Here is a 144,179-nt window from a genome sequence, read left to right as displayed (position 1 = left end):
AGAAAAAAAAAACAACCATGTGTTGAGAAAATTGCACAAACAGGCCTGGAGTGCGGCCTGATCCCGGTGACCAGAACCGGTAACGCACTCTCTCACCAGAGCAGGATTGGCCACCCTGGTGCAGTACTTGGCCACAACCTCCTATATGAACACAACAATCAAACCCCGGCCCTCAGTCCCCAGCAGCTGCGAAACAACTGACCACGGCGGTGGTCAGACCTGCGACGCTGCAGAGGGTGCTAAGAATACCTGGCTCCGGACAGGCCGCCATTGGAATATGAACCTGGCAACGTTTAACGCTAGAACGTTATCTAGTGAGGCGAGTCTAGCGGTGCTATTGGAGGAATTAGAGGGCAGTAAATGGGATATAATAGGGCTCAGTGAAGTTAGGAGGCCAAAAGAAGCATATACAGTGCTAAAAAGCGGGCACGTCTTGTGCTACCGGGGCTTAGCAGAGAGACGAGAACTAGGAGTCGGATTCCTGATTAATAAGAACATAGCTGGTAACATACAGCAATTCTATAGCATTAACGAGAGGGTGGCATGTCTTGTTGTGAAACTTAATAAGAGGTACAAAATGAAGGTTATACAGGTCTACGCCCCTACATCTAGTCATGATGACCAGGAAGTCGAAAGCTTCTATGAAGACGTGGAATCGGCGATGGGTAAAGTCAAACCAAAATACAGTATACTGATGGGCGATTTCAATGCCAGGGTAGGCAAGAAGCAGGCCGGAGACAAGTCAGTGGGGGAATATGGCATAGGCTCTAGGAATAGCAGAGGCGAGTTATTAGTAGAGTTTGCAGAACAGAATAATATGCGGATAATGAATACCTTTCTCCGCAAGCGGGTTAGCCGAAAGTGGACATGGAGGAGCCCGAATGGTGAGACTAGAAATGAAATCGACTTTATACTCTGCGCGAACCCTGGCATCATACAAGATGTAGACGTGCTCGGCAAGGTGCGCTGCAGTGACCATAGGATGGTAAGAACTCGAATTAGCCTTGACTTGAGGAGGGAACGGAAGAAACTGGTACATAAGAAACCAATCAATGAGTTAGCGGTAAGAGGGAAACTAGAGGAATTCCGGATCAAGCTACAGAACAGGTATTCGGCTTTAACCCAGGAAGAGGACCATAGTGTTGAAGCAATAACGACAATCTTATGGGCATCATTAAGGAGTGCGCAATAGAAGTCGGTGGTAACACCGTTAAACAGGAAACCAGTAAGCTATCGCAGGAGACGAAAGATCTGATCAAGAAACGCCAATGTATGAAAGCCTCTAACCCTACAGCTAGAATAGAACTGGCAGAACTTTCTAAGTTAATCAACAAGCGTAAGACAGCGGACATAAGGAACTATAATATGGATAGAATTGAACAGGCTCTCGGGAACGGAGGAAGCCTAAAAGCAGTAAAGAAGAAACTAGGAATAGGCAAGAATCAGATGTGTGCGTTAAGAGACAAAGCCGGCAATATCGTTACTAATATGGATGAGATAGTTCAAGTGGCTGAAGAGTTTTATAGAGATTTATACAGTACCAGTAACACCCACGGCGATAAGGTGAGAGAGAATAGTCTAGAGGAACTTGAAATCCCACAAGTAACACCGGAAGAGGTAAAGAACGCCTTGGGAGCTATGCAAAGGGGGAAGGCAGCTGGGGAGGATCAGGTAACAGCAGATTTGTTGAAGGATGGTGGGAACACTGTCCTAGAAAGGTTGGCCGCCCTATATACACAATGCCTCATGACCTCGAACGTACCGGAATCTTGGAAGAACGCTAGCATAATCCTAATCCATAAGAAAGGGGACGCCAAAGACTTGAAAAATTATAGACCGATCAGCTTACTGTCCGTTGCCTACAAAGTATTTACTAAGGTAATCGCAAATAGAATCAGGAATACCTTAGACTTCTGTCAACCAAAGGACCAGGCAGGATTCCGTAAAGGCTACTCAACAATAGACCATATTCACACTATCAATCAGGTGATAGAGAAATGTGCGGAATATAACCAACCCTTATATATAGCCTTCATTGATTACGAAAAAGCATTTGATTCAGTCGAAACCTCAGCAGTCATGGAGACACTACGGCATCAGGGTGTAGATGAGCCATATGTAAAGATACTGGAAGCTATCTATAGCGGTTCCGGAGCCACCGTAATCCTCCACAAAGAAAGCAACAAAATCCCAATAAAGAAAGGCGTCAGACAGGGAGATACGATATCTCCAATGCTATTCACAGCGTGTTTACAGGAGGTATTCAGAGACCTGGAGTGGGAAGAATTGGGGATAAAAGTTGATGGAGAATACCTTAGCAACTTGCGATTCGCTGATGATATTGCCTTGCTTAGTAACTCAGGAGACCATTTGCAATGCATGCTCACTGACCTGGAGAGGCAAAGCAGAAGGGTGGGTCTGAAAATTAATCTACAGAAAACTAAAGTAATGTTTAACAGTCTCGGAAGAGAACAGGAGTTTACGATAGGTAGCGAGGCACTGGAAGTGGTAAGAGAATACATCTACTTAGGGCAGGTAGTGACCACGGATCCGGATCATGAGACTGAAATAACCAGAAGAATAAGAATGGGCTAGGGTGCGTTTGGCAGGCATTCTCAAATCATGAACAGCAGATTGCCACTATCCCTCAAGAGGAAAGCGTATAACAGCTGTGTCTTACCAGTACTCACCTACGGGGCAGAAACCTGGAGGCTTACGAAAAGGGTTCTGCTGAAATTGAGGACGACGCAGCGAGCCATGGAAAGAAGAATGATAGGTGTAACGTTAAGGGATAAGAAAAGAGCAGATTGGGTGAGGGAACAAACGCGGGTAAATGACATCTTAGTTGAAATCAAGAAAAAGAAATGGGCATGGGCCGGACATGTAATGAGGAGGGAAGATAACCGATGGTCATTAAGGGTTACGGACTGGATTCCAAGGGAAGGAAAGCGTAGTAGGGGGCGGCAGAAAGTTAGGTGGCCGGATGACATTAAGACGTTTGCAGGGACAACATGGCCACAATTAGTACATGACCGGGGTAGTTGGAGAAGTATGGGAGAGGCCTTTGCCCTGCAGTGGGCGTAACTAGGCTGATGATGATGATATATATATATATATATATATATATATATATATATATATATATATATATATATATATATATACACACGGAGCTCGGAAACCTGGTCGGGCCCCAGAGCCACCCCCCCCCTCCCCCTGCCCCGGAAAAATGAAAACTTTCTGCCTATGACAACACGTACGATTTTAAGCAAAGAATCGCTTTCGCTTGACCATAGGCATGACTTACTGCTGAACTGATGCCACGTCATTACTCGTCTCTTCATTAATGATTATGATTCGCGATTTCTCTGTCAGCTCGCAACGCCAGCTCGCTGCGTGTGGATAAACTACGAAAGCCACGCTCTGCTGTTGGGAAGAGCGATAACAAAGGCGCCGTTCAATAATGGACGCCATGGTTTACAGACGCGTTCCAGCCACGCCGTCGGAGCACCTTTGCTTCTTATAGCGCGGCGAAGGTTATCGGAGGTAGTGTGTCCTCTACCGGATGCGTCTACATGTATCATCATCATCATCAGTATCATCATCATCGGCTTGTTTTGATGTCCACTGCAGCATGAGCGCCACTCCCAGCTATGACCCCTGTCCTGCGCTGGCTGATTACAACTTGCGCCCGCAAATTTCCTAATCCATGAAGGCTCCCTAAGGTGGAGTACTTGGCGCATTGTTGAGGGCTCGCTGCCACTGAAAAAGAGACAAGCGTGGGAAAGTCTTTGAAAGATGCATCGTATAAGGAGATGGAGCGTATTCACTGAGCCTGTCTTTTATGATCCACTGGATGCGCCGTGGTCGACGAGTGACCATGTGGGGGCACAAATTGTTGCAACGATGACTTCAGCCACAGATGAAACAACACTTATGTGAAAAATTTGTTCTACTAAGCAAATGAGCAGGAGGGACGTAGTGGACAATAATATAAAGTGGCGCTTGGCTGCTGCGACATTGCACATCATTGGGCAGATATTTTCATTAACAGATTTTCATTTTCTCTCTTGCACTTTGATGCAACCCTGGGGGAAATGGATGCGTTTTGCAGTCATTCAGCGCCTGAGTTCTACGTTTATGACAACGATTAAAAAGTTACGATTACCTATGTTATGCTTTTAGCGCATTGTAACATTACAACGGCGAGATGTCACTCAGTTTCATGGCTGTGTGTTTGACAGTTGGGATATACGGGGTGCTCAAGTGAGAACATAAGTATAGTATGTTTATTTTTTTTCGCCGCGCTATCGTAGCACGAGCGCAGACGGGAAATCGTCCATTGTTTTCTGATTAACTCTGCGATTAGTAAAATTAGTTGTCCATAGGCGTGGATGAATATTCCAAGTTTCGAATACGAATCGTATGTTACACATTAACTATTCATAGTAGAAAATGAACTATTTGGTATTTTCGAATACAGCAAACTAACCAAATATTTCGCAACGACCTACTGCTTAAAGACTTGCTACTGTTCTCTGTCTGCTAAGCAAAGTAACACAAATTGAACAACGAGAAAAGTTTTCGAAGTAATATGCAGATACAACATGCGCAAAGCAAGCGTTCTGTTCTTGGCTTCGCAGCGGAAGCCTATACGTACCACGTAAGGACAGTGAGTTTTGTGGGTAATATGTAATTTAGTGCTTTTGTAAGTCTAGCCATGCAGCAGTTTTACCTTTTACGCTACAACCAGTGATGTTTTCCTTGCAAGAGGGCCATTTACATGTGTTTTAGGCGCGCAAGTCCTTCAGCAGCTTTTCTATTCCCCACAACTTCGGATCATCTTTCGGAAATCTTATATTTCCCGTTTTTTATAAAGCTAGCAACACAAGAGTCATTCATTTTTCGAAAGCTTGTTTGAAACCAGGCTCTGAATACGTTGAGATGATATTCTTGCCTCTTTTTTATAGCCAATTAGTGTTCTTGTGCATAAAACTGATCTTTTTTTCTTGAGAGATATGTTGTTGTTCTTGTTGTTTTTGCCCTAGTCAGTATAGGCCTTGTGAATAATTATACCGGAATCTTCCTGCTGTAAATATATGCGCATCAGTTTGACTATCCCATATTCTATTCGACATACCATACTTGATATTTGTCTTCGATTCGTATTCCAAAGAGGTGATCTTAGCACACCTTTAATTATTAAGTTTAAGTTACTTGAAGGAAAAAATGTGAAGCCAGTCAACGTTCAAAGCCTGTCTATATGACAGACAACACGAGACTAGCATATTCGCCGCCAAAATCTGCCACGAAATACATTGATAGCGTCACAATTTCTCTCCGCAATGCGCAGGAAGGGGTCAATGGAAAATGCTGCGTTTCGGAACGTCACTGCGTTTCACTGCAAGTTGGCGGACGGCTGTTTCTAAAGCGGCGCTATGCTCTCGGAATTCCTACCATGTGGATAAGCATCGAGGCGCGTTTCTCTTCAATTCTGCGCTTTCGCAAAACAGTTAATAAAGCAATTCATAAAACGTTATTTGTGATTTTTTTCTTAGCGTCTTCGCTTCACCGTCTACAGAAAGGTACTTAAAGCACTTGGCTGGTCAAAGTCGCTTTTTGAAACGTCTTGCGCGTGCACCACGTGCAAGTTTCCGACATCCTTCCCTCGTGACAGCTGGCCCTTTAAAGACGCTGTGGCAGACTGCACTGCCTCCGAAATCAGTCCATACTTTTGTTACATGCCTTCAAAGTGGGCGAAGTCCGCCTGTAGTTACTTTCGCATTAACAACCAAACTTTAATTCAAGCAGACCGGAAACGGAAACAAAAAGCCCAACCGGTCCGAGAACAATGTCGAAGTGACAGCAGATTTTTTTTTTTTTTTTTGAAGAACGTACGTTAAGAAGGTTAAGAAAGCTTAACTATTCCTGCTTTGTCTCCAGGGTTGCGTTGCTGTCAACTAGGTGCAATGCGTGGATCTGGCTATCTCTCCTATTAAACTAAATTGTGGGGTTTGACTTCCCGAAATTGGCACAGTGTGTTATGAGGGATGCCGTGAAGTGGAGGGCTCCAGACTGTTTTGACAACGTGGTGCTTTTTAATACGCACCCAAACCACGACACACGAGATTTCTTCCATTCCGTGCCCAGCGGAGCTTTCTCTCAGATAGCTGCACCGAAGAAACGCTCACGCAAGCACTGCCTAGGTCGCGAAAGAGTGATGTGATCGCAATTAATGACGTAGGCACTTGGGTATTTTTACTGACAATGGTTTTTAGGTGGCTTTGTCCGCTATAACGGAGTTGAAGCGTCGCCACGATGCATGGATACGTACCATAAATCACTGTTCCCGTAAGACACGGCAGCATTTGTAAAACTAATTCATCTGTTTTAAATCACGGCACCGACACATCACGATGTCTCTCTATAATACAAAGGAAGCGTGGCAACAAGTTCTAAAGAAAGAATAAGGGACAGATTGCGCGTTTGCTGCGTGTGCTACTATGGGTGCGCATGCGTGCTTATGCATTTGTCCCTTTGCCTCCTGTTCAGTTCAGATGGTATAACACACCTTAATCGACTGCGACCCACCTTAAGGCAGGCAAACCAGAAGGAGGCGCGAAGCGAAGAACGGAAACGATAATCTACTTTGCATTCGTGAAGGGCTTGGAAAACGTTGAGATACGCGGACTTCTTGATTAGCTTTAGTGATTAGAACATTGCATTTCGCGTGATTCGGTAATATGTTAACGATGGTGTTGGTCCCATAATCTCATAATACTTTTTCACGCATGGGCCATCACCTCCAAACAAACTTGGAGCTGCCGAGGTGTCCCTAGTGCCCCTAGTTTCTGGTAGCTTCATTTTACCCTGTTTTCATTTTCACTTTATTTTTCTATTTTTTTTTTGGGGGGGGGGGGGACCACAGAGCACTCAGGCACCACAAAGTACATGTAACCTGTAGACAGCCGACTGTCTCCTCCGGCAGCAGCGCTTACAGTTAATCTGTAAGTTTCGCTGCAAAAAAAGAAAAGATGACTGTGACAAGCAATAGCATACCAGCAAACTGCGTAAATGCAGCTCCGATATTTTACCATCCGGACACAGACGTAAATTTCACATAACTGCAATTAACTACAAAACACGAACTAAATATGAAATTGCTAACATTACAGATCACATTCGCATTAGAAAGCTAAACGCGATCTTATGCGAGACCAGCCGCAGTGGCTCATTGGATATAGCGTTACGCTGCTGAGAAAGATGTAGCGGGTTCGATCCCGCCCGCGGTGGACACAAACCGATGAGGGCAGAAGGCAAAAAAGTTCGTGTACCAAACTTTGGGAGCACGCTAAAAAGCCCCAGATGATCAAAATGAATAATACTGAGCCCTCCTATACGGTGTACTTCATAACCCACTATGCCGTTTATGGTCGTTAAATCTCACAATTTAATCTTTGTGCGAAGCCAAATTCTCGCGAGCACGCCGTTCTAAACGTGCGGCCATCATACAGCAGGCATTCAGTTTGCCTTGTCACACAGCCTCAAGTGAAAATGCAGAAACGCTGTCGTTAAGTTATGCTCCAAAATTTGATCGACACATGAGTGAGCAGCTGTTTGCCTCAAGCTGGCCGGCGCGCGCAAACGCGAAAACCCACATGCGCTGAATGCTGACAGCTAGCATGAACTAATCCGGTATTCAGCGGACATTTGTCAGGTAAGAGAAGGCCTGAGTGCCCTCAATACCTGTTGCCACGCAGTCAGCGCTAATGTGTTCTTAAGTGCCCCGACAAGAGGAAGTTATATCTCTTAGATCCAAGGACGCCGAAAACATTTGTTCCGACAGTGGAGAATTTTAGCCGATCGTTTTGCTCCGCTCAGACCGGTGTACCCGCCGCGGTTGCTCAGTGGCTATGGTGTTAGGCTGCTGAGCACGAGGTCGCGGGGTCGAATCCAGGCCACGGCGGCAGCATTTCGATGGGGGTGAAGTGCGAAAACACCCGTGTGCTTAGATTTAGATGTACGTTAAAGAACCCCAGGTGGTCGAAATTTCCGGAGCCCTCCACTACGGCGTGCCTCATAATCAGGAAGTGGTTTTGGCACGTAAAACCCCACAATTTAATTTTTTTTTTCAGACCGGTGTATCCAAACAACTTACACGCAGGTACACAACGGGAACGGTAGGGCACATGCGAACAACTCTCATACCGGCTACCTAAGCCAGAATGGTGCTCTCGCTCCTCTGTATAGAGACTATCAGTGAGCGAGGCGTGACGATGCATCGTTTTGGTTTCTCTGGCGTTTTGCAGGCGAAGTTGATTGAGTGTTGTTCGCGTCTTTGGTAGACGCATATGTCGTGCGTATCGAAAGTGCGCGATCAACAAAGTTCTGTGCAGTGCCTGAGCGCGTGAAATCTGAGCGGAGCGCACTGTGAGCGATGCTCAGCTACAACTGTCTGGTGTTAGTATATATACAGCCCAACCAGCAATTGAAATGTGTATTTTTCTAAGACAAAATTAAATATGGTTTCCTGTGAAAACTGGTTTTGGTACAACGTGTTGACGTAACGTGCGCTCGTCTCACCATCTGGGAGACCGCGACCCGGGTGCACAAACACCTTGCTTTAAGCTGCAACCCTTCATTCTAGTGGCAGCAACGCAGGGGCCGTATACATCCTTGCATGTGCTAGTGTGTGCGATACTTTACATTTTAAATTACTTTCGCTCTTCATACGGAAATCGTAAAAGTGAGAGCGAGAAGGATGTAAAATGAAACTTATGGTTGATGTTGACGACAATTGCAAAGACGTTTTTCCATCTTAAGGCCCTCTGAAGCAACATGACACATAGTGCTTGAAATATACGAATCAGCAAAAGCCACCCTAACCAGAGGAAAGCGTGTTAGCCAAGATTAATCTTGCCACCTACAAAAGCTTTCCAAAGGATGTTACTGCTGCCCCCACGCAAATTCCGAATCCTACGTCTCTGATTAAAAATTATGGGGTTTTACGTGCCAAAACAACTTTTTAATTATGAGGCACGCCGTAGTGGAAGACTCCGGAAATTTGCACCACCTGGGGTTCATTAACGTAGACCTAAATATACGTGCGCTTTCGCATTTGCCCCGATCTAGATGCAGCCGCCGTGGCCGGGATTCGATCCCGCGACCACGTGCTCAGCAGCCCAACACCATAGCCACTGAGCAAACACGGTGGTTACGGCTCTGACGGACTATACGTAGCCATGCTAGTTGCGGAAGAGGCATGTCGTGCGCGAGTGTTCATGCAGGGGACCGCTTGAGAGGTTGTCGCAAAATAAGCAATCGAGGAGCATTCGTGCCCGCATTCATAAACGGGGAAGCAGTTGGCATTACAGCTTCAGGAACTTATGCGCTGTCCCAAAGCTCCGTGAGAACGCGGGCACCCGCATTCCTCACTCTGCCGCCTCGAATCACCTGTTTCGGCGTCACTTCTCTCCAAGTCGGCTGTCCTGTTTCGCAAATGGAAACTCCGCCTTGTAGCCCATTAAGCGAAATCGGGCAAATAGCGCAAAGACAAAAGCGCCGCGGCTGCAGTGGAGACGGAGCTCGTATGGTTCCGGCGCCTTTTGGGTTGCTCGCGCCCGGGCCACGGCGAACACTTTCTCTCCCGGCTCCCAGTGACGGGTCAACCTCGGAGAAAAAAAGCGCAACCTTCACGCCTCCTTGGGCACACTAAACTCCAGGAAAACTGGTGTGTTATTAGGCAGGCAGCGACCATAGCTGTTTCTCTTTCCGAGGAATGCTGGAAATCGTAACACGAACGACCCCGTTGCGTGGCCACACTAGCGACCCCGACAGGAAGCCCCGCCCAGGAACACCTAGGGTGTATAAAAGCATAGCTCGTGCAAGGCACGCTCTGTGTGCACTCATTTGCTTAGAGCGTTTCGGTTACCAGGAACACAACAGCCCGACACATGAAGCCCACGGTAAGCTAAGCTGCATCGATCGGTTCCAGGGTCAACGTGTACCGCTCGCATCAGGTCAAACGGTCCTTGGTTATTGCGCATAAATATATATCTCGTATCGCTTGCATCTACCAAATGCCGCGTCTAAGAATCCTTCTAGGTTTCTTCATACAGCGCAACTTTCGCGCAGCTAGGAAGTGTCCGGAGAAACATGAGGGCCGACGCAAAAATCCCAAAGGCATTTTTGCGACGCCCCTTGACGACTGTTGATTAGCGAGGCCGCGACCGCGTGTTGTCGAATCCAGCAAATACAGATCGCAGTACTTGGCGCATTTGTTACAAGATCTCGTGACCACTTTTTCTCACATAATGCTACCATTGAAACCGAGGAACTGACATGTTTTGCTTTGCCTGGACTTTCTAGCCAAATTCACGACTGCTTGAGGTTGGCTGTGAGATCCCAGGAATCGCTTGATAATTTAGGCTTTTATTATTTCGTAAGACACCGCATCACCCGGTGAAATGTTTCACAGCCCAAAATGATAACGTTGGTGAGTGGAAGCAGCGAGTATTTCGTGCCCTTAGCCGGAAAGCTTTAGGCGAGGTATTCCACACACTTTATGGATATGAACTAACAAACCCTCGGTTGGAATTTTTTCAGTGTAAATTCTTGCGCTGTTTTCACACGCAAGCCAACTCTCCTTAAGGTGTGCATTCTTCATTTTCAAACCATGAATGTTGTTCTCGGTTTCTTTTTTTCTTTCTGTCAAGGCTTGCACCAATTTTACGTGATCATGGCCTGCGCAATGTAGATTTCGCTTCTTCTTTTTTCACTGTTGACCTGTCTACGTCCCGGGAAAAAAATATGAATGTAACACAAAAAATATTTTTAAACAAATGCATCCTCAACAACTTCCTCGGTTTCTGTGACACTTTGATGCGTGCGATTATAGTAGCTCACCCATGCGCTTGCCCGCGCCATCCTCGATTAAGTCACAGAAAAGACAATATAGGTCGAGCAATTGCCCGCTACTTCCGTAGCGTACCAAGAATAGATTAAAGTAGAGGAGCCACCCAGATAGTTATCTTCAAGCGTGCTATAAAGAAGCCCATCCACGGCGTCGCTAGCTGGCGCACCGCTCTCACGGTACTTGCTAGCCGTCGCGGTCCGCTGCCTAAATCTCGGCGGCGAGAAATTTCCTTCCGCCTCCTGCGTGTGTAGTAGCGAGTGCGCCATGACAAGGGAGTGTGAACGTAATGCTCTGATGTAATCGCGAACGGAAATCGGGACAACATAAAGGGTAGGGTTACGAAAATCCTCATTGTAAAAAGTTGGAGAATTAGGTACTACTTCCCCCCCCCCCCTTTTTTTTTCTCTTAATCACGGAGCGCATGCACTCACTATCCATGTGCGGAGTCGCACAATTTAGGCTTGAATAGTAGGAATTTCTTTTAATTTTACTCGAAGCCAATGGTTTTTCTCCCGTTGGCTTTAGATCGAATAGTACTCCGCGTTATACGCTTACACCACGATTCGCCAGGTGGTGCACCGCCTGATCGCATCTAAATAGGGCCCATAAATGAAAGAAGCTCACATGAGGCGGTACCTGCTTATACAGTGCCGACAAAGTAACGTCCGTTGAGCGCTGCGTTTCTAAGTTACATAATGGTGCGCTGATGCCCACACATTGTGCTCAATCAATGTACGCACTGCTCAGTCAAATATACAGTAGTCAATTCCGATCTTTGTTCTTGCTTTTGCATCTTCAGGTTGTCGTCTTCTTTGCCTTGCTGGCCACGGCCATGGCCGGCTTCTATGGCGGCTTCGGTGGCATCGGCTATGGCGGATACGGTGGCTATGGCGGCTTTGGTGGCTACGGAGGCTACGGAGGCTACGGATACCGCGGTTTCCCAGTTGGACGAGTGTTTTCCTACGGCTCCATCATCAAGCATGGATACGGCGGATACGGTCTCGGCCTGGGCCACGGAGGATACGGCGGTTACGGAATTGGCTACGGAGGATACGGCCACGGCTTTTACGGATAACACGTGCAGTGTGCTGATGAGGTTGCTCGCCGGAGATCTGGCAAATGCAATCGCAATGACGCATCTCGGACTCTTAGCCGTGTGTCAACCAGGATGACACTGACCTCTTAAATTTTCCCGACTCCCTTGTACAATAAACCAGACCTAAGCAAACGCTGGCTTGTAGTTAGCTCTTTCGAGACACTAGGCATGGAGACAAAGATGAGAACTATGTGCCATATACGGTGTCTTCCTGAACTTTGCAGAGCTTTGTAAATTAAGTAGAAAAAAATAACTTCATAGACTAAGTGGTTTTAAGATTACTGCTGATCCCAACTGTTCTTTTTTAATATTTGCTTGTCACGAGAAAAAGACGACATACGGCGCACTAATTTCAGTAACCTTGTGGTGAGTCAAATTAAAGGATGTCTTTTACGTAAAACAAGACAAACAAATAATAACGAAATGCATTTGCCACTATCCCTCAAGCATGCTGATATTGCCTCTGATGAGTGTATTCTTTAATTTGTTGATTGCTGGGGTCAACAACGGGTTCCTTTTTTCTTTGTTTCCTCAATGTGTGTAGGGATAGTAGCAACAGAGACGGTAAGTACGACGGGTATTGCATAAAAATTAGAAAATCAGTAGTTCTTATCCCAGATCTTCAAAGCTCACTCTGATAAACCGGTTATTCATTTCGAACCTATGCGTGTGTTAGTAATTATACTTACGCCGGGGATTCTTCACGTCAGAGGCCACGAACTCATAACGATTAAACATATAGGTGTTGCTTTATGGTTGTCAGAGAGAGAGAGCAAATTATAAATGAAAGGTAGGGAGGTTAACCAGGACTGAGCCCGGTTGGCTACCCTACACTGGAGAAAGGGAAAAGAGGACGGAAAGAATAAAAGAAGAAGAGAAAGTCCACCGGGGATATCGTTCAGTCACTCAGTCCGGATCACAGACGCTGACTCAGTCCTATAGCTTTCAAATATCGCAGCAGCGCTTTTGTGGCCTTTTGTAGCTGCGATATGGTAGGCCATCGTCCGAACATCCTGTTCAAGGTGAACGGTTTTCTATCTAACCGGTTGAGAGCTGTGCAGAGATCTTGTCTTTCATTTTCAAAAGATGGGCAGTAGCACAGTAGATGTTCTATAGTTTCCTCGACACCGCAGGCATTGCACTCGGCGATATCAGCCATTCTGATCAAAAACGTATATGCATTCGTGAATGCGACGCCCAAGCGTAAGCGGCACAGCATTGTTTCCTCATTACGCGGAAGCCCTGGTAACAGCCTCGATTTCATAGATGGATCGAGGGAATGCAATCGATGTTGGGTGAATTCGGGTGTGTGCCACTTCTCCAATGTCATACCGTGCGCTAGCTTGCCTAAGTGTTGGGCTGAGTCAGTCCGCGATAAAGGTATAGAAACAAGGGTTCCTCCTTCGTGTGCTTTCCTAGCAGCTTCGTCAGCGAGGTCGTTGCCGGAGATACCGCAATGGCCAGGCAGCCACTGAAACACGACGTCGTGCCCTTTCGCGATCATTGATTGTGCATTTCTCGTATCTCCGACACGAGTTGTACACGTGACCCGCGACGAAGAGATGACCGAAGACATTGTAAGGCCGCCTTCGAATCGCAGAATATTGCCCGCCGATTAGCCGGTTGGTTGTTAATATCAACGGCACCTCGGAGAGCAACAAGCTCCGAACCGGTCGATGTTGTCATGTGAGAAATCTTGTATCGGATGCTTAGTGATCGTGATGGTATAACCACTGCGCCGGTGGAGCTGGTCTGGGTGGACGAGCCATCCGTGTATATGTGCACTCGGTCAAAGTATAAAGTGTGCAAACAATTCAGAGCTGCTTGCTTCAAGGCCAAGGTAGGCAGGTCGGTCTTCTTTCTTATCCCTGGAACCGTAAGACGTACTTGAGGTTGTTTTAAACACCACAAAGCTGAGGTTGAACGTGCTGAGGGTGTGAAGCCCGATGGTAGGGAGGCACGATGCTTGCTGACCTCGTTGGAGAAGGACGCCTGTGGTCGTCGTTCTGGCAGGCAGGCAAGAGAGCTTGATTGCATCCGTGAAACATGACGAACATGGGCCCTAAGCGTGTCGGTGCTGATGTAAGTTGTGATCGGATGGTCTTGAGCCATTATAATGGTTCCTGCTGTCGAGGCGCTTCGTGGAAGGCCTAGGCAAACACGTAGTGCCTGTGCTTGCACGCTCTGAAGTTCTCGAAGATTTGACTTGCATGTTTTTGGCAAGCGCGGGAGAGCTATAACGTAGGAATCCGATAAAAAGTGCTCGATATAACTGTAGCATGGAGCCCACTGCCGATCCTCATGTTTTGCCGGCAATGAACTTGAAGATGTGAACAATAGATATGAGCCTCTTCTTCAAGTGGGCAACCTGAGAGCTCCAAGAGAGGTCCCGGTCAACAATGACACCCAAAAACCGATGATTTCTCTTGTAGCAGATAGGCTGGCCATTGATGCATGCTGGATAACCAGACATCGCTTTTCGCGTAAAAGCGACTAACGAACATTCTTCTGTTGAGACGGGAAGGCCTTGTGTGTGAAGATAGTCAGATACCTGTGTTGCTGCTTTCTGTAGCCTTGTGCGAGGGCATTTCATTTTTTCAAAGTTTCAAGGGCATTTTGATGGCGAGCGGGCTCGTCACGACATCTCGCGGAGGTCGCGGAATCTACGGAGCGCATGGATTTGAATTCCGAAACTTAATGGGTATAAAGTTATCATAAACTTTTGATGTGAAAGGGGCATTGACATTTCCAAAGTCATGCTTTAGATTTTCAAGTCTGGAACTTTGCAGGTTTAATATTGTTATAAACATTTCACGCCAAATGTGCATTGACATTTATAAAGTCGTAGATTGGACCATACAATGAGACAAGCCAAATCAACACACTATCATACAAGTTGACAAAGCACACGCAGCGAGGTCCACTGAGACGAAGCATTGTGGTGGTTCATTTGTGCTGACATGTCACAAAAAAGAATATCAACATTTTTTTCACCTGCGCCAAAGCATCCATGTCAAAACACTAAAGCAAACAAAGGTAACTACCTTCTTACTCTTTTTTTCGTAGTTTGACTTATATTCGTGAGGCCACTTTGGTGCCCGTTCGTTTTTCTCTGGCCGAGTGGATTTTCGCAGCGCAGAGTTTGAAATGCTGTCTTGCTAGCAGACGAGAAAAAGAAACAATGGTCACTCGCCGCCATCACTGTGGGGATTCGACGGATTGCAACGCACTGACTTCACTTGAGCGCAACCTCACCGCAAAGTCTTGTCTCGCCGGTGTAGGATACCGAGCACCATGCGTGTGGTTCTCTGTGGACCAAGCGTCTCACGCCTTCTTTTTTTTCGATATTTCTTCGGCAGCCACATCAGGTGCCCGAAGTAGGCACTCGATTGTGGCCAACATGCTTTCCTTCGGATTTTTTTTTTCATTTTGGTGCTCCCGCCTCACAGGAGAAAAAAAAAGAGACATTGTTGCGGCGCAGCGAATTGTCGCATGGTGAAAGTGAAATATGTTGAAATATGGTGAATTGTCGCATGGTGAAATATTTCATTGTATCTTCGCATTTATAATGTACGAGGGCGAGTCAAATGAAAGTGAGCCAGCCCATCCCGCGCAAGATTGGTTAGGTTCGTTATTTGCGAGGCATGCACGGAGCACACAGGCGTTACTCAATTACAAAAGTGGCAAACAGCTGTGAGGATAAATATTCTTTAATGCTCTCATACACTACCTTGAACATGGTTGTGTGACATAATGGACGCTACAAAAGTTGAACAGCATGGTGTCGTGAGGTTTTTGACAGCTGAAGGTGTTTCCCAAAAACTTTTTCGCCTTATGGCTGGCGTGTACGTTGAACATTGTATTTCATTGGCCACTGTGAAGCATTGGAGCAAATGGTTCAAAGAAGGACGTGAAAGTTGCAAATATGATCCAAGAGCGGGCCAAAGCCACCGTGCAATCACCCTCAACACAATTGCAAAGGTTGATGAGCTGATTAGACAGGCATGGAGGATAAGTGTCGATGAACTGGCAGAGCGTGCGAACATCAGCCATGGTTCGGTTCACACCATAATTCATGAATATCACGAGCATCGTTACCTACGGTACCCCATACGTTGACATGAAGAACAGTCAACGAGACAAAGTAAACACCCTCATCAGAAAATCCTTCAAAATTGCGTTGGGCCCGTCCCCTTCCACATCCACAGTGAAACTACTCAAAATGGGAGTTCACAACACGTGGGAAGAGCTCGTGGAAGCGCACAACGTCACCCAACTAGAGAGACTAAAGCTAACAAAAACGGGAAGAGCCATGCTCCAAGATCTGAGGTACCAAGTTGAGGATGAGAGGCACCTATCTCAGCGTATCCCATAGGAGATCAGGGACAAGCTACACATAAGTACCATTGACAGAAGCATGCATCCCGAGTACGACAAGGAAAAGAGACAGGCGAGAATACAGGCGCTCAAGCACATACTGGATCGCACAAACAGCAAAGAAGAAAATGTGAGATACAGGGACGCAGCTGCGTACAGAACAAACGACCGATTTGCAATCAGCGTCGTCGACCAGAAGGGCGAACTTACAGCCACATCCATACGTGCCAAGGACGAGAGTACAGTGGAGGGGCTGGGCATAGCCCTGGCCATCGCAACGTGCAAGAAGACCCTGGTTACCGTGGTGACGGACTCGCAAGAAGCATGCCGGAGGTATGTGAACGGAAGGATCGGAAAGGCCAGGTCTTGACCAACACCGAGATAGAAACAGCACAAATCCTCTGGACGCCGGTACACGAGTCTCTCGCGGGGAACCAGGCGGCGCACGCCGCGGCTCGAGAACATGCACGCCGAGCCATCTCCGACACGCAGAGAACACGGACCAACGACTGCGACGAGGATGATGAACGGATATCCAAGAAGTACTCGGATATCCTGGCGCACTACAGGTAGCAGAGGCGTCGCTACCCGCCCGCGCATAAGACGAGGAGTAGGGAGCAAGCGGTAACCTGGAGAAGACTCCAGGCTGGAACCTACCCGCATGGAACACTCCTGCACGCCATGTATCCGGGCACCTACGGGCGAGACTGCAAGTTCTGCCCGCCGGACACGCCCAACACCTTGCGCCATATGGTGCTGGAGTGCAGAAATAACCGCGAAGTACCACCGTCATCATCACCACCAGGCGATAACATGCAGGAAGAAGCGGATATGCCGGAAGAATCGGAAGACCAGTGGGAGGCTCTGCTGGTGACGCAAGACCCTGACAGCCCGGTTGGTGAACAGGGCACGGGCGGCGGCAGCGAGCCATGGCTACCTGGACTGAGGAGGCCACCCACCTTTGGGCTCAAGAAGCCTGGTCTAACAATAAAGTTTATTTGTCTCTCTCTCTCTCTCTTGCGTATCAGCTCTTGTGTGCGCAATGGAGGCTCAAGATCTTGAATCACCGCCAGAAGACGGAGAGGCTCGGCGCTGCCTTCACTCATCTGATCCGCTATCACAATGAGGGTGACAACTTCTTGTCTGCAATTGTGACCGCGGACACAATTTCCTTTTCATTCATGGTGCCACTACTACGAGCCTGAAACACGACGGCAAAGCTTACAGCGGAAACATTCGAATTCATCACCCTCAAAGAAAGCAAAGGCCGTCATTTCCGACGGAAAGGCATTGTTGACTTCTTTTTTTCGATCGTCAGGTATCATTACTGATAAAATTTGCTTAACTTGGAGACACTACCAATCGTTTCTGATATTGTGAAACGCCAGATCGGCTGCGTGTCGCGATCAAGAACAAATGACGTGGAAATTGGACGAAGGGGGTCATCTTGCTCCACGGCAATGCCCGTCCCCACGTCGCTGACGTAGTTAACACAAAACTGTCAAAATTCAAGTGGGAAACACTGCAACATCCGCCATACAGCCCAAACCTGTCCCCTTGCGACTTCCCTATTTTAGGGCAATCGATAAGGGAACCAGATTCGTGTCGGACGATGACGTGAAAGAGTCAGTTACAGACTTTTTGAAGCAGCAACCCAAGGATTCTATGAGACGGGAATCATGCAACTCGTCAGTCAGTGCGACAAATGTCTAAATGGTCATGGAGACTACTTTTAAATAAAGTACGCCGTTTGTCATATATTCGCATTGGCTCACTTTCATTTGACTCGCCTTCGTATATATTGCAGAACTCCTGCTTTTTATATGTGCTCTCTGTTGCGACTATAATTTCGGTGGAATTACAATACACGACCGGTGACAGCTGCTCCTGCGCAATACATTGGAACAAAGAACTGCGTGATTGAGACTTTTCCCTAGCCGTTGCATTTGTACAAAAATGTAAACAAAGTTCTTGAATGACAAAGTTTCATTAAAATATTTGTCCTCAACTTGTTCATTTCACGGCCTTTACATTTTTCATATAAGCGGCATGCACTGCTTTGCTGGTTTCGAACTGATATAGTTCTAAAGTTCGTGGGATATTTTCTTTACTTAGTAAATAGTCACAAAAGGAAAGCATTAATATCAGTTATTTCGCGTACAATTTCTGGGACAGACGAGTATTTTCTTTCATTTAAAAAATACATATTTTGCTTGCCTTCCCAGTGCGTAGCGTTCAAATTCGTTTGCAGCATATTTGACAATGGCAATGCAGTTATTATTCATGTATCTGATGCCTCGACAAATTCCATAACGAGGAAGCCAAGCTGCAACTTACGTAGGTGTACTACTTCGCAGACACGATCGTCGCTGCCTGATCTACGCAACCTGATTCGCTGTTTGCAATGCACAAACGTAGTGAAGGGTCCTTTATGCCGTAAATAGCGGAGTTTTGCCTCAGTTTCACTAATTGCTCCCTAAATGAAAAGAAACGTCTTAACTGAATGATTGAATAATGAATCTACAACTAGATGTGATGATAGACACCACCTCCTCCTCCCCCTCCTTCCAAAAAAAAATGGGATTGCCTCCAAAAAAAATTTATCTTCATTTAGCAAAGAAAGCGCATAACTTCCTTCAAAATCATCTACGTCGAAATCAATGTATTTGTTCAACCTTTTCTTCCCCTGTTCCAAACAACTCTGGGGCGCCTCAAGCTTAATTAGGTTAGAAACAAACGAAATATGGAACTTAGACGCGCTAAGAATACTTATCATGAGCATTTGTTTGCAGACGCTACTGGTAAACATACTGAAACCTTGTGGAGCATTATCAATAAGGTTCTTGGCCGCGAAAACGTTCTACCTCACCAGACAAGATAATCTATAATAAAAATGAAATTTCAGGTTTAGCGCTTGCAAACCATTTGAATAAGTACTTTGCAAGTATAACCATGCCTCAGCAAACTCGGCCTGGTATACGTCGTCTTTTCGTTCTGTTTCGAACAGCTTATTTTTAAATCCCGCTATAGTGAATCAGAGGTATTTAGCACTATCATGAACCTTAAAAATTGTAAAGCTCTTGACATTGATGATATCCAAATAAAACCTATAACATACGTTTCAGAATACATCACTCCTGCTTTAACGCATACCTTTAATCTAGCTTTACAGTCTGGGGTGTTTCCAGAAAAAATGAAAATGAGCAGGGTAACTGTACTTTTTAAAGGAGGCAACAGAAACGACGTGTCCAACTACAGACCGATCTCAATCATTCCAGTATTTTCCAAAGGATTAGAAAAGATTATTTTTTCTCGCTTGTCAAACTTTTTCGACAGACAAAACGTTCTATATAGTGCTCTGCTCGGCTTTCGTAAAGACAGGGGCTCTATAACGTAAAATTATTCCAATATGTTTCTATTCCAATCTCCTGACGTCAAATTTGCGTAACCACCAACGCAAGCACCGGGCGGTCACCCGCAGGGCTGTCTGAACATACCAATCAAACGCTCTCCTCGTTCATAGGAGGTCACTTTTGTTTTCTTGAAAAACGAATAACATTGCCTACACTGAGCGGCTTGTCGTATCTAATTGGCTGACAAGAGGCGAGGAGAACGCTCAAGTGGAGAGGGATTCGATGGGGCCGAGCCACTGCACTGAAAGTCGATAACCGGATGAAGAGGGTGGTGCCGGCGTCTGCGACTGGTCGGCTTTCCTTTACTTAGCTTGCAGTGGCTGATCGAAAATCGTGGCGGCATGCAACGGAAGCTCAAGAATGACGCTAAAACGGACCCTCAGCAAAGAAGAGTTGGCAGAATGGGGGGGTAAACGTGCCGAAAGTGCTCGAAAACATTACACGGCCACGCAAGAAGTTTTATTTTCGACAAATACACCCATGCTCTCCGGCAGGTGCGAGTAGCCAGCGTCTGAGCGATCGGTGGCAGCCATCTTTTATTCCTTTCGGAACGGGGCACCCTGCGGCTATTCCGAAGAAATTTCAGTTTTGTTCGGCATGTTAATGCATCTTTATCGCGTACACGCCACTTTGACGCGGCGAGTTCTTGCGGTTTTGTGACGTCGCGTGACAGACAGGTGAAGTTGGTGCAGCCCGAAAACTTATTACCAATAGCCGAGGACTAATGGCGAAAAGGGGTCCAATCAGAAGCAACTGTTTTTCTTTTTTCTGTCAAATCATGCATAATCAGTGTGTACACATCATATCAGACGGGGAGGTATCGCGGTTTTCGTGTCGTCGCGTGAGAGACAGGTGAAGTGGGGGTGGTCGAAAAAAGTTTTTGACCAATCGTGGAGGGCTGATAGCAGAATTGAAATAGAAAAGTTTGGAATAGTTTTACGTTATAGCGCCCCAGGTCAACAGAAACTGCTTTGCTCACACTGAAGGAACATGTACTAAAAGCATAGAAAGAAACCTCTTCACAGTGGCACTATTCATTGATTTCAGTAAGGCGTTCGATTGTATAAATCATAAAATTTTGCCATGGAAATTATCACAGAATGGCATTAGAGGTACTCGCTTAGCATTATTTGAGTCTTACCTTACTGATCGAAAACAATCAGTATGCATAAAACACGAGAAGTCAAGTTTTGTTCCTTTACTAAATGGCGTGCCACAAAGGTGCGTACTAGGTCCTATGCTTTTTAACATCTACGTTAGCGACATCACTAATATTGATACAACTGTAAAATTTATCGTGTATGCCGATGACACTAATCTTGTTATTTCTGGTCCGAATTCACAAGAATTAATGGCAAAATGTAATTATCTACTCACTTAGCTATCTGAATGGTCAGTCACTAATTGCCTAAAAATAAACCCTACGAAAACTAAAGTAATGTTATTTCGCCCAAAAAATAAAGTTCTTACTGGCGCCGCTCCCGAGGACCGAGCGTCGCCAGTCACAGCGACTCGAGCGCCACCTCGGGAATTTCTGTAGCGACCACAAGGAGTCACTCGGTCACGCCGACACCCGAGTACCGCAGCGCCCTCCACAGCAGCCGCTCCCGCTGCAGGGGGTAAACTACATCCGGCCACACCGAACTGACGTGGGCCGACAGAGTGCGAGGGAAACACCAGCAGCAGCAGCAACGGGACGCCTCATTTACCAAACAGGTAACGCGGTCTTCATTGCCCGAGCATGAGAGCGAGATAGTCACAGCCCTACGACAGGAACTAGCGGTAAGCACAGCCAAACGCAAACCCCCTCCGCTCCCTGAGACGGAAGAAGAGAGTAATGCAGCGCAAGACACCCTAGACGAAATTCTGCGCCTCACGCGAGAGAACCTAGAAAGTATTTGTACCCTAGCGAATCGTGTAGAGGTTGTCGAAAACAAAGTCACCATAAAAATTAAAAACAAAGCTAGTCAGCCACAACAGATGGACACGACGACGCACCCTTCGGTGCCAATCAATTCCTCGCGAAACCACCATGGCTAACACGACACGGGATACTTTAGAAATTTGGCAGTGGAATTGCGCTAGCTACGCGAAACGCAAATCCTCGCTGCAACAGTACCTCAATATTCAACCCAAAAAGTCGCACGTAATACTATTACAGGAAACCCTAAGCGAAGCCCTTACGCTCTCAGGGTACTGCACCGTCTGCCAAAGAGGAGGGCACGCCAGGACAGGCATCGTCGCGCTCGTTAGTAGAAAACTCGCGCACATCGATCACGACATCCTACCGAAAAACAGTCGCATCGAGGAGATCCTAATCGATCTCGTACCTAACCGACTTCTAAACCAAAGTGTTTTTACACTAAACGTCTACAGCTCCCCCGCGCACTACAACCAATCCTTCCACGCAATCCTTACTAAAGCCACATCATTGGCACGAAACTCACCGCTAATTATCGCAGGTGACTTCAACGCCCCCCACCCGTCGTGGGGTTACCCACAATCAACCCTAGCGGCAACAACGTCTCGCGAGCAATAGACGACCTGTCCCTCACCCTGGTGACGGACCACACGTTCCCCACCAGATTGGGTACGTCGACGCGGCGCGATACTACGCCGGACCTCACGTTACTCCGAAATGTTGCAAACTGCACATGGACGAACACGCAAGAGAACCTGGACAGCGATCACTTCGTCATACGCACAGAAATACCAAACACGACGACCCGACCCCGATCTTTCACCCTCACAGACTGGGATACCTTCCGTAAATTACGGAAGAAAGATACGAACACGTATGACTCCTTCGCGGAACTCCTCTCTGCGATAAAGGCCGACGTAAACAGAGCCACGAAAACCATACAAACGGAACTGGAGGTCCCAAGGGTTGACCCTCACCTCGCACACTTACTCAAGGCCAAGGCTTCGATACTTGCGCGATGGAGAAAGCAACGTTTCAACAGACGCCTGCGCAAACGCATCGCGATTCTCAACCGAGACATAGACCAATACTGTACGGAGCTCACAAGACTCACAAGTCGACGGCCGCATGCGGACAGGAGGTAAGTGGAACCTCCTGAAACGCATGTTAGACGACAGCCAAAGAAGGATAATCAAAGCCACGCGCTAGACCGATTTCTACACTCACATAAAGAGAAAGGGGGAACGGAAGAGTACTTCCTGGAAGAAACTGCCAAACGATAACTTCCGCTAGGAGACGCTCACCCCAACAATTACCCGAGCACAAAGTGCGAAACCACAACCTAAACAACCACAACCAACCACAAACACAACCTAAACAGCAGGTCGGCTTCAGGACCTTCAGGAGGCTAGGAGCATTTTCCGGAACCAACCAAATTGGTAGATGATCTGAGCCCCATGGGTCAGCTTCACATGACCAGGCCAGGCGCACATCTCTCGTTGATATCGCAAGGTCGATGGTAGATTGTTCCTTTCCTCTGCCGACCAATGTAGGTGAGCCGTCATTGAGGGTTTGTAGATAATGTCTAACAATAAGTTCGTTGATATCCACGCCACGACTATCTTGTGGACGAGTACACCAGCAAGGATGGTGAGCATTGAAGTCTCCGCTCAGCAGAAATGACGGGCCGCAACAAGAGACTAAGCACTCCAGTAACGTGGTGTCTGAAGACTGCGTCGGTTGTTAATATATGCTTGCCACAGCCGTCACTGTATCTCTGAGACTCACCGCAACAGCGTAACATTCAAAATCGGCGTCGCAGATGTCACCTGCGTCAATAACTGAGAAATGTAGATCACCTCGTACATATATCGATGCTTTTGAAGCATTTCGTGGTTGTGTGACATCCGTGCACTGGAAAGTTCCGCATGCCGGCAATGTGCGTCGAGTGTTGCTGTGGGCGCCTAGGAAGCCTGGAAGTTAAATTCCTCTTTTCTTACATTTGTTTCTTGAAGCGTTATAACATCTGGCGGAGTGTTCATTGCAAGGAGCCGAAGGACTAGATCAGCACGCTGCGGTCGTAGGGACCTGACATTGCATAGCAGCATAAATGGACGAGGCTTTCGACAAGTGCTCATATTGTTTCTAGTGAAGGCCAACGAGAACTGCAACGAGAGCTTTGAGAAGTTGCTCTGCGGCTAATGCTGCTGGTGTCTGACGACCGGCAATCAGAGACCTAATGATGTTGACAAGAATCTTAAGAAGGTTGATAAAGCTGGGTATCATCGTTGACTGAGACCGTTTTGGGCACCCTATTTGCAGTGTTTTCTGCTGTAGACGGGGCCTTGGGAGAAGGCGGTTCGGACGCTTTCGGAGGCGTGATCTCGGTAGAGACAGGTTCTGATGCTTTCGATGGAAGTGCCGGCCACAACGTCGCTGAGTGGCAGAAGTTCCGTCTGCTTCCTTCCCTCCGATGCCTGGTGTCTGCGCTATTCTTCGAACGTGCGGGTACATACTCAGTTGTGACATTTGCAGCTGCTCGACGGGCGCTATGGCTGTGTCTTCTCTCCTGATGCCTTCTATTTAGCTTTCTTTTTCAGAGCTTTTTAGTTTTTTCTTCAATGTGGGACATTCTTTGTCTGTTGCCAAGTGTTCACCTTCACAGTTAGGGCAGCGAGATGAGGGACTGTCGCAAGAATTTACGTCGTGATTTTTGCCACATTTGGCACAGACCACAACAGTTTTGCAGTAACCCTGTACATGACCAATCTTTAGACATTTACGGCACTGTAAAGGCCTTAGTACAAAAGGTCGAACTGGGTATCGCACCAGTCCTGCCTTTATATGGCTAGGTAGGTTTTCACGGTCAAAGAGCATATTCACACACTTTGCCACGCCGAGCCTTTGAGCGCTGATGATTTTGCATGATGGCGTGCAAACTATCATGCTCTTAAAAACGTCGTCCTTAAGTTCTAGGTCAACATCAGATATGACACCAGCTGTTACATTCGCTCCCTGTGGTATATAAGCCCGTGTGTTAACACCACAGAGTTGAGGCAGGCCAAGTAGAGTTTGTACCGTCTTCTTATCTGTTGTGTCTACGACAATGATATTTTTTCATGGGTTCACTGGAACCTCCTGAATAAGACCAGGGGCCAGTTTGAAGAAAAAGTCATTAAGTTTCTGTTTGGAGATGTCATTCAAGCTTACCATGACGTCGACAGGCATAAAGGCTACTGTCGTAGTCACGATGCTGTTGTATATGATGGTCGCTTCATTTGAGGACGATGTCGAGGGCTTCCGTCTTGAAGGCCAATGCTTAGCAGGTATCAAGGTATCCGAGCCATCCGACTTTGCATCAGACTCGGAATCGCCAGCTTCTGATGCCGCTGAAGAGCTGAGGCGCTTCCTTGCAGCTAAAGGCCTGTCCCTGCCGCCAGACGGTTCCACCACCATCTCCTCCATCGCAAGCTTTGCAGGGAGAGCCTCCTAGCAAAGCAGGAGTCTTGAGGGCCAGTAAAAACAGCACTGGGGGTTGCTAATGAAAGATGAAGCACAAAATTACAAAAAACTTCAGCATCAAAAGAAACCACCAACCGAACGCAAGAACTTCGTCGTCGTCCCCTATAAGGCACACACTATGCAGAAAAAGGCACATACTGTATATATACAGATACAATATACACAAAACAATATAGAAATACTCATAACTAATTGAAAGCGTGTATATAGATAAAGTCATCTAGATCTATCATAACTATAATTAGGCCCAAACAGTGAAACGTTCCTTTCCTTCGAGCGCTTCTTAACCTTACGTGAGGCCTCCTTACAGCGAAGGACCGATGGAGGAAGCAAATGTACCCTGAAAGCTCCCTTCACCCGTCCTCACGTAAGGAGCGGTTGCCGCATGCATGGGTTCGAGATTATCTCTTAAAACCTTTACGCGAACATCATTATTCAATAAAAAATTTTGTATCGTCGCCCAATCTTTAAATTGAAGACCTAATATAGATAAGCGTGGACGCTTTCTTCTAGTTTTGTTTGCTAAACTTAAAGAAAGTAGCGCATTACAGTGTAAAACTTGACGTGCTCCATCAACGCTGGCACGCCGGCGTCGTGCAACGCCTAGCAACGCCTAGCAACGCTTTCATGCCGCACGCGTGACTGAAACGAACATGCCTGGCAAGACGTACCGTGCTCGCGCTGCTCCGCAGGTGGGCGACAGCGCGCATGCGCAAGCAAAGGTCACGTGGTTAAGCAGTGAGGTGAAGCGCTCGTTCAGGGCCAGGAGCAGCCTAAGGACGCATGAAGGTAGCTTTGGAGCTACCTTATGCTGAGGAAGCACCAAGGAAGCCTTCACCGAGGGCCCCTCAGTAAGGAAGCTTTCAGAGTGACATAAGGTAGCCTCACCGCAATTAAGGCTTCCTTACTGAGGTAAGGAAGATTTCATTGTTTGCAGCTTAGTAGTTATGATGGATGCAATGGTCATAGGAATCAGTGCACATTAATTCACAGCCAGCTGTCCAGAATGACTTCAGAAAGAAAGTCTAACACAGCTTTTACTATTCGTAGCCCATTATAGACCCCTTCCCTGAATCCTAGAAGTGTTTCTGAAAGAGGCCGGGAGTCTAGAGACGACACTGTCGCTATAAATGTGTTCCGCGCGGTCACATACTGGGGGCATACACCGAGCACTCATTGAATAGTCTTGTGGGTAGAGCAGAAGCAACAGTTAGGATTACTCTCATGTCCAATTTTTGTCACATATTGTAGTGTATTTGCTACACCAAGTCTCAGTCAACGTAGGAGTGTCTCCTGGTATCGTCTCGCCGAATCTTATCGGGGAGCGGCAATTTGAAACTTGAGTCTAGCCTATGCTGGCGGTCGTGGCAAGGATTGGTATATGCGCCATTTTCTTCCGATGCTGTCTTCACCGAACGTGAAAGAATGGCAGCAATATCAGTTCGTGAAAAAGCAATTCGTGTGAAGATGCCGTTAGTGTATGCCACTTTCGCTTCAGAGTCAGCTTGTTCATTGCCTTCTATTCCGCAATGACTTGGTGTTCACTGCGGTGTGACTCTTGGGAGAAGATTTTAATATAAATATGGCCGAAGGCAGTTACAGGTTACTTGGTCTTAGCAACACAATTGAATTGTGAGAAAATCGGCGACAAAATTGGGACTCAAACACGACGGAAATTAGAGACACCACAACGTTAGGTGTCTCCGTCGTGGTTGCGCCTCATGCTTTTTCGCTGGTTTTCTCAAGTGTCAGTATAGATCAACTGGCCCAGCATATCTAGTAGCACCTCTACAATTGAATCTAACGGCTTTACACACGTGATAGTATCGCCTACCCGAATTACGGGTTCCAGTCAGACTACTATAGACACATCATGAACGCAGACACTACTGTCGAATGTGCTAGCACATTGTCGTCCGACCATAGTGACCACTGCCCAATTCTTGTGTCGGTTAAAGAAAAACCTTCCACTTGTACTAGACAGGCCCTCTACCTATCAGTTGTTTAATAATGCAAATCTTATCAAATCTATAGAAATAAGAAATAACACCGATTGGTTTGAAATTTATACTCATAGTAGTGCAGACGAAGCATACAATTCCTCCATAGGAAAATTTCGTCAAATATATGATGCGTATTTTCCGTATATCACAAAGCACCAACCTGAAAAAAATAAACAACAACATGGATTGTTATCCATGTTACCACTCGATATCGATTCCGCTAGTTTTTCTAAGCGTCGAGACATATACTGCTAAGCTCTTGAAAACTTTCTTCGCTTAAAATCGACTGATTATAGATTCTGAATTTCGTTTTAAAGAAGGCTGATCTGCGGAATCTCCGTTACTTGGACAAAAATAATTTATCTTGCGTAACATTGTATACAAACTTCTAACACTGGACATTTTTGTTGATTTTAGTGAAGATTTCGATTGCAATAATCATCATATTCTTTTAGAAAAAATATACACATACGGCATAACAGGCAGTTCGCTTAAACTCTTAATGTGACACCTTGAAAAAACGGCAGCAATCTGTTTGCGCCTATGATTTTAGCTACAATTTTCAATGTATGATATGCGAAGTACCACAGGGCAGCATCTTGGATCCGTTTCTTTTCAATGTGCATATAAATAACCTTGTCAATGTCTTCGATAAAAGAAAATTTATAATATATGCCGATTACACTAGCTTATTCTTATTTAGGAAACTTATCCAATGAACTACTAGTTGAAGCAAACGACATTTTAAAAAGCCTCCAAAATTGGTCACACGTAACTAGCTCAACTGTTAATTTTAAGAAAACTGAGGCAGTTATTTTCCGTTCAATTAATCGCAATATTACAATATCGACGCCACTGCTCATTGTAGACTATGCCATTGAAATTGTAAGAAAATATAAATTTAATGGTGGAATATTTGACACGCATCTTTATTCGGCTGATCATCTGCGATATCCTTCTCAAAACTTGTCAAAAGCAGTAGGATTTCTTTCGCGATGTCGTGATGTTGTTTCCGATAAAAGTTAAAAGAAAATTACATGTAATCAGTTAGTTCATTGCCAAATAAATTACTGTCATCTTGTGTGCGGAACGGTGGCTCGCGTGTACCTAAACCAACTGTATCTCCTGAAAAAAAAAATGAAAAAAAAACTGTGTGCATAGTGTCTGGCTCTGATTACATAGTTCGAAACAGACGACTGTTTATATCTCCCATATATCAGTGACATAATTTTAACATATACCCTCATGCGACAACTTGAACCTACATCAGGTTAAGTTCGTGGTACAACTTTCATCGGTTACACTAACACGCACTAATACAAAAATCAGACGTAAAGGAAAATGAGAGCTATCTCGACTTCGTACAATGTAGGTATACCTAATGTTGCCTTTCTAGATTCTTAGCTCACCTAACACAAACAAATCGTTCACAGAAACTGTGACTCTAAACAAAAAGGCTATCTGGCAAGTACTTTTCGAACATGTGGTGTGCTAAAACACCATGTTACTTAAGTGCTATTACCGCCGAGACATTGTGGTGCGGCCACTGCGGCACGGCGTGATAGTCGCCTGTTCGCATTAAGTAAACGACGAACTTAACGGACTTGGCGCAGTCGTGTCCCAACCAACGAGCGAATGGTTCGCGGAGCCCACATCTGAGCAACAAATGCGTGCTATATACACATTATCTCCTTATCATTTGCTCCACATCGAAAAGTTTGGAGGGTGACATTCGAACACGCCCGCAGCCCCTGCAAAGCCGCAGCCTCTCCTGGGTGCACTGCGACTGGGGCACTTTTGCGAGAACGCATGGGCGCAAGCTTTCGGAAGCGGTGAGCCTTGACGAAGGACGTTTGCCAATTAAACATTGCACGTTCACTGAGAGCAATCGCTTATTAGTGCCCGCTTGCCAACTGGCCGCAAACAGTTTGTACTTTTCCATTTGAAGCCTGCGGTCAGTAAGCGTTGCTATGTTGTCCTTCATCACCGTAAAACAAAGAAAGAGCAGAAAGGAAACTCTAATGTCCGAGGGAGCGTTCTCTGAGATTGCTTCACATATCGGGCTTCCAAAAGACAGAGAAAAAGAGAAGAGACAACGTATGCGTTTTCACAAAAACAACACTAATAAAATTGAAATGCGTAGAACTACTGTGCATGACCAGCAGCGGTTGCTAGCAAAAAAGAAAAAAAACAAAGACGAAGAAAAAAAAACAAGCCGCTGGAACGCCGTTTGTCTCAAGCAACTAGTCAAACGGTCAACGAACTGAAATTAAGGTGAGGAATGAAATTCGAAACTCGCGCTTCCCACACCAAGGACGGAGGAATACATGTTTCATGGTCAAATTTGCGTCCTAACGTTCACAAACTTGGACCAATGGCAACCTCTGAAGGTCGTCCAGTCTCATGCGCTAAAGAATGGTTGGGGAAGAAAGTGCTGCCTCAAGGCAACAGAAGTTATGTGGCTCCTTCAGCTTTAATTTCCTTAAACTGCTGCATGCATGGGCCGTATTTTGTAACGCTCCACTTTGTCTTCTATTTTACTTTACTTATCATACATTGCGGCGAGTGGCCGATACCCGCAATAAGGGCGGCTCGGCGGCGTTCGAGCCCATGACGAAGGGCGATATGAATGTGAAGTGAAATGGTAAATAATTTTTAAAAATTCCGATTGGCTATTCGGCGCAAGACACAATGAAAGCAGATTAATGGAATAGGAAATGGAGGGGTACGAAATACGAGACCTCGTTCTAACCTATATATTCTTGAGTCAACAGTAGAGATAGACTGAGAGACGGGATGAGGGATGAGGAAAGCAGGGAGGTTAACCCGAAAAGATTCCGGTTTGCGACCCTGCACTGTGGTAAAGGTAAGGCGTAATAAAAGACGGAAACAGTAGTGGATAGAAAAAGCAAAGGCACGTAAACTAAACAGAGGAGGTTGGGAACGTCCGCAAGAATACAGTAAGTGAATAAAGTTTTGCTCGTTAATTTCCGTAGATCAAATACGGAATACATCCAAGTTATGAATACTGATGCCAAAAACAAATAAAATGCTTAATAACAAATCACTTCTTAAAAGAAAAAAAAAAAACGTCCTATGTGGCCAAACTCAGAATTTAGCTACGAATTTCCCATAGCTTGTGGAAATTGCAGAATAAAATTTAGGCAGTTATCTTTTCCCGTGGTGAGTGGGCATCTTCGACTTTCGGAGTTCTGGCAGCCCGCTGACAGCCAGATGGCAGCCAGCTAGTTCCGCTCCTGATAGGAAGTCACGTGGGCTGGGATCCCTAGACAGCCCGAACCTGCCTGAAGTTTGCAACATCGAACGCCGGGACTGCTGGCCGAATGTAAACATGCTACCAGCTTGGCAGCGCGCGACGAGGTCGTCGCGCGCCCGGCGTAGTCGGCCCATTTATGCGTTGCCAGCTTGAAAATGTATAGTTGCATTCAGGGATGCGATCGCTTTCGGGCGATTTCGCGCGACTCTGCACTGGGCCAACCTCATCTACACGCAACAGATGGCCTCCGACGCGTCCGGTGACAAGACGCGAAATCGTGCGTAAGTGATTGTATCCTTGAAAGCGATAACTCGAGGATCCCTGCTCGCACCGATCACGTCGCCCACCGGCGACATTGATGAGTTGGCGTTGTGTCATCGCTTCACAAGACCTGAAAAAGCAGGATATCGGGGACGTCTTACACGCATAAAGTTTCGTGCCGACCTGCTTGGGCTTCGATTTCAGAAAGTTTGTCATGGCTGATGGTGCTTCTCATTTTGACCCTAGGGAGCTGGGGACGCGGCTGACGCATAGAAATGCACGCCGCCTGTTACCAGCCAAAAGTTACACGAAAAACAACATTAGTCGTCATCGTGAGAGCAATAAGCCAATGTATGTTTGTCTAATGTACGTGTGCCTATTACTCAACCAGTGCATTCTTACATCAACGGCCTGCATTTCGGACACATATCGGTTTCGAGCTGCCACCCAAGCATACGACGGAGAGACGGAGCGAACACGGGCTAGCTGCAACGCCTTCGCTAACTACAGAAAAAGGAGATATCTCCGCATACATACGTGAGATATATGAAAAGGAACACCACCAGAGAAAGACGAACTGAAAATATACCGCAATATGTGTGAACGAGCGTCTACAACTTGCGTGGAACACGATGCAGATAACTGCACGCATGAGAGCGTGGCGCGCTGATCGCCGCGAAGAAGCCTCGGGACCACACACACATACACATACAAAAGCTTCAAACGGTTCACGAATGCTCGTATCATACCGCTTCGCAATGCGGAATGGTGCGTTAGCACCTAAAAAGATAACGCTAGAAGTAAGGAAACCCGAAGATGACCGTAGACAGTTGGCTGACCAATGTAAATTTAAGTCCTAAAGCGCCCGCGTTGCAATCTGTGAAGTCCCCGCAAAGATGGCGGCGAGCGCCCATCACCTCTTTTAGTCATCTGCTAGCCAGAGAACTTCCAGAGAGCAGCCAGACCAAAATCGTCCTGGCAGGTTCTGGCAGGCCGCGGGTAGCCAGAAGTGGAAAATCGAAAAAGCCCAATGAGTGACTGTACAGTGCACAATACTTACAATAATCATGATAGATTATTGTTTCGTTTGCCCTTCTCTGTTAGCGGGAAGTTGATGTGATAATCGAAAAAAATAAAGAAGGGCATCGAAAGCGGAGCTGAAGTAATCCGTTCATGACGACTGCGTAGCCTTTTTAGTCAGTGTATACGAAGTTACGCTAATAGCCCTGAACTTGTAATGAATACTGCTCACAAGTGACGCATTACTGACAGTAATTAAGTACGTCCGGTCTGTTCTTTAAAGCGTATAATGGATGCAACGAGAAAGTGCAGGCGGATAACGGCCTTCTGTCTGAGCTCAATGTACGTTCAAGTTGTCACCCGTACAGCAAAAGATTTAGAATCCAAGAGCTTAGGTATGGTATACTTTAGAACGAGTTTACTAGGACTAAGCTTGCAGTGTGCCGCTGGAGCACGGGCACCATTGCGAGCACCACGTGCATGATTTCAAACAAAGCGCTGAGTGCGCTACGAGGTCGATGCAGCGCACACGAAGTTCGTGGGTCTCGGAGGCCATGCTTGCACACATCAACGTGCGCAACCTCTTTAATCGCACAAACGCCAGCTCATTCATCCAGCGCAACCATTTTCATTACAAAGTTCATCTGTGAGGTATGGTAAACGCCGAAGAGCTCCAGAAGAAAGGAATTGAATATCGGTGAAAGGAAGGTGTTTGAATATCGAACCTACTGAATGTCATTAAATCGGAAATACTTCTGAAATACCGGCTTCGATAATCAGACCTAGCACGGCATACATTTCTACTAATGAAAATAAAAAAGCGAGGACATACGCGCACGCACGCACGCACGCACACGCACACGCACGCGCACACACACACACACACACACACACACACACACACACACACACACACACACACACACACACACACACACACACACACACGCACACACACACACACACACACACACACACGCACGCACATACACACTATGACGGCGTAAGTCCGTTCAACTCAGCCGCTTCTGAATAAATATACAATGTGTTAGTTCACCAAGGTTCCTGGTCGTCTTACTACGGCCACGTGGAGGGGCCAGAGGTACTGACTTTTTCTCAGGCTGACAGGTCAAAATAGTTCTACTGACCTTTTAATTCACTCCCAAGTAAATAATCGAAGATATTGGATAACATATATTTTAATTGATGTGTATTTGAAAACAAGGATATTCACACTCCACTACTTGAGATTAATTCCGACCAGCTACAGACCCAATTCACACACCTAAAACAGTGTACACAGGCTAAAGCAACGCAATGCAAGAACAGCAGGCAGAATCGCTGAAGTCTGGTAATTTGTGCGCGCGCGCGTGTGTGTGTGCGTGCTTGCGTGCGTGCGTGCGTGTGTGTGTGTTTATGATTAACATGAATGCTGACACACCCTGGTTTCTTCATTTATTGTTTACATTCGCATGGTTTATGATTAACATGAATGCTGACACACCCTGGTTTCTTCATTTATTGTTTACATTCCCATGGTTTATGATTAACATGAATGCTGGCACACCCTGGTTTCTTCATCTATTGTTTACATTCCCATGCAACCTTCACTTTGCTTTCGATAGCTTAGTGATGCAGTTTGAGACTATTCATTTTCTACCGCTTCACTTTCACACTTTCAACATAATATAGCATGAAAACTCGCTGCTACTGTCACCTGGTGTTAGTTTGGTGCACCAAAACTGCTGAACAGGGGGAACAAAATTTCACAGTTGATCGAATGCAGTGTTGGGAAAGTGAGAGACAAAGTTGACTCACTCTCTTGCCTCGGTCTGCTGTTCGTGCAAGGGTCAACCGTCCCCGTACCTCGCAATGACTGGCAAACCAGACTAGGCATCCCATAACTTGGCATAGAAGCTCGGGTCGGGTTGGACTCGACTATTGGCAGTCGTCGCTCACGCATCTGGCATGAACAAAATGATGAAAGACAAATTTTTCGGCATTTGCGTGGCCTCTACAACAATAACTCCGTCTCCCCCTCACCTCCCCTCACACACACAAAAAAAGGGTTGCCCAATTCCCGGTGCCGCCAGAAACCAGTCCAGTTGTAAGTTTGAAACCGAGCCGCGTGTTCTGAGCTAGTCGTGATTGAAGAGCACTTCACTCCCCCCCTCTTCGCGTGGTTCGCCGTAGATGGCGTGAAGAAAGGCTTGCATAACCTTCACGCTCCAGCCAGCAAGAATCTGGAAGGGGAGGGAAAACTAAAATAGAGACCCGCACGAGTGCGTGCAAACGCCCCGGGGGCGACCGGAACCCTAAATTACGAGGATAAGGTTACCCCCACTTTCCGAACACACACCTTGCGCGAACGGCGGTTGGCTTCTTTTTTTTTTTCCTTTCTTTTTCGATCACATTTTGCGTGACGTGTACCTCCGTGTGGCCGACTCCACGCGTCGACCTGTGCTGGATACAAAAGAAGTCGCGAAACGTGTTTCTTTCTTTTCTCTCTCTCTCCGGGACATGTGCAGAATGCAGACCGGCTGGAACGACTTCTTTGCGAGGGAACCCTGGGCCCTGAAGGGAGGCGGTGCCGGGGGAAAAAACCGCTGTATAAAAAGGCCTCCGGTGAGTGCTCAAGTTGTGTCACTGCCAGCAGAGCCAGTAGCAAGCCCAACCATGAGGTCCCTGGTAAGACCCGTGACTCCGCCCGCTTCGCTTGCAGCCGCCGACTCGTGTGGAATACGTGCACTTGGAAGATGGCTGACCTTGCTTACCCCGCACTGGATACTCCCGTCGTACGGCGAACATGCATCCAGTTCGCCGCACGACTGTGGCGCTCAGTTAGCTTATACGTTGCGCGGCGGTTTTCACCTTTTCTTAGTCCGTGCTTAGTCATGGCTTTCCACTTCCAGTAGCTTGCTGTCTCTTCTGTACAGAGCATGCTTCCTTAACTCCTGACCTAGCGTTAAGGGAGCTCTCTGGGTCAAAAGCGCCGCGTTGCTCTCAATTTCTCTTGTTTCTTTTCCCATTTTCATATAAAAGTTAATGCAACTTAGAAGCAATATGTAACTGTCCGGCTATGTTATAACGGGAACCTATTGCGTGCAGAATTATACTCGCTCGGCAGCACCCATAGTCTATTCCTTTCCATCAGCGGGAAAGCGTACAAGCTTTCGCATGCCTACTGAGTTATCTTTATGGGAATGGGCTGTTTAAGTTGGCAGACCAACTAGATGCTACGAATAACCCGGGGCGCAATTCACTATGATTTTCGTTCCTGAGTGTTTTTTGCTACTGAGGCGCTCATTCGCGATTGGCTCGCATATAGTCTGGCTACCAGCTTTAGCGCAGAACTTTCTTTGTAAATACGGGCCCTACACTCGCTCAATTGTTAAAACGTGAATCCCTACGCATCTACCTAATACTTCTTACGTGTATTCATTCCTTCTTAATTATTTACGTGCTAGTACCAGTAACAATTAGGGCTACTGACTGGGGACGCCATTAGCTGTATATTCTGCATATTTTGAACAAATAACGGTTGTCCTCCGATTTGGACCGCTTAGTTCTTTCTATAGCATGGATCAAAGGCATCACTTTTTGTTTTGTTTATCAGACCATTTGTAAGACGATACTACCAATGAGTAAATTGATAACAGGCTGATAACAAATAAATCAACTGCAGCTGCCCTCGCCATTTCCTCTCCAAACTCTAATAGTTATTTGCCTAAAAAGTATTTCTGGTAGGCGTTATTTTGGTTCCAAACCAAATAAGCAAACTAGCAGCGACGACTGCCTGTGAGTATGAGTTGATGAGCACCAATCTGATTACCAGGTTTATATGAATGCCTCAAAGGGTTCGACAACTTGCATAACGGACAGAGCTGCACAGACCTACTACAAATGGAATTGAGACATCATACAGGAGACGAACGAACACATGACCTATACAAGCGCTATCAGCACCACCATGTCTTGCTATATTTACACGCCTATGGGCGTATGCTCACATCCTGCTACCTTTGCGTCCTATATAAAACTGCGCAGTCACAGCCTGTCGAATGTTCACGAATGAGCTTTAACTTCAATGTCCGCTCAGTGACGTTGCAAAGTAGTCGCTTTACTGAGTGCCACTGCTTTGACATCTTCATCAATGCCTCGTGCAGATCGCCATCGTCTTCTTCGCCCTCGTTGCCACCGCATTTGCCGGATACTTTGGAGGCTACGGCGGTTACGGCGGATATGGCGGATTGGGTGGCTACGGTGGATACGGCGGCTACGGAGGGTATGGCGGCTACGGCGGCTACGGCGGCTATGGCGGCTATGGCGGCTACGGCGGCTATGGCGGCTACGGTGGACACGGATACGGCTACCCAGTCGGCCGCGCGTTCGCCTACCACACGCATATCAAGCACGGATACGGCGGATACGGACTCGGTGGATTTGGTTACGGACACGGATACCACGGCTGAAGACACGACGGGGTGACGCTAAGTTTCGCTGTTTCTGGGCCAAAAATTTCCTGTTTTACAATGTTCCTTCGCCGAAAATAAAATCTCAGCGAACCCACAATTTGACTTCCTCTGATTTACTCAGGATCAGGGGTGGCGGACACGGCTTCTGTGCGAACTTAAAAACTGTATTGCAAGAAACACGGCGGCTACAGACCAGCATTTGCGTACATTCTGTTTCAACATGTCAGCGCAGTGGGTCAACCACCAGTCAGTAACAGAAAGTTTGTTTTTTGACTTAGTACGCCCTATATCGTGCTACTGCATGACCCATACAAGAGAGAAGACTTGCTGAATAATTAATCTACATCAACACAATGACGCCTGCACGGAAAAACCAAAGCGTACAGATCTTAGTATACCGGGTCTATTTCTTCAGTATCACGAGTATCCTTCTTCTGCCATTAAAACGCTGCAAATGACCAGCAGTATGACAGGCTCATTGGTACATCTGTACGATTTAATGCCCCCCCCCCCCCCCCCTCCCCAAAAAAAAGAAAAGAAAAAAAAACTTATTGAATGTATTTAACAAAGTTGTGAAAGTACTTCTGCCTTTAAGAAATATGTGGAATTCATTGGGCTTCGAAGCGAATCACCTTGGGAATGTCTGCCAGAAAGAAGTATTCTAGTAGAGTTATTGAAAATCATTGCCCTTCCGCTTTGCCCATGTTGCTTCTACCCCACCGTACATGCAGAAAGAGGGATGGGGTTGCATACCTATCAATGCTCCGTTGCTTCCTGTTGTGTTTCTTTTGTTTTTCCACTGATAACGTGACGGCTACTATTTACGACGTCCGCGTTAGCGTCTTGCCAAACTCTGCGGTTCTCTCCTGGACTATATACTCCCACATGGACAGGTAACGCAGAACCAACGCTAAAATTTCAGACAGCAATGTCGTAACACACAGTGTAGCGAGTGGAAGAATCAGCTTAAAGTAGAACACGTGGCAGTGCTGAGGAGCCATATTTTACTCCTGATTCAGGAGCGTATGTCCTGCTTAATACTGAAAGCAATAACTGCATGGTTCTTCTTTTATTTTCTATTATTATTTTTTTTTACATCTATGGACAGCGATGCGCTTTCAAGGATGAAATGGGTGAAATTGTGTGTTCGTTAGCGGTCGTGAACTCGATTTGGCGGCTTGGCTGCGTGCATCATAAAAGCGCTAACGCAGGCGCTCGTTCCTCGCCCTCTAACAGGACGAGAGATACCCATTTTCGGGTATCCCAGGGTGCTGACATTGCGAACGGTTACACAGACGCTGTCCAATGCGCTCTAAGAATATTTGGTGGAGATCAGCGCGAAACTTTCCCTTGGTGTGAAACCTCATACAAGTGTATTCACCTTTGCGTTCAATGTGTATGCAGAACAGATGCGTCATAATCTTGGGAACACCGTGGGAACCACGGTTGTTGAAGCGTCTTCCGTTGAGCTTGTACATATAGAAAGTGCAACAAGTCTACATGGTGTTCGACAGGCCTATAATTACACAGCATGCCTACAATTACCAACGGTAACACCTGGCCCTGTGTTAATATGTTCCCAAATGTTTGCAAAGTAATCATATAAGTACAAACGCACACCAGAGTAGGCTAGTGCAAGTTAAGCATGGCAGTCAACGAAACTCGAGCAATTACGTGTTCTTGCACTACGAATGAGGCGAAATAAATCAGACCACAGCCGCTGCAGAGCAGAAGTGGAGAAGTGAAATGTTATTGTGTTTTTATATACAGTAGCCTTTGTTTTTATTGGTTTTCTATAGAGCTAACTAGTTTGGAGAATGATAACACTGCTGAAGATGCATTGCTCTTTTTTATATTTATTTTTCTACAGGATCATCTTTTCTAACGTAATCAGAAATCGTACCGAAAACCGTAAAGTGTCTCGATTGCGTCATCAAGTAGACAGATAGGCAGGGTGCATTCGAAGAAGCCACATGAGAGCAATGAGCGAACCTCAGTGCTTCATGGAAAATTGCCTGCTGCGCGCAAGTGAATAATCCTTGGTTCTAGTTTACGACAGCACTGACTTGCGGCTAGTACGCGATTTTTCGCTATGTTAAAAACTGTTGTAGGGCGCCTTAACTCTTTTTTTCCCACGAACGCGTGAGCAGTGAAAACAGCCTTGCACTTTTTAAAAACGTTTTTCAGTATGTTCGAAATGACCACGGCAAGAACAGTTCAGAACATGGATTACCTTTATTTTCACTTGAAACACGGCGACAAGTGCTGTTCATCTCCTGTAGTTGATGCTCGTGTCACGATTTCCTCTACTTTATCGCGGCGCCATCGTCGAAGTAGCGTATGTGAAATACCCGACAAGTATGGCCGCAGGGCAGACCACCTGTTAAGCATCCAGTGTGCCGAGTGTTGGTAGTGGCATGAGATGCTGGAACCACCTAGAAGAAACAGTGCTACTAGTCGTAAATGTTGCTCCCTGGGCCGGCTTAATGTAAAGATTAATTTTGCTGTATTCTATTCCTTTCTTATCACCCACGTACCGTCCGTGGCCGGCCGTCCTCTGGCGCCAACGTGGGCCGAGCGCCACTGGGTCCGCGGGCGGAGTCCGAAACTGAATAGCACTGGAACAGAATCGTTGCATTACCCCTGCCTTGTATTACTATTTATCCAACGTCGCAGTTGGCTGTTCTATATAGACGTTCAAGGTTGTACATGGTTACAACGCGCGGGGCATCATCTTGAAGTAGCCAAAAGAGAAATGACGAGGAAGATGCCCATTTCCTTTCCTTCTCTTTCGCTTCATTTTTTTTTATTCCTTTTTTTATTTTTACAGCGAAGCACTTAATGCAGGAAAAAGTATCCATTCCTCCCTGTTCCACACCAAAACCTGTCTCAAGAAAAGGGATCGACGCGGCAAGTGGGTCCGCCAAGCCTCCGCATTGATTGCTGTTAAAGTGACCGTTGCAGCGGGTTGAAATTTGAAGTTTACTGTGGGAACGATGTGGCTTACGTGCACGCAAGGTTGCAGGCATACGGCTTAAATGGGTGTCTTGCGTAAAAAATCTGGATTGTTTGTTGGAGCGACTTCTAAGACTCAAAGAAGCTCCTCGAAAGAACTCGGAAGGGTTCGAATATCACCGATACACAGAATACGTACGGTCGCCGTCAAAACTTACCGAAGCTGAGAAAACGTTGAATTGGCGAGAAATTTGTAACCGTAGACAGTAAAAATATACAACACTGTTGTTCGCACATACTAGCTATACAAACAGGATGGAAATTCGGATACCAGGCTACGTACCCTGGCTTCCGAAATGTTCAGCTTGTTGTATTATTCAGTCCTTGTATCACCTGTCCGATAGGCACATATTCTGAATTTCCATTGCCTTCAGTAGCTTCACAAGTATAATATATTTTTCGTAACCTTATGAAGTGCTAACAAAAATATTGCTTTCGCTTAGTTTTGTGAAACATATGGTAAATATTTTTAACTTGCATCAATGGAAACACCATTTAGTTTGCGAAAATATTTTATTAAGCCATACATGCTGAAGCGTTACCTGCGAAGATAAAAAAAAAACGATTTCCTTACACACACGATAAACGGTCATTTTCACGTGGTAACGAAAGAGTTATGCGCCCGAAACCGGTACTGCTGCCAAAAGAAAAATAGCGTGCGGTGCGATCAAGGTCAATTCCCATGGGTCGCGAAAGTGGGGCTCGAACCCGGTTCAATGCCAACTACCATGACATTGGCATGAAGGCTGGGAATTAAAGCGCCATTAATAATTACAGAGCCAAACAAAAAATGCGGAAAACTAATTAGGATGTAATGTTACTATGGAATAAATTTTAATACACAAAATGCTGCATATCTAATTGCACTTGCCGTAAATAAGGTCAGCCCAAACACCACACAGCTTTAAAAACGGGGGACCGAATTCACAAAGCGTTTCGTTCATAAGTTCTCTTTGCCACAGGCTGACCGCGTTGCTTAATAATATGTTCAGCATAAAGACTGGCTGAAACTTTCTATTGGGAACATTTCTAGCGTAAGTTCTTTTGTGTGTGTGTGTGTGTGTGTGTGTGTGTGTGTGTGTGTGTGTGTGTGTGTGTGAATAAGGGTCCTGGGCATTGCGAGGGTCGTGGCGGGGTGATGATATAAAATACCTATCGATTTTGTGCTCAGTCAAAATGTTTGCACGCTTGAAGGTGCTGGTTTGTCCCGCGGCCAGCGCTCGTAGCTTGAACGGACAAGATTTCATTGTTAATGAGTCAAGGGAAGTTTTTCTCATTGCCAACTATCCTTGAGCCAAGCATGGCGATAGGCGACACGAAAACCTGCTTGAAGCCAGCTCGAGTTGCTGTCGCTGTCAAACTCGCGCCATATTTTTCCGTGCGCATCAGGCGGTCGGAATAATTGTACACTTGTCAGTTACCGCTTCTCTGATCGGAGGTGTATGGTTTAATATTGCTGTCGTGTACAGTAAACTGTTTTTGACAGCCTTAAAGGCTCACCAGGTCTGGCCATTTTGAGCTTACAAGCGCAGAGCGTACAATGCGCGATAACGATCGTGTCTGCAAAGCATTACATCGCTGCGCGCCGCAGAAATATCTGACATTTCAAACCAAACGCCCTTCTCCCTTCTCCTCGCGGCCGCCGCGTTCCAAGCCAGAGGATGACGTGCACGTAATAGTGCGCTTACGTACGCGTACGTGTTCGCGCTGTGACGTCGCTCGTGGTGACACGCGACTTCGAGAATTATTCAAGCCAACATCTGGTATTTGTGTAATCTGTTGCTAGAATAGACGAATTAATGCTTAGAGAAATAATAAAAAACACAAACCTAATGTCTGAATGTTCTTGTTTTACTTCGCACCGCAGCAAGAGATGTACTTCCGTTTCGTCTGCTTGTTCCCACGTCGTGCAGTCGCGCGCGCAGACACCCAAGCTATGTCATTTTCTACTGCGTTCCAGCGCGGCGTCATGCTCTGTAATCCACTCGTGTCTGCCTCAGTATTTGTGTAGCACAGACTTATACCGCTAGTCAGGTGTCCTCGTGCACATCGCGCAAAATCGTGTGCTGCGCGAAACGAGACAATCGGAACAGCTCGCACGCGACGCCGTCAACGGAAGTGCGCCGCGCTGCAAAACAGCGAGGAGAAAAAAAAATGAAGGCGGGGCCCGTGACGTATGCGTCAGGCCATCCTCGAGGTCCGGTATGGGAGAACGCAGGGAAGAAATTTCGCTTGCGGAGGCTCGACGGGGCAGGTGGAGAGAGCGTCTACGTTTTGCGGTGAAGCTCGCCTCCCGAAATCATGGGTTCGCGACACGGAAATATTTCTATCTCTGCTATTAATGCGCTCATTTGAAAAATCTTTAGTGGCAGAACGCTCCCTAGAGGACACGTAACGACTTCTAGCGTATAACCAAAATTTGCTATGGGGCCTGGTGAGGGGCCCTTTAAGGGTAAGCGTTCTAGTCACGGGACAAACCAGCACCCTTAAACGGGCAAAACTTTTTTTTTTCGCGCGCGTTTTCTTGTTCCTGGTTCTCTCCGAGCTCCACTGCATCTACGAATTTTTTGCGTAGTCGTAGCCCTCATCCAGCTTTGAGTTTCTCTGCTTCATTGTTTTGTTACTCACGCAGCTTGCCTATTGTTCATTCCACTTGGCTCGGCGCTCTCCACAGCTATAGCTCTGGCAGGGTGTCCATGTGTTGACGGCATTGGCGTTGCACTATATCGTTTCCCCGAGGGCTCTCTAATCTGAATTGTGATGTGTTGCGACAGTATTGGTGTGTGCTTTATAAACACAGACCATTGCGAAGTGAAGTTGGACGATTCCGGTAATGATCTTGGTCATTTCCATCAATTTGTGTATCTGGAGATCAGCAGCGTTAGCTGTTCACCTAGGAAAAAACAGGACTACCTGGAATAGAAGCTATGGATTCATAACCGGAATCTCTTTGAACAGCATCCCCTCGCACACACACACACACTTTTCCTTTGCATTTTTCCTTCTATTCCCTCTTCATATAAAATACAGAAGTGGCCCGACACAAAAAGTGAAGGTCTGCTTCACTTGAAGGGCGTCCGTTCCCCCTGTTACAAGCAAACAGGAAACACTTTTAACGCATGCTAAAACGTCTTGAACATGTACAGTGAACACAGTGAAGTAATGCGATGCTAAGCACAGCAAGCAGCGTTTGACATTTCCTAAAACAAACAAGGTTGCATTCAAGTTCTCGTTGTTTACCGCATACTCAAAACGACGCACAGACACACACACACGCACGAGGACAAGAATTTCCCCGCCATGACGACGCTTAAATTCGCGCCAAGATTACGTAACGTTCAAGAAAATGGCTAAATTCGCGCCACGGCCGCCTAGCACTTATGCCATGCTGGCTTCGCTTGATAGCCCGCCAATTTCTCGACGTACGGGATTCTACGACAGCATCGCTATACCACGTATGCATGTACATTTTACGAGAGTGTAGTGATTGCACACGATTGCATTGGGTGAAGAGACACGGTCAGATGCAGTGCCGCCGACCTAGCGTGCAGAAATATTCTATCTCTACGCCAGAAATCCCGTCCCTCCTTCAGCTCTCTGCTTATATAGCCCAAAAATAGTGTCTCTGTTGGGACGCAAGCGGGCGTTAATTCCTTCTTGCGTCTGTTCTGTTCCCTTAAATCAATCTCGGCTGGAGGAAACCTTTGTACAAAGACTTACGCACTGGGCTGCCCCAACTATAATAACTATAACCGTACCACGAGCATAACCTCACTGAAAACTAACCAAGCACTTCTTTCATTAGCTAACCGCAGCAATGTCACCCGTCTTTCGCTATTTCATAAAATTTTCCGTAACACCGCACTTCCCGACGGCTTCATACTGCGGCCTAACTACATTTTAAAGCACGTCGATCACCGTACTAAGGTAGGAATTGAATCATGTTAACCGAAGTCTTTCTTTCAGTCTTTCATTCCCTGTACATCTCAGGAATGCAACCACCTTCCCTCAAGTGTCGTAGTCATCACTGATAACAAGCTTTATCGTGAGACAATTAGCTAACATTGTATAATCAGGAGAAATATTACATTACCAGAACTCACTGCAGTTGCTCGTTTGTTTTGTTGTTTTATTTTAATACTTTGTAACAATTCCCCCATTTAATTTCATATGGCTCTGAGGGTAGTACATAAACGCAAATAAAATTCATGACATATCTATCGGTGCCTGTAATTCGCGTCCAGCACCTTAAGACCCGATGGGCTATTGAAAGTGTTCTGCTCGACCATCTTCACCGGATGCTCCGCGTCAGTTGTGACCCTGACCAAGAACGAAGACTTACACGAGAGGAAATTCGAATAGCTGACAACCTACGATGAAACTGTTGAAAATGAAAGTTATGCGCTTTGGTTCCCCTTCTTTGGTGGGCCGCAAGATACAACATTCAAGTAATGCCCTGTGAACTCCCAAAAAGGTATCTAGAGTTGGTCGAGGCGGGCGAGACAAGTCAGAGGGGGCAAATAAAAATTATGCAGACCAACGTGCAATGAACGCACGTTGAAATTTTTATGTTTAGGCTTTACATCGTTGACAAGCTATGCCGAAATCCAAACACTAAATCAGGCAGACGCACAGTGTGGGAGGTCGACGCAGCGATGTCAGCGGACGAAGACGGTGTATGTTTGTCGAGGCAAGAATGGCGATGAGAGGTGATGCAGAGAGAACTACGACACATATGTAAACGAATTTAAGAATCCTTTATCCTCTGTGTCAGAACGCCACATAGCTGTTCATGAAAGATTTGCCAAGAATGGGCACACAAGAAGTAGCAGATACCCAGCCAGCGGCACATACCCAATGGCCCATATACAGGGTGTTCCACATAACTAGCGCCAAGGACAGTAATGGGGAAAGTTGGGCTAGTTGGGGATTAATCATCATAACTTGGTGGTGTGATGCGGCTTCACCACCAAGGTATGATGATTGTGCCAAGGATTTTAAAAAAAAGTGGTTAGCCGCAGCTGAATGAAACCAACGGCATATGGTTTGCCGTCATGTGGCTCTCCTTAGAGTATTTTTTTGGTATTCCGCCTAATTAGTTAATTAACCAACATTAATTATGCAAAATTTTTAACTTTAGCGCCAAATATGTTTCGTTGTGTTGTAGATGTGGTTCAGAAATGACCGATCCAATTTTTTGTGGCAACGCACATGCCGCGTGGCGATTTTTTTTTTTTTTTTTGCGTTTGAAGAGAGCCCGCGAATATGAAATAAAACCACGTGACTGCGCTTGTGCGCTATCATATTGGAGCGCTCTCAACAGTGCGTCGAGCATATCGCTTATCAAGGACGACGACGCTTCCTTTCCGTGCGCCACCGCCAAAGGTGCTGACGCACTGTGGAGCCGACGCCTAGAGGCGCGGCCGCTCACTTCGCCATGGCCCGCGCGCACGGTTCTTTCGCACAAACCGCGATTCAGGTAGAGATTTTTGTTTCTTTTGCTGTTTTTTTTTTCGTAATAACATCAGTAATATTTAACATGCCGTGTATATAATCTTTCATACACTTCCAATAAAGATTAGTATTTGAGCGTCTAGAGCTTAGGTGTACTGGTCCTTTTTTCTCTCTGTCGGTTGATTTGAAAAAAAACCGTGCTATAGCAAAGTTCGGGCCTCCACTCGTCAGTTCTAGCCGACTTTCCCAAGCGGCGAATAATATTGCTGCTGAATATGGGACGCGTGCGATTTTGGTCAAGGGCGTTCAATTCCTCCTTGAACGTGGCGAGTGGTGTTGGGTCCATTACAGGTGTATGCCACCAGAAAGCACAGCTTGCGTGTCAGTCGCTTTGGATTCTGTTCAAGCTGCTTCCTTGGAGCGTTTAACCTGCCACCAGGTAGCAGCGAGAATGTGCCTGCAGGCAGCCTCGTGCACCGATCAACGGAAAGAAGCCCAGAAGCTTTTTTTTTCTTTCTCGTTATCTGCCCTTCTGATACGGACCTTTAAATTGATACACCTTGAAACGTGCAGCCGGCCGGTGAACACTATCAGAAAGAGCACCCGCCTCTCGCATAGACGTCGCCGAAAGCGGCGCGGGCAACCTTCCTTCCCTTCAGCCTCGGCTAACCGCGCGCCGTGATGTGCGGTCTGCGGGAACGGCCCGTCTCTCGCCGTGGGTCCCATGCCCATTGGCGCGAGACGTCGGCTGCGAGGGCTGCTGTGCCCCAAACTCGCGCGCCCACAATCCTAGAATTGGCCCGGGCGGGAACAAGAGCGACCTGTTTGGTCAGCAGCTCCGGGCAGACCCGCCTCGCTCTTGATATATAAAGGCCCATTGTTCCGCACTCCGTCTATCACTGTCTCCTCAGGAAGCCGGACGGATCGCCCTCAGCGAGCGGCACGATGAAGTTCTACACGGTAAGGGTGTGCGCCACTTTGCCCCGCTGTACTCGGAGGCGCTAGCTCAACGCATGCGCCGCGCTTCGCGCTGGGGCCACCACTTGAACCGTCGCTTACCTTTCTTTTTTTTTTTTTCATTTTACGCCACACGCGACAGTAAGACGACGACAGGACTTGCGCTGATTAGGAGGGCCACGCGTGCGCAACGGTGTTCCCCTTGCGCTCGCGCCACCTTCGTAATCGAGTAGTGCAATGTTATATCGAAAGAGCGTACCGGGGCCCTTAAAGATGATCTCAAGCGAAATGCGAGAACACAGCGCTTTCGCGTTTTTCGGGAGTCGCTGGAGTGTGCGTAGACAGCTGTCAAGCAGGAATAAACGAGAGATCGCCAAATTCGAGCGCAATGCTACGCAGGTAATCGCTTTCCATTGTCGGTATTAAAGGGTTGATAGTAGTCTCGATAGACGAGTAACATAGCATCGTGGTAAGCGTTGAGACTGCATCTCAGTGTGAATTTTGCTCCTCGTGAAAATCGGGCACATTGTTTATAGCACGTCGTTTCTCTGTATTGTCGTTCTATGTTAAAAGGAGAAAAGTTGTGCTTCTTTAAAGCCCGTGAAATAAAGGCCTATTTCAAAAAGCTTTTCGTTCGTAAGTGATGTTTGCTATTAACCGGCCGCCTTCGCCAATGAAGGTAAGTCATCAAGATTTGCTGGAATCGGTTCCTACGAGTGCTTGTAGCGTAAGATATGTTTTTGTGAATACTGGCCCCGGGTCCGAATTAAGAAAGCCTTTTGTTCGCAAGTGTGTTTTGCTATTGGCTGGCTTCGTTCGCTAGTATTATGCTCGGTATCAGAATTGGCTGACATTTTCCTCACGAACAATTTCAACGTAAAAGCTTTTTTGTGAATACAGGTCCATGGGCCGAATTCACAAAGCCGTTCTTTCCTAAGTGCTGCTTACCTTGAGCTGGTGGCGTTCGCTAATATTATGCCCAGCATCAGGATTTGCTAGAAGATGATCTTACAAACAATTCTAGCGTAAGAGCTTTCTATGAATACGGGCACCGGGCCCATATTCATAAAGAGCTTCTACGCTTCAAGTGTTTGCAAGAGGAAATTCTACAGGATCTTGATTCTGGGCTCTTTAACGGCGTAGGCGACCGGCCAATGACAAGGAGATGTAGGCGTCTATCCTTAGAAATATTGGCACGTACACTGTAAAAATGGTTACACCTTTAAAAGTATTTGCTTGTCACGCGGGTAACATCCCAAGCGTTATGTCCTTAAAAAACATTTATAGAGGACGACAATGGAGCTCTAACTAGACGTGCGATGAAAAAACACGCAGTTGAAAGCTATGTAATCATTCCGACGGCTTTGGGCGCACAGAAATATCCGACAGGAGAATTTCACAGGGATAGCTATGAAACTTTATTTAAAGCACTTATTATGTCGCCTGGCACAGCTGTCATCATTTTTACTAGCAAGAGAAAGTTGGCAAACAAGATGCCATCATTCGTTTGTGCCAACAATTTGATCTTGCCTCTTAAACTTATTTTTGCAAGAACCTTAATGGTAGCGGTGTTACCCGTGTTACAAGCGAACACCCTTAAGGACGTAAACATTTTTACAGTGTGCCTCTCTCAACTCTTACGAACGAAAAGCGTTGCGAATTCGGGCCCTAGTCCCGTATTCGCAAAGAGCTATTACGCAAGATGTGTTCCCACGGCGGCCGCATTTCGATGGGGGCGAAATGCGAAAACACCCGTGTACTTAGATTCAGGTGCACGTTAAAGAACCCCAGGTGGTCGAAATTTCCGGAGTCCTCCACTACGGCGTGCCTCATAATCAGAAAGTGGTTTTGGCACGTTAAACCCCATAATTTAATTTAATTTTTAAGATGTGTTCGTAAGGGCAAATTCCAGGCAAGCTCGACGTAATGTTAACGAAGGTGGCCAGCTAATGGCAAAAAGCACGAAAAGCTTCTTGAATTCAGCACCATTGAGGTTCGCTCACTTTTCTTTTTTCTCGAGGGAAGCTGCCGGACACATATTACTGAATGCAGTTTAACTGTATATTATCCACTGCCTCACGATGTGTCACACATTTTGCAACGATAGACTGAAATGGGCAATACATAAAACTTCTTAAGGCACCATTGCGCAAGTGAGAGTACTAGGTGACTAATAGATATTATGCGCGCACCATCTTAATATAAAAATTTAACCGCAGATTAATTTGATATTGAAAAAGAAAGGACACCTGATCTAACTACAGATATCGGAAATGTATAATCGTGTCGCCACCAATTTTCCTCGAGGCATGCTTTACAAACCTGACATCGGTTTCTCTCTACAAGGATGGTCGCACAAACAGCGCCGATGGTGCAAGCGTCTGTATCTTCTGTGTGATGAACATTTCTGCAGCTCTTCCTGCTTGCCGCACTGATCGCCGTCGCGATGGCCGGCTACCACTACGGGGGCTACGGCGGCTATGGAGGTGGTTACGGCCACGGCGGCTACGGATACCACCCAGTGGGACGCAAGTTCTACTACCACACACACATCAACCACGGATACGGGTACGGACACGGGCACTACGGCTGATCAACAAGGCACTGAAGGAAGCAGCAAGAGGCCTCACCAAATACTCCGGCTGTGAACCTCTGGGGTACCTACGAATTAAACAGATTGTTCCTATAATCATGCTGCCTAGTCATCCCCTCAGCATGCCTGCACCCGTGAGCAAACGTAAGGAGCGGGCTCCCGTTGGTTTAGGAACTGCACTGCAGCCCAAACCAACATCACAGTCTTCGCTGTTGCCTGAGGATTGAATTACGAGCAGAATCGCACACTACACGAAAATTAGAAGCAACAATAGCGATAAAGTTTAGGGTGCCACTGCAGTTCGGAAAAGCTATTCGCGGGTAACCCTTACATTTGCTGAGCGAGTGTACAGTACGGCAGCACACCCCGCTTCAGCGCCAATCGACCTTTCAATTCAAGAGCACACTTCAGGAGCATCCGCATCAAAACATATATTGACGAGCACCATGCAGCGCGCTGACGCATATATACCACACGGATTAACGCTCCGCTCTCACGTTCCTTCACCGCCCTCAAGCCCTGTATAGAGTACACATGACATTCGTCGAAACAAACGCTGTACCAGGCGCTGGTGTTACGTGTCGCAATAGACTACGTAAAGCTGACGACCGAAGAGCGGCAACCTCCCAACAATCGTCGCACGCAATCGCGCAAAGCGAAAGCTCGGCGTGGCAGTATCCGCGCTTCGACATTTTCTCGCGCGAACAAACGGTGCGCGGGACTCGGAGCGGAAAGCAGCGCGCAAGTAGATACTGCGTCGCTCGAGGCTGCAGACAGCGGCTAACAACGAGTTGTCGCGCGCCTTTCTCTCCGGAAAGAACACAATGGGCTACCGCCGCCCCTTCTCCGTCGCGTCGAGACAGGCCGGTGCGGCGCGCACACTAGGCCCGCAGCTTCCGCATCAATTGCGCCGAAATCAGTGAAGTGGGAGACCGCGCCGTTTCTGGGTCAAATAGACCGCGCGAGCGGCGCGAGTTTATGCCTCCACTTCCGTGCGGAACCACTTGCGCGTTGCAAGGGCGCCGTTGACAAGAGGGCCGCGCAGACCCCCCCCCCTCCCCCTCCTCTTCTGGTTTTAATACCCTCACAATTTGAAAGGAACAGGCTGAGCTCTAGCTGTCCTCCTTGTGTCGCTTTTGCCGCTGTAGACGCAAAACCTTCATGGCCGCAGGGCGGAAAAAAAAAAAAAAAAGGAAAGGACGACTTTTGTTCGCTGAAATGCGAACTCCTTTTGGTTTCTTCTTGTCTATAAGAACGACGGAACCCTTTCCTGCGTCTGCTGACATTTACTCAATGGCTACAGAAAAGCAATTCCAACGATTCAGTTAAGCGTATCGGCACTGTGTGATTGTGAATTCAGCTATTACTACCAAAGAAGAAGACAAACTTAAAGCGGTGATCGAGTTTTTGGTAAGTAAAAGGAAAGCTGCACTCGCTCCGACATTTGTGTAGCGAACTCCTAAGCTATCGTTTTTAACGCGAGTTGAGCTGAGGTCTTTCCACTTCAACTATATTGGACCTAAAGTAGGCGCAATACTCGTAGCGTTGAAAAGCGGCAATTCGAAATTCGTCCAAGTCTTGCGTAATGTTATATTACTTTAGGTGCATAGATTAGGTTACACAGCATGATTTCTTATTGATGCTAAGAAACCAAATATAACGCGAAACGACGCCATCACAGAACAGGTGGGCCGAGCTCTTGAACATAAAGCGGCGTCGAAGGCCGCCTTGGGCTCGCCAGCCAGTCGCCAGATGTGTTTAGGTGGTGCGAGAGCATCCAGGCCGGCAGTGCTGACCAGTTAAACACCTGATGGCCTAAAGTGTCCACGCTGATCAAGGCACAGATGACAATTAACGCCTTCAGCAGAATCCCGTACAGCAGCTGCGAAAATATGAAGCGCATCAGCAAATGTACGAGGTTTGTATTTTGTCTATTTCTTAAATTCTGCTACGATACCATAATAGCTCTGCAGGATGAGATGCTCGGTTCCGAATGCGTTACGCTCGTAGACTCAGCATATTGAGGTCTGCTGTGCAGGAACAAGCAAAAAGCCGTAGCATAAGGTGCGTCCATGCAAACAAACAATTCGCTTCATTAACGAGCGCCGTTTGTCGGTTCGAATCTGGGGCCGAGTTAAGAACACTTTTCATTCTTAAGTGCTTTCTCCCATCGGCCGGCTGGCTTCCGTAATAATATTTCCAGCACCAGGATCGGTTGGCATTTTTTCTTACGAACAATATTAGAGTAAGAGCTTTTGTGAATACGTGCCCTTATATGTGAAGCCTGTAAATTCAGAGTGTTCTTCTACGTTAAAGAGGCCATATACATGAGGACCCTACGTATTGCAACTGTATCACATGGAATTATCTACATCTGTACAAATTAACTTGTCAATGCAATTGCTTTACATAACGTGAACACGTGTCGACGCGTCGAGAGGCCAAGGCCGGTACTCACAAAAAGGCTCTTACGCAGGAATTATTCGTAAGAAAATATTTCAACGAATCCTGCTACCGAACATATTATTAGCGAAGGCAGCCGGCCAGTAGCGAAGAGCACTTACGAACAAAAAACTTTGTGAATGCAGCCGCAGTTTCCGCAATACTAACTTGTGCAGTGTGCAATGTGGCACGTCCTGATATGACACCACGAAATGCTCGCGGACAGCAATATCGAAAAGTAATGCAACTAGCGCGAACATACCAACTTGTTTAGCGCTTGTTATTTTTGGTTAAAGCTACATGAATTACTACTCACGTTTGTTGAAGAACAATCGAGACGAAAACCACCGTTTGCGTGGTAGCATGGCATACGGAATGCATTTTTGTCCACCACGTTAACCACTTTAACAAGGAATTATATTGGCCCGACCATTGCCTTCGGTAACGCGTCATTCAGAAGGTTTGAAATCCATTTCAATGAGAATTCTGAAATCTGAATGCTACGCAAGAATATATTGAAACGTTTTTTTTTTTTTCAGTTTTTCTTTTTCACGTAGAACAGAATAACACATGCACACACCGGCCACACATTGCAGTTTCATTGGTGCCACAAAATAGACACGCATGATCGATGAGTAAGCTTCTTCAAGTTCACTTTGTAGCTGCTTAATGCGAAAATTAGTAACGTTGACTCTGACAATGTAGTTTAGCGCACATGTATATGGCTTTAACGAACGCGTACTTGCATCCTGATATGTCCTGAACGCAGACCTGCTTGCTTGCCCCTCTAAAGCAGAGATACGCACAAGGGAATTTTTTTTGTGTGCCATGAAGAGCATGCAATACGCGTCTTTTAAGTGAACAGATAGAAAAGATACAAAACAAACAAAAAATCTAAAAAATATATTCTCTTCTAGTCACTCTTACAAATTTGTTAGTACGAAGATCTGTTTCAAAGGATATCACACTTGTTCGACATTTTGGTTCTTGTTCGGTTCTTCAGAGGCACTGCCGAAACAGCATACTACCACAGGAACTTATCAAAAGCTTTTTTAACCTAGTTAAGAGCATACTGACCAATAAAAACCTGTATCGTGCTTTCCCTCGTCCTGAGCTCACCGCTCGTCTAAGCCTGGTGCTATCCTTACCATGCATACGACCTTGTGCAGATGAAACGTTCACATCGGATGCGTGTGACATTGCGTGACCGCTTAATTTTTTCCTATTTCTTTACCTATAATCTCGATATATACATGCCTGACCTTGCGACAGGTTTGCATGCACTCTGCGACGGCGTCGCAAGAGCACTCGCGCGGACACCTTGCCGCAGCTGTGTCGCGAGAACTATATCAACCATTTGCCAATCACTTTACACCTGATCTCACCAACCCAAACCTGTCGTTACCAACGGCGGCAGAGAAAGCGAGCACCTCAGCGAGGCAGCGAGCAGAGGCTATTCTTTCAATCTGGCCGATATTAATGCTTCGGGAGAAATATTTGACGAAGATGATCATAAGACGTGCTCTGCGCACATAGTGCATTCGATGCGTTCAAACTGCTTCAAGGATTGTATCTTGAAAAATACTCTGAAAAGAGACTACAAGCCAGAATAACTTCCTTATAATACTCCTGGCCTTATAGTGTCATTCCTTTAGGCTGTATTCAAGGCACAATATGGGGAAGGGAGGATGAGGGGTAGCGTCTATGCATTTTACTACGTGCTTTTCGTGGACCCATAGAGGACTACTCCTGTGCGGAAGAATTTGAGAGAATCGAAGACCCCAAATCCCACAATGAAAGGTCCCACAATGAAAGACCCCACAATGAAAGGTCCAAACTAACCATAGACAGTGGTCCGATGTCGGTCAGCTCACTCAGCAAGGCGATAGTGACACGTGCCGTCGGAAACACCATGGAGCTCGAAGCCGCCACGGTGACCGGCAGTGCGTAGTACAGGGGGTTGCAGGGTCGGACCAAGGCCTGTAAGCGGCGTTTCGCAACATTCAAGGATCGTGTGAAACCGAACAATGCATAGCACGCTGAGCCGTGTCACGCCGGTATGTGAAACGAGGATCAAAAGTTAACTTACAGTGACACAGAAGCAATTCCTAATCGTAATGAATAGATTGAGCGAGAACGCGGTGCACTCGATGGAAACCTTCTGTCTGAAAACGCACGCTCGTTATATTGCAGCTAAGTGATACTTGGCTATTGAGGATTGTGTTGACAAAATGTTAAGCACGTCGGCTCCCCGTCATTAACTAGCTGACGGCGCTGTGTACCACTGCTCTGGAAGCGCTATGTAATTTTCAACAAGCAGTTGTGAAGTGATGATAATCGTACTACTCATATATGCTGCGACTATAAAAGTAATTTCGCGATTTTTATAACGCGGCATAAGAGTAACATCTAGAGTGTGATGGCAATACCCACGCGCACAGTAGTTGGTAAGATTACTGAATGCTGAAAGTAAGTAGAGGCCTTTTCACAACAACGAATGACAGAGGCGCCGACGGTCTACCGGCCGGTTCTGTCTTGGCCAGTTAGTGATCGGTTCTTCCAAAGCTGCCGTCATCGATCGCGACATCATCTCTCCGTCAATTATGTTAACGGGAAATCTGTAAGCACTAGTGCCTCGCAGGACAGGTATATGAGCTAACTTTGTCATTGCTTGGGCGGAAGAGCACACCACTTGATTAGCTAGAAGATTAATTAGAATAGACTTGATCAAATTGCTGACGAGACACGCAATAGCTCAGTGTAAGGTTACCATTTTGTTGACGAAATAACACTGGCACTTTTGTGCCTCCTGTTAGAAACTTTTCGCAAAAATTGCCAAAGCGCTAGTCATCGCTTTATTCACGTAGCGAGGAAGGTGGGATGGACATATTGATCATGGCATCAAGTTGGAAGAAATATCCGAACCTTCTCAGTAGATTGCACGATTGTGTCCCGCGGCAGGACGCAGCTCATCCGTGAAATAACTGAAGCGCGGATGATTGCAAAGTTGGGTTATAAGTGCGTTAGTTTGCCTTCACTGGATCTCACAGAAAAAGAACTAAGTTTCTTGGAGGTGGCATCACATGACTTATAACTATGTTAAACGAATTTGCAGTTCGTTTCCTTCATGTAAGCGCATGCGCAGTCTATACTGCTTCACATATATGAACCGATTCAGTGGCACAATAAATTTAGTTGAAGGTTTGCGCTTGGTGTGTGTTCTTCTCTTACGTCCGTGTCTTTTTGTTGTGCAATAATACTTGAGTCATACAATAATCCATTTACCATGGCAGTGTTCCAGGCTTCACGGAATTGTTGTAACAAGTCCGCTCCAGGAACTGACAGATAATGTATGAAATGATCAAACACTTACACCCTGAAACCCACAGAGCACTACTGTCACTCTTTAACTCAATATTCTCTGCCGGCTACATTCCCGTCCGCCTGGAAAGAAGCAATCGTAATTCCTATCCTGACAGAGGGCAAGGATCTTTCCTCACCCAGTAGTTATAGGCCATTACCTCTGACAAGTTGTATATGCCAACTCTTTGAGGAAATTATTAACCGCCGCCTCATTCATTTTCTCGGAAGCGACAAAATATTCGATCCCTTACAGTGCGGTTTTAGGGAAGGTAGATCCACAACAGATCACCTTGTCCGCATCGAGGCAAATATACGTGGTGCGTTTGTGCACACAGTTTTTCTCGTCAGTATTTTTAGATATGGAGAAGGCGTGCGACACAGCCTAGCGCTTTGGAATCCTCCACGATCTGTGTGAAGTGGGAGTCCGAGGCAACTTACTGAATGTGATTCAGAGTTACCTCTCCCATCGCACGTTCCGTGTTAGATTTGGTAACGTTCTGTCTCGTCCTTTTACGCAAGAGGCTGGGGTTCCACAAGGTGGTGCGCTGAGCTGCACTCTTCTTATTGTAAAAATGAACTAGCTGTCATACCACGTACAATGTTTTACTCTTTATATGTGGATGACATTCAGATAGGTTACAAATCATGTAATCTAAGTACTTGTGAGCAACAAGTGCAGCTTGGCTTAAATAAATTGTCTAAGCGGGCAATTTTACGGTTATAACGGTTTTAAGCTAAACGCTCAAAATATACGTCCGTCCTGTTCTCTAACAACAGAAGTATACTGCCGGACCCCGTAATAGTTCTCAATGGAGAACAGCTATCTGTGAGCCATGAACACAAATTTTTAGGAATTCTTTTAGACAGAAAGTCAAGTTTTGTCCCGCACCTGAAGTATCTTAAGGTAAACTGCCTTAAGGATTGCTGAAACTCTTGTCACGCACATCCTGGGGAAGTGACAGCAAATGCCTTATAAGCTTGTACAAAAGTCTAATATTATCACGTCTTCACAACGAAGCTATAGTTCATAATTCTGATACGCCTAGTGCTTTGAAAATGTCAGATACTATCCATCACTTAAGCATCCGCCTTCCTACAGGTGCCTTCAGGACTAGTCCTGTGCAAAGCATGTACGTTGAATGCAAAGAATGGTCTCTATACTTCCAAAGGACATATTTAAGCTTTTCCTACGCCTTGAAGGTAAAATCAGCTGTAGACCATCCATGTCATTCAATTATTCACGACTTCGCCTCGGCCACGCTGTTCCGTAACCGCCCATCCACTGGGCCCCCTCTGTCCCTCCGGTTGGAAGCACTGTCAGAAGAAACAGACGTCCCCCTTATAGCGAATGTCCTAATGGTTCCTACTACGCTTCCACCGCCTTGGAAGTGGCAGACTATCCATTGTGACGTCTCTCAGAAATATCAAAATGAGCCCCTGAGGCACACATACATTCGCACTTTCTTGAACTTAAGGAGAGGTAATCCTGTGCTGAATTTTATACAGATGCTTCCAAGTCTCCTTATGGTGTCGCTTACGTATCTCTAGCACTATCCTTTTTAATAACCGGTACATTGAATCCATATGCACGTATTTTTACGGTGGAAGCATACGCGATCCTCTCTGCTGTTAAACACATTAAACGAACAAGTCTAACTAGGGCTACTGTATTTACGTACTCATTGAGTGTAGTCCGTGCGCTAATGAGTTTACGAAAACGTCAGAACAATGTTTCTGACTAACTATATCCATTGCTATGCTTTGCTTATTTGCACAATCAAGTCATCTTCCTTTGCTGGGTGTCTGGCCACAGTGGCATAAAAGGCAATGAAGCTGCTGACGAGAACGCCACCTCAGTATCTTTCAGGGACACCGACACAAACATACCCATGCCTGCCACGGACTTTAAGCCATATTTACGTCACAAGCTCTAGATGCACTGGCAGAAAAGGTGGGATTCCCAGGTACACAATAAACTGCATTTGATCAAACCTAAATTAGGGCACTGGATATCGGAGAAAACAACACGATACAAGGAAGTGATCCTTTGTCAACTAAGAATAGGTCATACCTTCGGCCCCAACTCTTATCTACTGACTGGAAGTGATCCTCCCTCATGTCGAAGGCGTGGCGACAGCCTTACAGTTCACCATGTCCTCATCCAGTGCAGGGAAATAGAATCTGAGCGTAAAAAGTACTTTAATTCTGCGTATTATCAGCGTATTCCACTTCACCCCACATTCTTTCTTAGTAACGAACTGCTTTTTAACCGGGGAACAGTTTTTAGCTTTTCATATGAAGTCAATATGCTAGAAATCATTTGACCGGGTCGTGTGTAGCACAGCCTCGCCTTTAAGGCTGTAGCTGCACTGACATAAGTTTTTACAGCGCACGCCTCTCAGCTCTTGATTTACTTCAAGAGCCCTGTGGAGGCAGTAGTGATTGTATGCATCCTTTCATATCCCTTCTTCATAGCGAATCTTTTATGCCCATTTTCATCATCAGTCAATGTCATTATTTTGGTGCTTACATATTTTACGCAGTTTACAGCGACCCGTTTTTTAGGCCTCCTTGCAGCCGCATCCAATATATATTTACAACTCATTTTGATCATTACATACATATTATTTACACAATTCATTAGCGTATGACATGGTGATCTTTGGCCATAACTGGTTCTTCCACCATTAAACGTCATACATCATCATCAGCCTGCAGGGTCGCTAAAATACGCCTGTCTGCTACCATGGAATAAACGAGATACATGGTGCCTCAGCCAGTGCTTCGTAAAAAAACAAATAACTCAACCATCCGCGAAAATACGAATCAAGCAACACGGATTGGTAAGCTTCTTAATTGTTATATGAGAAATTATGAACAATAACTTCGTTTTACTATAAACGAAACGTGAACACTGCTCATCATGAATCAGTATTGTGCAATGACATGACGTGGGGCTTCTAAAATGACAAATTCTGGAAAGGTTCCATCATGTGAAAACAGTTTTCTTTTTTTTTCTATACATAACCATGAAGAATTGCCGCAAATTCTGCGGTGGGAGCGAAATATGTGGCGGCTTCATAGCAGAAGCCATCAGTGGATGCTACAGCAACGCATTCAAGACGTCCTCTCACAAGGGACACTATTTAAAGAGCGCCACATCTTCATCACTGTTGCCAAAAATATCTCCCGGATCAACCTAAACTGGTAAAATGTTTCTCGTTTTCGTTCTTTCTACATTACAAATTACAAAACCTTAACATGGAACTCTTTCAGATAGGGTATTCCGTCGTATAAAGAAGGTCGAACTGTGTATCAATAAACCCGAATCGCTTTGTTTACGTAAATCGACATCAATATAGAGTGCCATCATAAGTTGCAACTAAGGTTATTTAATTAGCATTACGTGGAGTATTACCTCTAGTCAGTGGCGTAGCCAGAAATTTCGTTCGGGCGGGCGGGGGGGAGGGGGGGCGCACTTTGCAGCTTGGCCTCCACCTTACAGAATTTGCGAGGGGGATAAAATGCCTGAATAATAACTACATTGTCATTGCCAATGTCAATGCAAGTAAAACATGTATTTTTTTATCAAAGAATATACTCGTATGTCCCAAAACTTATGCCCGAAATAACTTATATTAATGGTTCCAGGTTTTTCGTCTATTTAATAAGTAAAGAAAATATTACACGAACTTTAGAACTATATCAGTTCGAAAGGAGCAGAACAGCAGTGCATGCCGCTGGTATGAAAAATGGAAAGGCCATGAAATGAACAAGTTCAGCACAAATATTGTAATGAAACTTTGTCATTCAAGAACTTTGTTTACATTTTTGCACATATCCAACGGTCAGGGAAAAATCTCAATGACTCTATTCTTTGTTCCAATGTATTGCGCAGGAGCCGCTGTCACCGGTCGTGTATTGTAATTGCACCGAAATTATAGTAGCAACAGAGAGCACGTATAAAAAGCAGCGTATATAAAAAGCACGTATATAAAAAGCGTTTCCCACTTGAACTTTCCCAGTTTTGTGTTAACCTCATCAGGGACATGGGGATGGGCATGGTCGTGGAACAAGATGACCCCATTCGTCAATTCTCCACGTAGTTTGTTCTCGATTGCGACACGCAACCGATTCGGCGTTTTACCATATCGGAAACGATTGATAGTCTCTCCAGGTTTAGAAAATTCGATCAGTAATGGCCCCTGACGATAGAAAAAAAAGTCATCAACACCTTTCCGGCCGAAATGACGGCATTTGCTTTCTTTGGGGTGGTGAATTCGAATGTTTCCGCGGTAAGCTTTGCCATCGTGTTTCAGGCTCGTAGTAGTGGCACAATGATTCGTTCCCGGTCACAATTGCAGACAAGAAGTCGTCACCCTCATTGTGATACCGGATCAGATGAATCACGGCAGCGCCGAACCTCTCCGTCTTCTGGCAGTGGTTCAAAATCTTGGGCATCCATTTCGCACACAAGAACCGATAACCGAGGTTCTCATGAATTATGGTGTGAACGGAACCGTGACTGATGTTCACACCTTCTGCCAGTTCATCGATGCTTATCCTCCGTTCTTGTTTAATCAGCTCATCAACCTTTGCAATTGTGTTGTGTTGGGGGTGATTGCACGGTGGCTCTGGCTCGGTCTCGGATCGTCTTTGGTACTTTCACGTCCTTCTTCGAACAGTCTGCTCCAACGCTTCACAATGGCCAATGAACTACAATCTTTAACGTACACGGCAGCCATACGGTGACTAATTTCTTTTTGGAAAACACCTTCAGCTGTCAAAAAGTTCACGACACCCCGCCGTTCAACTTTTGGAGCGTCCATTATGTCTCGCAACCATATTCAACCCATGGTATGAGAGCATTAAAGAACATTTATCCTCACATCTGAGTGTCACTTATGTAAGTTAGAGATCCCTGTGTGCTACGCGCATGCCTCATCACAGATAAGAACCGAACCATTATTGTGCGGGGTGGGTTGTCTCACTTTCATTTGACTCGCCTTCGTAGATTGGAAATGCGAAGATACGATGGAATATACGAATGCAACGATACAGCTTGATAAAGCGCAATATAGTGTCACTGGAGACAGAGTCCACCGCACGTATACACAAAACCGCGCAGAAAGATACTTAAATATACGCATAAGCCCCCAATAAATCTACGCATCTAAGTAAAAGTCACTGTATATAATGCGTCAAACAAGGCAAATAATTTGAAGTAGTAGCTTAGCGCGAATAAAACCACGGACACAAGGAAGACAGACAAGGACAAGCGCTACTCACAACTGTCTTTGATGTGCATGTACCGGCTACTCTTCTGCTTCGTAGGCGCATGCGTGACAAGAGGATATATATATATATATATATATATATATATATATATATATATATATATGCACTATCCTTCCTTCCATTAAACAGTTGTGAGTAGCGCTTGTCCGTGTCTGTCTTCCTTGTGTCCGTGGTTTTATTCGCGCTAAGCTACTACTTCAAATATGGACGACCAACTAGCCCAACAGTCAACTCTTCTAGAACATGTCTCTTCTAGAACTCCTTTAGAACATGTCGCGCAAACACAGATTCACAGTTCACAAAATTTTAAGGCTTGCCCCCCCCCCCCCCCGTCTCTCCACTCCCCCTGACGTATCGCACGCGACGGAAGGCGGCGCGCATCCTCCCCGCTTTTCATCCTTGCGCACACAAGACTGAGCCACCATTGTCGGCTGACCCATACCACCACCACCCCTCTACGCTTTCACTTGCATATACAGCATTCGGCGCGCGGTGACTATGTTATCACCCTTGGGCTTCATAAGGAACATGATGGCTACGGCCGCAATGCGCCTAGAGTGTTCATACAATTGCTATCTCAATAATAAAATAACAGTATCCGGCAACAGTATCGGGCCCATTACTTGCCGCAAAAGAAGAAGTAACAAAATCGAACTTTCACCATGTGACAATTCGCTGCGCCGCAACAATGTTTTTTTTTTCCTTCTTTGGGGCGGGGGCACCGAAATAAAAAACGCATAGGAAAGTACGTTGGCCACAATCGAATGCCTACTTTTGGCACCTATTGTGGTTACCAAAGGAATATCGAAGAAAACGCGAGACGCTTGGTCCACCGAAAAACATGTGCATACTGCTCGGTATCCTAAACCGGCGAGACAAGACTTTCTGGAGAGGTTGCACTCAAGCGAACGCGGTGCAATTCGTCGAGTCCCCACAGTGATGGCGGCGAGCGACCATTGTTTCTTTTTCTCGTCTGCTAGACAGAAAGCGTCCAAAACTCTGCTAGGCAAAAATGCATTCGGCCAGAGAAAACCGAACGCGCACCGAAGTGCGCCGCGCAGTGGTAAGGGCAACACGAGAAAAACGCAAGCACTCTGGCTGGCTCTCGCAGCCCGCGGGTAGTGAGAACAAGAAAATTGAAGAGGCTCAATGTGCCCTTGCTAATAAGAGTTAAAGTGGAAAAATAAATAAGAACGTAGTTACCTTTGCTGGCTTTAGTGTCAGGACATGGATGCTTTGGCGCAGGTCAAAAAGATATTGATTTTCTTTTCTGCGACATGACGGCACTAATGAACCACCACAGCACTTCGTCTCATTGGATCTCGCTGCGTGCTTTGTCAACTTGTCTGATAGCGTGTTGATTGTTCAATGGCTCGATGTACGACTTATCAAAAGTCAATGCACCTTTGGCGTCGAATGTTTATAACAACATCAAACCCAAAAAGCTCCGGAATTGAAAATCTAAAGCACCATTTCGGAAATGTCAATGCACCTTTCGCATCAAAAGTTTATGAGAACTTTATACCCACAAAGCTTCGCAACTGAAATCAATGCGCTCCGTAGATGCCGCGACGAGCCCGCTCGCCATCAAAACGCCCTTAAAACTTTGTGCTCGAATGGGGCGGCTCCTTGCGTCATGCGACTCTTGGCGCATGGGCGTTGCCACGAAATGCAGCCCGAGTTCGCAATGTGCGCACTGAAATATCTTTTCGTGCCTGACAAAGACATTCTAGACACAATCCAGAATGACTTCCGGCATCGGGTGTTGTTTTGGTCGCCGGTGCATGACAGCGCGAAAAAATTTCGGGGGGGGGGGGGGGGGCGGTTGACGCCCCATAAGCCTTCCTCCCCCCCTGGCTACGGCTCTGCCTCCAGTGCGCTGCATAGTTTTGATATTCAGTCCCCAACGTCTAAAAGCGCTGGAAATCTGCTTTTATTGTATCACCAGCTCAGATTGCACCCCCTTCCGTAATTAGTACTCCTCAATTATCGCGTCAGAAATGAAGACGAGCTAAAATACCATCAGAAAAAAAAAAAAGAAATCGGAAACTTCTCGACAGCTCCAACGGATATGCGCAAACTCTATAAGCATGGGCGCTATACCGTAAAACTATTCCAAACTTTTCTATTCCAATTCTGCTATCAGCCCTCCACGATTGGTCAAAAACTTTTTTCAACCACCCCCACTTCACCTGTCTGTCACGCGACGTCACGAAAACCGCGATACCTCCCCATCTGATATGATGTTTACAAACTGATTATGCATGATTTGACAGAAAAAAGAAAAACAGTTATTTCTGATTCGACCCCTTTTGCCATTAGTTCTCGGCTATTGGTAAAACGTTTTCGGGCGGCACCCACTTCACCTGCCTGTCACGCGACGTCACAAAACCGCACAAACTCACCGCGTCAAAGTGACGTGTACGCGATAAAGATGCATTAATATGCCGAACAAAACTGAATTTTCTTCGGAATAGCCGCAGGCTGCCCCGTTCCGAAAGGAATAAAAGCTGGCAGCCGCCGATCGTTGAGACGCTGGCTACTCGCACCTGCCGGAGAGCATGGGTGTATTTGCGTATAATAAATGTTTTTGCGTGGCCGTGTAACGTTGTCAAGCACTTTCGGCACGCTTACCACCTCATTCTGCCAACTCTTCTTTGCTGAGGGTCAGTTTTAGCGTCATTCTTAAGCTTCCGTTGCATGCCACCGCGATTTTCGACCAGCCACCACAAGCTAAGTAAGGGAAAGCCGACCAATCGCAGACGCCGACACCACCCTCTTCATCCGGTTATCTATTTTCAGTGCACTGGCTCTGCCCCAGCGAATCTCTCTCCACTTGAGCGTTCTCCTCGCCTCTTGTCAGCCAATTAGATACGACAAGCCGCTCAGTGTAGGCAATGTTATTCGTTTTTCAAGCAAACAAAAGTGACCTCCTATGAACGAGGAGAGCGTTTGATTGGTCTGTTCAGACAACCCTGCGGGTGATCGCCCGGTGCTTGCGTCGGTGGTTACGCAAATTTGACGTCAGGAGAGTGGAATAGAAACATATTGGAATAGTTTTACGTTATAGGGCCCCATATCTACGTCACCCGCCTCTCCATTCCGGCAACCTCTTCAATTCCACCAACAAGCGGCCATATCCGTTGACTTATATAGCATCAGAGGATTCAAGCAGCCCCCGAGGTTTTATGTACACTCGGCCCACGTTCCCTCCAACCAGCTCTCCTTGCAGCTGCGGCGTCCTTCCTACAATTCCTACAAATGTTTTAGCATAATCACGAGCACTTTCAAATAACTGCCACATATTTTTCTCCGAAGTTTCATATTTCTAGCGTCAGGCGTTCATTGGCAGGAAACAGGCGAAGAAAAAAAAAAAATTTCGCGGCTGTGGCATTGCGCTGCTGAGGTTGTGGTCGTCGGTTCGATCCCAGCATTGGCGGCCGATTTTCTGTGACGGCGAATTGCAGAAACGCTTGGGGACTTAGATATAGGTCCATATTAAAAGACCCAACGTGCTAAAATTATTGCGCAGTCACCCACTACGACGTGCATTACATAGCCAGGTCGCCGTTTTGGCACATAAAACCCAAATATATATATATATATATATATATATATATATATATGCGTGTGCGTGTGCGTGCGTGCGTGTGTGTGTGTGCATGTGCGTGTGCGTGTGTGTGTGTGTGTGTGTGTGTGTGTGTGTGTGCGTGTGCGTGTGTGTGTGTGTGTGTGTGTGTGTGTGTGTGTGTGTGTGTGTGTGTGTGTGTGTGTGTGTGTGTGTGTGTGTGTGTGTGCGTGTGTGTGTGTGTGATAGCTCTCCCATGTGCACATAGAAGAGGAGCGAATTTAGACAGGCGGCAAATGCACACAGAGCAACAAGCAAAGCAACAGGAACGTGGTGACAAACTTAAATTCTCTTCCTGTAATGCTAGATATGCAAGAGAGGTCATCAAACTCACGGCTTCAGTCGCCACGGGCAACAGGATCCGCACAGTATGGCGGCTGCTGAACAATTCAGTCATGAAGGCGGCACAAACGGTTAGAGATGCTTGCGACAATGGTCTGCTGTAAGCTTGAAGACTTATTAGATGGTCTCTCAGCCAGACTGCAAACTTGCTGCTCTGCAATGAAAAAGAGAAAGACATAGGAAAACAAGTATGCCATTATTTGTTTTCTTCTCCTTTAAACTCTCCAGCTTGCACAATTAACAAATTCAAGAATGAGGAATAAGTCGAGAAAATATTCTAAAAAGCAATTGTTCCAGGATCAATTGGTCTGTCTCTGTCTGAGAAAAGTAACACCCCTCTTCCCCCCTCCTCAGCACAAGCACACACACATACACTAACAAACACACAACATGCAGAACTGTATTCTCTATTTCACTTGCACGTGTTCCTTCCACAAAGGCTAAAGTTGTACAGCGTAACGAAACACCACGGGCCAAACTAAAAAGAAAAGGAATTTCTTCAGTAAGTGCTCTTTGCGAACTGACCAAGCCCCTTCGCTAATAGTAGCAATACGTCCAGCACCACGATCGGCTAGAATCCGCTGTAATGAGAAATTCCAGCGCAAGAACATTTTCGTGAATTCGATTCCCAGGGGTCGTGTTCGCAACAACGGTCTTACGCTAGGACTGTTTGTACGAGCAGATGACAGCCAATCGGGATGTTCGGTATAGTTTAACCGAAGTTCGAAACCAATAACAAACGACACTAACGAACGGGAGGCCTCCCCACGGGCCGAATTCATAAGTTCGTAAGAGACGTTTCTCATTTGCCTACTACATTCACTGATATTACGTCCAACAACGCGATTGGCTTGTAAATGCCAACCACTTGCGGTAGGCGCCAGAACGCCGACCAATCGGGAAACGTTCTTACAAAAGAAAATGAAATGTTGCAAACACGAGCCCAGGGGCGCTATAACGTAAAACTATTCCAAACTTTTCTATTCCAATTCTGTAATCAGCCCTCCGCGATTGGTGAAAACTTTTTTGGACCACCCCCACTTCACCTGTCTGTCACGCCACGTCACGAAACCGCGATAGCTCCCTATTTGATATGACGTGTACACACTGATTATGCATGGTTTTACCGAAGAAAAAGAAAAGAAATATATTTATTTCTGATTCGACACCTTTTCGCCATTAGCCCTCGGCTATTGGTGAAAAGTTTTCTGGCTGCACCCACTTCACCTGCCTGTCACGCGACGTCACGAAACTGCAAAAACTCACCGCGTCAAAGTTACGTGATAAACATGCATTAATATGCCCAACAAAACTGCATTTCCTTCTGCATAGCTGCAGGCTGCCCCATTCCGAAAGGAATAAAAGATGGCTGCCGCTGATCGTTCAGGCACTGGCTAGTCGTGCCTGCCGGAGAGCATGGGTTTATTTGCGTGTAATAAAACTTTTTGCGTGGCTGTGTAACGTTTACGCGCATTTTCGGCACGCTTACGGCCTCGTTCTGCCAGCTGTTCTTTGCTGAGGATACGTTTTAGCATCATTCTTAAGCTTCCGTTGCATACCGCCGCGATTGTCGACGAGCCACCGTAAGATAAGTAAAGGAAAGCGGACAAATCACAGACGCCGGCACCACCTTCTTCACCCGGTTATCGATTGTCAGTTCTGTGGCTCGGCCCCATCGAATCCCTCTCCACTTGAGCGTGCTCCTCGCCTCGTGTAAGCCAATTAGATAAGACAAGCCGCTCAGTGTAGGCAATGTTATTCGTTTTTCAAGCAAACAAAAGTGACCTCCTATGAACGAGAAGAGCGTTTGATTGATCGGTTGAGACAACCCTGCGGGTGACCGCCCGATGCTTGCGTCGATGGTTACGCAAATTTGACGTCAGGAGATTGGAATAAAAACACATTGGAATAGTTTTACGTTATAGGGCCCCTGCAGCAACCGTACTTCTCGTCGCTTTCGTCTTGAAAGTTCGGCGAGTGCGCCAGTGCTATGCGTGAGAAAGAAATCATATTCAACGAGCGACGCAAACACTACCTTGACGATGAAAGAGAGCGTGAAGGTGCCTCCATATGTGATGACAGCTCCCCAGGGCAGCCTTTGCACAATGAAGCGGAGGCCCGCTGTAGGTGGCTTACCGCACCAGGTCCAAGGCAGTGAGAACAGGGCCACGATGACAATAAAATCTAATTCAAGCTTTTCGTAGGCTCTGCAAATCACACATGCGCAGCCAAAGCCGCGTAGCTGGCTTTTGCGAACGTAGATAGCAAGCATTACCTGCTAAGTGCAACGATGGCATTCGTGAAAAAACAAGTTGCATACATAACGTTCTTTTACCATTGTTAGTTCCAGTAAAATGACAAATTTTGCTTGGAATAAAAAAGTTCCTCGTAGATTTTCTCAGAATATATGTTATAGCTTATAGGACATATAAAAGCTTCTGTATTGCGGAAGCTACTTTTTTTTTACCCAACGTCAATCAATGAGCGCGTGCAGCAAGCATATACAAGATTGCTTCAAGGCCTATCATAAAAACAGCACTACTATCACACCTCAGAACTGGGCACTGACAGGCGCAATAAAGGGAAAATGAAACGTACACCCAAACGCAGCTAAGTGCTACAAAGGAAACCCATACGATTCCTCGAAAGAAAAGCCTCGCAGTTGAAGAAAATTTCGTCCTGGTCCGGGACTTGAGCCCACGACCACCGCCTTTCCAGGGCTGCCGCTCCACCATCTGAGCTAACCAGTCGGCTAGCAGATGGCAGGGCGAGTCCGAATCAATGGGGTCATTCCACGCCAACTGTCCCAACCTTGGCGCTCGACCATCCGCGATTTCCTTGAAAAAGAATGAGGACTACCTATTCAAAGCAAGAAGTATTTCTGTAAAATATTTTTTGCGAAAAGAAAATTTTCAGCACCGCTAGGAACATGCGAAGTTCTTTAGAAAGATCGAAAGTATGAGTCGTAAAACGCATTGTCAAAAAATTTTCTCTTCTTAAATTAGGGGAGCACACAATTTTTCCTTGAGAATGAAGATAGGCTTTTCACTTAAAAAAGGTATTATCGATCTTTACGTTTCCGTGAGTTTTTTATACGGCATTTTATACGGCAAAATTTGGTGCATATTGGGAATTCTTTTGCAGAAAAATAACTTTTACCGAAAGGTTATATTTTATAGTAACTAATTGCCAGCGAGTTGTACGAATATAACGTGAAATGGCCTGTACAGCTGGCGACAAAGTTGCAAAAAAGTTAGTTTTAGCCTATGTTTAGTCGTAAATTTAGCATTGAGGTGGTGGTGGTAAAAATACGCTAAATAGTGTATTTATTAGAAACATTCATTGTCTACAAACTGAGAAGCATTTATCAAATTATTTTTGTTTTAAGCAAGAAAAACATCTTTGAATTTGTGTTATACCGGTCTCTGTGCTTGCACGTGTTTCCCCTTCGTAGGAAAGCGTCCTAGCGGTAAGTAGAACTTGCGCGGACGCAAAATTTCCTGAGTCGACGGAGGAACATCTAGACAAGATAATCAGCTCCTCAAGTTTTTACTTGAGTGCTTTATTAGAAATTATTAGCCTAGCGAATAAAAAACGCGAGCCCCAATAGAGCGCATTTAACCGGATGTCGCCGTACACCGACGGCCTGCATAGCGTCGTCACGCGGCATCGGAAAGTTACGCCGATGAGTACAGAGTACAGTTAGGTACACTAAAATTTAGAAGTGGGCGAAAGCTTTGTGAATAAGAAAACAATGTGTTGCTTTATTACGGCAAATATGTAGCAAATATCAGCCAACACTATCGTGTTCTGGCGACCATGTTGGCAATGATGTTAGAGGAGTGATGGCGACCCGTCAATAAATGTTTTGGCATGCTTAAGTTCAAACTACTGCATTTAAAAAGATGATGGAAAGAAATAAATACGTTTAGTTGCTCGCCCTCTCTGTCTTTCTTGTTGTTAAATGTTAAATTCAGACCGAATGAGGCAGTACCAACAGAGGAAACCAATATAGGTTTCCTCTATAGCACTTAGCTACGTCTGGGTGGACGCCTCATTTTCCCTTTATTAATTACTTCTTTCCACCTTGCCGGTGGAGAGAACTATTACGTCAAATTGACAGGCCCGTTAAGTCAATAAAATGGAGAAAGGTAGCTAGTACTAAAATCAGCGACGTGCTCTGAATGACCCCCCCTGCGGACCATCATTGAATTTAAATGATTGTTTACTCAACTTCCTTTACGAATTTATTTCATTTCACGCCGCCACTGTCTCTGATGTGGTGCTGTTCTGTTGCTCGTAAAAGAAGGTGCCAATAAAGTTTTTTACACGCGGTGAGTGGCAGACCACATTCGAATCCGTTTTGGTGTTTCATATATCGCGGCGATAATTGACAGCGACGCTGATAAAGAGCTAGAATGAATAGCCATAACGCACAAGTATACGTTAACGCTTTTCCTACGGGGCAAGAACTGGCCCTGATCATACAACTTGTAGCGTTCGTAACTCCTCACCTCTCCCACCACCGCGATACTTCAGGAAAAAGAGACCCGCCGCAGTCGCCCATGTAGCAATGACGTTGTGCCGCTTAGCTCGAGGTCGTAGGTTCGATCCACGCAGCGGCATTCCGATGGGGCCGGAACGCAAAAAAACGCTCGTGTGCCGTGCATTGGGTGCACGTTAAATACCTGCCGTGGATGCTTAGTGGCTATGGTGTCGGGCTGCTAAGCACGAGGTCGCGGGATCGAATCCCAACCACGGCGGCCGCATTTAGATGGGGCTAATTGCGAAAGCACCCGTGTTCTTAAATTTAGGTGCACGTTAATGTACCCTAGGTGGCCGAAACTTCCTGAGTCCCCCTATGACGGTGCGCCCCGTAATCAGGTCGTGATTTTGGGACGCAAAACCCCGTAATCAACTTTTTTTTTTTTTGTGCAGGTTAAAGAACCCCAGCAACGCAAGCCCCCGACAGCGGCGTGCCTGTTAAACGTAAAACCTCAGAATTTATTCTATCGTTTTTTCTTTCAAGAAAAAGAAACGAATGTTAAATGAACTGACTTGGCCCACGACAATTCCCGCGCCTGCGCCCGGTCAAACCCAAGCTGTGCCCATCCACGCCTGTCTGCTTCTTATCTACGTCATCAGATAGAACCAACAAAAAATTTTTATTGTTAGAAATGAAAATACTTGAAAAGCCAGGCAATATTCGAATGGAGACGTTGTGGTCTTCAAGCAGTGCTTTCCGCAGTGGCAGCGGTGTTTGAGGCAAAAGCGCTCTTGTGAATAATTCTTTGAATAAGCATAAGGTACACTAAACTTCTATCGATATGGTAGAAATTGATTAATTCATTGTTTCATGACCACTGCTACCAATTTCTGATTAGAATTATAAGTGTGCGTCAGCGTCTCGGTAGCTGCAAAAGTCAATGTTGCTGCATGGGCCTTTATGACTTCATTGTATGTTCATATCATGCACGGACAAACACAGAATGACCACATCTTCAACGTTAAATGCTGTAAGAACTTGTGATTGCACGAAAAAGTACGACAGTGAAGAAAACTGCTTACATTCTAATGCGCTTTTAAGCGTGATATCCCGATATGAGGAAAAAATTTTACCTTCAGAACACGTACTTCCTTACGTACGTCAAATATACTTCTATTCGAATTATTTTCTTGGGAAAATACTTCAAAACTTTAAAGCAGATTCATTTACAAACATCTCGGTAGTTGTGTTGATAGACCATAGCTCACGACCAACATAGGTTTGAACACCATCTATGATTCTCTGTTTTTACTTACCCTATTAAATAGATATGCACAACATAAAAATCTTGCACTGTGTTTCTAACTTCCATGCAAATATCAAAATTTCAGGCGTTTTCAGGGTCTTTTGTATCAAGCCAGTGCGGAAAATTTAACCGGATTACTTTATAATATCGACGACGCGAGGTTGTACTGCGTTTCAACTGGTTACAGGATTAAGTCGTTTTGACACCATTGGCTTAAGAAGGTCAGTTATGGGCTGTTAGCCATGAGAAACCATTGGGAATTGTATACAAGTGCCATGGTAATTCTGCGACTGGATTTTTTCTTTCTCTACTAAAATAATGTGTGAACACAGGATTCAAACAACAATGAACCACACCAGAATGAGCACGTACAAAACGTCACTTAATCAATAATAATTTCTCATGCAGTTTATCTGAAGGTACGCACGGTGTATTCAGGATCATCCCTGAGACCGATGCGACGTATATGCCCAACCAAATTACGATCAGCACTGCTGGCACGAACTCCGCCACCCTGCAAAACCAGATGATTTTCGTTTGATTGATGGTCGCTTCGAAAAAAAACAAAAGCCTTTACGAGGCTGACGAGTACAAAAAAATTCTAGTAAATTCACGCAATTTCCGGCACAGAAAGATAAGACAAGATCGCACACTTCAGTGGTGCATCCTAGGAGACCTGCATTGAATCCGCCAACCGGCATAGCCGCAGGATTATAAAATTATTAATGATTAGAAAATATATTGACAGAAGCATTAGACAATCTCTTAAAAGTGCGGAAGGGGGCGAAATGCGAGAACACCCCTGCACTTAGATTTAGGTGAACGTTAAAGAACCGCAGTTGGCCCAAATTTCCGGAGTCCTCCGTTACGGCATACCAATCAGATCGTGAATTTGCCAGGCAAAACCTCACAAAAAAATAAAATAAAAGCACAGAAGCTTCGCTTGCTCGCACAATGGCACGGAAGAGAGAAATGATTTCGCATCACTAAGCGGTGATTCTGCACATCATTCAGTCATGATGAACAGAACAGGGGGCAAATTCGCAAAGCATTCTGTTCATAAGTGCTGTGGGCCATTGGCAGGCCGTCTTCGCTAATAATATACTGTCTCGCATGAAACAATTATACTAAAAAACAGGCGTACAGGCGCACTGGGTGAACAATTGGCGTACGGCTGGTGTCGGTTATTGAACGACTCCTCTTTGCAATTTATAGTAATGACCTTCCTAACTCCCTCATATTGTCGTCAGTTAAACTATTGGCGGATGACTGCGTTCTGTATCACAAAATAACAGACACATCTGACTGTAATAAGCTCCAACACTGCATTGACCATATATAAGAGGTGTCCTGAATAGGATAGGAAGCTAAATATAGAAAACTGTAAACTGATTACAAGTACTATCGCGCTCAGTATTAGCTACAACGAGCGAGCGCGAGGCAAAGCGCTGGCCCAGATTGGATAGTGGCGCCGATTGTCACCGTGTTCCTAACTTAAAGGGAGAGGGTTCTGTTGTTAGTTCTTTGAACATCGCCCCTTCATGCTTGCTTTCGCCCTCTCTACCAGGCTTGAGGACAAAATCTTTTTACCAGGAAAATATTCTTTACAGATTAGTGGCCACCTTTTGTGCGACCTGGGTATCATCAAAGTTTCTGTAAATGAAAACTGCCGTCACCTCAGAATTGTATGCTTCATTTACCGCCTCTTGATACGTCATCACATAAGTTTCTGGATTACTGCTCAATGCCTACCTTCGCCCTTTTTCCTGCATTTCTGCGTGCGATTGCAGTATCCGCAATATAAGCGTCGGTGAGAACTCACTGTCTCTTATCTTCGATATTTCACCGGTTGAAGTTCATTGACGTACAGAATCGCACAAAAGGCGGCCACCGTCTATCCTTATCGCTTTCGTGAGAGAGTGAGGTCCAGATTTTGCGAATTGGGAGATAGGGCAAAGGCGGGCATGAAGGACATCTATTGGAAACAAGAACAGTGGAACCCTCTCTCTTTAACTTGGGAAGACAGCGCCCATCGGCGCCGCTCTCCAACCTCGGTGAGCGATTTCCCACGTGATCGCGCCTACTGAGCGCGGGCTTATACGTTCATACTGAGCTCGATAGTATCTCGTTGATTTCACATCGACACTGCGCTGAACCGTACTCTCAGTGGTTTGCCTCTGTTACCTATGACGTGCTAGAAGTACTTTGGTCTTAAAATTAAGAACTACCGCTCATGGCATGCCCAGGACGACTACATTTCTAATAGCACCAACCGCATGTGTGGCTATCTGCGGCGGAATTCCAACTCTGTACTGACTTCCTTTCAAGGGCCCCTCACCAGGTCTGGCCATGCTGGCCTGACAAGCGTAGTGCATAAAATGCGCGCAAACAATTGTGCCTGCTAAGTGTTACATCACTACGCGCCGCGGAAAGAGCTTAAATTTCAAAGCAAACGCCGTTTGCGTTTCCTCTTGCTCCCATCCGGAGAGTCGACATCAATCGCACAAGTGCGACGTCACAAGGGTGCTGTGACGTCGCTCACAGTGACACGTAACTTTAAGAATTATTTAAGGTAACATAAGTCATTTCTTTAATCTGTTGCTTCAATAGACGAATTAAATTTTACATAAATAGTAGAATACACGAACCAACTGCCTGTGTGTTTTCGTTTTATTTCGTACCGTAGCAAGAGAGATGTACGTTCGATTCGTGTGCTCGTTCCCACGTCATGCAGCTGCGCGTGCAGAGAACGAAAGTGTGTCATTTTCTATCATGTCTCAGCGCCACGATCATGTTCGTTCATCCTCTCGCGTCTGCCGCAGTGCTCGTGATTGTGGCGCTCACTTATACCGGTAATCGGTTGTTCTCGCGCAGAGCGAGCAATATCATCCACTGCGCGGAACGAAACAAATGCAACAGCTCGCGTGCGAGACCATCACTGGAAGTGCGCCACTCAGCAAAAACGCAAGAGAGAGCGAAAAAAAAACGAACGAGGGGCCCATGACGTATTCGTCACGCGATCCTCCGGCTTCGGCTTGAGAGAACACAGGGAAGGAATTAAGCTTGCGGAGGCTAACGGGGCAAGCGGGTAGTGTCCATGTTGGCGGTGACGTTCGCCTCCTGAAATCATGGGTTAGCGGCTCTTCAAATATTTCGATCTCTGCTATTAGTACACTAATTTGAAAAATTCTTGCCGCAGAACCCTTCTTAGAGGGCCTGTAACAACTTCTAACGCATAACTCAAGTTTTCTATGTAGCCTGGTGAGGGGCCCTTTAACCTAACTCTTTGCAAAACACTCGTTCGATGAAAATTAGTATATGCACCTGCCATTCACGACCCCGCTCAGCTTAACCTTGTCAACACGCTTGAAAGCATTCGAAATCTAGACACTTGTTGCGTTCCATCCACTTAATCACGTCGTGCCAGTGAAACGTCGAGGAAGACCAGATTAAACATGCTCGATCTTTCAACGCTTTGTGATTATTCCCGCATCTCTCTCTCTCAAGATATATCATTATAATTCCTGTTTTGAAAGAACCAATTTTATCTCATCCTACTAACATTGCACCTAGGTCAGAAAGCTACGTCAGAGAGATTTAGCGTGTCCGGTATTTGGGTAAACGCAAGCGGACTGGGCATTTTACCGGATGAGCGGAGGCGCACACGTAAACGGCCTACACAGTGCAGCCACATGGTGGAGCACCACTCAATTACATAAACACATAACCAATATTGCAGTAACCAAGTGTATTCTACTTCGCTGCATGCTGGTGTAAATTTTCAGCAGCAATACGATTACGCTGCTGCCTAAAATGTACTCCAGCAACAAGCTGAAATATCCTATGTTACTGCAATATTAGCTATGTTTGTCTGGTTGATCTCTACGCCACCAGGTGGGTGCACCGCGCAGGCCGTTCACGTTTCCGCCTCTGCTCAGCAGGATACCGGACACGCTAAAACTATCTATTAAGATACGATTGGCCTGCTTACCTTACGAATTTAACGGATATTTGATCCCTAGGACAAGAGTCGACTGCAACCACCTTCCTGTTTCCATCGCTCTCATCACGGCCTGTATCCACTTCAAGTCAGATCTTTGCCATGATTTTTGTTAAATTGAAAGGGTATGTATTTTCACCACTCCTCTTTGTAACGCTTTCGGACCTCGAGGGTATTTGAGATAGATAGATAGATAGATAGATAGATAGATAGATAGATAGATAGATAGATAGATAGATAGATAGATAGATAGATAGATAGATAGATAGATAGATAGATAGATAGATAGATAGATAGATAGATAGATAGATAGATAGATAGATAGATAGATAGTAGATAATTGCTTATCACAATGACAGTGCGTTGTATGTTTTCATGCTGGTCACGTCGGGGTGATAAAACGAACGGTTGAGTCCTCACTTATGGGTCTTTAGTGAGGCAATACAATGAATGGTGCAAGATTTACGTGGAAGTGATTTATTCAATATACGCCATAAAGTAAGACAGGAAAATATATATCCCTCAAAACGAAAAAATAGGTATTGTTTCACTACGTTATAATGGCGGATGACTATCAACGAATCCCGTAAAATGTTGATTACAATGAAATGCTGAGTCAAGCACTATGAATAGTTTGAAGGTTACTGCGTGAACAAAAGGCCTAATGGTAAAATAAAATAATGGTATATGCTTGTGTGCGCATACCTGCACGCCTTCACAGCGTGGAAGAGACTGATGCACCAGACCAGGTTATCACTCGAGGCCCACAGGCCTAATTACCTTACCACACCTAGGTCGTTTCTCCACTTCTGGATGTGCAACTTGATGGCAACACTCGTCGCGGACGATTGAGGCGCATCACTAGAAAAGAACGGTGAGAAGGTGCACACTGTAACAGTACATAGGGTGCGTTAAATGGCATTTCTTTAAATATGTAAATCAGCTCAGCTACTGTGCATGTCATTGTTGCATATAAACCAAGCAGCAATTCTTATGAGTCCCGTAATAAAACACGCGAAAGACAAACAGTGGTACAAAGCAAGGAAATGTCGCTCGAGCCAACGTTTCGACAAAGGTACGTGTCTTCTTCAGTGCCCCACGTCGAAACGTTGCCTACAGCGACATTCCTTGTTCGGCCACTGTTTGATCACCTCAAGCCGTCATCTTTCGGTCAAAAAAGCTGGCTTGTTTGAATACAAATGACGAGGTTTGAGCCCGGGGGTCTATATTCTTCAAAAAAAAAAAAGAAATTGTTTTCGTCCAGCTATACTAATTTCTTATCATCTGTTTCACCTAATGCACGTACCCGGCGATAGCGTGGGCGCGACTTCGTGGAAGTCATGGAGGAAGAGCAAAAAGAACTTGTATTGAAAATAATAATTACAAATACGTCCACAGCATAACGAATAATCTTCACACTTGTGTTTGATTTCGCCACCGCGCCACCACAATGTAGCCGCCGCGACCTTCAACGCCCACTGAAAGGATTCGGAAACTTGAAGTTCCCGCGATGGCGCGAAGGCGAAATATGTAACTGTGCGGGACAAATCGGGGAATTTAACGTTGAATGCGGAGAAAGAAACTAGCCCGTGCTGGGTGCCAAACCAGTTAGTGCTCGCGTTATCGCAAAAACAAATAAAACTCCTAGAGCTTTTGCGCTCGGTCACTGCGAACACTAGGATATTATGGCTGGACACGACTGTATCTGCAATTTCGCTATAGATTTTGCGGCTAGGCTTTGAAAAATATGACTCGAGGAAAAACCAATTGGCCACATTTAAGATGCTCTGGTTGCACAAAACGAGTCCCCAACTTATCTGTATCCACTTCTGAATTAGACTTAACGCAGTACTTCACAAATCGTTTTTTGCCTAACACGATAACGATTTACATGGGCTCTCGTTATTCAAACTTGGATTATTAAATATGCTGCACTCTCGGTCTGTTGTTGAACGTGCAGACCCCTTATTTCCTTTCTTCTAGATTCCAATTCATTGAATATCTTATTATATTCCGTTTCATATACATACTTAAGGTGCAACGCTGTGGGAGCTGCCTCAAGAAGTTCCATATCAAGAAACACCACTCAGTGTTTTTCGGAGCCAAACGATTACGACATCCAACTCTGAATCCAAATGACGTCAGTTCGACACATTGCGTGGATAACTCCTTTCATTTTTATATGTAATGACTGGAATATACGCACCGAGTGAACTTCCCGCAGTGTCTTTTGAGTGCAAATATATCTGTAAGATGGGAAGCGGCGCCGCGAACAAAGCAGTGCCAGGCGACGGTCAGTATATGTATAGCATTTGAGACACGCCAACAGGGCCAATAGTGTCGAACTCCGGGTCGCATATATTGCAAATTCTAGAAGACACAGCGCCTTGGCAACCGCAGTTGAACGCGATTGGCTGAAACGCCGCCGGCGACGCTCGACACCCTTGCAACTGCTTGGAGAGTACGCCTTGCCACCCTAACGCCTTTTGTGCTAACCTAACCTAACCTAACCTTAACGTAACCTAACCTAACCTAACCTGACGTTAACCTTAACCTAACCTAATCCTAACCTAGCCAAACCTAACCTATTGTGGACGACACGCAAAGGCAATAATCCTCACTGCTGTGGGGATTACGACGCCAGAGAGCCCGCCGGCGGCGTTTCAGACAATCGCGTTCAACTGCAGTTGTTAAGGCGCTGTGCCTTCCAGACTTTCAATATACGCCTCCGGGTCACGTATCGGGTAGGCTGGCGTTCATCCCCGCTCCGGTGCATCGATGGCGTGTAGCTGCCACGTTGCAACCACGGTGACGTTTATGTTCCCGCGCTCGGGAGTGCGCCTGCGCTCAGATGCATCCGGACGCCTTGTTGTGAGATCTCTGAGGTGTTGCACGTATGAACATTGTAGAACACGTGGATTAGAGTAGCTGACTCAAACATGAACCAAGGCAAGAAGAATTCTTTCTCGAAAGCAATTGTGAAACGTTGGTGAAATAGAACAAAGAGGGGGGAAAGTGCTAGTGAAAACAAAGCAATACAACATAATTACACAGAACAGGCGTAATTATTCGTTAGGGCATAACTTTTTTCAAGTGTAACGTTAATTATTACCTGTAAGAGTGTAACGTTCAATTATGCTGTTCTTCTAATGCATGATACACTAGTTTTTTTCACGTGAATACGCAAAGGGCGCAAGTAGCTGTATACCTTCCGCAGCGTTGCACCTAACTATACAGAGAGTTATAGCATACCGTGATTCGCGATCCGTTACCCTTGTGAGGTAATCTATGCATGCGCGAGTACGTTTTTCACTGCGAATGCTACGGTGTCGCCATGCCGAGCCAACTGCGCATGCACGGGATCTGGCCGGCTCTACCGTCACGGCGGCAAAGGTGGCGCGCAGATCGACGGGGAAAAAACGAAAAGACTTTACGGCGGCCGACGTAGCCAATATGTTCACTTCTGTCACCGGAGACAGCGTCGCGGCTACACTTTTGTGTGCGACACAAAATAATCACAAGTAGGACCAAGGGCTGTCGAAAATTGGCATCACCTGAGGAGCGGCGCCCAGTGTTCAACCATGAGGTGATCGCAACATGCGACACGCGGGCATTTGGTTTCGCATACGGGCAACGCGCACTTGAGCTTCCATGATTTGCTCCTCCTCGCCTCTTGTTACACCGCGTAGCCAATTTGTTGTCCATAATTTTCTTTCAGCGTTATTGGTCCCATCTTTCTGAACACTTCTACTTACCCTTCGAGCTATTGTCACACCCAAAAGCTTCCAAGCCTGCGGTGTAACTACCGCAGCACTAAGAAAGACAGCTTTTTTTCTTCTTTTGACAATATGGTGCTGTAGATATATCCTAAAGACGCTGTTATATTAGACAACACAATAACGTAATTGCAAATTCTCACAAATGGCATTCCAGCGTGTGACATCTTCCGAAAAACTGGAGCCGCTACAGTACATCTGCGGAGAAAGTGAATACGCACAAGTGGTGAAGAAACGTGATCCACATGAACTGCCAGTGGAGGAGGAAAGCAAGGAGCTCCATAGGGAAGAAGAGCATCCACCAGTTTTGCGCCGATATGATGGAATCTTGACCAAAATTCCTAAGGGGGCAGAGAAAGAGCCATAAGTGAGGTCATTGTGGAGTAGTGAAACATAGTTCTTTTGTGAAGGTATCTGCGAGGCAACTGTTGAGACAACGCTCGCTCTCACCCTTTTACGGGCATACAATGATGAGAAAATACGCGAATCCAAAGTGATGTTGAAGTCTACATGACGCGAGGCTTGTTTGAGTTGTAGAGATAGCAGCAGATGTGGATGATACATGCAGCCCAGAGTCATCGTCTATCTGATTAGCTATGACACACGAGGACGAAGGTGATGTGTGGTGCTTGTCGACGGGGCAGAATGTTGGTCATGCACAAAGAAGAACGGCAGATATCTAAATATATTTAAGGCTTCTATATCTCTTGTGTCATAGTTGCATGTACGAATTCTGCGGAATGGAAGCATTCAAGTGGCACATTGCCAATTTCATATACTCATTGGCCCAAGTCATTTACTCAGAAAGACAGCAGCAGTCAGCCACCGCAAAGTGGCGAAGCAGAGAAAGAAAGCTTTGTTTTAAAACATGAAGTTGACTAAGATGATAACCCCAAAGAAGTTGCAAATAGGCCATTCTTACAGTCATAAGAGGCTTGGTAAGTAAGAAATTACACAATAACGAGAGACGCGTGGCTATGCACTGACTTATTACTTGCGGGGGACCACCTTAATGTGACGTCATTGATCTGCTAAGAGCGAATCGTTCACAATAATTAGCAACGTTTGCGATGCTTTGTGGCGCATGGGCGGCGCAATACGCGAATATACTATGGAATCCATGATGTCAAGCTGACGTCAGCGGTGCCACAGTTTCGGCGCGAAATTTGAAAAGGGAAATCTTTGGAGTTTATTCTTTCTTTGTAAATTAAACCATTCTCAGAATGGCATGTTGTTGAGGAACAAGCTATGGGCCGAAACTGATGTATTTTCTTTTTACCGTTCTGTATATATATATATATATATATATATATATATATATATATATATATATATATATATATATATATATATATATATATATATATTGTGCACGTCTTCACCTTTTGACGTCTAAGAAAAAGCGACAGACAAAAATCTCGCGACATTCGCCTCTCAAAGCTCACCAGCGAACACCAGCGCTGCCGCCTGCATGCCTTTCGATTCCGCGAACAATATACGAGCCGTTCCACGGCCGATATGGATGAGCTATTTACACTGATATCTATTATAGGGAGCTGGATGACGCGTCAACATCCTTCTACTTAAGCCACCGGAAGTAAGCGGCTGCCTGGTCCCGGAAGTTGACGCTTCGCGACTTTGCAGCGGCACTTCGCAGGCCCTGGCAGTCGGCCTTCATTCTTTTCCTTCCCCTAAAATACTTGCATGCTGTGCCATAAACTACCCAAGCAGATACGAGAAGTCTTTTGGGAAGACTTCCCATATGTATTTTTCACACGAGTGAATTGAGCGTCAAGGGAAAGAAGAAGCTACTGGCAATCTCCTACATTCGATGAAGTGGTACATGCGCCCTACTTTGACTCACATTATCTAGGTTTCAGCCGTCCCGGGTAGTTTTTACAAACGATGACTCACAAGCTTAGGAATAGACAAGTTGAGGCCATTTTTCAGAAAGCACGGCTTGTAGCGATCACTTCAAGGTATCGTGCTTCGACTATCGTTCGACTATCGATATAGACTATTGACGAATGGTTATATAACAGTGTAACATTAGTCGGCTATCGACTACTGGCATCGTGCTCTCCCCCGATGTAGCAAATATTGCAGACTGCATCTTGGCCTTTGTGTGTGGTATGGAGCAGCAAGCCATAACTTCGTTTCATGCCAGTTGGCTAATGTTCAAGAAATATGCGCATGAAAGCTTCTGAACAGGAAAATCAGCGTGGTGTTTCTAAGCAGTCATCGTATTTCACAGCTCACATCTCGGTAAGACAAGGGCAAAAGGTGCTTCATTGAGACTAGGAGAGGCAACACCGCTCAAGTTCTTATAGCCACGGTGATGAGGCATGTTACAGGGCAACTTAACAAGGTGGACTAATAACAGTATGGGCACATGCTTAAGTCATCGGCCCAGTTGAACCAGTTCGTGTTACTCGAGGAGTGCGTAAGTGGTTACTCTCTCAAGGTACGGATGCGCTACTCGGTAAGCAGATACAACGAGAGAACAAAGTCCAACAAGGCTGAACATTTTGGCGCGCGACTGAGTGTCTTTCGTTTTCCCTTTTCTGTTTCCCCCTTTCTTTAATAACCAGTAGTAGCTAGCCTCACAAGTGATTGTACAGAGGAAGCCATTGCATTTCCTAACGTTTTATGTCTTTGTCAAGGAAGCCGCCGTATTTGTACGTATGTTTATTTACCTCACACAGGGGTAAGGACCCTTAATGTGATTACTGGATTATATCTACTAACTACGGATTTTAAAGTCGGTAGCTGAGGTTCAAGCGCTGGCAAATTGTACTCGTTGTTGCAGGACATTAGGGTGTTACATTTACGGTGTAAGTGCACATGAGGGTAACTAATCACCCACTCCACTTGTGAGCTATCTGTTAGGGTCGAGCGAATACCCGCTTTTCCTAATACCAATAGAATACGAATAGTAGCTATCGAATATCGAATCGACTATCGAATAGTCAACCGCAGACGTATATGCATATTAACAGCAGGAACTTTTTTTGTGCTTGCTTAAGTACGACGCCTGTACTGACTAGCCCTCCCCACCCCTCCCATAAAAAAAGCTAAAGAAAATATAGCAACAACGTACTATCAGGAACAAAGAATCAGATTTAAACACAAAATTACTACATGTCATTACAAAGTGCACGAATAGCCTCTCAATATCTTTAGAGCATGCTTGCAAACACGCTTTCGAATGAATGGCGCCATTCATTCAGATCACATGCCACCTCACACACGTCATACATAATCTCGTCAGGTCTACACAACTCATCGCACACATGTCATACAAGCTCTATGCATTCTTATCGCACATCGCATAAATCTCGTGCACTTCGTAAAAGTCTGCGTAGCACATCATACAGATCTCGCCCGTTTTCTATGAAAGTTCGTTCAATATGCATTTCATATCGTTCATTTCTCGTCAAATCTGTGCGACATGCATACATCTCGTTCAATTTCTCATACAAATTTTCAATAGGGGCTGCCGTATAGAAAACAGCTTTACAAATGGGCTAAGTAAATGGTTGCCGGAAATAAAAACGGAAAGTTGTGGTTAAAAAAAAAGCAATGCTGCTGAAGGACTTGTGTGCCGTAAGCACACGTGAAAAGGTCAGTTGCAAGAAAGAAAAAACATACCTGGTCTTCGCATAAAAGATAAAACTGCTACATGTCTAGACTGCCAAATCATTAGGTGAAAGAGTACAACCAATACTCTCAGAATGTCAGGTACACTTCTGCCACGAAATCGTAAACAAAACTTTATTATCCATCTTGTTTCTGCATTCCTTCGAAAAATATTTCTCTTTGTTTCACTTCTGATAATGTGCGGTACTTTGTTTAGCAGATGAAGAACAGTAACGATACATTAGGAGTCGGTTGTCGCTAAATATTTGGTTAGTTTCAAATATTCAGAAGTACCAAATAGTTCATTTTCGAACACGAATAGTTAAGTGTGTTTAATTTTCGGTTCCTATTCGAAACTTCTAATATTCGCCTGCCACGTCACGTCAACATACATGTCATGAGCATGCTCCAAATAGGTCAGAAACTGATGCAGTAATAGGACATGCATACATATCCACATATCCAATACGGGAAATAAATACTTCCCTATAACTGGTGAGCGCTTGCTTGCAATGCTTATATCTTCTCAAAACGGCATTTTCAGTCACACTGGCAAACCAAATGCACAAAGCACCAAACCTTGCCAAAGTCACACGAAAGATTCAAGCACTGCTAACAACCATTTATCAGATACCTTTACTTGCTCTAAACTTCATTGACGTTCGCTGGTTGCTTCTACCAGTTGCTACTATTTGTCACAAGTGTTACCTATTTCAGCTTCTTCGGCCTCTGCACCTACAGTATCAGCATAACGGTAGAGTTCAGTGGCTGTTCAGTCCCAGTATTGTCACGTATCGTGGAAAAGTGTCCCTAGAACTGGCGCCAATTGAAAGTAGTCCCCGCAGTATTTCGCACATGTTAGGCGATCGTAATGACCGACATGCATCCTACATGACCGGTGTGTATTCTTATCGGAGCGATTAACATCAGAGTCATTGTTCACGTTCATCCTGCACATATTAAGTCTGTCACCGAATCACTTCTCGCCTGATTACGTGATCTGCTCGCTGTATATGAGGCATTTTTTTTGCCATGTATCTGCCGGTGATATAGTGTTGTTTATGAAGTTCTGTGCCTTTTTACTTACCAAGTTATATATCTGTTAACTTGTTACCACCCTTTCTGTACAATACATTCCCTACTTGTCGATTTACATATCCAATACTTATTTCTTTGTTTCTTTTTTTTTTCATTTTACTTTTCTTTATTTCTAACGTTGTATATAAGGCCGATTTCTGCGTTTCTTTATCTTGCTGTTTTTATAAGGTATTGATTTCTGTGCTTGCTGCTGGAGGTTATTCTGCGTTTCTGTTCATTTGTGTACTCAGCCTCACTTTTATATAAAGTTCATCCAGCAGATATTTGAGGTACTGCATATAAATAAATAAATAAATAAATAAATAAATAAATAAATAAATGTTTTTTGTTTTCTATACACGACTGGGTTAGGCGTACTAAACAATACCCATATGTAGACCAGTAATGGTTGAGTTTGTCAACGGTACTGTCCAGCACATTGCATATTGGGACCAAACGATACAATACATATAGCGTATGCTTCAAGGAGGCAGGCAGAAAAGATGTCGTGTAGGTAAGATGCATAGCAACGACCTACCTCTTGAAGTAAAGCAAAAATTCGAGGTTGCCTCCATTGCTCGTCAGGTTCATTATAGATGCCAGAGCACACATGATGACCACACTGAGGAGAAGCTTCTTGTGTATAGTGTGATACCGCCTGGAAAGCACGTCATAGAGTACGGGAAACACGGGAAATCAATATAGTTGACTTTTTGCGTTCGCAACATTCCAAACAACAATTTCTAAATCAGGTCCTGCGCTTCTGCGCCTCTTTTGTTGTATCCAGCAATGCGTTATGGTTATTTTTTGTCCTCATGCTGCTAAAGAAATAGTGTCCAGCATGGCATTTCTACATGCAACAAAGCAAAGCCTGCGGGTATTCCTACCTAATTACCGTCAACAAACCCTTCCCTTTTCCCTAATTACCGGTCTTTCAAGTTTCAAAGCCTTTCAAAGAATAACGATGAGCTTCTGAGGCAGTCATAATAGTATTTTATGGGTGGCTGGCGCCGCGAAAACGTGCAAGGGTCGTTTACGTCATTGCGCATCTCAATACTTCGTGAAATGCGTCCAAAATTTGCAAAAAATGAGCCAAATTTCACTGAACTCAGCGCGAGCAGTCTGATCTTTGTAATGAAAGATGAGTAAATGTAGCGCATGTATGCCTAGTGAACCTAGGAGTCATTATAGGCCGAGTTATCATCCAATCGATCGCTCACCGAATCAGTTGCCGACCAGTTCAGTACACAATCAATGCTCCTAAGATTCGTGAACATAATTCTGTTATATTGTGGAGGAAGCGTTGATGTGCGCATTTCATCCTAAAATATTTGCATCACTCCAGGAAACGGGAAGGGACACAGTGTGCTCGTGCTTGACATTACCGGTAGAATGCCAGTCTCTTTCATTCCGTATTCAAGAACACCGGAACACCGGAGCCAAAGAACCGTAAAATCACCGAAAGTCAGTGTCGTACATTTGCTTCGTTTTGGATCGTATGCACATGCCAAAGTAAGAAGCACCTTGGGTTTGACAAAACAGATGGAGCAATTTTTCGATGCTTACTCTTTTTTCCAAAAGTATATTTCCCTCACTTCATGTCGGTCTTCTTCAGGCAGGGACAGTTTTCCTGAAATGGAGATAAGTCCACCGACTTAGTGGAAGCTGAAAAAAAAAAAAAAAGTTGGACGTGATGCTGTTTATTCGACTAATCACTAGGCTACGTGATAGTAGCTGACCATTTGATATCATTACTATGCAGGGTGTTTGGCGTTTATAGAACCAGTTTTTTTACGTGGTACACTGTAGCCATGAGTGATCAAAAGCGCATTGTCCTTAGTCCTGTTCAATTACTTGAAATACTTGTATTGAGCACTTTTTGACCAATGGCTAGATCTGGCATCAGCAACCTCAAATGATGTTATCGAGAGCAATAACGTCTCTACGTGCCTTACATTCAATTTCAAAGAGCTTGTATGGGGCCAGAGAGAAAAGAAAAATAAACTAGTGTGCTCGATCTCGTGTCTTCTTCGCGTCTCGACAATGCGTCTCCACTCGTTCATTTTTGCCTGGCCCTAGCGATATTCTCCAAGGTTCATCTAGCCCGTCGTCTAGTTCGTCGAGCCCATCAAAGGTTGAGAAACTTGTCAGCCTCTACCATCAGCCTGTACAATACTATACCAGAGCAGAAACAGCAAACCTCCAAAATTTTGTACTTCATTTGCTTTAAGCTTTCAAAATAGTCCGTCGAAGTCAACTGGTTCTTTTTTTCGCGGAACTCACAGAGCACTTACATTCGCTATATCATGGTAAGCGAACAGTGATTTTCCCCATGGTATAACAACACCCTAAGACGCCTTAACAATAAGCGAAAGGAGCTATTTGGCCAAACTTTCTCACAGCATGTGTGTACAGGTAAATATATTGCGGCCGAAAAGCGGCTCGAATTCTAAACCACTAATTCTAAGCAGCTTTTTTTTTTCTTTTCTCCTACAGTATTCAAAACATAATAAAGAATTATGGAAAGTATTAAGTCTGAGCTAACACACGGGACAGATTACTCCTGCTCCAATATGTCCAGTCATTGAATAATAGTCGGTATTTTTATGTAGCCTATACAAGAACTGTGTTGTTTAAGTATATGGCCAGTCTCACCATCTCTGCAGCCCTTAAAGGGAAGCTGAAGAGTCTGTCGAATTCAATAAGACGCTCATATACGGATGCGGGAACCTTATAAACCATGCAGGTAAAATTTGGGGGGGATTTTTCACTTAGGAGATGCTGCACCTCTCCTTCTCGCATCTGTCCTTCAACCAATACGACATAGCATGCGCATCTGGTGATGTTTGTTACCCTTTTTCTTTAGTGCCATTGTATTGGTGACCCGGATACCTGAAACGAGCTGCTTCTCATTTACAAATTGCTCATTTTTTTCAGGAAATCTGGTTGCGGCCGGTATTACATACACATGTCAAATAATATACAAAGTGCCCTACGTAAGTTTACCCAAACTTTCAAAGTATGCAAATGCTACATAGCTGGACAGAACAAAGCTAATGCTGTTTGCCGTCAGTTGGAGATACTCAGATTATTTTTTTTAATTCCGTCTAAGTACTTAATTAGCGTTAATTACTCAACTTCTCAAATATTATAATTAGACGAAAAGTGTCAATGAGAAAATTGTAGAGCAACATGAAAAAATCCCGATAAAGTGTTCTGCTGCTCAATACGTGCTACATAAAAGTGTTTTTCCGAGCATGAAAGAAGCCTGCGAATGCACGCAAAGTGCCTCGAGCGGGCAGTCGCGCGGCAATTTTGCGTGTATTCGCGGGCTTCTTTCACGTTCGGAGAAACACTTCTATGTAGCACGTATTGAGCAACAGAAAGCTGTATCAGGAGTTTTTCATGATGGTCTACAATTTTCTCACTGACACTTGTTATCTAATTATAATATCTGAGAAGCTGATTTATTAATTCAGACCAGTTATGTAATTGGCCTCAATGCAAGAAAATAATCTGAGTATCTGCAAGTAACGGCAAACAACATTACCTTGGTTCCGTCCAGCTACGTGGCGTTTGCATATTGTGAATGTTTGGCTAAAATTACGTGGGACGCGCTTTAAATGCCTCATTTCTTTGCCCAAGCGAATTGCAAGCAAACTTCGTGTTTCCCATAATTCCACAAATTTATCACTCACAGCTTGGTTTTCCGGTCATCACATCAGCTCATCGCACATGCCACCCCAACTAATCAACTGAGGACGAACAAGGGAAACTTGAGCCCGACCACGGCGGCCGCATTTCGATGGGGGCGAAATGCGAAGACACCCGTGTACTTGGATTTAGATGCACGTTAACAACCTCTGGTGGTTCAAATTATTCCGGAGTCTCCAACTACGGCGTGCCTAGTAATCAAATCGTGGTTTGGGCACGTACAACCCCATAATTTAGTGTACTTAATTATGGGAAACTTGAAGCTGGCGCCAACGTTTGCACAAGCTTTGTCGATACGTTGGCAACAACTTCAAGTGTACCTCGTTCGTGCTCGATTGGTCACTTCAAATCTCCGATTCCCTGTGAACCAGCCGTCAAGTTCGGGAGCTACCCCAAAACTGTGTATGCCAGCCCGCTCGCATTTCGGCGCACTCAATTTCGATCCCATATAAACAGCCAAGAACTGACGCTTCTTTTCCCCCCACGTCATGCTGCACTCCCATTCCTCCACATTTGAGGACTCTATATATAAAACTATTCTGTAAATTTCATTTTCCCCCCTCCTTTTTAAACTACAGGTCCACGAGGTACTAATAACTAAGACATTGAAATTAGGATAAATTATGCAATGTTTTGTATATTAGTTTGAGGGAAAGAGTAAGGCCAACTTCAACGAAATTTTTCTTTGGTTAAAGTTGTTCTGAATGAGTACATATACCATAAACAATCTCGTCAAAGAGGCAAAACTGGCTATTGCATAGTTTTCCTATTAGCAGCCTCTAAACAGCACCTAAACATACGGCGCGTGCACCTGGTGACTGTCGCTATGACGTAAATCCCAGCATACGGCCTCCGAGATCTTTCAGTGCACCGCAGATAGTCGCGGACGCGGCCGGATCTTGGAGGTCATGCTGAGAAGCCGCGCACTCTAAGTCATGCGTCACTTCCGGCGAGACCTAGTAATCGCACCTTTTTTTTTTTTTTCTAAGTTGCAGTATCTGAGACGGCTATTTTCGCGAGCTTTGCGTGAAGCTTCCGCTCGTCTACCAAACGTCGCATTTTGCACGCAGGCTCGAATACGTGTGCACTGTATTGAACTAGGCCTGTTACGCGGTTGGAAACTTCGTTGCAGTTGGCCTTTAATGAACACGAAATGAAGACGAAGACAGGGCTAGAAATAGTAGACTAGGCGCTTGTTTCATCTGTCTTACCTTGTCTTCGTCTTAATTTCCCGCGCATTAATATTTTCTGTGAATATGAACCAACTAGGCCAACGAGAAGCAATCTGAATTTTAGCGCAGGAGTTCCACTGGAAGAAGTACGTGTTCAGAAGCATTCGGTGCAGTTGGTACTATAATGTAACACCGTGGCGGCTTCGACTAGAAGTCTAGTATAAAGCAGTCTTTTGTGTGCCACGTGTTTCGGGGTTGTTCAGAAAGCCTGCCAAATATGACTAAAACGTGTTGTGACTAATCGTTTGCACGCCTCGACAGCAAGGCTATTAAGGCCGGTTTTCGCGAACAACGTCCGCATGCTGACCGTAAGAGAAGTGAACATGAGTACTTCAGCTTTCTGGTGTCTCCCCTATGAATTGCGATTATCATGGCTGTTTGTCTTCGCAGACAAGTTTCCCTGTGTGGCTGTCTCCATTGCGCTACTTAAGCTGGCTGCCTGCATTGGCGGCTCTTCGTGGCTCTCCCGAGAACTTCATCCTTCAGAAACGCTCCTGAATGTGCTACATTACATGAACGTAACACTGTAGCAACGTTACCTTTTCGAATTTATGGGCTCTCTTTAAAGCACTGAAAAATAAAGAGCTGCATAAGGTGTTCCTGAGAAGCTCTTACACCACCCTTTTTCTTTTTTTTTTTTTTTTTGAGCAATACTTACGCTTTCGAACGCCTGTTCAAGAGTTTGAATAATTAAACTCAACTAATTAGCCTACTATATGCACTGCAAAAAGCATCCTGGCAGCTCGAGTGGACCGCTGGCGATACGCTATAGTTCACATTCATGTACGAAATACTACTTTACTTAAGGTAGTAGGACACATTCAAAAGTTTTTTTTTTTTTTCGCAAGATTTATTTTTGTTTTTTCATTTACTTATGTTCAAACATTCAGCAACATGTCGCCAAAAAGCATCTTCCTGTCATTATTATATCGGGAGTGGCAGTGAGTTTTCCAACCCATACCCTCGTAGTGCGAATTCGAAAATCATGTAGTACTATATCTTTTATATAAATACGATTCAAAATACATTCTTCATTTTATGTTGTCGCCGAGCGGGCACACAAACAAAAGGAGACTCTAGTGCATCTCATGAGTTCCAGCTATGACGCTGGCGCATTTCCGGCCTCTGTGTAGTTTTTGACATCTTTCGCGTGGTTTCACATTTGTTCACGTTTTCCTCGAAACAAGAGTTTGCTACACCTCATGTTACGCAAACTATGACAACATTTTTAATGAACATTTTCATATTGAATTTTGTACACTCACATCACATAGAGATAGGTGCAACGAACTAAAATAAAAATAAATTATGCGATATTTTTGCATTTGCAGCTCATTTTGCAAATAAATTTTGTCAAAAATTGGCAATTTTTTCAGTTTGCTTAATTTTTCGAACATTACTTTCTCAATATTCATCACATGCGTTTATCCCATTTTATTTCTCAGGTCTCGCACTAAGCTACAGAAATGCCGAAGATTTACTCAATCCAGGAATTCGTTAGTTACGTATCACTGCTGGCACGACTAGTCCTTTTACCAAATTTTTTTACCGAATGACAAAAAATTACCTGCCAAAATATAAAATGAACCATTTTCTACACTTTAAATAGTTTATTAAGCTAAATAGGACATACGTATTCGGGAAAAAAAGTTGTTTAAATCCTGGCTTCCGATTTGCAAAAAAGATTGTGTGGTCTACCACCTTAAATGGTTTCTTTTATTTGCGTCAAAGCATTGTACAGTCCATTTGATGTTTGCTTGCAGCATGAGTATTTTACACACGCCCTGGCTACCGCTAGAAAATTGTTCCCAGAAATTGAGTTACGAGCGCAGTCGGAAATGCAAAAGTTAAAATTTGAGAGTCAATGCTGCGTTACACAATCTAAAATAGGTATGTAAAAACTGTTTGCGAATAAAAACTTTTGCTGCCGTGACCAGTTCCTAGCAAGCTATCCTAACAATTCCGAGCTCCCACAGTGCTTTTAATATAAAATGAACGTGCACCTACGCTCTTCAAGCGGAACCTGTTTTAACGGTAGTAAAGGTTTCCGTCTTCTAAAGAGAGCGTCGTTTTGACTGTGACTTTCCAAATAATGTAGCAATATTGAACATTCTGTTGAAATAGAGCGCCAGTGCCAAGGTAACATTTAGTAGCTTTCTCTCCTTCACGGGACATCTGGCACCATTTCCCGATGATCTATCAAAGCAATAAATTGGTCTATTTGGTTCATGTAGTTCAGAGGCATACCGAGAAATACAACAGAGGACACAGAGGAATACAACAGCTTCAGGTGTTTGTGCATATTTGTGTCTTTTCCTTCTTTTCTACCCATCCACTCGCATAAGATGCACGGCATACTGTGGCACACAAACATACAAATAATTACAAACAAAAAGCATCGGCCCCCTGGGATTCCTGAGCCATTATTACTGATCCAGTGGTTTCATTCCTGCAACTAATCATAAAGCATCAGCGATAGCTCGTCGCATTCCTACGGAGAGTCACAGATTTATCTACACTCACGGTACAGCAAACACGTTCGGCTATGCTAACGCGTGTTTACGTTTACGCATCTGCCACAACATTCGACGGGACGAAAGAGAAATGAAGGGACCCGGAATGAGACGTACTCTTCTTCTCTTGGTCTGGTTTCTTCGGCGGCGAAGATTCGCCGGGGAAGAAAATCTTCCCGTCTTCCAGCAGAGTGGTCGTCTTGCGCGTCCTGCTGCGGTTGGGGGACAGCAGCGCGGATTTGAGCGCCGCTCCTCGCACCGAGGCGGACGGCGACAGAGCGCTCCCGTCCGTGACGCCGCTCTCCACCAGCACCGGCACGGGGGGGCTGGGCTCGGAGAGCATCGACCTCTCCATCAGCGAACGCAGTGGCGGAAACGCTCCGGCCGCACTGTGTCCCATCCTGCCCAAGATGCGCTTCCAGGTGACCTTCCTGTTTCGGTCGGCCCTCGACCCTTCCATCTCTTGCGAGCCCGTTGCCTGAGAATCCTTCGTGCCTTCTGAGGACTTTTGGCAGAAGGAACTGTCGTCGTTGCACCCCTTGTCGTTCACGGAACAGACCGACGCTTCCGCAGGCGTCTGGATTGAGGAAGATGTTTCCGTCTCGCATGTTTTGTAGTCCACGTCCGCGGAGCTCGCCCGTCCCGCTGCAGAAATGGCACCGTCCACGATGCGTGATAGCTCCGCGGAAAGTGACGGGCCAACAGACGAGCTCGTGGGCAGGTCATCTTCGGCACTGCAGTTTTTCGTGCATCTTCTGCCAGAATGCGCTGTCGCAGATAGAAACGGAAGATCTTCGCCCGTCAGAAAGCTGCTGTCGGCCGAAAAAGACGACTCTAGGGCCTGGGTTTCTCTGTCGACTGGTCCGATAACGGCCGATTGGTCCGCAGTGTCGTTTAGGACCGGCAGCGATGCGGGCCGTTGGATGTCCGAACTAGAGGTCCGCTGCCAAGACGATGTTGAAGGCTTCTCACCAGTCTCAAGTAGTGACAAAGGCGCTCTAGAAGCAGGGAGGTCTCTGCTTGTGCTTGCCGGCGACCCTAGATCTTCATAAAGAGAGATTATTTAACGGCATTTGGTGAAAACAATTTCAGAAATAATAAAAGGGTAATTTAACGCGTTTAATTTATTAAGCCAAGTTATCTCCCTTTGGTTATTTTTTTTGGTTTTGTTTACATTTATAGGTTCTATTTCATTTCCCGAATCGCCAAACTGCAGCGCTATTTACTAAATATGCAGTACATTAGGCGACATCTTCATAGTAAGCGCGTGTCCCCAATTTAGCAAACACGCTCGAAGCAATAGTGACCGAAGGTAAGCGGGTTTCGAGCGCTAAACGCTATACTTTGCTAGGGGCTGTGAAAACTGTCCATTTTTATTAAGAAGTGCGTTTTAATATCGCGACATAGCGAATCTTTTGATCACGAACTATCCCAGTGGACGTTCACAGGCGACTCCGTTAAGAGCTGCTGGAATTCCCGCCATCCTCATCCCGGTCGAACCGTTGAACACCCCTCATCGGCGCATCGCGTGGACATTATGGTGCCATGCTTCCCCACAGTAACTCGCCCACGAAGCATTGCTCAAGCGGGGGTCAAACTCGAGTGCTTTCATCGCTCACCAGTGTCGTCCACGTTCCTCAGGAGGGACTCCCGGATATCCGGCCGGGCGCTGAGGGCGGACGTGCGCGTGACCGTCTTGCGGAAGAGCTCGCGCTGGTGCAGCACCTGGACGCTCTCCTGCTGCAGCACTTCGACCGCCTTCCAGACGAGCCTGGCCATCAGCAGCACCGCCAGCGTCTCTTCTAGCAGGAGCGACAGGAAGCAGCTGAGCGCGAGGCAGGTGAGCTGCAGGTTGCGAAGCCGCGTCCCAGTCACGCTGAGCACGAAGAAGGCGACGTGGGTAGCCAGCGTGGTGGAGTCCGTGGACGCCATCATCAGAACGACCGCCAGGAGGTGCAGGACGGAGCCCTTGACAGGGAAATCGCGGCAGGTTCAACAGACGGCGAGCGTTCGTAGCGCGAGTCACTCGCCCCCAGAAGCACTCTATATCTCCAGCCGCCGAAATCTAGTGTCGTTCACATTTCCGCTGCGCCGGTGACGCCGTGCTCGCGCGAGAGCGTTCACAGGCATGGTGAACAGCGTCTGCCGTTAGGACTGCCTGCAGCGAGGGCACGCTCCTCCATTGCGTCGAGCGGAGACTTTCTTTCTTACTGGCCGGCAGAAGTTGCTCCTATAGACCTATCGTATTCAATGGTTTGCTTTCTTTGTGACAATAGTTGTGACGAAGCAGACAATTTTGCTTGCAGTCGACTCCGAACGCTCATTCTTTAACGCAGTTATGCTGTTGCGGCAAGTCACCAGCTCCTGAAATATTGGCCAGTACAAAATTTCGAATAATATAATATGGTCATATTTGCGTTATTTAACGTTAGAGATTCAATTTAGGGATACGCAGGAGAAAAATTTACGCACCTCATTGTCGACTCTTTGTTAAACTAAGCGCATAACACATTGTAGGAATTTCTCAGGTTCGACGCCTTTGCAGCGTGAAACACTAATGACGGGCGCGTCAGCTTCATTTAATCTGGCAGTGCACTTAATTTGCTAAAGCTAACGTTAAGGCGACGGTAGGAGGGGTCTACTTTGTGCTGGGCCTGCGCATTACTCGGCACAGCGTTCAGTTCATAACATTGCACCCAAATATCACTTGCTACAATGCACAGTTCAGTTGGCATGGCGTTCTGTTGCACAGCTAGCTCTATGTTGCAAGCTCGATTCCGGGCAGCGGAAGTGGCGGTATACCGAGGGCACGTAAATACGATAACGTTCGTCTATATTTAAATTTAGGCGCCCTTTAAAGCAGACCAGGTGGTCATAGTTCATTTGGCCCCCCTCCCCTCATATTCTACACACACACATACACACACGCCAAGCATGCCTTATGGTTTTCTCAACATGTCCCAGACGATAAAATAAATAAATGATTATTATCGCACAATTTGCTGCCTCATTTCGAGCTTCCGAAGCTCGTCCCACTATATAGAAGGCCGTTACGACCAGAAAATGTACCTATGGTGTCGTGACGAGCTTGCGGGGCCGCTTTTAAGAGCCGACTGCATCAAGCCCTTTTCATGCGTCAAGCCGGCATCGTGTGGTATGTGTCGCACACGCTGTGTATCGCCCAAGGGTGTCCCCATAGACCTCTTGTTCGTAACTGTTCGCATCTGTAGCGAAGCCGGTCGTCCGAATGATAACCCTTCACAACACAGCGACAACATCGGACGGTTGGCTACCAGCGAGCAGGATCAATAGCCGCATAGGGTGATACCAAGGGACGCAACTTGCGTGTTTTACGGCTGAAGAACACGCTCGCTGCAGTCTCTGTGTCTTTATTTGGCCGGTAAAGCGGGAATCGGAGCAAAGTGCGCGGGCGACCGAGACGCGGCTGAGTGGGAGCAGGCGGCAGCAAATTGCGCTGCCAGCAGCTTATCTGCTCCGTGCTTGTGTGCGGCGTGATTAAGCGGCACTGAGTCACGTCATGCTCGTCCGCAGAATTAGGTTCATCCTGTGAATCCAGCTTAACGGGTAAAGTAGCTTATGTAACTTGCGAAATTGCGTACGCACAGCACCTTACGTACCGCACCTACCGGGAAGTAGTCAGTCACCTCCCCGAACAACTCGAGTTCCATGTAGAGAAAAAGCGGCATCATGACTGTGACTTGAGTGGGCAGCGCTTCTGTCAGCAATAGTATAGTCACCGAGACCAAGCAGTATGCGGAACGGGCATCCTGGTGTAGAAAAGAAGACAAAGCTAAACCAGAAACATTATTTCGCTGCGTTCAGTCCGCACGAAAGAAAGATTGGTAAATTACTCATAGCAGCTATTTAATTAACTTACGTCTTTAGAATTCCTCACGTGACTAGGTGAGCGGAAAATTCGTATTTATTTAGCTTCGAAAAGAGTGCGTTAAGTGTTTATGAGCAATTATTTTTAGTGAACAAATATTGTTTTCAGTTCAAGATGATTATAAGAAATACGAAAGCATTTTTGGACAGGTTATTTCAATTTGCTACATACCCTAAAGAGATCATTTTCGTGTAATAAAAAGGCAGTATCTCAAAAGGATGACGTACGGAGAGAAAACACAAGGTACAGTTTTTATATTAGTACTTTTCAGAAAAGCTTAAAGACAGCAATAAGGAATCTTTTAATTAATTATAACATGTCAAGATATTAATAAAAAATGTTCCGAAATTTTCATGTGTTTCTTAATTTCCCAGCGCACACATATACTTGAATTCGCCTGTTCTTTTCGACGTCCGTACTATAGATGACCATTTACGAAACACGAAAAAAAAAACGCACTACTATTTATTTCAATTTCATCCTCGGTGAAAATACAAAAAAAAAGCTTTTCGCTGCCTAATTATGACTGACAACGCCCCAGTTTCACGTAAACTGTAGCTACACTCGTATACACCTTTATAGAATTCTGTCCATTATACTTCAAGGAGTTGATGGCTGGTATATAACTGCATCTCTAGCAGACAAGAACAGAGAGACGCATAATGGTAGACATTGTGCTCGCCCCTCTGCGCTCGTCTGCTCATGCTTTATATACTCAGAACGTCCCACCAACTAGCTGAAGTAAATGTGTAAGCTAAGCTGTTCGTAATTATTTTCCTATTCCGGCAAACTACTTCCCTTAAAGTTGTTATGTAGTGATAAGGCAGCGTGCGCTACAAATAAACACTAACAAGAAACTTATTTCCTTTCTCTACATTGTTTGCTTAGCGCTTTCCAGAACAAGGAACAAGCGTAAGCAACAAGTTCTCTTGAGAAACCGCTGTATCGTGAATTAAAGGGACACTAAAGGTTAATATTAAGTCAACGTGGACTGTTGAAATACCATCCCAGAGACTTATTTTAAGAGAAAATACGTTTTGAAGCGTCCGCGTACCTCTAGCGCAGTTCAAATCGCCCGCCCTCCGATCGAGGAGTGGTGATGTCATGGTCTCATAGTGACGTTGCGCAGTCGGTGAGTAAAACGGCACCCGCAGACGGCGTTACGGCTTTTCTGCGCAAAACGCAAACCCGCGGCCAGAAACAGAGCCAAGACAGAGCCGTCAGCAGCGCGAAAGCAGGACTATGGTACAGTGAACTAGAAGCAATTCTAGTACACTGTAACTATGGTGGCTAGCGGAAAAGAAAGCGCGCGACGATACGCTGGTTCTTTATTTTATGACGCCAACTTTGACGCTCGTTGCAATGGACGACCCTAACAACGACACATTGGCTCGCGATGCTGGGCTCGACTTCAGCGATTTAAGCACTGATGAACGTGACCTGCTGCTGAGGGCTCCGCTGCCGGCGTCGTTGCGTACTACTACGACGGCAACTGTATGTCATGGCTGTCATTTGTAGCTTTTCCTTCGTGAAAACCAAATGCTGCACTCACCGCCCCCCCCCCCCCCCCCCCCCGCCCTTGTCTTCGACCTGCAGCTGTTCTTGCGCTTCGGAGCATGCAGGCAAGACCGACGGAAAAGCGCTACGGGGAAGTATTGCTTTGAAAGGCACTCCACACGGCTTCAGTAAGTCGGCGCTGAACTCGTAATCCTCTGGACGAAAGTGCAGCGAGCACACTATGCGATTTTTCGGCTCTTTGCCAACGCGCTGAGGCAGAGGTAAGGCACTTAACCACTTCGAACGGAGAGGTTCACTCGTTGGCACACAGTGATAAGTAACGTTGGATTCGCTGCTGCAACTGTCCTTGGCCAAGTTCCGCGCACCATTCGCGCATACCACGACACCACATGGACGTGGCATTCTCGCTGCTTGTTCCAAATGAAAGTTTCGCGAGCCAGCAGAACCAGCGCAGCACGACACGATAAAGAAACAACTGAAATTCCAAAGCATGCGCGGCGCAGAGTCTAACGAAAACGAAACCTTTCGACCACCCATACTACTGAAGGGTAACGTGAAAATGTTATTTTATCTTAGAATCGAATAAGAAGTAGACAAGTAGCATTTTCTTCCGTCTTATAACCTAATGAAATGATCTTTTTAATTCAAGTAGTTGAGTACTAGTGACAAATTATGATGAGGAGTGCCTTCGTCATCGGGCTAGTACCGGAATGTCGCTGGGGGGTCTCAAATCGTGCCATGCATTTACCTCAATTTCTCGGTTACTAAAGCTCTGTTCGCGATTATATTGACGCCTTAGACGTTCTAGAGCATTGCTTTATCACTTTACCTTGACTTCATAGTAACCTTTAGTGTCCCTTCAGTGTCCCTTTAGCACAAAAGTAACTGGAACGCCATTGCATATCGTCCGACATATTGAAAATTAATATCTCGGAATTGGTGCTGTCCAGAGAGATCGTTCCAAGGGGATACGCCGTGTAAACTCAGCGGCTATAATTAGTACATTGAAATATGTGGCGTAAGGCAAATAATTAAAACGTTCATTAGTGTAATTACGTTAACTAACCAATCGAACATTTTGATTTCTCGTACGAGTAACGTGCCACCTCATCGAGTTATTTAGATCAAAGGTCAGAATTGTGCTATCTGCTATAGGCAGTCTGAAAAAATTGGTGCAGCTGAAAGAAAAAAAGAAAAAAACACGGTATGTTGTAGACACGCGTATGCGATTGGAAACGTGTGAAGCCATCCAGCCCGGCCAGCTAGAGGCGCAGTGGCAGTAATGTCGCTTACCTCGCTCTCTTGAGAGACCACTGCTAACAGGACGATCGAAAATGCGACACCAAATATGAAGAGGTACTTTCGCGACCGGTGTCGCCCACTAAACTCCCAGAGGCTGTGGCGACCTGGCATAGCGCTGGTGCCGCTGCTTTTCCACCGAGAGCCGATACCAGAGTGGCTGACCATCCTCCTGTGCTGTTGCTGCTGTACTCTCGTCTGTTTGCACATAAGCGCTGTGAAATGCTATACATACGACTCGGACGGCAAACGTTGAAGAATCATTCGAATAACAAAAAAAGAAAAAAAGCTTGGCAAGGCATCGTTGTTACGCCATTCAGCGAGGCACTCCGTTCAGTACTATTAGTACGGAATCAGAAAAGACCTCCATCGGGTGAGTGAATATGCGCGTAAGAGACAAAGAAGAAGCAAGCCATTAACTTAGAAGCAGATCTAGAATGCAGTGTTCTTGCTCTAGTGGTTGGACACAAGAATAAGAACAAGTTACGCAAGCGTTATCAGACCCAGTACTCACTGCCTCTCCAGATTTCAAGCGCCTCTTATTTCCCTGGTGTAGCGAATTCTTCAACACTAGAAGGCTTGCGGTCTTCAGAAAATTACGTTGCCGGATTTCCTCTCTGAACTTTTGCTTGCCAGGTTAGGTTTGAGACTCACCCTTCCGTGCTGTTTTGGGGATGAGGGTGAAAGAATTCAATAATTCATTCAATATTCTCGCTGCTTCGCTGTTGCAAAAAGAAGAATAGTGGAACTTCCCCTGCTAAGGCTTAGTCTGGACTTAACAGACTCTGTTATTTTTTTTCTCATTTGGACCCTCGATTCTGGGATGTTTGCTGCGCCATCCAGGAATTGCTTATTGAGTCCAACTGATTGTCGCGTTAAATTTGCATATCTTGTCTTTCTCTTTGCGCTCTTCAATTATTAATCAGTGATTGTTACTGTTTTGCTGTGCTTGTCATTATAACAGGTAATTTTGCTCTTCCAGATTATTTATTCTCTGCAAGTCCTGAAAACATATTTTCTATATTATCACTTGGAATAATCCATCTAATTATTTGCCAATTCCTCTTATAGTGGGTATGAGCCACACTTTTTTTCCTTTTTTTACTGGATAATAGCAAGAACATAAAAGACACTCGATTTTGCAGTCGGGAGGGGAAAAACAATATGGAATGCTTTCGCGCAATCTAATGTGCACATTATCGGCTTAATGTGAAGCATTTTCTCAGCTTCCTCATCAGTATACTGGTGATGAAGCTGAAAGCACCTGTACAAACACCTGTACCAGTATACCGGCACATGTGTTGTCATAAGCTTTGAATTGGCACTGCGCTATAAAGCTTCCTATGATGGCGGTGGCGCTAGAACGCGTAGCCTACGACGGCGCCCGCCCTGCTTGAATAGCCATGGTATCAGGGAGGAAGAGCGTCGTTTTTTCTTTCATAGGCCGACGTGGATCGGGCAAGGCTTTGACTATAATGCTCACGCGAGTCGTCACGCAGCTGCGTGCCTCCCATTGTTCACACGGCCATCTCATGTCGCTCTAACATCGAGTGGCAGGTGTCAACGGGGCTTCTAGGCGATTTGGTGATTCGCACGGCCACATCTGGAAAGTGCGCGGTGCCCACGTACTTACGGTGTTGTGCAGCGTTTATTAATTATTTCCTAAACTTACAAGAAGTTGTGATGAATAAATCAGTTAGGTGTGATTAACGCAGATACATACATGCGAACCTGCATCACCCCGCAGGGGTAATGCAGATTCACTTGTTATTTGTGATCGGCCAACGACCGGCTGACAAGAACCTTGGCGGTTGACGTCGTTGCTAACTACCGATTTCCCCGAGCCTCGAGACTATTCAAACGCGTTTTTGATGTTTCACACTTTGGATAGTAACCACCCAATGACTTCAGAATAGCCGCCTACATATCGCTGTTCCCGTGCCAAGAGGTTAGGCTCTATGATCCAGCGCAACCAGAACAGCCAAGGCCATAGAAGGGTGACAAAAGTGGAGTTTGCAGAGCTTACCGCTTCAAAGAAATAAAACTACAACAAGAGAGGAGAAAAAATTCATGAGCCATTCCCCTCTGTGAAGGTGGATGACTAACGAAGCTGTTTAGAGCACGACACAGAGGCGACCCAAAATTTGGAACAAAAGTACGAACATATATATTGTCCTGATCTGTGGTCATCGTGGCGATATAGGTACGTACACACATACGCGTATCACCTCTGTTATTAAATGTGTCCGGCACGTAAGACAATGAATGGCTCATACTCCCTTAAGCAATGGCTCAATACCCTCGTAAACGCGGCCTCAACATTACGACTACAGAAGTGAAATTGTACGCTGGAATGATGAGCGGCAACGGACACAACTGTGAAAGAAGACGACGACGAAGGGCGCATGAGCAGTGGCACGAGCTGCGCCAAAGAGCCAGCTGTGGTTGAAGACGACGACGCTCGAGCCATTGCTGATGATGATAGTTTTTTGCACAACAAAGCCAGCTGTGGAAGAAGACGACGACGACAAACGCGCGTGCAGTGGCACGAGCGCGTTCGTGCGGTTGGCGCCGATAATTTTTAAGTCCTTTTCGAAAAAGTTGTACAAAACATTTTTTTTCTAAAACTTCTGTTTTTACCCATGTGCCTGGGACCTCTTTGGGTCCCAGGTGTGGCAAGGGTAGTTCAAGGGCACGTTACAGGTCCCCAAGCTGAAAGGGGTATGTGCAATTGAGCTTGGACCCTTTTTGCACGATCACCATGCAGTATTGGCCCATATGATGGTAGTTTCTACACACAGACGCCACGAAACCTCGGATCTGAATCATATACAGCTTCTCTATAAAAAAATTAGAGTGACCATGGTATCACAATCCAAACAGGCATGGGAGGGTGGCTGAACCGTAAAGGTAATCTAAATCTGAAAGCGAGAGAACGTAAATGAAGAAGTGCGGCCGTACGCCTCCCACACAGCCTATAGTCGCACCGACTGCTCCGAAAAAAGTAGGAAATTTGTAATAAGAGATATATGGGAAAGAAGGAAGATAACTGTGAAAACGTACGCTATGCTAGAGTCGGTACGAGCAAGAATACCAGTTGCACAGGGCCGAAATGGTGAAAGCATGTTGCTCAACCGCCTTTCCGCTGGTGTGCTCTGGGCTACTCTCTCAGCTCCTCTTTCAGCTTGAGCTCCTCTCTCGCAATCCAAAATTATGTCAATACATCAACATTTTTTCTCAGATCCCCGCTCAATTATTTAGGCTCCTCTGATCAACGATGGTGATCAGTGCCGGCGCCTCATGCATGGATTTGCTTCTGCAACGGGAATAGCCGTCTGTCGATACTGCGCAGTCAGCAGGTGCTGGTACTGAGGCCTGGCAAGCGCACAGATTTTTATTTTTTTCAGTCAATTCTCTTATGCTCAATTATCGATAATCAGGTCAACACCGACGTTTTACACTAGAACGTCTAGAGGAAAATCCGGCGCCACTACGTTATGAATCAAAGGCACCGAACGCATTTAGCACGGCAGGTTTGGAAAATTCACTGCCGTTTCTTTTTACAGCGAAGCTGTATGCGGCTTGGCTTCCGTGCATTTTTGTTCTCAGTGAACAAAACTATCATCATCAATGGCTCATACCCCCGTAAGCAAGTGAAAAATGCAATGGCTCATATAGCCCTGTAAGGCAGAGGCTACAAGCACTCAGCAAAGAGAAGCAAAGAGTGCTTAAATTCTTTTTAATCACACAAAAAACATACAGAACAGCATGTCGCATCAATGGCTCGTACCCCCGTGAGCAATGGCTCATACCCCCGTAAGCAAGAAAAAAAAATGCAATGACTCATAGTGTATAATTACTTTGTTTAGCGCAAAACAACGGACACAAGAAAGACGACAGGACAAGGCGCTTGTCCTTGTCCTGTCGTCTTTCTTGTGTCCGTTGTTTTGCGCTAAACAAAGTAATTATGAATTCGCACCGACTAGCCCGCCAACGCATTTTGCTGGACTGATAGTCCTGTAAGGTTCATGGCTACTCACTTTGCGTGAATTAGCTGCGATGACACTAACCCTGTTGTCGTTTTCGGTGATTATAATTTGAATGAGTCGGTAGCGAAAAAGGAGGAGTTGACGCGTTCCATGTTGCAGACATATCCCTTGCGATGCCACACCGATCCTGCCCAACCGACCACCCAGCGGCGTACGTGCATCGATTTGACATTATCAAAGAATGTGGTTGCAGTTGCGAGTGAAATAATCACCGCAGATTAAGACAATAAATGAGTGTGCGTGCCTGTCGTTACGATGACCACCCATCAAGACAATAAACGAGTTCGTACCTTTGTTCAAAATTATTTGTCGCCTCCGGGTCGTGTCCTAAACAGCTTCGCTGATCAACCACCTGCACAGAGTGGAATGGCTCACGATTTATTTTTCGACGTTCACTTGGGTTCTTACTTGACAACGCTTTACTGTGAAAGCAGTAAAGATCTTGAGACCGGGTTTGATATACCCGTGCATCCGTTCCGCTACGATGGGGCGTGCGTCGCTGTGCCGTGATCCACGCATCGTTTATTTATTATAGGATAGCGACGCCACGCGCACCATTTAACTGCGACAGCACTTAGGTCGTCAGAGTGCAACGTGGTCGTCGGGGTCGTGCCTCCTCCTCCCGCCTCCAATATCAATTGGACGTAAGCAGCTCGTGGCCAGTTCATAAGAAATAAGCCTTGAAAACAGATGCTGGCAAAACGTTCATCCGGAAGAAATGGCGCTTTGGTCTGTTGCTTGGAGGGTAAAAGGGAATGGAGTATATCGCTGAAGAGAGAGAGCTTGCTGCCATGACCGGCATCTACAGCCGGTGCAGTAGGCCCGACTCCCTGGTGAAAACCAAGACAGTCGTAGTCGAGCGACCGCCTTCTTGATCACCCACCGGTCGAATCCACTCGTAGCATCGTGATCTCTTCCAGCTGAAGCTGTCTTTTGCGTGTCATATCTTGTGCCTTGCAATCCAGAATGCGATGCTTCTTGGTTGCTTCATCGCTCGATCTTGTCTGGTACCGTTTTCTTACGGCAACATTTTCTTAATTACGAGTAACTTAATGTTTTATTTTCTATGCCTTAATCAATTCTTTTTGTTTTTACTGTCCCGACAACTCTTTTATATATTAATATCCTGGCTATATGTATAATTTCTGCTATATCAGCAATTAACATCTAGGAAAATATAACCATTGTCGTAGCTCAATTTTGCGACATGAAATCATCCTGAGAAGGTTCGTTATACCTTTAAGAAGCCATGAAAGCGTTGGAACCCAGAAACGCAAAGTTCTGACAAATCCATCTTTATACCCATCATTCCCATTCCCGCCTACCCGTTACACTGTCTCCGCACATGGGTACTAGCGGCAGATTTCCCTCATGCAGGTAATATAAGCGTGTCTGTAGCAGCTATGCCTCACGCTATGAGTAATATGCAGGCGACTTCTCAATAACATTTTTGATGCGCGAAAATGTCTCTCAGTGACTCCACGTGTTTTTCTTGCGTTCCGCACAATTAATCCTATGGTGACGGAAAACTTCCTTTTCGCTCTCTCGCTCTTTGTCTCTCTTGAACCCCACTTCGCTACCAATTAATGCCTCGTCCCTAGCGCTACGACAGTTCCTTTTTGCGATGAACCCAACGAAGGTAAGTATCGTTGACGCAGTATATCCATGACTGCGGGCGCGATCGATCGCCCATGAGAGTGGTGGCCTGCACTGATGCTTAGTGCAAGGGTGCAGTTAAAGGAGAAAGATATATATTATCGATAGGGAAAACAGAGAGGTCGACCTGAATGCAGACTGAAATGTCTGTTAAAAAGGTCAAGATAAAGGCTACACTTTGTCCTTCTTGCCTACAATTCGCGATCGTCAGGTCAATCATCCTTTTTAGATTTGAGGGCCCTTGACGTCATCTCGCCGTAAGGACAAGTTATGCAAAATTGCGCACCTATTACTGCGCTTCCGTTCGCTCCACTGTATACCTACACATCTCTTACTCGGAAACAGCCCGTATTTCCCCACAAAAATTACTTCGCTAGAACTGTTCATAAGAACAGCTGCCATCCAGTGGCGTAACCAGGAATGTTTTTCAGAGAATGGGGAATGAGGGGTGCACGCGTTTTCTTTTTTTTTTGGGGGGGGGGGGGGTCGGAGGAGGAGGGCATGCCAGGTGGGTGTTGTCGCACGTCATTCTATGCTAGGTATCCCTGGTATACAAGCATTTCAGGAAGGGCACGTGACTGTTTTGTCCCTTCCCCCTGCTGCCGGCCAGTCATGATGTTAGAGAGAGAACATTTAGTTGAAGGAAGGCAGAGAGGTCAGCCTGAGCAGCGTGCTCTATAGCCTCTTATTAGGTATTGAGCGAGGGAAAAAGCGGATGCAAAAGAGTTATGAGTGATGATAATGACATAGAAGAGGTCTACACAACGGTAGAGGCCCGTTCAATATTTCGGTGGTCATCGAAAAAGTACAAGAATGTCACACAAAAACATCACCCAATTAGCCACAGTGTTCAGATATCTTGGCTGAGTCCCCTGATTCAAATGAAACTTCAAGGCACCATGAAAAGTATTCAAGCAGAACTTTTTGTTGGGCTAGTGGTGCATGTTACTGAAGTACTAAAGCGCCAAACAGACGGCTACTCGTCTCTTCTTGTGTCGTCTGTTTGGCGCTTTAGTACTTCAGTATCATGAAGAGGCTGGTGCCCGCACTTTTCGTGCGTGAGCAACAGGAGCCAAGCTGGGAATGGCAATTTGGTTAGGGTGGCGATAAGTGGGTTAAGTAGGGCGAGCACGTGCACAGTGCTTTTAGTGGCTGGTGTCTGGAGACCACAGATGATCAAGTGAATCGATTACAGCAGATATTTCAGCATTTATCTCCTTTCGTCGTCACTATGTTGATCTCATTGCTTGCCTGGAGGTCGGCGGCTTTATCGGCTGGATCTTTCGGTTTTTGACGTATAGAAGACCGCTAAGGCATGGTGTCAAGCCAATTGGCTTAGAATGCTCATGTTAGCACTGGTTAGGCAGACAAAGGCAGAAGTAATCGGTTCGGCTGTGCCTCTATAAGTAAACGTTTGGCAGTGCCTCACTGGCGCTTCTTTCCCGAGTGTCATTTACTTCGGCGACCAAATTAATCAGCCTCTGCAGAGGAGAATATTCTCCCTTGCCATTCTTCCAAGGTTACCAGCTTGTTGTTGCAACTTCAGGCAATCCTTCTACGTCATTTTGTGAGAGCCGGAACATTTGGAATATTTTAAGGAAGCTGCGTCACAGCCGGCGAGGTCATGTTTTCCAGCGCAACGCTGGCGGGTCACGTCCTTTTCACACAAGGCCTATATTGAGGTGCTTTTGGCCCTGTAGAGGCCCCGCTGCTACAGCGAAAAGGGTGTCTCACGTCCGCCACTTCGACGAATTATGGTAAAGACGGAGAAGCAAATACTATCTTGATATACCGGAAGTTCCCCAAGCGGTGAATCCGCCTCATGGCTGACAGCACGAGCAGATGCTGGCTTGCCCCCAATCCCAAATATTTGCGCTGTTTTCTTGTCAGAACTAAATGCTTTCTTCTAATTCCATCCGAATTTCGACCACTGCCCCGTAGACAGCATGTGCCATCAGTAAAGGGAAATGAACAAGAATTTTAGATGCAGGGTAATGAAAGACAAAGACGAAGACTGCTGCTCCTAGGTTCGGTGACTGGTTGGCGGTACGGTCTCTCTGCATGATGCCGCGGGCGTTTTGACCAGATTGCACGCCGCTGCGGTCACTGCAGAGGCCAATGATACTGAAACGTAGCGGTAAGGCTTTGCAATTAGCCTCCTGTGAGCATCCTTCCTCTACGGGAACGAAGCAGTTTACGTCGCGCTCCTACATTTTTCTTCTGGGGTCCTCTTAACCTTGTTCAACGCTGAAAGCTGTGTACTGATTATGGCCTATAGGGGGGTTAAAACCTTCGACAACAGCCACCTAAAGCCCTTATCCAAAGATGTGTGCGCGCACGTCCTCTAGTGTTGTCGGTGTTGTTATGAAGCGTTCCATATTTACGCTGCGACAGAAGGTGTGCAAGCTAATCTCACGAAACGATCAAGGGTAGGTAGGAAAACACCTTCTGGTTCCTCCCCAATGCTCTCTCTCAATCTACAGTGTATCTGCTCAGCCAGTCATGTTGGGCGCTATAATTCATGGTCAGTGGTCATCGCGTTGCAGAAATCAGGAGTCAGGGCCAGCCGCTGTTACTTAAAAGATGCTCGCAAGAATTTGTGCCAGCCAAGAGAGTGCGAGACTGTGGTAAAGACTGAGGCCAACCAAAAAGCTTTTTCGAAAAAGTGCGTTTTTCTGTCATCGCCAGACTCACCGCCCGACTTACAAACTTCTGTCGCCTAACCGCACTTCCTATTTGGGCTGCTGTCTGAGCTACCGCTTCCTGATATTCCAAGTTTGAGTCGCCGCATCACGCACATTGGAATATCGCGAAGCAGTCTTACAAAAATTGGAAGGGCGACTACTGGCACTGGGCCCGTGTCATATAGGCTAACGGGCGATCACGCCCACGTGTTATGACCCTTCGCTCCACCATTTTGTCGAGCTGAAACAGGCGTGGGAAGAGGACCGCTCGGTGCCGACCTGTTCCGAATGTCCGGCAGCTCCATGGAAGCACTGGCGGCTAGCAGGAGCAGCCGAAGCAGCAGCGAGGAGAGGCCGCGCTCGACGACGCCCCGGGTCGACACGGCACGCGCATGGCTGGCGGCGGCCGCGTGCTCGGGCTACTCGTTCTTCACCTGGCTGCCCGTCGTGTGTTCGTCCGTGCTGTACGCTGGATACATGGACCAGTACCCGGAGGTGGCACGCAGAGACGCCTCGTGGCCGTTCACCATCATGCTCGTCGTTATCAATGTCGGAGGCAAGCTAGCGTGGCATTCGCGGATGAAAATTGTTAAAAGGAGCCTTGCTCGCGAAGGACGCTATTCCTCGTTACATTTGGGAATGGTTCCTATGTGGCCTATTTAGTCTGCACGTTGCGAGGCGACTGGCATTTGAACGCCGTAACTAATCAGCGCATTGTAACGCGTCTTTTTTTTTTTTTTTCGTCTTGTTCCCGTTCATGTTTTCTGCTGGCCTCCTCTTGCTTCATCATCATCAGCCTGGTTACTCCCACTGCAGGGCAAAGGCCTCTCCCATACTTCTCCAACTACCCCGGTCATGTACTAATTGCGGCCATGTTGTCCCTGCAAACTTCTTAATCTCATCCGCCCCTAACTTTCGGCCCCCCCTGCTACGCTTCCCTTCCCTTGGAATCCAGTCCGTAACCCTTAATGACCATCGGTTATCTTCCCTCCTCATTACATGTCCTGTCCATGCCCCATCTCTTTTTCTTGATTTCAACTAAGATGTCGTTAACTCGCCTTTGTTCCCTCACCCAATCTGCTTTTTTCTTATCCCTTAACGTTACACCCATCATTCTTTCCATAGCTCGTTGCGTCGTCCTCAATTTGAGTAGAACCCTTTTCGTAAGCCTCCAGGTTTCTGCCCCGTACGTTAGTACTGGTAAGACACAGCTGTTATACACTTTTCTCTTGAGGGATAATGGCAACCTGCTGTTCATGATCTGAGAAGGCCTACCAAAGGCATCCCAGCCCATTCTTATTCTTCTGATTATTTCGGTCTCATGATCCGAATCCGTGGTCACTACCTGCCCTAAGTAGATGTATTTCCTTGCCACTTCCAGTGCCTCGCTACCTATCGTAAACTGCTGTTCTCTTCCGAGACTGTTAAATATTACTTTAGTTTTCTGCAGATTAATTTTTAGACCCACCCTTCTGCTTTGCCTCTCCAGGTCAGTGAGCATCTTGGTTGTTCTTGCTTGGTTTACGTTTATTTCTGGCTCCTTGTTGAGTAAATGCTAAGGACTCCAAGAGTAATGCGTTTCTTTCTAGCAGCTGCACTGATTCTCTGTAAGTGTGTGTCAGTCCCACGTACGCTGGCCGCAAGATTGCGGGATTACAGTGAGGCTTCCAGAAATAGAGAGGCACGTGCTTTAGGATGTGATCGTCTTAATATGCTGTATGCTTAAATCGTTCCGCTTCTGCTTCTATGAATTTGTTTATTTTTTCTCACAATTATTGATTTCAATGTAACCACCGATAGAGTGATCTACAAATCTGTGAATACGACATCCATTTGTGTAAGCAACGTTCACATGTTGGTTGTTAGCTGGGTTCGTTTGTATAGCAACATAATAAGGCAAACAGTGAAAAAAAAAAAGGACAGAAGATTATGGGAACGGGTGACACCAGTTTCCCGTTCCCATAATTTTTTGCGCTTCTTTTGCACCTAATTATTTTTCGCCTAATATTTTGTCTCTCTTCTTCGTCTCTTTGAAGTACTATGTCTTCACCTGTTACCTACGACACATAATGCTGACACATGTTCCAGTTAGAGCGCAATATCTGAAAACTGTCCAGTCACTGAAGCGGTTAAAGTTTAAACTAAATTCTTGGGCTCTATGTGCCTAAACCACGGTCTGATTATGAGCCACGTCTTTGCGGGGAACTTCAGAATAATTTTGACGACTTAGGTTTCTTTAACGCGCACCTAAATCGAAGTACACGAATGCATCATACGAGCGTTCTTGCCTTTCACTCCCTTCGAAAAGCGGCCCGCCGCGGTGAGGATCGATCCCGCGACCTCAAGTTCAGCAGCGTAAAGTCATATCCACTAGGCTAGCGTGGCGGGTCACTAAAGTGGCTGTAAGCAGAGTGCGAATCGATATCAACGCACAGCAGAAAGCATCCAGGACACGTAACGTACCAAAGAGGCATCTGTTATTTTGAAACAAATTTTTGGCGCAGCGACCAGCTTCGCCTGTAATTCATGGTGGTACATACACCCTGTGAGCTCAGCGGAAGGTTATAGCATAACATAGAGACTTTTGCCGTTTCCAATCTGCGAATCGTGGCAATATTACGCCAATCGATGCATGGACATTTGTTTTAAACGAAAAAACTCAGAAAGTGTGGGCAGTGAGGCCTGCCCATTTGCAGAGCCAATTGTTCTTACTATAAGATAACTAACAGCGGTCCTACTATATACTTTCTGTGTCGAGGGCTGGTTTTGACGCAAGACGATGGTGTTCACGGCCTTTCCCGTGCATATTCTTCAAGTCCGCTCCTCCATAGTCACAAAACACCTTCAAGCCCACGACAAACTCGACCTTTACAATTGTTTCGTCAGTGACCATCTGTAATTCTTGAAACTCAATATATTTTACAAGCTCGGTAACTAAGATGTCAAACACCATGAGCAAATTTTCTCTTGACAACCTCTTCTAGACTGTCGTAGTCGTGGTCATAAATAATCTATTGCCTAGACTTCCTGCTCGAGTGGCGATACGCGTCGCTTCTCGATCGCAATTTCGTGCAAGCTTTCATGGAATGACAGTTGAGGAAGAAAGTATTACGGAATGAACCTGTATATGCGTTATGAACGCATCAGCGCGTGTTTCAGAAAACTAAGCCTATGCGCGAATTTTCCGCATCGTGGACATTTCGGTAAATGCCTGTTACGCGCTCATTATAAACCACGGTGTTACAAACGAGCACAGGTATACGTTCGTCGCGGCGTTTAGGAAACGTTTAATTATCTTTTGAAACGACTAGTGCGTCAGTCCGGTGAATTTTACCATGCATACATTTAATGCCCACTGAGAGGTCACGCTTCCGCAGGCATCCTGTATGCTGTTTCGTTGGAGTGGTTCACGGAACGGTCTTTGCTGATCCTAGCTGCTGTTCTGTGCGCCGGATCCCTGGTCGTCAGTTCCTTCACGCACGACATTCTAGAACTCGTCGTGCTGCTAGGCGTTGTGTACGGTGAGTGGATCCCCATGCAGACTCGCGGAAGCATATAATTGTTCCATAACTGAAGAGAAAAAAAAAAAACATCACTCACGCTAGACATTTCAACACAGGTATACAGGGTGTCCCACATAACTTAAGCCAAGGTTTTAAAACGTAAAGGCGCGTCGGAAGCGAATTGAACCGAACGCATACTATTCGTAATATCCTATAGTAACTCAGGCATTTTTTTTATTTCTCCATAACCCACTAATTAATTAAGTTTAATTACCCAACTTTTAATTACTGGCCGACAACCCCAAGTATTACACGCAGATTTGTAGAGCACCTTCAGAAACCACCGATCGCGTTGTTTACGATACGTCGCCCGAAGTCCTTTTTTCCGGAATGCACAGAAAGTCCGCGAAACATGAGAAAAGCGACGTGACGGAGCAAAGAGAGCCCGCGAAAGAGCCCGCGCAGTGGTATCGTGCTGCTCTCAAGCGTGCGTTCGGTGAACAATGTCGGCTCCAGTCGGATGACGGCGAAAATACATGCTACTGGCCGAGTGCTGCCGATGAGATAAAGAACGCCCTGCCGCTTCCTCGTCGCCAGTCACGATGCAGCCGACCTTGTTCACCGAACACACGCTTGAGAGCAGCACAATACCACTGCGTAAACCCTCCGTCACGTAGCTTTTCTTTTTTTCATATTTCGCGGGCTCTCTTTGCAACCTGGAAAAAAGGACTACGTGAGACGTATCGTACATGAACCAACTCTCGATTGGTGGTTTCTGAAGGTGCTCTACAAATGTTCGTATCATACTTGGGGTCCTCAGCCGATAATTAAAAAGTTGGGTAATTAAACTAAATAATTAGTGAGTTGCGGAGAAAACAAAAAAATGTCTGAGTTACTACAGGCTATTGCGAATAGTATGCGTTCTGTTCAATTCGCTTCCGACGCGCCTTTCATTTTTAAATTCTTGGCTCAAATTATGTGGGAGACCGTGTATATGGGTGTTTAAAGGCTGCTTCATTTGTCCCACTGCTGCACCTTCACCCATGAGGGGTAACGTGGAATCGTAGATGGAGACAAATGCAATAATCTTTCTCTAACAATTTTTTTTGTGCGTGCGTGTGTTGAAGCGAACTGAGTGGTCGGAAATGTTGACCACCAAACGGGTGATGCAGATGTCGTGAAAGGCGGCTGACAACGGGAGATGAAGAGTAATGCTAAGTAAACGGGAGAAATTAACCTCTTCTTTCTTTTTTCGGGGGTACTTCACATTCTCAGTATAGGTGAAGTTCGAATGAAAAATAACGACGACGATTATTTTTATTTTCTGATTGTATTTGAGGACGGCACCATTTAAACGGACAGCGGGTTGAGAATTCCGGTAGAAGTATTGGCATGGCTATTGAGGAAGCGTAGGAAGCGTGGCTTTTCCGTGCTGATGGTGAGTTATGCGCGACGCGCCCAGCCGAAGATGACATGAGTGCCTCGCGTGCCCTTGCTTCTTGATCCGAGCGGTTGGTCGCGCAAATCACCACCACCTATCATAGGCGTATAGCAGTGTTGACACACTGGGCGGGAAGGGAAGATTTACAAGTTTATGAATAATGATATTGCATAGTAAAGGACTTATTGGTGAGACCTCAGAACTTCTAATCGAAGGTGTGGCTCGCACCTCGCAGGCGCTAGGGCAATAAATGACAGTTTGACGTTAAAGAAAATATTTCATTAACTGGCAAACGTTGTTACGGCAGTTATAAAATCCGAGGCACTGTAACACTGTGGGGAGCCAAACACTGTCGAAAACATATCTGAAATCACGAGAGATGAGTAAAGCGTGTACGCCTTTCTAGCTTTAATTTCACCGAATGTTTTACGGAGCGCCTGTCAGGCGAGGTGCACTCTTCTCATGTGTAACAGGAAATTATTTATGATCGAGTAAATCATTAGGTTCTTAGCACCGTTCTTAGAACGGCCTGGATTCCAAGAGAATGGAAGCGTAGCAGAGGGCAGCAGAAAGTTAGGTGGGCGGATGAGATCAAGAAATTTGCAGGGAGAACATTCGCCATAATTATCACATGACCGCGGTAGTTGGAGAAGTATGGGAGAAGCCTTTGCCCTGCAGTGGGCGTAGCCATGATGATGATGATGATGATGATGATGATGACGATGAAATTATTAGAGTACAGGAAATAATATCAACGGCAATTTCAAAGGCGTTCTAAAATTTTGCCAAAGAAGGAATTCATTACGTTAGGCCGGTGTGATGCGAGTCAATTGTGTGGTCAGCTAGGTTTTGTGCAAAAGTAACATTTTCACCGAAAAATGGGCAACTGCATTAGTTTTATACAAGAAGTAAATATAAAAAAGGTAAATTTCGGGTACACATGAAAAAAAAAGTCAACATGGGAAGAGTGATCCCTTCTCGCCCCTTGGCAGAATGAGTGTTTTATTCAACGGTGAAAGGCACGTCGTTAGTCGGATTGTGATGGAGTGCAGCCAATTATTGTTGGAAGCGAGTGCTATAATCATCGTCACTGGAGAGATCAATTACAGAAACTTCAAGGGTTAACAACTTAATGGAGTCACTTGTTGTGAAACCACCGCCCGGAAGTGGAAGCGATGGAAGTTGTTGCGTGGCGAGCTATTTTTTCCGGATGAACTTTGCAATGGGAGGCCGAATATAATTCGCTTTTTCAACTATGTACATCGCTGCTTGGGGGAGAATGTTCTAGCAAGATCAATGTGCAATTTATAAGTGCCAAAAGTGTCACAGTATTGAGGTCTATTAATGTCCCCGGGTCGGGCTCCTGTTGTTATTTGAAAACGCCTACACGCCATTGCCCTGATAGTTTTACGTTCAATCGTGAAATATGGCGTCGAACAGGAATTGCTCCCGCCTGGTCGCGTAACAATTGGTCGTAAATGAGTGCTACACAAACGTTTGAAAATAATATAGACTTTATTGGTAACAAATTCTCGCGCTTCTGTATATGAATGGAAATTTGTTTAATTAATTGGAAGCAAATAAAGAATTAGAGAACGAGTCCAAAATGTTTGTGTTCAAAATTTTTAAGGCATTTTAGTTTAGATTTGTTTTGACAGAGAGGGTAGAATTTGGAATATCTAAGGATTAATAAATTTTAGTATTGTAGCTTTAATCACGACGCTGTATTTTTCGGAGTCATTCATTTTTTTTAATATATATTTTCATATATACGTATTTCCCGAATTCACTCTTATTATTGTATTCCTGTGGTTATTCTGTGCGTGTTTGTGTGCGCTGTGTTTTTCCACCAACGAGGGTCGCCGTAGGTTCGTCATCATGAACACTCGAACGCTTGTGAATTGCTCCGAAACAAACCTTTCTGTAGTGTGTATGAACATGACAACTGTCCTCACTACAGTATTTTCTTTATTCTTTGCTTGACACTTTCATTAGCTCATTTGTGAAATAAGAGAAGTAGCTGGCGCCGTCCAGCAGGTACCAAAATCTTGCATTCAGTTTAAAAAAAGAGAGAGAAAGGAGAATTGAATTTTTTGATGGTCAGAGTATCGAAATCGCTAACGTACTATAATTATAGTCGTAGACTTACGGACACGCCGTGGTTGCTCAGTGGCTATGGTGTTGGGCTGGTGAGCACGAGGTCGCGGGATCGAATCCCGGCCGCGGCGGCCGCATTTCGTTGGGGGCGAAATGCGAAAACACCCGTGTTCTTAGATTTAGGTGCACGTTAAAGAACCCCAGGTGGTCAAAATTTCCGGAGTCCTCCACTACGGCGTGCCTCATAATCAGAAAGTGGCTTTGGCACGTAAAACCCCATAATTTAATTTTTTTTTAGACTTACGAGGCGAGAACAAGAGTTGCTAACGTGACATCCATCCAGCTGTGAGCAACGTTCGATTGCAATGTAAGTTGGGATCTAGGATTATTGGGTACTACGGTATCATCGGCCAATGCGAATTGTGGTCATGTGTGCGCCACGCTCATCTCCGTCAACCGGACCCCCACATTTAGCGATTCGCATCGAAGTCGCCAGTATAATGATCACAAATGAGTGCATGATGTGAGTTGTGCGTAATTTAATTTCGTCGAGCACTGGTTCGAGTGCCGCACGAAGCTGTGCATAAGATGCAAGGATGGCAAATGTAAAACCAGGAGCGACGAAATGTAAAACAAATTCTGAGGTGTGAAATATGTTTAGACAGTACGCACCGACAACGCATACAGTTGAGTCAGCCAATGAGATCACTGTGGCAAGTCACATGACTGTTATAAAGGCAACACTCCTTGCACTGCGACAAAGTGACACAAGAGGCATCGTCTACTCTCGTCAGCGCAGTGGCCTGCGCGGTCGTAGAGTTTCAGTAAAAACAATCCTGGGCTGAACTTGTGATCGCGCCGATTCCGATTTATTCCTCCAACTTCCGGTTCGGGTTTAGCTTCAAGATGGCGGAAAACCCATCGGTTCGGTTCGGTTCTGGTTCGGCTGAAGACAATGATTGAGTTCCGGTGTTAGGTTCAGTGCCAGTTAGATTCGAAACAATGGCTGCGACAGGCGACACGATAAATGCACGACATAAACTTTAATAATGGTCGCTGTCAAAGTCTTGTGCCAGATATTTCGGTGCCGACGAGGGGGTCAGAGTTATTGCACTTTTTTTTTTCAGCTATATGCCTGCCTTCATCGCAAGTGTAGTCTGAGCTCGCTGTCGTCCATAATTAAATTTGTTATTGCTTTAAGGATAAGGGTGTTAGCCATGAGACAAGCCAGCACATTCAAGAACGCAAACATTCTTATAGTATATTCCAAGCATGCGTGCCTGCCTATGTTTGTATAATAATAAAATATAAGTAATATTATTATTGTTATTAATGATAATAGATGCTGATGATGCAGTGTTCCTTATGTGCAGGTATGGGCGTGGCGTCCACGTCAATTGTCCCAACTGTACTGATGGTCCATCACTTCGACAAGTACCGAGCAACAGCACTGGCCCTCGTCAGCGGTTCGGTCGATGTCTCCGGCATGATGACTCCGTCGCTAGTTCAGTTCTTCATCGACAAGTATGGCTTCTCGGGCTGCCTCCTTCTGCTGGGTGGCCTCTCTCTCAACCTCTTCATAGCCTGCATCTTTCTGAAGCGGCCGGGAAAGGAGGCGGACGAAGGTACCGGTGAGACCGCGGCTGGAGAGTGCATGGAAGGCGAAATTGGCAAGACATCGGGTGAGGCAACTTCGGCGGTTGAGCGTCTCGATTCCAAAGAGCCTGCCAGCGGTCGCGGAGACCACTCCCTTGGAGAGGGCGGGGCGGCAATTCCCATGTGGCAGCCCAGCCGGGGAGATGTGCGAGCGTGGCTCAGGAATACGGTATCCCTTGCCATGGTACACGTACGGCCGTCACAGAACCGCCACGGCGACGACGACGCGCGCAACATCGAAGAACCGCCGGCTAAGATTATGCACGCCAAGGCCGACATGGTTAAGAGAGTCTCCTCGCTCAAGCTCTACAAAAAATTCAACGAAAGTGCAGTCAGCGGCAGCGTCGAGATCGCCGGCTTCAAGCCCGACAAAGAAGGCGTTCAACTCGATAAAGCCTCAGAGTCTCTAGAGATCGAAGAAAGCCAGGAACTCTCGCCCGAGAGGGACGGCGGCGACCAAGACAGCAGCAAAGGCGCCGCGGCGGGTACCTTCGGGTTCGTGCACAAGCTTCGGGCGGTCTCCACCGGGTACATTTGGATGGTGTGCATGTCCAAAGGGGCGTCTAACTTCTCGTCCTACACGTTCGGCCTGGTGATCGTGGACTACGCGCACGAGAGTGGAGTGCTGGGCCAGAGGGCCGCCCTGCTGCCTGCGCTCTTCTCTCTGGGCTGTCTCGTGGCGACCCTGACCACGGGACCCGCCGTTGACCGCTCATGGGTCTCCAAGTGAGAACGTAGACCGACCAGTTAAGGCAACGCGAGTGGTAGCATATAATGTGGCAGCTCGGAGGATGAGCTCAATTTCTGAACAGAACAGGCCGCACTAGGCGACATCCCTATAGCCCTGTAAAAGCCTACATGGAATGCAAAAATCCACTCAGTACAATTGCTTCAGAGCCCTATCGCAGGTTAACTGCTGGTGGTGCAGCCTCTCTCGAAGACTGCGTTGCACGGTCTATCTAGTATCAATTTCAACTACAGATTACTCTATTGGCGCTCTATCGAGCCTACGATACGAACGGAAAGGAATCCTGCAGGCTTACGCGACCTTTCAGAATCATAATCCAATCGCCAAGAGAGTGCGAATTCACCCCCGCCCCCTGTCCTTTCCCCTGAACCACTTTGGACACCAGGCATCTTTTCCACTATAGGAAACCCCTATGACCTCCTCCAAGTAACCTGAAACTTCAAAATTTCACCAACACGTTCTTCAATGTGCAGTCTCTACTCTCATAGAAAGTGGCAACCTGATAACACCGTTTATTTCTCTCATGGCGTTTCCTTCAGCGGCGAGTTTTACCACCCAAACTATCCTCCAAAAGCGTCACTCCAGCGCCGCAGTACGGTAGCGGCCTTGCCATTGCTGCTCGCATCAAGCAATCACTCATAGTCAATCAATATAAGCACCTCGACGTACACTTAAACGAAGGAAAGACTTACTCAAGCACCCACCAGGATAATCTGAAAATAAAGGCGAAGCGGAGTACAATAAATATGAGGGATTGCGTGGAATCTGGAAAAGAGTAATGGTGCCAGCTCTTCGCAAATGCCGTTCTGTGCTTAAAATTTGATATCTTGTTGGGGTCGAAAGTTAATCAAAGATCGGTAGGCCGGTTGGCGTTTGGAGCCCTCGGTAAACCGCAAATGAGGCAGTGCAAGGTGAGATAGGTTGAGCCTCTTTTGACGTCAGAGAAGTGCAGAGCAAAATTAGTTTCGAGAAAAGACTAAGGAACATGGATCAAAATAAATTGGCGTCTAAAGGGCTCAAGTATCTGTACCTAAAAATGGCGGACACAGAAGTGGGGAAGAGGTCAGGAAAGTTGGCAACCAAGTATAGGCTAATAAACAGGGTAAATAGACAACCAGGACTCATCAATAGAAAAAGTGAGAGAAACGGGTACAGTATATCGGATGCAAGGAATGAAAACAAAAAAGACCCTGCAGTTTTAAAGAATGGGAAGATGGAAATTCGACGGGGAACCCTGTACGGTAATACAAAGCGCAGTGCCTCACTGTTTGAGCCTCAAGCTGGTTGCCTAAGGGCGAAAACATACCGGAGCAAATAGTCGCCATAAGTTGAGGCGTGCGCCTGCTGCAGCAAAAATTCGGTGACCACTCAGTACGTCCTAACGAAATGCGAAGCTACTCACCCAGTGAGAACCGTAGATAAGGCATACCTTCGAGAAGCACTTGGATTTTATGTGCACGGAAGCATCAACCGCTGAGCAGTAACGATAAGCAAGAGACATTTAGAGCATTGGTGGAAAGAAAGCGGGGAAGTGATTAATACTACCGAATCAGTTACAGGCATAAATAGCGGTACAACGCAGATATATGTTTTAAGGAAGAGAAACAAGATGAAGGAGATGAATGAGATGTATACGAACATTCTAAAATGAAAAGCATGTAAAGCATACCTGTTTAACTCAAGCAGACTAGGTGACTAGGTGACGTCACTGTCCCGTTTCAAATGGGATGCCAATAGACCATCATCCTAATTAATAAAGGGAAAATGAGACATCCACCCCATCGTAGCAATTGCTACAAAGGAAACCCATACGGGTCTTCTATGTCTGTTCCTTTTGTGTGTGTTTTAACTTGGGGCAAGAAAACATGTGTTTTACCATACGGGTTCCTCGAAAGAAAAGTCTCGCAGTTGAAAATAAAAATCGTCCTGCTCCGGGACTCGAACCCCGGACCACCGCCTTTACGGAGCAGCCGCTCTAGCATCTTAGCTAACAAGGTGGTAGCAGATGGCAGGGCGCCGTCGAGTTTATCAATAACTCAAGGCAAAGGCAAGAGTTTGACATAACAGTGCAGCGGAAACCCGCAAGGTGGAGAGAAGTAATTAATAAAGGGTAAAATCAGACATCCACCCAATCATAGCAATTGCTAGGAAGGAAACCCACGCGCGTGTTCCTCGAAAGAAAAGCCTCGCAGTTGAAGAAAAATTCGTTCTGGTCCGGGACTCGAACCCGGGACCACCCCCTTTTTGGGGCAGCCGCTCTACCATCTGTGCTAACCATGGTGGGTTGTTAGCTCAGATGGTCGATGTCTCATTTTCCCTTTATTAGTTACTTTTATCCACATTGGAGGTTTCAGCAGAACTATTACGTCGATCATCATCAGCAGCAGCAGCGATAGCAGCAGCGCAATTTCCGAGTGATGACGTTATTTTCTGCGTCGAGATGGTTGCCGAGACTCCCCCGACGATAGTGGAGCACGTAATTATCCCTCGACACGCCGCAACCAATGCTACGGCGCCAGGAACCTTGAAATCGCGCACGTTATGATTAACACTGTCATATTAGACTTACCGAGACCCAAATGCGTGTTTCAATGTGTAGAAAACCGATGTGTGGAAAGTTTTATCTCGAAATGTATGCATGTTACTCTGGAAAGGGCAATTTTAAGATTGGAAGTCACAAAAGTACGTTTTCGTGGCTCCAATCGCTTCTGCACGACTTCGAAATTTAATTATCTCATTCAACTAGATTTCAGCTCTACACACCCAGTAGTTCTTTCACAGCAAGTGTGTTTTGTCTATAAATGAGGCGCACTCCAGTTTATACAAACGTGATAATTTTTGGTGTCTCCGTCGTTGGCTCCGAAGTGTTAAAAAAATTACCACCCTGCTCTTCAAATCAGCTAGTCCTTCCATTTATTAGTGGAACCAGATACGTCGAGTACATTCAAGGTTGATGCATCGTGGTAGGGAAAGATCCGTAGAATGCCACATGTCCTCTGATGATGGCTTATGGGGTACCTCGGCACCATCTATATAACTCGCACCCACGCTACCTGTATGTGTTTCTTTACTAACCATACACTTCAACCAAATATTAGAGAAGCCGGCTTTTTCCTAAATAAAACTATTGATAAACTTATTATAAACTATTATTGAAGCATTATAAGAAATTATTAGTGGCAATATAAAATAGACTTTGGGTGAAATCCCACTGTAAAATATGGTAATAGCATCTTAGCACGTACCGCTGCTCAAAGCGGACGCAGTCTTGCACCCATCATTGTTTGGGCATAGAAGCAAACAGCACAGGACATCAAACTTTTTAATTCCGTTGGCATTGTTTGTCATTCCAAAATATTTTCATGAGTGGCGTAACGTATGCACACTTTTCGTGAACTTGTGTTCGGCCCCGCGAGATGTAGTCACGCTCTAGTCGCAAATAAACTATTGATGCCATCGATGATAGGTTTCAGACCACATTTTGGCCCGTCTCTGCGACCTATGTCAATGGACCGCGTGGTATGCATACCAAAAACGGCTCAGGAAAGCAATCAACAATATTAACAGTTCGTCTCGGCGTAGCTAATTAACATCCCCACTTGTAGCTTTGATATCACCTTTTGCCACCCGCCACATCAGCTCCAATTTATAGTATGCTTCGACTCTTGGTTGTCAACTGGAAGAGTTCTGGAAATTTTCAGATGTAAACTTCTGTCGTTGAAGTTTGAGTGTTTACGCTGCCGTGCGCTTCTAGTCGCAATAACAGCTTCCCGGCAAAAGAAAACAAAACGCGTTGCTGCCTATAACTGCACAAATGTGCGGACGCTTAGAGAAAAATGTTTGCGCCACAGTACGGCTGCTTGCCGGGAGCATTGCCGCGTTTCTTCGTTTTGCTCGCGATAGCTTTATGCGACGTGGTCTAATCAGTTAACACTAACGAACACCGGAAAACTATAGCGATGAATGGTCGAGAATGTCGAAGTTTTTCATTTATCAAAGGTCGAGTTCACTTGGTTAACGTTTCTATGTTATCTGTATGAAAAGCACTTTCCACGTTATGCTGTAAATATAGGTCAATTGTGTTTCCGACGGTAAAAAACGACTATATCACAGCAACAGCCAATATAGCGCTATGACCTACGCGCTGCAGAAAAGGTTTCTAGGTTGTAAAGTCACAGAGTTGTCATTTATGCGTCATTTTCATAGGCTGGATCCATCCTTAAATCTACAAGTACCATCAAAAATTTCCCGCTTTGAGGAGACAGTATTGTGCCACCTCTGGTTCGGGGTGGCATTTACGAAGGCCTACTCGTTCCGCATTGGAATGGGGGATACGCCCATGGGCGCCGCTTGCGGAACCACAGAAATGATTGAAAACATCCTATGTATCTGTCCCCAATACGACGTCGAGCGCGAAGTTCTGCGGACAGCACTGAACGGGCTGGACTCTAGACCATTTTCGGAAATGAAAATCCTTGGACCCTGGCCGTACGCGTCGATGGCACAGAAAGCCACGAAAACGCTCTTGAAATACCTCAAGTCAACAAGTCTTGGGAACCGTGTGTAGACTCGGTGCGAACCTTCAATTGTGCGCAAAACTGTGTTCTCTCTCTCTCTCTCTCTCCTATCTCTTTCTCTTCATCCCCATACTCCCTTCCCCCAGCGTAGGGTAGCAAATCAGACGTGCGTCTGGTTAACGTCCCTGCTTTTTCTGTCTTTTGTTTCTCTCTCTCTCTCTCTCTCTCGCTCTCATCCTGCGCGGCCACTCGCTGAGGGCGCAATTAAAGATGTAGTTATCCATGGTTCGGAGCGAAATCAAAGATACACCAGAAGAGTAGATGTTTCGGACAGTTGATCGATTCATCATTAAAACGTTGAAATAGCGTCACACAAACAGGAACAGAACAGACGAATGAAACGAGACACGTGTCTCTCGTTCTATTCTCTCAGTCCTGTGTGAATCGCGCTGTTTCAACTCTTCAACGAGGACACAAGAAGACCGTGACGCTCTCGGTCTTCGCGTGTCTTAATTTACCGCTTCAAACCACTAGAAACCTAGCCCAGCGGTCCAGCCTTCTAATGATGAGGTTCCACAACCAGCCACGCAGCGACAGCGTAACCTCTAACATCGCAACATCGCAGTCGGCGTGCGGTGACCCACTAAAGAAAACGATTGCCCTTTTTTTTTTTTTTTTCACGCTGTTCGAAATCAACGGCATCTTGACAGAGTAATAGCGGAAAAACAAGACCTAGACAGAGGAGGCCACACGAAAAAGAGCTAAATTTCAACAAAATATTTATTGGAAACGGAATAGAAAATATATGAATTTCACAGAAAGCATGCAGGACACGCAGCCATGGCTTTAAGCACTATTTGAACTGGGCCCGAAAGAATGCAAGTGCTTTTTTATATAATTAGAAAGTTCGCGACTTGACGGCATCGTGTGCCCAGCCTGTCCATCATTTCGGCAACAATAATCTCTCTTACTAGTCTGTTTTTATTCTTATAAATTACGTCAGCTTCTTGAAACTGTGACTGATATCCGCAAATGCTACAATGAGTAGCAAGAAGACCATCCATGCGTTCTGAACTCTACTGCTGTGCTCTATTAGTAAGCCGGAGGATGCGGGATCGAATCCCGGCCGCGGCAGTCGCATTTCGATGGTGGGCGAAGTGCAGGGACGCCCGCGTACCTTGCACTAGGTGCACGTTAAAACCCCAAATGGTCAAAATTAATTCCGAGTCCCTGACTACGGTGTGCTTTATAATCCGATCGTGGTTTTAGCACGTAAAACGCCAAAAAAATATTTTATCTTTAATTTCATCTTTGGTGGGCTCTCTGAAGTGATCATTTAAGCATTTAGCGGCCTCGCCTGATCTAACATCCATAGTGTCTCGCCTCCTCTGTCCGCGTCCCGTTATTGCGCAATCACTCTGTCGTTATGTGCCAACAAGCCTAAACTGCTCTCGTCTGCATCTTGTTGTATAGGCAACACGCAGAACGCATTCGCGTGCTTGCGCTTGCAGGTACTCTGCTATGATGCTGAGCTGCGTCGTCCAGACTTGCGCCCTAATCGCCTCGAGCGTGTGGAGGTCCTTCCCGGTGCTCGCGCTGTGCGCATTTCTGGGGGGCGTCGGGCGCGGTGTCCGCTGCTTCCTGTTTCCCGTTCTGATCTCGGACCGCTGCTCACTGGACGACCTTCCTGCCGCCCTGTCCATCATGAACGCCGCCTGCAGCGCCGCTCTGTTTCTCAGGACTCCGGTCATCGGTGCGCCCCTGTATATTGCCTGCTACAGAGAGAGATATCATTGCCGTGTTTGTTACAGAAACGCTTGCAAGTATTCCGCCTGTCGTCGCCTCGCCAAACGCGCGACAAGCGATGATGCCTTTGTGTTTCTCATATCGAGAGTCGTCACAGCTTGCCTACAGTCGAAAATCATTGGCTGCGTAACGAATGTAGAAGCCGCTGAAATATCCAAGTGCCTTAAACGCAACATACATACCGTGTAGTTAAGGCGAGCCAAATTGTTCACAGGAAGATGGAGACAAAGCGATAGACAGTGGCCTAACAAGGGAAGCCTTAAAACAAGGGTCCCAGACTGAGGCTCCTCTTGCTCGCTCACTGTTGGTGACTTCGACAATCACTGCGAAGTGCGACAGCTCACCTAAATGCATTCTTTTATGCTCAACGTTCGTGGGCGGCACGCAAGCGTGTAACTTTTGTTCACGTGCAACAGTCGTTGCAGTTAAAAACCGATCTTGAATTTCGCCATTACTTTCGCTAGCGTATTACAAATCGCTCACGAGGTTGGACTGGTCGTGCACCGCTGCGATCGCGTTTGTTTTCATTATGACTGTAGCCATTCTATATAATATTTTTTTTTATTCAGCCCCAACATAAACTATATGTCTTCTATAGTCACCGTACCTGTGATGTAAGCAGCTTCAGTATCATGTGGGCATCATCATCATCATCATCATCATCATTATTATTATTATTATTATTATTATTATTATTATTATTATTATTATTATTATTATTATTATTATTATTATTATTATTATTATTATTATTGCTGCGCAAACATCCTGCAGCATAACTTAAATGAAAATGTAAAGGCCTGTTTCCTGGATGAAGTGCAGGAGCGGCCGATACAAAAGATCGTGAATCCATTGCCGAAGGTCAGTCGGACGGTCGGAACGTTGGCCCAAGCTTCGCATGACAAAGGAAATTTCGCATTTCACTTCATCAGTGCAGCCTCCTAAAAACTTAAAAACACAGCATCCCGTGAAATTTTATTATATTCTTACAGAGAAGGCAGCTAGGGATATAGTAGGTGACTGCCACTAACTCGTATGGTCACACATTGGAGGCTCCATCTTAAGCGGAAACCACATTTGAACTAAAAACATAGCGATACGACTGGTGATGATGACGATTATTATTAATATTAATGTAGTAGTAGTAGTAGTAGTAGTAGTAGTATTGGCACCCCTTTTTAAACAGGACGGGGACAAATAATCCCTTAGCCAGCTTAATATATACAGGTTTTACTACAACTATCGCTATCTGCCATTTTCCCTATCTGATTTCGATCTTAACCTTCGTAATTAACGGTCGTTGCGTGCTCCGACGTGCGGCGCGTTTACGCTACGTCTGCGAAAAGTGCATTCTTTACAGCTTAACCATAGTTTAACGTCACGGTACAGCCCTACAGCCAGCGCGGTGCACGGGTACCGCAGTACACGGTCACAGTACAGCGGTATTGGGATTTGCCTGATCTTCGTGCTTGTGAATTCAGACGTTCTTATGGCTTCGTGCATTACGCTTCGTCTGCCTTCATTGTCCTAAAATTCAGAAAAATCTATTCTATGTGCAGAAGACTGCAAACACGCACAATGGCTACTAATAATAATAATATTTGGGGTTTTACGTGCCAAAACCACTTTCTGATTATGAGGCACGCCGTAGTGGAGGACTCCGGAAATTTTGACCACCTGGGGTTCTTTAACGTGCACCTAAATCTAAGCACACGGGTGTTTTCGCATTTCGCCCCCATCGAAATGCGGCCGCCGTGGCCGGGATTCGATCCCGCGACCTCGTGCTCAGCAGCCCAACACCATAGCCACTGAGCAACCACGGCGGGTGTGGCTACTAAATGCAGCGGTTCAGCCATGTCGAGAGGGCCAAATCGAAATGCGCCAAGTGTCTGAACGCGTTGTCTTGCCCGCGAGAATTCGTATGGGTGTTCTATGCCGCTTGTCGATGCATGCATCTGTGGCGTAGTGGTTTCCATATCGAACATCTGTGCTGAAGGCTTTGTGTTCGAATACGGCCGTCGGAGAACCTTAACAGCGTTTCTTTATGTGTTACACAGTACTTTGTTGAGAATGACGAGTTTACAAAGTCACAAGGCTGTTTAAAGACAGAAGGACGTAGTTTAGGCAAATCCATGTACTACCCATCAATCCTATGTTGGCTTAACCACTCCGCCTGCAGATATTGTAGACACTAGCGCCGAAGTTCCCTCTATTAATTATTGTAGCAATTATTGCGTGATATTATATTTTATTTATTTGTTTTTTTTTTTTATTTGAAAATACTGCCAGCTGCTTTTTTGGCAGCCAAAGCAGGAGGGGTACATAGAAAATAAAAAGGGATACTGTACAAGCAAAGAAAATGTCAAAATAAAATTCGAACACAGCAAGCTCACACACAGTGCAACACCGATCATACTTGTACGCTACTGCGCAGAACAATATCTCTGAAACTATGACACGAGTTGAATAAAAATTCGGTACGAAAGGAATTGCGTGCTTAGCTCACAACTGAGAAATAGCCGATAAGAAAGAGTCGACAGTACGCTTGTTCGTTACCTCTTGTGGAAGCCTGTTCCATTCTCTTATCGTTCTAGGAAAAAATGAAAATTGATAAGCGATAGTTCTAGCCTGGGGTACAATAAGGGTAAGTTCGTGCTTTCCGCGGGTACTTCTACACGTGTTAAACTGTAAGTATTTGTCAAAATTCATTTTAGTTTGGCCATTCACTATCGTGTAAAGCATCTTCAGACGGTGTAGCTTACGGCGTTCCTCCAGTGTTGGAAGACCAGACCTTGAACGGATATCAGATAGTGACACTTGTCTTCCGTAGGCATTAAAAATAAACCTGAGTGCTCTTTTTTGTACTTTTTCCAGCTTATCTGTATCAGTCTTAGTGTGCGGGTCCCAAACGACATCACCATATTCAAGTAGAGGACGCACCAGTGAAGTATAACCAACTAGCTTTGTCTTGCTTGTACAGTGCTTCAGACGTTGCCGAAGTAACCATAGTCTTCTTGAGGCTGACGAAACTATATTTTTAATGTGTGCACTCCATCTTAAATCGCGAGATATTTCAATCCCCCGATATTTAAACGTATCGACAAGAGTAATGCCAACGTCGTTAATTTTGTATGCATGCGATAGTGGACTCTTCTTTTTTGTTACGGTCATTTGCGAGCACTTAGGGATATTTAGGCTCATTTTCCAGGTCTGGCACCAGTTAGAAATTGATGTTAGAGAATTACTTAAGAGTAATTGATCATCTTTAGTTTGAATGGCATGATAAATAACACAGTCATCCGCGAAAAATCGGCATTGTACAGCAGTGTCAAGTGAGAGATCATTCAGATAAACAAGAAAATTAATGGTCCAAGGACGGACCCTTGAGGTACGCCCGAAAGGACTGGAAGCATTGATGATTTAGAGTCACCTATTTGAACATATTGTTGGCGTTGCGTTAGGTAAGAGTCAAGCCACCTCAGAATACGCTCATTTGTAAAGAGATGCTTTAGTTTTAATATCATTTTGGAATGCGACACGCGGTCAAAGGCTTTTTCAAAGTCTAGAAAGATTATGTCGACCTGGCCACTGTTATCAAGAACTGCAAACAAATCATTAGTAATGTGGAGTAACTGTGTCACTGTTGAAAGGCCACGCCTGAATCCGTGCTGACTGTCATTGAAAAAATTGTTGCCTTCGAGAAAACTGCTTAAATGTTTGAAAAGAAAATGTTCCAATACCTTGCTAGCTGTGCACAACAACGACACCGGGCGATAGTTAGTTACTGTCAGCTTATCGCCAGTCTTGTGTATTGGTATAATTTTGCCTATTTTCCAGTCGGAAGGAACTTCTCCTTTCTCCAAACTTTTGCTAAAAATAATATAAAGATACTTGGCACACCACTCCGCGTATCTAAACAAAAATGCATTTGGGATTTCGTCGGGTCCCGAAGATTTCCTAATGTCTAAGCTAAGCAATGCTGAAAAAATACCTTCTTCTGTGATTATTAGTTCTGGAAGTTCATACATAGTTGCGTGGCTGAAACCTATATTGTTATCGGCACTGCGCAGAAAAACGGACGAAAAATAGTCGTTGTATGCCGTTGCTATACAAGTTGGGTCAGTGACGTCCTTATCGTGTATTTTCAGTTTATGAACTGGTTCCTTCTTTTGCGTCAAGTGAAGCCAAAACTTTCTCGGATCGCTGGAAAGGAAGTTGTGCATTTTGACGTTAAAAAAAGTGAATCTGGACGATTTTATTTTCGAACGCAAGTCCGATCGCAGCTCAGCCAAGGTGCCGCTATCTCTCTGGTTTTTAGACGATAGTCGTTTTACGCGCCTCTTTATATGAATGATTTCGCGCGTTATCCAGGGGCTTCGACGTTTGCTCTTATGTCGTTTCGGGATATATTTATTCATGCAATGACGCACCGCACATTTGAAGTGCAGCCACAAACTATTAAGAGTTGTAAAGTTTCTGTGACACTGTAAAAAGAAATCATAGTCTTGTTCTAAGAAATCTAATATGCTGACATCGTCCGCATTATTAAAATCATAGTAGGGCTTTGGCTTGCTGCGCTCAGCTTCACGCCACAGTTGGTTTTTAAAAAGGACAGAGAAATGGTACGATATACCGGGCACGATATCGACAGTATAACCTAGTTGACTGACGTTTTCGGATATGAAGACGAGGTCGAGAATCGAACTTGATACGGCAGTCTGGCGCGTCGGGGTATGCACTACCTGGCGTAGATCGAAGGCATATGCGATGTCTAGCAACAGATCCGCGTGTTGGCATGTTGACGTAGCACACATCAAGTCCCAGTCTATATTAGGCATGTTGAAGTCGCCACTCATTATAACGCAACTGTAGCGCTTTTTGTTGTCGTACAGAAAGTCGTGTAGTGCCTCCAGCATAGAAATGTCAGCATTGGGTGGCCTATAGACAGCTCTGATAAGTGCGTTTTGGCCGGAAAGTTTAGCAGCTATCCACACCATTTCAATCTGCTTATTGTGTGGAACCAGTGTATACTGAGTGCCTTTCTTCATCAGAAGTGCCACACCTCCCCCTCTTGAACAGCGATCATGACGGATAATTACATGCGTTACAGGTACAACATCTGCATCATCTATGCTATCGCGCAGCCAAGTCTCTGTTACCACGGTGATGTCAGGATCGTAAGCAATGAGTAAACCTTCCAGATCGTCGCTTTTATTTAAAATGCTTCTAGCGTTGACATTCATTAAGGAAAAGGCTCTTTGGTTGTGAAAAACTATAGGCTGCGGTGGGGGGTTGTTTGGATTGCACTGTTGGTTGCAGTCATCCCAAGAGCGTGGTCATTGCCTAGCAGCCTGAACAAGTTCGTTCCGCGCCTCATTCCAAAAGTAAAGGGTTCCATTGATTCTAACCTTGTCGAAAACAAGGGTGACTTTATCCCCATTGGACCTGTTTACTTTGGTACTTGCCCAAAGCTTCTTGCGGATAGACTGTACCCTATGGTATAGAGCAGGCCCTGTCTCACGCCGGAGCCGCTCGAGTAGTACGCACCGAGCGCTATCACAGTCGGTCGGCAGCAGCAGCGGCGAAAAGCATTGTACAGTTTGGGTGCAGTGCAGATATTGCACTGCGTTCGCGCCCATTTGCGCGTACGTGAAACCAAAAGAAAAAAAAAATTCGTGGGTCCGCAACATTCATATGGGGACGGATTATCAGCGAAGCTGTTTAGGCTGCATACTCGGGATGCAAATATTATGAAATCATTCGTCTCTCTAATACGGCACCACACTACAACGACACAAGCACCGCCGCGGTCACCGCCCTTCCCATGCATATGCCGCAACCGCTGCGGCAGCCGCGCCGGCACAATTGACGCGCGCGACGTTATAACCACAGAAGCCCAGGCAACGTGCACAGGCGCCGTCGCCGCACTCTCTCCCTCTCATCATTCGTCAAACATGATTTAAAACAAACAAAGCGCATGAAGGCCAACTCGCTACACTGAGTACACTTTTATATATATAGTGTTTCTCTTACAAGGCCGAGTTTATGCGGTTCTATTTGTACCCACGATATTAAACTTATTTTTGGAAGTTGGCGGAGTGCTTGAAGCCTGCTTCCCCTCCACCGTGGGTCGGCCCGGTATTGCGCTATCTCCGGGATCGGTACACGCGTTCCTGTCCACGTGCCTTGATACGGACGTAAGCCGGCCAAGGTACCTCAACTCCCCCTCCTCCTCCACTGGGAACTCATGTCCGGTATTGCACTATCTCCGGGATCGGCGCACACGTTCCTGTAGCCTATACAGGCGTAAGCCGGCCAGGGCACCCCCTCTGGGAAAGCATGCGGTGGATGCATACAGGGATAGAGGTAGACAGCTTCGCTGTAAAAATCGCCCATCGTTGTACACTTGTGTGCATGAGCTGCGGCACGAAAGAGCTGATCACCATGGGGGACAAGTTTTCGGCGCTCCTGGAGTCGCCGGCGTGACGTATCCGAGTTCGTTGGCCGCTTCCTGGCGCGTTGGATACGTCGAACCATTGGTCTCTGTGATTTGGCCGCACTGTCTGCACTAGTTCAGGGAGTGCAGAACTTTTCTCCTCCATTTTACACTGTAGCGCGCCCCGCCTGCGCCATGCTCTTCGATATAACTTCTTGCAAGGCAAGTTCTCCATGAGCTCAACGTTATCCTGCACTAGCGGCTTTGGAAGTGCAGGCAACGTGGGAACCATCGGTGGACTAGGTACAGTGCTCGTTAAATAATGGTGCGCGAAGGTAAACATGTCCCACTTTGGTTACAATTTCTAAAGCTGGCATAAAAATGTGAAACACAAGTTCGGTGCCTAAATGATTGCGAGGGCAGCTTAGTAATATCATGCCAACTCATGTGACGCGTTAAAGTGCTTGCGATCTCATGTGTTTCCTTTGGAACGCGTTATCTGACGAAAAAAACCGCATCCATACCCGCCTTTCCGTTCTGATGACGTAGTACTACCACTAAAGCAATTGTTGCGACAACGAAAATAAAAGAAGTTCCCTTTTGCTACATGCAAATTTGTCGAACGGACTCACGACCGACCTGCACTCAGCTGAGGGGAGGTGCTGCCAGATTGCAGAAGCATGTCCGCACAGGAGCTAAACATTTTGCAGGGCATACTTGAAAGAAAACCATTTCTCGAACCGGGAGAAACAGCGCCAACTCAAAAAAGTGCTCAGGTATGACGATGTCGCGACAACAGCAGGTGCTACGACACGCCCCACAGCACGCTTTGGTGCGTGACAAGAGCAGACGCTGTTCCACAATGCGTCAAACGCGCGAAATTCACCGAACAGACAACAAAGCTTACACTTCTATATTCATTTTTTAAATAAACGTGCAATGTTGGTGCAGGCACTGCACTTGAACTTTCTCAACTGGCCCTGCACTCGGCTGCACTCCCACTGTATTGCAACGGAACTAGTGCAGAAAGTGCAGCCAAATCGAAGAGATCGTGTATCTGCGCCCTAATTAACAGAGCCACAAAAATGACGTGCATCCTCTGCTGCGAATAGATGATGCCTTGGACCCTCTAATGTACGCCCAGTTCATTACCTCGTTCGGAAAGGCGGGCATGCTAACGTGGACACAAGTGGACACGAGGAGAGCACAAAAGGTCTACTATCAACTGAAGGCCTGAATGGTCGCACAGCGATGGAAAAATGAAGGAGCGCACATAACCTATCTGCAGCGTGAACCCGTAATGGTGGACACGAGTGGGAACTCGCGAGAGATAACGGTTTAGTCATGGCAACTCCTCTCTAGGCAAGATAATTGAGGGCTCACTTACGCATGTGCTACCGCTATTAATGATATGCCACAGCTTGACTGTAAGACCATTTCATTCTTATGTCTCGGCAGAACTTTACTCTACATTCTCAATTGAAACAGTGCAACGAAAGAGAAGACGTTCCACCAGTAAAGGTCATTTATGTTCAATTAATATCTGACTGGTGCAGCAGTCTGCCTGCCTTACCCATAAAAGCGACCAAAGCTATATGAAACTTTATAAACTACGCCCATACGGAATTCTGGAAACTTGTTAGCATGCTTTACATAACACTTGACAGGTTGTTATTTTTTTCGTTCAGCTGCTCTTTGTTAATCTGCGTGGCGGCGCATAAATTTGCTAACTTACTGCCAGCCGTAAACACAACGCTGACACTGTACCGATAGTTACTTTCTTACGTCGGTGTGCGAGGGGATGAATGTAAGGTGAAGTCACGGTCTTACTGTCTGTGCTTTCTGCAAGCGTGTGCGAACTGGAACACATGATGTGCCTTTTCAAGCGTTCCGAGACAGTGCCTGTCGAAACACGAAGTTGCTTTTATAATAAACACGTAACGTGCACACTTAAGAGGAAGCTTTAGCTCGGGCCCAACTCCGACGCGGCCTATTCAAATACATATAAAACGCGAAAACGTTTTTCTGAGATAACCCCTGGACCGATTTTAATGAAATTTGTTGCATTTGAGAGAGCATGCTAAATTCTAGTGACTGTTGGTCGCGGAATTTCTATTTAGAGCCTGAATTTTGTTAAAAAGATTTTTAAAAATTCGAAAGTATGAAAAAAATTGGAGGCACTAAGTTTACAGATTCATAGTTCTGCATAAAAAACAGATATCTCGGTTCTGTAAACGGGATTCATTAGATCATTGAAAGCGGACAAATTCAATGCTTCATTTTATATCTTACGTGAATTTGTTACGTTGTTTACAAGGGTTCTGCAAAAGCTATATTTCTATATTACTAAATTCTTTTTGAGTCATGTGTAACATATCAATTTTGTCCGCTTTAGACGTACTATTAGATGCAATTCGCGGAATTGTATTATAAATTTTCGTTGCTGAGTTAAAGAGTTGTAAACTTGATAGTTTCGTGTTTTGAAAATTTTTGATTTTTGCCAATGTTTTATAAAAAATTCACGATCTAAATCAAAAATCCGAAACCAACAGTCACTAGATTTTAAGTCGTTCTTTTAAATGCAACAAACCTTGTCAAATTTGGTGCAGTGGTTGCCGAGAAAAACCAATTCTCCTTTTACATTTATTTGGATAGGGCACCCAAGCTAAAGCTTCCTCTTAAGCTGATGGTCATCTTGTACACGCAAGACTTTGTGAAGGCAGGACATAGCTATTCCATTCTTTAAAACTTTAAAATGCTTGGATGAAAAGTTGAGCAACGGTTTCGATGACCACGGACAGCATTGCCAACACACATGGTCGTCCAAAAAGACTAGGTAACGTCTAGCAACTGGATGCTCTTTTGAAGAGGCAATGATTTAGGGAAGTCTTAACACCCTACTTTTTACGCTGAATTTACCCAGTAACAGAAGCAATGGCGCTCTCAAAGCCATCACTAGAACAGAAAAACAGCTTATCATCATTGTAGCGAAAGATGTTGAGGATATAGTCACCAAAGATGTGGTCTAACACACGATCAACCTTGGTCTAGGGCGTTGCTTTTAGGATCAAATGATATCAAGTGTAGCATACGCATGGCTCGAATATCAGTTTTTCTTAAAGCTAACTTCCAAAATGCTTTTGGTGAAAAACTGTCTTCGCCGGAAGCCCTTTCAATATTTCGATGGCCTATAGAAAACTAGGTGCGGTATGAAAAATGGGGATAACATTTTCATGCATCCTTTTGGGTGTTTTAAAAAATGTTTTAACATTCTCAGCAGACCGATCTAGGTAACGACCCATGTTTGCGCAGGTAGCCTTTTCACAGGCGCTATTTTTTTTTCAGGGGGGGGGGGGGGGGGGGCAATTTGTGAGTTTTTGACCTATTTAGGTGACTCGCTGTCAACTTAGCTGCTGTTAGCCATTTAAAGTTCGCGCATGCATTACACGCACATGAACGCGTAGAACCAGAACCACATACGACCTCGGTTTTGAGATCGTAACGTTGTACATTACGTCATCGATCATTAGGTCACTACCCTTTACTTCCCCCCTCCTTCCTCCACTGCTGAACTCAGTTCAGGTGTCAGCAGACTGCGCTAAAGAGTTACTGCGGTCAGTAGCAATTTTTTTTTCTTCCATTGCTTTTCCTTTATTTATCCCGTTATTTGAAGTAAACAAGCAATTGCTACTACTACTACTACTACTACGCAAAGCCTGCGCGGAGCTTTATCTCGAACGATCTCTAAACGCCAGACAACCTTGTTTTCAGCCCATCTCCTACAGCGACGTGCCAAACACGGCGCCATTACACTGCCGAAGGAAGGCAGTCATTGCTTAAGTTTGCCTATAAGCTATTTTTTTTCTTCAGTGCTTCACGAATATCACGTAGCCCGTGTTCACAAAGAAAACAGCTGTCAACAAATTTTTTGCCGGCTACGAGAGGCGATTCACAATAAGCTTGAGATGATCGAGCGGCGCCGCAGAAAGCCCTAACCAACCTTTGTTAACATACACAGAGCTTTTCGGTAGCCGTGCAATGCGCACTAAATTTTAGTTACACGTGCTACACTTGACGTCGTCTTGTACAGACGAAACATCCCCGACCTTTATTCGTGAACACGACGTGCTTTGTGGAAGGGGTTGCTCAAATGGTCGCGCAGTGTTATTTACTGGCTCCAATTACCAAGTGTGCTTTAAGTGTCCCTTACGTTTTTGGTTAACCTTTACGCCGGATTCCAATGCACGCTTCCAAGCAGTATTCCAAATGCTCGATTGGAGAATATTGTAAGAATAACAATAAACCGGGAATATCGCAGCGACCTGCAATTTGCAGATGACATTTTCCTCTCCAGCAACGTGGCACATACCTTAGAAAAATACTTGAGGACTTCAGCCAGTAAAGTTCTAGGGTGCGTTGGAGAATTACATTTAAACAACAAAAAAAAGTTAATTTTCGATATCCTGACAGGAGAATGAGAGCTCGTGGCAGTCGTCAGCCTCTAGAAGGTGTGGAGGAGGCCGTTCAAACTAGGGATTCGGGCTACGAAAGGAGTACACTAAGGAAAATTGTCCCCTTAAGGGTGTTCTCTTGTGTCTATCACTCACCCCCTTACACCCGTAGAAATTAGTGTCCGAGCGAACGAATACACCAATATGAATGAGTGATCTTTTTGCAGCTGCGCCCTTTCCTTTAATGTTTGTCTTGCCGAAATGCACGCTACGTTTCTTTTTCCAGTGATATATATTATTATACGACCGTAGTCTCTCGGATATCCCGCTGAAGTAACCTCAAAGTGCTTTCCGAGACGTTTATGAAAAAAAGTGAACAAAGAAAAGAAAAAAGACGAGCAGCCCACCATCAGGATTCCAAATGCCGACCTGCAAACTGCCAGTCAGAATTGTTACCTCTCTGGCACACCGCCGACGCTACCACATAGCACAATACAGAGGCTAAATAGTGCCCTGTAATATGGCAGTTCTACGACAGGTTGACGCCACGCTCTTCAGTTAATCTACAAATCAGCACCAGTCTGAAATAATTTAGGCGAAGCCAGCAGTAAGATCTGAAAGGCAGGAAGGACACAGCAGGCTTAAATAATTGTGTTTCCACACTTTGCGACAGAGGCAATAAATTATGAATTCTTATCGGTTGTAGATTGCTCCGCACGTATCTGCGAATGCTTATTCCAACTAAATATAGATCAGTTCGGCGGTTTCACGAGCCAAAGCCACGATTTGATTACGAGGCACACTGTAGTCAGGGGCTCCGGAATAATTTCGACCACCTGAGGTTCTTTAACGTGTCCCCAATGCACGGTACACGGGCATTTTTGCATTTCCCTCCCAATCAAAATGCGAGTAGCGCAACGCCATAGCCACTACGCCACCACGGTGTGATTTATTCCAACTAGCTGACACTGCATGAAACACTGCAATACTTACTGCGCATAATGATGCACTGGCACCGATGCTACACCAGAAAGAAGATGCGCCTGAAGAGCTACGATTGGCTGACGCGCTATGATTCGCTGACGCTTGGCGTCTAATTTATAAAACAGCATCTAAGCTTCAACAGTTTAGAAGTAGCCAGTGCTAATAAGCGAAAGGCAGGATAGGGAATAAAAGAAACAACTCGGTCTCTTCCCTTCACCACCGGGGAGGCCATATGCATATAGCAGAATGACATCCATAGCGTATATATACAGTTACCGTATGGCGTGCTAAAACAATGACTTGGTGCAAGCAGCTGGGGAATAAACACGTATGGCTTTTTATTTGCTTCGTCTGTGTAAGTGCCCGAGCACCCTTAGATTGTGTAACGCGCATGTTTCACACAAAACACATTTCTAGCACCCTACTATACGTTGGCTTTAGCTTCAGTGTGGAGGAGTTCAAGGTCAACGACGCTTTGCAAAACCGAGTAGACTTGAAGGATAACTGGCTTTAAGTCGCGTTAGTTCCAAACAGTTGAAATGCTTATTAGGGGGATGAAATAATTAATTCTGGGATATTATGTGCCACAGGTACGATTTCATTATCAGGCGACATAGGGTTCCGTAGTGGGCGAGAGCGGATTAATTTTTGACCACCTGGGGGTCTTTAACGTGCACCCAATGCCCTGGACACGGGCGTTTTTTGCATTCCGCCCCCATTGATATGCGGCCGCCGCGGCCGGGATTCGATGCCGCGACCTCGTGCTTAGCAGTGCAACACCACAGCCGCTAAGCCACCTCGGCGGGTGCTGATTAGCGGAATTTCATAACGAAGTTACTTGATAGCTGTCATTTCCTATGAAATGGTTGGCCTCCTGTTTATAGTATAACCAAGATGTAAATGGCAGGAACCGTGTGTATATGGCCGACGATAAACAAAAGATGGCTGCGACATAAGAAGACAAATGTGGCTTTTCATTCACAAGTGTTATACAACACAGAAAGTTAAACGGGGGTAAACATTCGCACCTCTCTAGCAAATTAACTTTACCATTTGGCGCAGATGTATACAGCCGGCGGCAAAAGTTTGCCGACCGCGGAAACTGTTTAAACCAAGCAATCCGCGAACGCAACCACTACAACTAGGTTGTTCGCATATACGTGTACTTGCTGGAAATTAAAGAAAAAAACAGGCTGTGTGCCCAGGGTGCCAAATTATAGTTTTTTAACAGGCCTCGTGGTCCGTACCTTTTCCAGCGTATATTCTGCACAAGTATTTTGCTTTTTTCTATTCATACTGTCGCCATGCGTGTTAATAAACTGATGGGCAAAAAAAAAAAAAAAAAAACTATTTAACCGTGAGAAAGCGCAACTGGTTTAATCTGTTTTCTTTTTCTAGTTTATTTTTCTTCCTAACGAAGTGGTTGAACCAAATCAATAAGAATTTTGGCTCGATATCCGGCTTATTAGTGGTCGTTAAAGAGCGTCAGGTGGTAGAAATTAATTGGGTCTCCACTAAAACGTCTACCTCTTTCTCTCCGCTTCCTCTTCCTTTCTCTTCCTTTTTATCTTGCTATGCAGTGTTTGGGATTTAAGGTGCCATAAAAATAAATATCTAATTTTCGTTTAGTGTTTGCTAAAGCTTTACTACGACATATCAAATGCTAGTATGCGAAAAAAATAAGCGGTGAGAATTTTGCCCATTGGGCTCACACATAAGCAACAGAAAAATCAATTTAATATGAACTTCTGTGAGGCAGTGCAGCACACAAGTGTATGTATGTGAATGTTATGTTATGACTGTGAGATATGCTCGCTACCGCATATTTTTTTTAGTTAAAATAAAACACGTGACTCAACTGACTAAACCAACAATATTTTGCTACAAGTTGTGCATTCGAGTCTCTGGTAGCTTCTCTTTGCGTTTGCTAACTCACTAACATTTACTAAGTTAAAATAGTTCAACAACGATTAGAGAATTACGCTTCCGTTATAGAAAGCTTTAGACAGCACTGAGAGGAAGACGCTTCAGAGGCCATCGCCAGTGTCATGCTGATTAGGTCGGGTCTAATCAGATCAGTGGAGTTAAGAAGCATTATGCTAAAGCTCACATCCTGGAAGGGAAGCCATATGGGAGCACCAAATGCTGATGGCTTCATTACTGCCACGGATTCTTAAGGTGTCTGCATTCAAGATGTCCGTCGAAGGAGAAATTCTTCAACCCTTAAGAGGAAGCTTTAGCTCGAGTGCTCCTATCTAAATACATGTAAAAGGAGAATTCGTTTTTCTCGGCAACCACTGCACCAAATTTGACGAGGTTTGTTGCATTTAAAAGACAAACTTAAAATCTAGTGACTGTTGGTTTCGAATTTTTGAGTTAGGTCGTCCATTTTTTATCAAAAATTGGCAAAAATCGAAATTTTTCAAAAGACGAAACTATCAAGGTTACAACTCTGTAACTCAACCACTAAAAATGATAATACGATTCTGTGAATTGCATCTAATAGTACATCTAAAGCGGACAAAATTGATATGTTACACACGAATATAAAAAAATTTAATTATAGGGAAATACAACTTTCGCAAAACCGTTGTAACCAACGTAACAAGTTCACGTAAGATGTAAAATGACAAAATGAATTTGTCCGCTTTGAATGATCTAATGGATGCCGTTTACAGAACCGCGATATCAGTTTTTGGTGCAGAGCTATGAATTTGTAAACTTCGTGCTTCTATTTTTTTCAAACGGTCAAATATTTGAAAATTGTTTTAAGAAAATTCAAGCCCTAAATCGAAATTCCGCTTCCAACAGTCACTAGAACTTAACTTTCTCTTTCAAATGCAACAAATTTCATCAAAATCGGTCCAGGGGTTATCTCATAAAAACGTTTTTGCGTTTTACATGTATTTGAATAGGCCGCGTCAGAGTTGGGCCCGAGCTAAAGCTTCCTCTTAATAACCGCTTTCAAAACACGAACGAAATGCTTCTGACGGAAAGCTTTGCGTAGAGATATCTCTTTTTTTTTTTTTTTTTTTTTTGAGCGGGGGGGGGGGGGGACGAGTAGAGTAGGTTTAGTAAATAAAAGAAAGACCTTACAACCAGGGCTTCCGCACTTCTGTTTCTGGTTCACTGTCGTCGTTTAAAAAAAGAATGCACGGCACGAAAGAAATCGGAAGACTCGGATTTGATTCGAAAAGTAATTTATCTTAGTGATTTAGTTTTAACCGATAAAATGCACTCGTATCAGACACACAGCTGGTAGTCGACTGGTAACAAATAAATTCTTGACCTTTCTTTGTACCGCGAACATTTGGCTTTTTGATGCCGCTGATGCAACGACACAAAGCTTATCTCTAATACGCTAATACATCGTTACCTTTTTTTTCCCTTTATTTTTCAGGTTTCATGCGTGACAGCAGTGGAACGTACGCGACGCTCCTTATGTGTCTAGCAGGCATCAACGTCGTCCAACTAGTGGTCTGGTTCATTTACACTTCCGTAAAGAAGTGTTACTCGAGATGAGGTGGAAGCGGAAAGCCGTGGCTGGGGTAACTGTTGGCGGCTTTCGAGATTGGTGGGAAAATCTCAAGCAAAGGTGATTCATGAAAAGCCCCAGGTCTTTCAGCGGCATCAGTTATCACTAAGCCCACTTGTCTCGTAATAAACGCCCGCTAGCTGAGGGAGTTCTGGTTTTAAAATGTTTAACAACGTTTCTGTTTAACCGATCATTACACAATAGGCAGCACCCGGCTATTGGCTCACACTCATCCTTTAATAATGTTCTTGACGCCACTTGTACGTGAGGAAGCCCTAGCAATGGAACATCTGCACCATGTATAGGTAGGTATACTGTCCGATCCCCTTCCAGGCTTCCATTGTCCATATGTACAGAGAGAGAGAGAGAGAGAGAGAGCGTGTGTGTGTGCGAGCGCTACTTCGAACACGTCTTCTCTAATAAAAAAGGGCCTACAAAATTCACTCAAATCACGTCACTGTATGGGCACCGAGCGCGGGATGACTTTGGACCGGTGGCGACTTCATACTGCGGCGCCACGACTGTAATGGCATGGGCCAAGCCGAGCTCAGCAGGCGCTACCGCCAGCTGCGCTCATTTAATATGTTCCGTCGTTTTTTTCTGTTTCCGTTGCCGAAATACTACGTCAAAACAAATCTGATCAAACATGTTGTATTTTTAGGTGCACGAACAGGCACTGAAACATGACTGAAGCGTGTTAGGCCATTCATTTCAATCGTTTTTCATCGCGGCCTCACCAGACGGAACAGCGGAAAGAGTAGTTACACGCGGCCTATAGGCAACCGCACGTACAGTGCTCAGCTATTGAAACGCGTTAATCGAAGCGCATGGTCACCGGCGCTTTTTGCACTGACTGTAAGCGATGGGGACACCGAGCTGATGCATCGCAGTATACAGTGAAGGCGAGAACCTCTGCGACGCACTGTGACTGCGTTTTGTCCCACGGCAATCACCTAGAGCTAAATAAAGGAGACGGAGACAGCCGCGCGATTCGAGTATTGCGTTTCCATCACTGACCACTGTACATTTCCGGCGCTGTATTGCTATGGTATAGTAGTGCTAACATTAATAAAGGAGCCGTTCATACGCAAGAGCTTCGTGTTCCATGGGAATTGCCTGTCTTCGCCTCCGCAGCTTTAACGGCTCCGGAGCTTGGGCTACGAAGGCGAACACTCAGATTTGCAGTCGCCATTTTGTCGTCTTATCAGTGCATCAGTCTTCCTTTTAGGGTATATTTTCTTTCTTCGCGCTTCTCAACTGTGGTTGAGGCAGAAAGCGAAGGAGGAGGGTATAGCGAAAGCGTGAGAAGAAAAGCGTAGTACCGTGCAAGACGGGCTCTGCGGCGACGACCACTACCAGATGGCGCCAGAGTAGCGCGCCGTCATCTGTTTACCAAGAGCGCGCCCAGCGATACCATATATGGAAACAAAGCGCTGCACAAGCGGAGGTCTGTCTGCGCCGGCTGCTGTGAATCGCGCCCACGCGTCACCCACGCGCTGCCTCTCGCGATCTCCCAATTAGCGAGGCAGTCGCACCACACTTCGCTCCATTTGTAATGTGCAGAAGAGACATATTTTCCGCGCCAGCCAATATATCGCGAAATGAAAACGCGTGTAGATTTCGCATTAGGGAGCATCGTAGTCGACGTTGATCTTTTTATTCCAGAAAGAAACTGTACAACCTGAGGCTGAATCCGAAGATAGTAAAATGTCTCTCAGCGTCTTCGTAGCATTCCGCTACGAGGAAAGGGCTGGGGCATGAGAGCCGACCCCGAAGGTGGGGTTGCAGTTTAACACAGCGTCCCAAAGCGTTAGCTACCACGAGGCGAGAATGGTACAAAGTGACCCGGTTCCGCTCGTGACTCAAAGGAGAACGCCGTTAATTCTAGCGGCTGAATGGAAGCTAGAGCCGCACACAAGTGCTCTAGCTCGTGCTATGTAGGACGTGACGTATGCGTGCTAGTCATATTAAACATTCAAGTGGCGTTCGTTTTATAGGTGCTCGACTGTAGTTGACATCGGTATGAGAGAAGCATGCGTGCAATTTGACTTGTTGCGCTGCTGTGCCTGCGGCGTCAGGGGTGCGATCCAACCATATAGCAACATGCATTTCGTCGCGTCGTCTTTGAGTGCATCGGCTTATTTTTAATAATAATAATTATGGGGTTTTACGTGCCAAAACGGCTTTCTGATTATGAGGCACGCCGTAGTGGAGGACTCCGGAAATTTCGACCACCTGGGGATCTTTAACATGCACCTAAATCTAAGTACACGGGTGTTTTCGCATTTTGCCCCCATCAAAATGCGGCCGCCATGGCCGGGATTCGATCCCGCGACCTCGTGCTCAGCAGCCCAACAACATAGCCACTGAGCAACCACGGCGGGTCGGCATATTTGTAAACTCTGGCTAAAGTTAGTTGAAACATTGAAACATCCCGTGTATGAACGCAGTGTACGAGAGGCGGCATTGCCATTGGAGCCGACATAGCGCACGCACGGGCGTACGAGTTATCGCTCATAACCATCGCAGTTACTCTGGCAATACATGTAGAGTCTTCTGACAGATACTTCGTCATTGTATGATGAACATAAAAATCTCAACAGTCTTCGTAAATTGCTTCGGTAGCAGCAAAAGCCTTTTAGCTTGATATCTCCAATGCAAAGCCCTTAAAGAGTACAAACGCGATGTTGGAGGTCATATTTGGCAAGAACGTGTTTTTTGAGAGCCACAAAAACCCCAACGTCGACGCCGACCCTCATTTGCAATAAAAATCGCATTACGTGATTGTCACCGTGTAGGTGTGCTGTTGCTGTGATACTTGCAGTGACTCAAGTTGACGTCAAAAAAGGTTCATTGAAGAGCGGCAGGTGCCCTCTGGCCCCTGGGGCATATACCCAGTGGGACACACCCAGTGGAATGTATTTTACATATTTTTCATACAACGCCGGTGAATTTTTTTCCAGCTCTTCCGCTGTTTACATAATTAGGTACCGACAATGTTAACGTGAACAGCAAAATTACATCTGGTATATAAACGCTGAAGCTCCACTTCTTAGTTTACCGCGGTGAGCTCTGTTGGCGGGGTGCGTTTGCATCGTAATTTGCGTTCGTTTTCTACTTTATATATTGCCTGTTGCCATGAGTGGGGCCTGCCTCTTGCAAGTGGTGACCTTTCTCAAAAGCAGACACACGAAAATGTATTTTCCTCTACATCAGGCCTTAAAAGACCTACAGTGCGAAATAACTGGAAGCACCGTGAACGCCTTCGTCCCGTCGTCAGCTTCACGTGCCAGTGCTCTATGACTTCTGCCGCTCGCGGCGCTGATGTTCGCCAGCTCGTTGCTGAGGCGCCCGGCCGCTGGCACCTTACGACGCCCGCCCGGTGCCTATATGAATTACTACAGATGAATTATTATGTCCTGCTGGGCTTTTGTGCTCAGGCGGACATTATTCGCAAGAAAAAGAAAAGACAATCCATTCTCTAACTATTGACAACAATTAACTTCTTCTTAGTTACGGTATGGACAGCACATTTTTATATTACAATGTTGCGGTTTGTTTCCATGTTTCTACATTTCAATATGGCCGTGTAGGCCCATGTAAGAGGCGTCACATTATTCGCTTAGGTTACATGATTTCACACGCGGCAACACCAAGCGCCGCTCGTGGTGCAACCCACCTATGACGCAGTATAGCGGTGTAAAATTAAGCTTGGCCGTACAACGCAATAAAACGGACTATCGCGCTGAATTGACTATGCGGGTAACAGCGAGTTGCCCGTTGCGCCAATCGGAACCGGCTCGTGAGAAGAGCTAAGTACGACGGCAGCTTCTTTTTACGCCACACTTTTATGTCACAGCTAGGGGTTGGGCGGAGTGCCATACTTAGCGGTGCCGCATGCGTAATCAGGTAAATTGAACTAGTAATTTGACGCCAGTTGTTTAGTCCTACATAGCCATTTTTTATGCGGAAACCTGTAACTGGACCTTGATGACGATTCCCTTCCGCTTTCTAATATACACACTCGCCGTCAATTTTTGTGACTAAGAGGTCAAATAATGTACTTACTTTATTTGTAAAACGACTGCATTGTTTTTTTTTTTTTTACACATGATGTCCGCCTGCGCAGATCATTCATCTGTAGTGATGTCATTGAAGTAAAGGTGGTAGGCGGTTTTTCTTTTTTTTTTTTTTTTAGAGCCCAGTTCTTAGGCGCCCGTTCCTGCGCCGAGCGTCAGCGTCGGCATAACCGAGCGAACGAGCACAGTGAAAGATGGAAGAGCGAATGCGGAGCGCAGCGGGGGATGGAAGATGCGAGAATGAAAGCGGAGGAAGAAGGTATGACGAAAGCGTGAGAAGAAAAGCGAATTTCAGCGACGATACCCACGAGATGGCGCCAGAGTAGCGCGCGTCGTCTCGGAGGCCTGTCTGCGGCGCCTGCTGTGAATCGCGCCCACGCGTCACCCGCTCGCTGCCTCTCGCGATCTCCAGATTAGCGAGGGAGTCGCGCAGCGCAACACTTCACTCCGTTTGCAACATGCCGCACGAGACGGATTGTCCGCGCTAGCCAATATATCGTGAAATGAAAACGCGTACCGCATATACTCGTGTATACGCCGCCCCCGTGTATAGCCCGCAGCCCCACTTTCGGACGCAAAAATATGAGAAAAAAAGCATCCCAACAATTGTTTACTCCCACAAAGTGCTACAAGATGGCGCCAGTTAGTTCTTTCCACTCATCGCATACCATTATCATCATCGTTGTGCGTCGACCTAACAGACTGAGTGAAGGCTCGGTTGGCTGACTGCCGAACGGACTTGGCCGTGATTCCTGGTGGCTTGAAAAGCGTGCTGCAACCGCTCGATGTTTGCGTAAACGGGCCATTCAAACCTGAATTTCGGCGGTGCTACACCGAGTGGATGGCCGCGGGCAGCCACAAAACAACTCCGACAGGGCGACTGAAGCGAGCGTCTATTCAGCAAGTGTGCGGTTGGATTCTGGACACGTGGAGTTCCACGTCAGTGGGCACCATCGCAAAGAGCTTTAGAGTCACGGGGAGATTAAACATCCCGGACGGCACCGAGGACGACCAGTTTGGCAGCGCGCCGATGAGGCGAGCTCGTCCGACTGTGAGAGTGCCGATGAGCTGAGCACGTCCGAGAGTGATCGGCTTAAAAGCGGCGATAAATAACGATATGAACTGTTGATATCCGTCACCAGTTTTTTTTTAATTATCTGACAGAGTAGTCGCAATGGCCCTGCAGTGTGTTAATGTGTAGCTATAGGCCTGATTCGTGTATAACCCGCACCTGTGAAAATTTGATGAAAAGAAGTGCGGCTTATACACAAGTATATACGGTATAGAGCTGCGCTCAAATTTCGCATTAGGAAGTATTGTAATAGTCGGTGATTGCTTTTTTCTTTTCTTTTTTTTTTTTAGTGTGCGAAGGAAAACACACATATTGTATTCAATCCTAAACACCATTTTGTTTTTAGCGCCGACCTATGAGGGAGCAAAACACGTACTTCTTAAGAAACAATTTGAATGCTACAAATATGATATCTGTTTTTGCGATAGCCTTGTTTGAAGGTGCCTGGAGAAGTCAGAAAATATTTTTAAAGATTCACGGACTTCTCATAACATTACTTGAGAAAGTTAAAAATCAATAGCTGAGTGTGACATGATGCGCCGTGCATGGTTGGCTTTTTCGTGTTTGCGCTCGACTGCTCTTTGCATATTACTCTTGCTTTCGGGCGATTTAGAATCAATTCTTGGCCCTAGTGTCGAGCAAGCACTTGCAGCTATTCTGGAAACTGGGTAAGCTGTACGTCGGTCAGGAAATTACACTTGGCGAAATTAAGGGGTTGAAAGGCAAGCAAGATGCTAGCTGCTAGGAAATCAAAAGTTTGACAAAGAGGGTGGTTAATTTGGAAACGAAGCTTCGTTCATTTCCTTTTCCACTATCAAATTTTTATGACAGCGCAATCGCTTTCATTGGCGATCAACTGCAAACAGGGCTATCAAGGTGTGACGAAGCTGATAGCTGAATGCGGCGGTGTAGCTTGTTATTCTTTGTAATTCCGGACCAACAAAAAGAAAGTTGGGCCACATCACAAAAGAAGGTTATTGCCTTGTGCACCGATAAGTTGGGAATTGCAACAACCAGTTCCTAGTTTGAGAGTGTAGTACGTCGGCTGGCCGAGCACGCTTCAGGTAAATGTAGGCCGATAATTGCTGAGCTCATGTTCTTCAAACATAAACAAGCAATTTTAGCTGGCGTGCATATAGGTTTAACGATAATCTTTTCTCTATAAGAGAGGATTTTTTTACTAGAGACGTGACAAGCGCTCAGAAGATTTATAGAATTGGCTATCTTTAGTGGAATCTACCTTTCGGGCTTACTGTGGATTAACTTCGCATCAATTATAGCATTTACATTTACGACAGTTCTTCTAGTACTGTAGTCCAATCTGCTTGAGAGCTGGCTGGTGATAAACACTGTGCTAAAATCTATTGGTCATCAACTTCGTATGCACCTTGCCCTTCCATATCGTTTACTAACATCCGCAGTCTGCCGTCAAAGCGCGACCAGCTCGAGTTATATCTTGATAGTAACTCCGATGTTCTTGCACTAACCGAGACATGGCTACACTCCGGCGTAAATTACTCTGAGTTATATCACAATTCTAATCAGTATGCCATAATCGCCATGATCGCGCACTTAAAAAAAACATTAACCGGCAATTACGATGCTCCCTAATGCGAAATTTGAGCGCCACTGCGTACGTGTTTTCATTTCGTGATATACTGGCTGGCGCGGACGATCTGTCTCGTGCGGCATGTTGTAAACGGAGCGCAGTGAGGCGCGACTGGCGCAAAGCCCGTTCTGCGCGGCACGACGCTTTTCTTCTCACCCTTTCGCCACACCCTCCTCCTCCGCTTTCCTCCTCGTGCTCTCCTCGCTATCGCCGCTTTTCATCTCCCGCTGCACTCCGCGTTCGCTTTCATCCTTCGCTGTGCTCGTTCGCTCGGTACGAGGGATAACGCCGACGCTCGCCGCAGGTACGGGCGCCTAAGCGCTGCGCTCTGAAAAGGTGTCGGCGTGTTACTGGCTATCAGAAAAAAAAAGCGGTACCGTGTTTCCTTGTTGACTCTAACTCGACACTTGAAGTAGTCTGGGTCGCCTGTTGCAGCTTATCTGGGAAGCTGCTGATGGGCGCGTTCTCGACCACCCAATGCCGACTGTCTTTCTTTTTCGTGAAGGAGCTTCATAAGCGCATCCCCAGGGCTCTAGATCGCTTCTATACTAACAACGTCTGTCTATTTGGAGATTTCAATTATCCAGACATCGAAAGGTCCCCCTTCTCTTCTACATGCAGCGCACATGACTTCATCGACCTTTGTTTAGACTTCAACCTTGCCCAGATAGCCTTGGAGCCCACTCGCGCCTCGAATATTTTGTATCTTATGCTGACAACAGTTCAACATCGCAAAAGTCTTGTCATACAAATTGATGGTTTTGTGACGCCTGCCGCGGTTTTCGATTATTATTCAATAAAATTTTTAGGTGTTGAACGTGAAGTAATCAGATGTAACAGAGAAATTTACCATCGAATGAACAGGGAACTAGCTAGACGTCCTCTTGGACGAAACATTTCTTCCATCATTTTCTTGCCGGTCTGTCGAAGAAAACTGGAAGTTGCTTAGAGACGTTCTGGCAATACTAAGACATGAGCAATAGCTAATGATAAATCAACTCCATGGTTTAATAAATTCCTTAGGTCGCTCCGAAATAAAACGAAACGCCTGTATGCGTCTGCTAAGCAGGTATCTAGCGCTTCTTCGTTGTCCAAAAATAAAGAATGTCGGAAATCTTACTAACTTGCTATAGCTGCAGCCAAACAAAAATATTTTTACAGTGACTTGTTTTCGCTGTTACATAGCAACCCCAAAACGCTTTGGCAGACCATTTCTCCAGACGACGGCAATAATCTTATTACATCGCGTGATGTTGATAATGTGCCTGTTTCTGTATCGGAGTGTGCGTCAACATTTAACGCCTTTTTTTTTCTTCTGTTTTTTGCTACTGAACACTGCTCTAATGTGGCCTACGTTTTCGACCTCCAGCGTCTCATGTCTTCAAACAATATCAGCCTTTAAGGTGTATTAAAACTTATACAACATTTAAAGCAGTCCACACATCGCGTATTGATAACATCAATTCTAACATATTAAATAGCACGTCAACTTTGTCCAGTCAAATTTTGTACCCCATTTTTCAGCAGTTTTTGTCAACCGATCTACATCCCACTGACTGGAGCTTAGCCAAGTTAATCCCTATATTTAAATATGGTAACTGGCATTACACTAGAAAGCTTCCGCCCCATTTCATTAACATGCATCTGTTGCAAGCTTCTTGAGCACATCACTTGCCTCCCATATCTACAATTATCTTGAGACAAATACCTTCTTTTTTAATAGCCAACATGATTTCAGGTAAATGTTTTTTTGTGATACTTAGCAATAGAATTCACGTCTCAGTTACATTGTTACACTGTAGCACTGTCGCATCTCTCGCCTATGCCTCTATCACAGGTTTTTTTATTCCATACCTCGTGACAGCCAGCTAGTCCAGCTGCCTCATCGTGTTCATCGAACAGGCCATCCGAACACGGTAATCCCACCACAAGCCCGCACCACTACGTTCCTGCAGTCATTCTTCGTCCGAACTGCCCGAGACTGGAATGGCCTTCCCAGACAAACTGCACTCATCCG

At 45.7% G+C, this 144,179-nt stretch overlaps 4 protein-coding genes and 1 pseudogene across 5 annotated transcripts; 4 read left to right on the top strand and 1 right to left on the bottom strand.

Annotated features, from left to right (window-relative positions):
* The first annotated feature begins 9,895 nt into the window (after positions 1-9,895).
* LOC126548068 (uncharacterized) lies at positions 9,896-12,143 on the top strand. The gene is made up of 2 exons (XM_050196153.3): positions 9,896-9,965; positions 11,715-12,143. Exons 1-2 carry the CDS (start codon positions 9,954-9,956, stop codon positions 11,988-11,990), a joined length of 288 nt encoding a protein of 95 aa, XP_050052110.1. The 5' UTR covers positions 9,896-9,953; the 3' UTR covers positions 11,991-12,143.
* Positions 12,144-27,221: 15,078 nt separating this feature from the next.
* Positions 27,222-83,676, bottom strand: LOC126548372 (uncharacterized). 2 transcript variants are annotated; one of them, XM_055063346.1, is made up of 10 exons: positions 83,223-83,676; positions 82,195-82,314; positions 77,162-77,281; positions 73,945-74,025; positions 69,592-69,678; positions 65,408-65,579; positions 63,365-63,526; positions 52,584-52,721; positions 33,624-33,768; positions 27,222-27,407 (listed from the first exon to the last, which is right to left on the bottom strand). In XM_055063346.1, exons 2-10 carry the CDS (start codon positions 82,266-82,268, stop codon positions 27,364-27,366), a joined length of 1,023 nt encoding a protein of 340 aa, XP_054919321.1. In that variant the 5' UTR covers positions 82,269-82,314; positions 83,223-83,676; the 3' UTR covers positions 27,222-27,363. The 2 variants fall into 2 exon arrangements, 1 of the variants encoding a protein (XP_054919321.1); XR_008609210.1 differs by lacking the exon at positions 27,222-27,407 and adding an exon at positions 38,514-38,715 and having other exon boundaries at positions 33,696-33,768.
* LOC126548067 (uncharacterized) lies at positions 33,995-36,796 on the top strand. Its single transcript, XM_050196152.3, has 2 exons — positions 33,995-34,493; positions 35,972-36,796. Exons 1-2 carry the CDS (start codon positions 34,326-34,328, stop codon positions 36,275-36,277), a joined length of 474 nt encoding a protein of 157 aa, XP_050052109.1. The 5' UTR covers positions 33,995-34,325; the 3' UTR covers positions 36,278-36,796.
* Positions 83,677-112,287: 28,611 nt separating the features above from the next.
* LOC129381112 (uncharacterized) lies at positions 112,288-135,761 on the top strand. Its single transcript, XM_055063650.2, has 3 exons — positions 112,288-113,651; positions 119,702-119,943; positions 135,268-135,761. Exons 1-3 carry the CDS (start codon positions 112,612-112,614, stop codon positions 135,387-135,389), a joined length of 1,404 nt encoding a protein of 467 aa, XP_054919625.2. The 5' UTR covers positions 112,288-112,611; the 3' UTR covers positions 135,390-135,761.
* On the top strand, positions 126,000-126,168 carry LOC126548690 (U2 spliceosomal RNA; annotated as a pseudogene).
* Positions 135,762-144,179: the final 8,418 nt, after the last annotated feature.

The sequence above is a fragment of the Dermacentor andersoni genome, chromosome 1, assembly GCF_023375885.2.
Source record: "Dermacentor andersoni chromosome 1, qqDerAnde1_hic_scaffold, whole genome shotgun sequence".
Taxonomy (NCBI): Eukaryota; Metazoa; Arthropoda; class Arachnida; order Ixodida; family Ixodidae; genus Dermacentor; species Dermacentor andersoni.
This window is presented reverse-complemented; position numbering and strand designations above follow the sequence as displayed.

What these genes read in the sequence shown, in the direction of transcription:
- LOC126548067 (XM_050196152.3), top strand. Translation starts at nt 34,326, where the DNA reads ATGTGCAGAATGCAGACCGGCTGGAACGACTTCTTTGCGAGGGAACCC. An exon ending in GCCCAACCATGAGGTCCCTG is followed by an intron (nt 34,494 to 35,971) that starts GTAAGACCCGTG and finishes TGCCTCGTGCAG; the next exon opens with ATCGCCATCGTCTTCTTCGC.
- LOC126548372 (XM_055063346.1), bottom strand. Translation starts at nt 82,268, where the DNA reads ATGTGTGCTCTGGCATCTATAATGAACCTGACGAGCAATGGAGGCAAC. An exon ending in TTTTTGCTTTACTTCAAGAG is followed by an intron (nt 77,282 to 82,194) that starts GTAGGTCGTTGC and finishes CTGCCCCCTTAG; the next exon opens with GAATTTTGGTCAAGATTCCA. An exon ending in TGCCCGTGGCGACTGAAGCC is followed by an intron (nt 52,722 to 63,364) that starts GTGAGTTTGATG and finishes CGCCGCTTACAG; the next exon opens with GCCTTGGTCCGACCCTGCAA.
- LOC129381112 (XM_055063650.2), top strand. Translation starts at nt 112,612, where the DNA reads ATGCTGATGATGCAGTGTTCCTTATGTGCAGGTATGGGCGTGGCGTCC. An exon ending in GACCGCTCATGGGTCTCCAA is followed by an intron (nt 113,652 to 119,701) that starts GTGAGAACGTAG and finishes TTGCGCTTGCAG; the next exon opens with GTACTCTGCTATGATGCTGA. An exon ending in TCTCAGGACTCCGGTCATCG is followed by an intron (nt 119,944 to 135,267) that starts GTGCGCCCCTGT and finishes TTTATTTTTCAG; the next exon opens with GTTTCATGCGTGACAGCAGT.